The 140831-nt window shown below is 49.0% G+C and overlaps 4 protein-coding genes and 1 long non-coding RNA gene across 17 annotated transcripts in view; 3 read left to right on the top strand and 2 right to left on the bottom strand.

The window, feature by feature from the left end:
* The window catches only part of RAB20 (RAB20, member RAS oncogene family), a 27163-nt gene extending 23273 nt beyond the window's left edge, over nt 1-3890 (bottom strand). Inside the window, exon 1 of one of the 2 annotated variants that reach the window (XM_027115845.1) lies at nt 3461-3890. In XM_027115845.1, coding sequence (XP_026971646.1) covers nt 3461-3632 — 172 coding nt within the window. In that variant the 5' untranslated portion in view covers nt 3633-3890. Of the gene's footprint in view, nt 1-1441; nt 3395-3460 lie in introns of those variants that run through there. The other variant, XM_027115844.1, reaches the window with a different exon arrangement.
* A 4825-nt stretch (nt 3891-8715) lies between these two features.
* LOC113625352 (uncharacterized) lies at nt 8716-16092 on the top strand. The gene is made up of 3 exons (XR_003434633.1): nt 8716-8999; nt 14315-14392; nt 15976-16092. It is a non-coding gene; the product is annotated as an uncharacterized LOC113625352 (long non-coding RNA).
* Nucleotides 16093-31906: 15814 nt separating this feature from the next.
* Nucleotides 31907-51837, top strand: NAXD (NAD(P)HX dehydratase). 7 transcript variants are annotated; one of them, XR_003434632.1, is made up of 11 exons: nt 31982-32102; nt 35332-35482; nt 37372-37417; nt 38302-38390; nt 41438-41546; nt 46952-47002; nt 47081-47185; nt 47988-48108; nt 49112-49232; nt 49739-49880; nt 49961-50076. XR_003434632.1 is itself a non-coding variant. In XM_027115831.1 (11 exons), the coding sequence occupies exons 1-10, from the start codon at nt 32003-32005 to the stop codon at nt 50160-50162; spliced, it is 1095 nt and encodes a 364-aa protein (XP_026971632.1). In that variant the 5' UTR covers nt 31982-32002; the 3' UTR covers nt 50163-50199; nt 51420-51837. The 7 variants fall into 7 exon arrangements, 6 of the variants coding, with proteins under 6 accessions (XP_026971633.1, XP_026971632.1, XP_026971631.1 ...); XM_027115831.1 differs by lacking the exon at nt 49739-49880 and adding an exon at nt 51420-51837 and having other exon boundaries at nt 49961-50199; XM_027115832.1 differs by lacking the exons at nt 31982-32102; nt 49739-49880 and adding an exon at nt 31907-31975 and having other exon boundaries at nt 49961-51389.
* A 977-nt stretch (nt 51838-52814) lies between these two features.
* On the bottom strand, nt 52815-88593 carry CARS2 (cysteinyl-tRNA synthetase 2, mitochondrial). Of its 3 annotated transcripts, XM_027115828.1 has the most exons (16): nt 88393-88501; nt 87978-88028; nt 87801-87850; nt 84263-84380; nt 75729-75800; nt 75527-75632; nt 71901-71984; nt 69622-69751; nt 65584-65717; nt 63200-63267; nt 58433-58499; nt 57523-57661; nt 55972-56095; nt 55374-55472; nt 53039-53242; nt 52815-52963 (listed from the first exon to the last, which is right to left on the bottom strand). In XM_027115828.1, the coding sequence occupies exons 3-16, from the start codon at nt 87830-87832 to the stop codon at nt 52895-52897; spliced, it is 1446 nt and encodes a 481-aa protein (XP_026971629.1). In that variant the 5' UTR covers nt 87833-87850; nt 87978-88028; nt 88393-88501; the 3' UTR covers nt 52815-52894. The 3 variants fall into 3 exon arrangements, with proteins under 3 accessions (XP_026971629.1, XP_026971628.1, XP_026971630.1); XM_027115827.1 differs by lacking the exon at nt 87801-87850 and having other exon boundaries at nt 88367-88593; XM_027115829.1 differs by lacking the exon at nt 87801-87850 and having other exon boundaries at nt 88393-88500.
* A 3756-nt stretch (nt 88594-92349) lies between these two features.
* Nucleotides 92350-98581, top strand: ING1 (inhibitor of growth family member 1). 4 transcript variants are annotated; one of them, XM_027115838.1, is made up of 3 exons: nt 92350-92367; nt 95414-95555; nt 97630-98581. In XM_027115838.1, the coding sequence occupies exons 1-3, from the start codon at nt 92365-92367 to the stop codon at nt 98328-98330; spliced, it is 846 nt and encodes a 281-aa protein (XP_026971639.1). In that variant the 5' UTR covers nt 92350-92364; the 3' UTR covers nt 98331-98581. The 4 variants fall into 4 exon arrangements, with proteins under 4 accessions (XP_026971639.1, XP_026971640.1, XP_026971638.1 ...); XM_027115839.1 differs by lacking the exons at nt 92350-92367; nt 95414-95555 and adding an exon at nt 93014-93480; XM_027115837.1 differs by lacking the exons at nt 92350-92367; nt 95414-95555 and adding an exon at nt 94148-95106.
* The last annotated feature ends 42250 nt before the right edge of the window (nt 98582-140831 follow it).

The raw sequence follows: 140831 nt of genomic DNA, 5'->3' as shown, positions 1-140831 counted from the left end.
TACTTTCCTTTTTATGTGACCTAAACCAGGAGTCAGCAAACTATTTCTGCAAAGGGCCAGGGTGAATGTTTTTGTCTTTCTGTGCTCTATGGTCTCTGCTGCAGCCACTCAGCTCTGCTGCTGTAAAACACTGGGTGGGCGGGGCGCCAATAACACTACGTAGGGCAACGGTGAGGTCCAGGTCAGCCCCCAGATCTGCAGAAAGGGGAGGTCATCCGCTAGATGCCCCGTGTCACACCAATCCTGCTTGTCGGGATTAGGACCTCAAAACCCACTCAGCAGCTGCACTAATAAATTAAGAGAGCTAAAAGCCGAGTCCTCCACCACTGGCTCCGTGCACACGTTGCACGGGCTGCCCACCCATTTCTGTGCCAGTCTCGCAAGGCTAAACACGCAGCCCTCGCAGGCCGGTCCAAAGCGTCAAGGATCAGCAACTCTGCGTCCCCTGGCAAAGACGGCTCTTCTCCAGGCGGGTCCACAATGCTGCCGCCTCTTCCAACCTGAACGAACCCCACTTCCGACACAGCATCCCCACCATCCCCCGGATCTAGAAGCGGGGCAGGGGGCTGCGGCTTCCACGCAGAGCAGAAGGAGCGTGACCAGGGCTCGTGGTCCTCAGATGGACAGTCCATGTCTTCTGGCATCTTCACTCACGCCCCACCCCACGCCCCACAGATGCTCCCCCAGGACAGCACAGCCGTTCACAGGATGCAGGCTCTCGGTCCTGCACAGGAGGCCCAGACCTCCTAGCTAACTTCACGGCGTGAGCAATTACATTCCCCTCCCACAGAAACCACGATTTCACGACCCGGAACTGCAGCATCCTCTCCTGAGTTGCACTAAAGTTGTTCAAGGGAAAGATCTTAAATCAAGTGCTCTGAATCTCACCTCTCTTGGAGCCACTAAGTCTGTGGTCATTGGTTACGACAGCAGTAGGAAACTAAAACTGATACTGGGAGGGGGATGCTGCTGTAATGAATGCAGAAATGGCTTTGGAATTGGGCAACGCGCAGAGCCTGGGAGAATTCGAGAAACTTGGTGGAACCAGCTCCAGCCCCATCTACTGTCGCACTCCCTTGGAAGCAGTCCTGTGCCAGCTGACTAAGAGAACTACCTAAGAGCCCAGCAAATCTCTCCGCGCTCTGGCTCACGTACCGCTCCGCCGGCAGGCTTCGGGCAGCAGCTGTCATTTTTCTTATTCAACACCCTCCCACCCCACCCACGCCACGTGACCAAGAGCGGCGATCAAAACCGTGCATCCTCTAGCTGGTCCCCGTCCTTCTGCCCCAGCTACAAAAATTAAAACGAACGCAACTTAGAAGACAATGTGGAATATAAAGGAAGTTTAAGGGCAAGGCAAAAGGAGAAAAAAGAGAGAATCGCCTAAAAGTTAAACTTTTGCATTTCCAACAAGGATTACCTAAAAGGCAAAGATTCATACCTGCCTTTTCCCTCCAAGCTGCACATAACCCCACCGTCCTTGGGGAGCCAGGCACAGAGGTGGCCTGTGTCACTGCTGCCTCTGAGCCTCGGTCACCCTGAATGTGTGTACACAGGAGGTGAGCAATGTGAAGAAGGGGCCTGGGGCCCCCAGTGCCCACACTCAGGGTTCCGGGAAGAAGGCGGCAGCCCGCGCAGCCAGGAAGTGAGTCGCGGCCCCCGGGAGCCCAACAAGATACCGAGGACATCTCATCAGCCTTATTACAAAATTCTCTGGCAGTCGAGAATTCAGCTGCACCACGTCCTTGGCACCGAAGAAGAAAGTGGTTGATCGAAATTACACTGCTCCTTCATACCTTGGATGCCAAGACGCCTGCTGACACCAACAGTCAGCTCCTGTTCCAGAAACACCACGCCACGTGGTAAAGGTCAGCTTCCAACAGCAGCCACCAGAGGCCTCTGGGTTTGGGTCTCCCAGCTCCAACCCTGCATCACCCTCTTATAAACCAAGGACAGCAGTGAGGCCCAACCAGTCAACCAAAGGAGCCTCAGGACCAGCCTTGTACCAAACAGGCAGACGCATCGTGTTAACGTGGTCTGATTTCTACAGCCCTCGTTCCACCGCTACCAAATGCTTAGTGCCAGAGAGTCCGCTTAGGTAACGGATCTTAGAGGAACTTCACTCACTCTGAAGCCTGGAGGTGGAGAACAGAGCAGGGAAGGTACACTTGTACCTCGGAGAGGCTGTTTTCAGAGCATGTTTTCAAATAAATTAGTCAAGATGTTAACAGCCATAACAACAAAAAAAGACAGCAGCAGAGAAAGCAGGAGGGAGAGAGGAGGGGTAGACGTCCGAGAGCGGCCTTCATGAATTCAGTTTTAAAAACAAGGTGAGTTATAATCCTGTCTATTCAGCTGACTGGTGCACCCAAGTTGGCAATTTTAAAATTCTGGACCAGACCTTCCAGAATACATATCACTTCTTAAAGTGCAGACATTTAGGGAATTCCCTGGCAGTCCAGTGGTTAGGACTCTGTGCTTTCACCACCATGGGCCCAGGTTCGATCCCTGGTCAGGGAACTAAGATCCTGCAAGCCGCATGGCACAAGGTAAAATAAAACAAAACAAAACAAATAAAAAACTTACGTGCAGACATTTAAAAAGCCAGACCTTAAAGTTTCAGGCTTTCAAAAAGTCATGCTCATTGCAAACGGGCCATACTATTTACAGTTTATTTACTTGCGGTACCTTATTCGTTTTCATGGGGAAGGAAATATATTCTATTGTAACACTCTAACGTCAGTGTAATTATTAACAAACTGAAAGCTTGAATCAAGACCCTCTGATATACTGTACTTTTGAAAAAACACAAATATACTACACGCACCAAAAATAATTATTACCTATCTTAAAAATGCTTCTACAGACAATCACTTCAAAACCCCATAACACACATGAGCCTAGATCACGCGGCTGATAAGTGGAAAATGCAGACATGCCTGGCACTGAGGGAGGAGAACTGAGTTCTGCTTCCTACTTTCCTGCCTAAACCCTCAGGGAGTTCAGAGCCTCTGTTTTCTCTTTTGTAAGGACAGGTAATTTATACTAGCTCTGCTCACCCCTCAGCAAGGCTGTTGTGGATAGCAGCTGAGATCCTGTCGGTGGGAGCACTTAAATGCCTCTGGTTGCCACTAGCTGGCTGGGCTGGGTGCTCTGGTACGCAAGTCACCAGCACACTCTCTGGAGCCCAGGGTGTTCTCCTGGACTGTCGCTAAGATGCACCCAGTGGCTGAACAGTTTCCCAACCAGCAAAGGAGTCAAGTAAGAGGGGCCAAGGGTGGTCCCACACTGTGACTAGGGGCCTGATCCCGGAGATGCAGACACCTGCGGAGCAAGGGCCGGATCCTGTGTGGGGTAGGACGTGCCTACCCTGGGGGACCCTGCCCTGGGAGACCCCGGCCCTGAGGGACCCCTGCCCTGGGGGACGCTTCTCTCCAGCTGGAAGCCCCTCACCCCTCACCTGCAGTGTCCCAGATGGAGATGTTGTAGGAGCGCCACTGCTTCAGGTAGAAGGCACCGCCCACCGTGCTGACCGTGTCCGGGAAGCGCCGCTCCATGTACCTCTGCAGCAGCGACGTCTTGCCCACGTTCATGTCCCCCAAAAGTACGATCTTCCCGTCGGGCTTCCTCATCTTCCGGCAGGAGGCACCCCTCCCTTTTTCCCGCGCCCTCCGGCCGGTGCGCCCGGAGTGCGGCTAGAGCAGCCGGACGCGCCGAGGCTGCTCAGACCCGGGACTCGTGGAGACTCGGACTCGCGGGAACCCCGAACTTGTACCCTCTCCCCCGGACGCCTGGGAATGCGGAAGAGGAAGCGCGTCTCCGCGCTGGGCTGGAGCCTGGGACCCAGACCGACGGCCACCTCGGGCGCCCAGGCCGCGGCGGTCGGCACCAGGTCCAGGGCGCCCCGGCCCCGCCCCCAGCCCCGCCCCCCAGACGCCCGGCGCCCCGGGCCTCGCCTCGGGCCCCGCCCCCCACGTCCCGCCCGCGCCGCGCGCCGCGCGCCGCGCGCCGCACCTGGACCCCGCCCGCGCAGGTGGACCTGGCTCCTGGGCGGACCCGGGACCTTTCCCCGGGGCGGGCGGTGCTTTCCGCCGCGAAGCGATCGGAAGACTCAGGCAGGTAGGAGCGCCAAGTCGGGCACCAGGTCGGGGCGGCTGGCGGATGGAGAGCGGCGTCCGAGGAGGCGGGTTGGGGGTGGACGCAGCGCAGGGACGCGGGCCCGGGCCTGCTGACCTCAGAGTCCCGCGGGGGATACGCTCCAGCCCGGCCCCCCAGGCTCTCCTCCTCCGTGGGTGCAAGTGTGGCCCCGGGGCCGGGCGCAATGAGTTTTTCTGGAGTGAGGGTCTGCGAGGACCCGTCCTCCGACTGTTAGTGATTAGGACGGAGGGGCGCTTGCTAGTGTTTTTGTTTGGTTTCGTTCACTTTGGCAAGAAGACGATTATGCTGTTTTCTATTTGAGAAGTGGACAGCCAACGCCACTTAAAACTTGGGAGTGAAAATTTGACTTTGGCAGTTGCGATGACGACTAACGAAATCTTTCCATCTTCCTTCTTTCATGGAGTGAACCTCGAAATGCTTCTAACACACTCGGCCTGTGGGACTCGGTACTTATTTGAGACGATGGTGATGCTCTAGTGTGAACACCGGGGGGCGCTGTTTGCCGTGGCCGCGCCGAGTCCTCGGGTTCCCTGCAGAAGTCGGGGGCGGCGCGCTGAGACTCGCGCGGGTGGGGTGAGGGCGTCTCAGCCGAGGAGGACCGGCCTTGCGCAACTCCTGCCTTGCTCCGTGTTTCCTGCCCCGCAAATCGGAGCTCTGCCCACCGTTACTGCCCACCCCCTCCCAAGCTTTTTACAGTACCTCTCCCGCCCCCTTTCCCTCCAAGTCCTTACCCAGCTTTATTTTCTCACCACTCTAATAGAGTTACGCTGCTTATTCTCCGTGCAGTATCCCTCTCTGGAAAGTAAGGGGCATGAGGAAGGGACTGTTTCTGTTTTGCTCCTCACTCGGCCTGGTGAAGAGTCTCCAGCACATAATAGTTGCTCAAGAAAGCTTTGAGTCAGGACACAGTGGATGAATTCACCATCCTGGTGAGGCCAGAAGGGATTTCGGGCAAACGTCACCACCAACCCTGCTCCACACCTCGCTCCTCTGGTAGTTTAAATTTCCCTAGGGAGGGGGACCGTCTTTTAAGCTAATTCTGTATCCCCCAGCTCACTAGACCTTTCTGGGCGGCTCCCTCATTCAGTAAACCTGTGGACGTAAGCCCATGAGGGCGTGGCTTTTTGTGCCTTTCTCTGGTGTCTCCCAAGTGCCTAGAACTGGAACGCAGTCCCCGCTCGATCAGTGTGTGTTTGAATAAACGTGTTGGTTTGCTGAAAGCTGTCCCCACTTGAAACACCGGTGTTTTCTGAGCAGGATTTGAGGGGCAGTGCTGATCGCAGCACCTAGCCCGCCGCCTGGCACGTGACGGAATTCACTCAGCAAGTTTGTTTAAAAAAAATTTTTTTTAATTGTCCAGCACTTTGAAAAACTAAATTTAACCAGGAGAATGTCTCCATATCAAATTTCAACCACTCCTATAAAACGCCTTGAAGACTGATTCCTTTTCAGGAAGTAGGACTGAGGAAGAAGTTAAAAGGTTAAAAGTCTGTTTAAACTAGCCACTCTCATCCCGAGTGCAGTGTTTTTTCTGCCTGCATTTAAACCACTGACCTAACAGGGTAATCCTTTTACCGATTGCTTAGATGAAAGGTGCCCAAGGCCAAGAAAATTATGTAGTTCCTTTTTTTTTTAATTAATTTATTTATTTTTGGTTGCTTTGGGTCTTCATTGCTTCATATCTCTAGTTGTGGCAAGCAGGGCCTACTCTTCGTTGCGGTGCGGTGCGCGGGCTTCTCATTGCAGTGGCTTCTAATGTTGCGGAGCATGGGCTCTAAGGCACGTGGGCTTCAGTAGTTGTGGCTCGTGGGCTCAGTAGTTGTGGCGCGCGGATTGGCAGGCGGATTCTTAACCACTGCACCACCAGGGAAGTCCCTGTAGTTCCTTTTTAAGTAGATGCAAACTGAACAATTCTGGGACTGTCCACAGTTACAATAAAGGAAATAAGCAAATGTGGTCGCTTCTGTTGGATTTTGCAAAGTGGCTTGGGAGTTTTTAGGTACTTTGTTGTGGAACAATTCTATCTTTTAAAGTACTTTCCTCTTAAACAAACAAACAAGCACACCCTGGCTATGTACATGTCTTTGTTCAGCAGATAGGAGTTGAGAAGCTAAGCTCTAAGCCCTGACCTAGGGCTAGAGCAGTAAGAAAGACAGCCAATAAAATAAACAAGCAAAATATGTAGTGTCCTAGACAGTTATTAAATGTTTGATGGAGAAAAACTGAGCAGGGAAGGTGGATAGAGAGCGAGGCCTGGGGATGGATGCAGGGGCTCAGTTTTGAACAGGATGTGTGCAAAGATGAAGTTTCTGGAGCATTAGAATGAGGTCAGGAGTTAAACATGCAGTTATCTGGAAGAGGAAGGGTTCAGGTACAGAGAGCAGTGAGTGCAAAGGCCCTGAGGCAGAAGCCTTCCTGATGGGCTCCATGGGAGTACAGAGCAGGGAACAGAGCAGGTGAGCTGGACACCAGGCCCATGAGGAAGGGGGGCGAGTGGCCAGAGAAGGTCATTGGGACCTGTGGTCGTGACGAGGGCTGTGGCTTGTACTCTGAACCAGGTGGAAGGGTGCCCGAGGGCTCTGAGCAGAGAAGAGACATGATGTGTCCTAACACCTTCCTGCTGTGTCGAGGTGGCCATGGCAGGTGCAGGGACATCAGGGAGAGGTAATGGTGGCTGGGATCAGCATGGCGGCAGAGGAGTGATCAGCGTTGTTTACATTCTGGATGTGTTTTGCGGGTGGAACGTACAGTATTTGGTGTGGATTAGACGTGGAATAAAAAGGGTAGGAGGGGGTGGGAAGGGAGAGGGAAAAGAAGGAGGAGACGGAGGGAGGGAAAGAGAGAGGAGCCAGGAGCTAGCATCTGGACAGGTGGGTACCACATCCATCTTGCTCAGGTCTAGAGGAGCAGCCGTCCATCACTAGAGCGAGGCTTCCCCACCTTAGCACACTGACGTGTTGGACCTGATAATTCAGTTGTGGCAGGTGTCCAATGGATGTTCAGCATTGCCCCCTGGCCTCTACCTACTAGACAGGAGGAGTGACACCATCACGTCCCCCATTGTGACAACCAGTCAATGTCTCCAGGCATTGCCGAGTGTTCCCTGGGCCAAAATTGCCTTCAATTTAGAACTGCTGCTCTAGAATAATACCGATGCACTTTAGGATTCATCATTAAATGTCTTAGAGGGCTTCCCTGGTGGCGTCGTGGTTAAGAATCCTCCTGCCAATGCAGGGGACATGGGTTCGAACCCTGGTCCTGGAAGATCCCACATGCCGCGGAGCAACTAAACCCGTGCGCCACAACTACTGAGCCTGCGCTCTAGAGCCCGTGAGCCACAGCTACTGAAGCCTGCGTGCCACAGCTACTGAAGCCCATGCACCTAGAGCCCGTGCTCCACAACAAGAGAAGCCACTGCAGTGAGAAGCCCGCACACCACAACGAAGAGTAGCCCCCGCTCGCCGCAACTAGAAAAAGCCTGCGCGCAGCAACGAGAGCCCAATACAGCCAAAAATAGTAAAGTAACTAAATTAATTAATTAATTTTTTAAAAAATAAATAAAATAGATGTCTTAGAAGTGAACATCACTCCCTAATTATTTTGAAACATATCTAATGAGATTTTATAAATATTGTGGAAATCTCCTCTTTGTCCCACATAAAATAGTGACTACTATTTATTCGTCACCTACTACGTATTGGGTTCATTACCTATGAATCTCTCAGAGTGTTAGGAACTTTCTCAGAGTCACACAGCTGGCTCTTGGCAGAGGGCATGTGTCTAATCTTGAGGTCTTACCCTGTGCCGTGCCATCTGGGCCATGTCCCCAACATTTACATCCATAAAATACTGATTCCCCTCCCTTTAGTTCACATCTGCAGAACCCACATCTACTTAAGAACAAAAGTGATTCATATAGAAGCTGTTGTCCTCGAAATGGTCCACCAGCGGCTGAAGATGCCCCCCTCAGGGTGGATAGAGCAGGTTGGGCTGTTATGTCCTAACAGTATGTATCCTAATATATATATATATACTCTTTTTCAGATTTTTTTCCATTATAGGTTATTGCAAGATATTGAAAAAAAAAAAAAAAAAAGGAATTCCCTGGCCGTCCAGTGGTTAGGACTTGGTGCTTTCACTGCCGTGGCCCGGGTTCAATCCCTGGTCGGGGAACTAAGACCCCACAAGCCTCGAAGCAAGGCCAGAAAAAAAAATTAAGATATTGAATATAGTTTCCTGTGCTTCAGTAAATTTAAAAAATTATATTTTGTTTATATATATAATTGAAACACTTTGCTGTACATCTTAATCTAACACAACGTTGTAAATCAACTGTATACTTCAATTAAAAAAAAGAGAGAGAAATTAGGCAAAAAAAATCTATTGGTCGTTAGTGGTTTTTCTTTGGTTAGTTGCCTATTTATAACTCGGGTACATTTTTCAGTTAGGGCGCTACTATAGTTTTGACAGTCTTCAAAATTAAAAATTGGGGGTCATATGTGTATTATATGTAAATAAATTTCAAATATATATAAATACAAAACATACGTAATTATAAACATATGTAAATAAGTTTCTATGATATATACATATACAAAGCTTATATGTATATATTTGTTTACATAACTATGTCAACCTTGCTTATGGTGATTTTTTTTAACATGCAAATATTATTTTTTATTTGTAAGTAACCAAATCTACCAACTTCTCTTGCGTAGTTTCTGGCCATTTCAATAACCATCTGATCCACTAGATTTCCTGCTAAAGGCCTGGTGTCAGCTGAGTGAAAGGAAAGAGCATGAGAAGAGCTAGATCTGAAATCCAGATTGGCCACTTTTTAAGTAAGCGACTCTGGGCAAATATTTCCTAATCGTCATGCACTTTGGTTTCCTCATCTATCAAATGTGGACGATACTGTCCCTCTCGGTGTTGTTGTGACATGTGATCCTCTACACAGCGGGTGCACAGTAAATGTCAGGTCCCTCAACCCCTCCTCTGTGGGACCCCCCTCAATTCAACTAGCACCCCGTTGGCCAGCACCACCCACAGTCAACAGGATGAATCAGGCCCTTGGGGACTCCAACCTTACCCCAGCTTGGGCGGGAAATAGTGGGTATTTATCGAGTCTGTTTCACTTTTCATTTTCCAACACCCGCCCCACTCCAGAGTTTCTGCTCTTCTTTCTCTTAGAATTCCCTTCATCCTCTTCCCTTCCCAGAAGTCAAGTTGATGATCTGAGGGCCGGATCCCCAGCTGTGCTCCCAGGGCTGCACCTGCTGGAAGGCTCACACCCCAACATTCCAGGCTTCGGAATCTGGACCCTTGGCAGGACTGCTGGGGGAACCAAACTTACAGAAAGACTGTTAGGCTGAAACATCTACACCCAGATTGTGGGGAGAGGGGTACCTAATGGGGAACATTGAAAAATTCCTTCAAATGCTTGAAAAGAGTAAAACAAGATATCCAAAGCTGTCATGATCATATAACTGCTATACCGGCTGGCAGTTTATATCAACAATCTGCCAGACCACTTCTTAGATTTCAGAAAATATTTCCATCTAATTCAACACTGTCGCTTTCTAACAGCTCATTTTCCACTTATCACAAAGATTATCCTAAAACTGCAAAGCAAATTGAATGGAATTTTATAGAAATGGGAGTCAAATCAAGACAGACTCCCCAAATGGTAGATTACTGACAAAAAGAGAATCTTGTAAAATATAAAGCGTGTGGTGGCAGCCAGTACAGAGGGGAGATCACAGATTCCGTCTTCCGCACCATCTGCCCGGCTTCCGCCCTCTGCATAGACACTGCTATCCCTGCCCTCGATCACACACGCTTCAGGGAAATGTCAGGATGATTCCTGCCCACAAATCACGTGACTGGTCCAGGATCAGCGCTACAGCGTCTTCCTTCATGGTTTCTTCCAAGTCATTCCATTCTTTCTACCTCTCGTCTGCTTGATCCAAATCTGGGTGATCCCATAGGTAGACCCCCAGACTGTGGCTCATCTGTTCTGTCCCAACGCTGGTTGCAGGATCTCTTGGTCTGGGATGCTGGTCTTTACGTTTCTTTTCCCAAACAGACCGCAGTTCCCTTGGGGACAAGAGGCTGACTTCCTTTCCCTGGTGTATAGGTTTGCCCGGGCTGCTGTAACAAGTACCACAGGCTGGGCGGCTTAAACGGCAGACGTTCATCTCGCGATTCTGGAGGCTGGACCTGCGAGATCAAGGTGGGCCTGGCTCTGCGGGGCATCCTGGTGCTGCTGGCAGAAGCCCTGTGCCCGCTGCCCTGTCACTGCCACAGCGTTCCCTGTGGGCCGAAGTCTGGACACAGGGCTGTGCGTCTTCCTCCCTCGTTTCTGTAACAGATCAGCTTGGTCTGTGCTTGCCTCCTGACTGATCTCCAAGTCGGGACCTGGTCCTGGAGGACATGTGCCCCCAGAAGGACTTTGAAGGGGCTTCAGGACAAAGAAAGAAGGGTTGGAGGGCAGCACTGCTGCCAGGCTCCGTCTTCCTCCATCAGGCCTCAGCTTCTGCTTCCCTGGGGCCATGGGCCTGGCTGCAGGTGTGGGTGTGAGTGCAGGTGTGGTGCAGGTGTGCGTGCAGGTGTGGGTGCAGGTGTGAGTGCAGGTGTGGTGCAGGTGTGGATGTGGGTGTGTTAGTGTGAATTCAGCTGTGGGTGTGGGTGCAGGTGTGGCTGAAGGTGTGGGTGTAGGTGCAGGTGTGGTGCAGGTGTGGGTGCAGGTGTGGGTGCGGGTGTGGTACAGGTGTGGGTGCGGGTGTGGTGCAGGTGTGGATGTGGGTGTGTTAGTGTGAAGTCAGCTGTGGGTGTGGGTGTGGGTGCAGGTGTGGCTGAAGGTGTGGGTGTAGGTGCAGGTGTGGTGCAGGCGTGGGTGCGGGTGTGGTACAGGTGTGGGTGTGGTACAGGTGTGGGTGCAGGTGTGGTGCAGGTGTGGGTGCAGGTATGGGTACGGGTGTAAGCTGAGCAACCCCTCTGGTTTCCACCACACCTCCATCTCTGCTCACAGGCGGAGAAGCCCCTTTTCTCTCCGAATGGATGGTTTCACCTGGGCGCTCCTGGACATGGGACGCCTCTTCTGCTTTCCTCTAAGCCTGGGGTCCTTGGTGTCTGGCTGTTCCCTGCGGTCCTAGTCGGGTCTTAGAACCTGGTTACAGGGAGGGTATCCCTTGGGCCAGGCCCCAGGTCTCAAAGCACCAGGCATCTAGACACAGGAACTCTCTGACCCCACCACACACCCACTGACTCAGAAACTCTGGGTGGGCCCAGGTCTGGGGTTTTCTCAAGCCCCCCAGGTGCGTCTGAGCAGCTCAAGCCTGACACCCCTGCTAACACCTGGACTGATCTCACCAGCGACTCCGGCCATGGTCTCTCATCAGCAGACGGGCCACTCCTGCTCTGTTCACAGGCAGGGCAGCGTTTGCTCAGCAGGTCAACATCCCTGCTGACGTTGCCCCAGACCTGGCGATCATCTGTGTTCAGACATTCCTCAGTCCTTTCCTGTAATCTAATATTCGGGTTTAACAGCTCAACTTCCTCTTGCGAAACAACGTGAATTTCCCCAACCAGACAGAACAGGAACTGAAATTAGTTGCTTTTGATTTTTCAGTAACTGATCCGCCTTTTGAACTTTTTTAAACTTTGTACGTGAAAGTCTTCCGAACTGTGCTCATCCGTCCATTGTCACCTCTTCAAGCTCACCGTTTGTCGGCATCTCGGAGGACAGGAGCAGAGAGGGCTTTTCATCCTCTGGGAAAGCATCGCTTTTCCTGGTCTCGTGTGGATACGCCCACTTGGGGATATTTCACTTCCCACCGTGGACGTGACTCACTTTCTCATCCCGGTTGGACACTCAGCTCCATCTTCGGGGATGCCGTGCAGGCTGCTTCCCTCCCGCTCCGTCCTCTCCACGGTCACAGAGCTCCATAGCGCTGAGTCGTGCTGCCTCCTTCAAGGAGCCGGCTCCCCCATGCTCTTCATCACCAGTGACCCATCTAACCGTCACTCAGTCTTCCAACCCATCTTTGGCCTTTGACCCTGTTTCCCACTTCCTTCTTTGTGAAAATCCATCCCGTGGTCTTCTCACCTTCCTGCCTACACAGCCTCCCCGGGACCTACCCTTGATCATGGGGGTTTGCTTTTTTTTAAAAAATTTTGATTGGAGTATAGTTGCTTTACAATGTTTTGTTAGTTTCTGCCGTACAGCAAAGTGGCTCAGTTATACAGGTACATATATCCACTCTTTTTTAGGTTTCCTTCCCATTTAGGTCACCACAGAGCATTGAGTACAGTTCCCTGTGCTGTATAGTCGGTTCTCATTAGTTATATTTTATACATAGTGTCAATAGTGTATATATGTCCATCCCAATCTCACAATCATCCCACACCCCCCTTTCCCCACTTGGTGTCCATAAGTTTGTCCTTTACATCTGTGTCTCTATTTCTGCTTTGCAAATAAGTTCATCTGTACCATTTTTATAGATTCCACATATAAGTGATATTATACGATATTTGTTTTTCTCTTTCTGACTGACTTCACTCTGTATGACAGTCTAGGTCTATCCATATCTCTGCAAATGGCACTATTTCGTTCCTTTTTATGGCTGAGTAATATTCCATTGTACGGGGGTTTGTTTTTTAAATAAATTGGCCATACGTTTAAGTATCCTATAAGTCTTCGTGCCCTGAAACTTCTGTTGCATATAAAGTTACCTAGCTTTCCTTGGAATAGAACTTGGGCTGCACTGTAATCAAACCTAAATCCTGACAAGAGTAGGCATGTAAAAACAGACCTTCTTAAAGACTCTAGAATTTCTGATGGTCTGAAAAATAAAGAAGAAACAATGACTGTATTGGGGCTACAGGAAGATGGCGACGCCCATCTCAGGATTTTAAACCGCTGCTGTAGCTGGACCCTTAGGCAACCATTCAGCCTAATCTCAAGATTTCACAGTTCCTGTAAATTTCTTAGATTGCATCACCATGAGATTTGGAGGCCTTACAGGGAAGAGACAGACAGTCCCACATGTGGACAGAGATGGGGCAGCACACAGCCATCTTCAGGGTCCAACGTGGGGCACGTTGCCAGCCCCAGGACACCCCTTGAAATCTGGACCGCTGAGTCAGTGGTGGGGGCCTGAAAAGTTAACAAGAGGCAGATTAACAGGAGGAAAGAAAGCAAGTTTTATTCACACACATGTGTGTCTGTTCAGATGAAGGGGCTCCCTGAGCCGCTGGCTATAGGGGTTTATATACCAACTTAGTAGGGGAAAGGGAGGGGCAGAAAGGGCTGCTCTGGGGAGACACGTGAGCCTTTACGGGGACACCTGGGAGGTGTGGCAACTGTGATAATGTTTCTTTGTGCAATTTCTCATCCCTGGGTGAGGGGTCAGTCTCCTTCCCCCAAGAGGGAATAAAGTGCTGTCTTTAGCCAGATAAAGGAAGCTCCAAAAAGGCTTCTTTCTGCATCAGCTGTCTCCGGTTGAAATACTCTTCATACCCACTCCGTGAGGCTGAGTGGGTCCCTCCAGGACTAACAGAGACCTTGCTTAGGGTTTGACCAGAAGGACCACTCCTCAGGGGCGTCTGCTCCAGGCTCAATGAGTTGTCTAAATGAGATCTCGGTGCCTCCAGAAGGCCAGAGTTTCAGCGTTTCCCTGTAGAAACAGTCAAAGATTCCTGAGCTCTGTTCTGTAATTTACTTTTCGTTTCCAAGGCTTAACGATACATACTTGCTGTGGACTGAATATTTGTGTCCCCCAAATTCATACGGTGAAATCCTAACCCCATGCATAGTGTTGCTATTAGGAGTTGGGACATTGGGGGGAAGATTGAGTTGTGAGGGTGGAGCCCTCATGAATGAGATTAGTGCCCTTATAAAAGGGACCCCAGAGAACTCCCATCCCTCTTCCCCATGTGAGGACACAGTCCGGCAAATGCAGAAGTGGGCCTCACCAGACACTGAATCTGCCAGCACCTTGATCTTGGACTCCAGCCTCCAGAACTGTGAGACATACACTTCTGTTGTTTATAAGCCATCCAGCCTGTAGCATTCTGTTATAGCTCCCTGAACGGACTAAGATAATATGTTTTTTAGACTACCCATGGGAAATAAATGTGTTTTCATTTCCCAAAGGCTTACTAGAGTTTTGGACTGCAATTGGAACAGATGGGAATCTGAAAACAGTGCTCTCCTCCTGTGAACCCACCAGAGGTAGGAGGGCTGCCCCTACCCCGTTGGCTGTCACCCATCTTTAAAGAAAGGCACTGTGCCACTAAAACTCCGGTTTGAGACTCTCATCATTTATATTCAGTAATTCATCCACAGTGTGGCTCTCAACTATTTTCATACGTTAGCTTATCAGATTTTCGGTCCATCCCCGGGCTGCCGTATTTATCTTGTCTTCTACCCCTCTTATTTGATTTAATTCTCTATTTGTCTGGCTCTAACTGACCATCGGTAACTGTATATTAGAAGACAGAACGAGAAAATCTTTTTCCAGGCACTAATCTTTTAGAACCATATCTGAGAGTCAGTGAGGAGAGAGGCTCAGATCTGCATTCCAATTGCTTTTTATTCTTTCCATGAGCAAGTTCTTTTTATTGCACCACTGGACAAACATTTCCGTAAGAGATCCAGTTATAATGATTAAGGAACTAATTCTAACTTCAAGCTACTTGAATAAATATTAACATGGGTCTCAAATAATTTAGGGAAACTGTAAAGAACTATTTATAACCTGAAGCTAATTTTTAAAAATAACTTACCACCGGACTGAGTCTTAGGTTTTAAGAAGTGGGCAAACATAGTGGGGTTCTACTTAATTTTTATTGTCTTGTTTGTGTTTTCCTGTATTTTTCATATTTTCTATAATGAATACACATTACTTTTGAGAAGAGAAAAAGCAGATCTAAACTTAAACTTAAATTTGAACCTGGGAAAATGGGATGGACGTTTATGGGAAGGACCAAACGAACAACTTAAAATTCATTGTTTACTTTTAACTGCGGTTATATTTCCTTGCACCGTTCAGAGTATTTACTGGCTTTGGGAGTGGGGGTGGAGGAAAAGTATGGTTAGTGAAGTGTGTTTAAACTGCCATATTGCAGTGCTAATATTCTGAAGTGTCACTGTTCTTAGGACTTTGCTCAGCACTTATACAACAATTCTTAACAACTACTGCTTGATGAGGGTGAAAATATTAAAAATGTAGGTTGAAGCATATGAAATCGCTGGTGTTTGAGCTTTTGTGAGCTACTTTGGTAAATTCACGGTACATTTCTTGAGTGCACAATTGGAGAAGTTTGACAAATGTGTTCAGCGGTGGGACCGTCACCACAATCCAGATACTGAACATGTCCGTCGCCCCAAACCCTCCTTGTGTCCTTGTCACCCTCCTGCCCCGCCCTCCACTGCATAGATAGCCCACCATTTGTTCTCCATTCACCTGTCGGGTATTTGGGTAGTTTCCACTCTGCTACTACAATAGAGCTGCCGTGACCGTCCATACACGTCTTGGTGTGGACATGTGCTTTCATTTATCTTGGGTAAAAGCCTGGAAATTGAATGGATCATACGGTAGGTACATGTTTAACTTTTTTAAAAAATGCCAAACTGCTTTCCCAAGTGCTTCTTGCAATTATGTTCCCAGTGGCAGTGGTTGAGAGCTCTAATTTCTTCGGTCTTTTAAATTGTGCCCATTCTCGTGGGTACACAGGGGAACCGCACTCTGGTTTCGGTTCGTATTTCCCTGCAGATGTTGAGCATATTTTCGTGGGTGTTATTGCTGTCTGTAGATCTTCCTTGATGAAATGACGATTCAGGACTTCCCTGGTGGCTCAGTGGTTGAGAATCCGCCTGCCAATACAAGGGACATGGGTTCGATACCTGGCCCGGGAAGATCTCACATGCCGCGGAGCAACTCAGCCCATGAGCCACAACTACTGAGCCCGCGTGCCTAGAGCCCCTGCTCCGCAACAAGAGAAGCCACCGCAGTGAGAAGCCCGCGCACCGCAACGAAGAGTAGCCCCTGCTCGCCACCACTAGAAAAAGCCCACACGCACAGCAACGAAGACCCAGCGCAGAGAAAAATAAATAAATAAACGCATTAAAAAAGAAATAAGAAAAAAAAGAAATGACTATTCAGATTTTTGCACAGGTAGTAGTAGTTTTTAAAAGCCCCGCAGATGATTGTAACGTGGGGAGATGGTTGAGAGTCACCGAGAGCAGCCCAAGCTCCACAAACACTAATTCCCGTGGCAGCTTCTTGCGCCCTCTTCTGGCAATGGGGGGTAGTACCCTCCCTTACCCAGGTTCAAGGAGAGGGTGAATCCTTCCAGAGCCCTGAGGACCCTTCTGGAGCCAACCTCAGCACGAATCTTGTAGGGGATGTCGAAGTGGAGAAGGATGGCCGTCTCCTCCCTTCCTCACACACGCCTCCGTCGGTTAAGAAGGAAACTATAGGCCTAAAAAGGAATCAATCGTGTTAGGCCCCAAGGCAGTAGATCAAGACTTAATACCTAACCCAAATAGTTTCAGCTTTTCCTGGAATGTGATGTTTAACCGACCAACCTGGCATTTCCTGGTCAGCACTAGGGGGTAATCTGACTGATAGACCCACTCCAATCCCCCCCACCCCACCCCAGAAGGGTGACCTCACCTCCAACAATGCATTCTTTGTTAATAATCCTCCCTCCCCCACTCCCTGCCACCTTAAAAACCCTTTCCTTTCCTGCAGCTCAATGAAGCTACTTTCTACTTGCTAGATGGGCTGCTGCTGGGTTCATGAATCGTTCAATAAAGCCAGTTCGATCTTTTAAATTACTCATTCACTTTTTGTTGTCTAACACGATAAAGTTACAAAAGTGATACATGTGGTTTTTTGTTTGGTTGGTTTTGGGTTTTGGCCACGCCCTGTGGCATGTGGGATATTAGTTCCCCCACCAGGGATCGAACCCGTGTCCCCTGCAGCAAAAGCTTGGAGTCTTAACCACTGGACCATCAGGGAAGTCCCTAGATGCAGTGTTGTGTTTTGTTTTGTTTTGCTTTTTACATCAAATGCAAAGTGTAAATGTAACACTACCTTGATACTTGCCCTGTCCATGCTCATCCGGAAGGGGTATTGCTGTAAACGGTTGAGGGAAATTTTTTTTTTTAATTAAAAGAAAATCAGTTGAGAGAAATTTTAATGAAGAAAGTATGGACTTCCATCTTTATTCTCTCTTTCAATTAATATGTGACCATGGGGAAGGCTCTGGGTATACTTAATGCATAATTTCCTCATCTGGAAATGAAGTTATTGCCTACTCTCCTTTTCTCATGGGGTTTTATGACAATTAAATGATGTGTGTGAAATGGAACATTTACAAAAATGTATCTGTACTAAGTCTTGATGGAAATATCAACAATTGTCAAAGAATTTAAATTATTCTTACCACAGCCTTCAAATAAAACACAAGTTGAAAACAAACAATAAAAAGAGAGTTTGAAAACCTAAATGTTTGTAGCTTAGAATGAAACACTCATGAATTATGGAAGAAAGTATAGTGGGGAATCACAAAATATTTAGAACTGAACGTCAGTGGGCAGTTTATTAAAGCTTGTGTGATGCAGCAAAGGCCATACTTAGAGGCAAATTTATATCCTTCAATGCATTTATTAAAAAGAAGAAACATTTAAGAGAACTAACTTAAGAGTTTGTTTTGGGACTTCCCTGCTGGTCCAGCGGTTAAGACTCTGGGCTTCCAATGCAGGGGGTGCAGGTTCAATCCCGGGGAACTAAGATCCCATATGCTTCATGGCATGGCCAAAGAGGGGGGAAAAAAAAGAGGTTTCTTTTTAAAAGTTGAAAAAGGAACAGAAAGTAATTTTTTTTAATCACAAGATAATTAAAAATAGCAAAAATTAATAAAAGTATAACCAAAGTAGCAATAGAAAGGGTGAATAAAACTGAAATCCAGCTTAAAAAAAAGATTATTAATACTTCAAACTCTAGTAAGACTGACAAAGAAGAAAGAATCACAAATAAACTAGATATAGGATGAAAGGGTGATATGGCTACAGACTAAATTTAAAATAATAAGAATACTATACATGTTTTATACTAATATTTTGGAAGCTTGGATGAATAAATGATTTTCTGTAAAAACTGCTAAAGTTGACTGAATAAAAAATGGAAACTATAAATAAATTAATAATTAAAAAAATTAAGCCAGTAGTCAAAAGTCACCCTCAATCAAAAGATACCAAGCTTGGCCTCAGAAAGACAGATAACTCGTATTTCATATAGACTATATGAAAAAGTAGAAAAAGAGGGGAAATTACCCAAATCAGTTTGTGAGGCTGGTATAGGCTTGAATACAGAGTACAAGGAATGTGAACTATTGACCAATATCACTTGTGACTATAGGTGTAAACTCATAAATAAAGTATCAGCAAAGGAAATTCAGCAATGTATAAAAACACTAATGCACCATGACAAGGTAGTTTAGCCCAGGATTACAATATGTTGTGAATCAGAAGATGTATTGTTGTAATCCACTGCAATAATAGAATAAAGGACAAAAAACATATGATCACTTTAACAGTTACAGAAATATTGTCTGATAAAAGTCAATAATCATTTGTGATTTTTTTTTAAAAAGTCTTAACAAACGTGGAATCAAAGGGATTTTCCTTACCCTGAAGAAAAAGGTATTTTTCAGAAGCAAACATCACACTTCCTATTTTAACTTTAAAAGCATTTCCATTCAAGTAAAAGTAAGGCAAGGTCATTTGTTATAACCCCTATGATTCTTCAAGGGCATCCTGGCAAATACAGCAAGAAAAAAAGAAAACTAAGAGTTAACAGAAACTGGAAAGGAAGATGCAAATCTTGTTATTATCTGGAGATGATATAATTGCATATGTAGAAAATCTGAGATAATTGACAGAGAAATAATGGTTTTGTTGGAAGTAGTATCTATGCTACAAAAAAGTCAATAGCATGTTATCATCAACCATAAATATTTATAAAATGGAATAGAAAAAGATGCCATTATTCATACATCAAAAGTTACCAAAAATAAATATAATACAGGATATATGAGACTTGTATGGAGAAAAGTATAATCATTGTTGAAAGACATTTTCAAAGATACAAATAAATGGAGAGTCATGTTATGACTTATGCATGAAATAAAGCTGAAAATGATGAAGGTGTCTACTCTCCTCAAATTAATTTTTTTTGAATTTTATTCTTTATGCAGCAGGTTCTTATTAGTTATCTATTTCATACATATTAGTGTATACATGTCAATCCCAATCTCCCAATTCATCCCACCACCACCACCACCACCACTTTCCCCCCTTGGTGTCCATACGTTTGTTCTCTACATCTGTGTCTCTATTTCTGCCCTGCAAACTGGTTCATCTGTACCATTTTTCTAGGTTCCACATATATGCATTAATATACGATATTTGTTTTTCTCTTTCTGACTTACTTCACTCTGTATGACAGTTTCTAGATCCATCCACGTCTCTACAAATAATCCAATTTCATTCCTTTTTATGACTGAGTAATATTCCACTGGATACATGTACCACATCTTCTTTATCCATTCTTCCGTCAATGGGTATTTAGGTTGCTTCCATGACCTGGTTACTGTAAACAGTGTTGCATTGGACATTGGGGTTCATGTGTCTTTTTGAATTATGGTTTTCTCTGGGTATATGCCCAGTAGTGAGATTGCTGGGTCATATGGTAATTCTATTTTTAGTTTTTTAAGGAACCTCCATACTGTTCTCCATAGTGGCTGTATCAATTTACATTCCCACCAACAGTGCAAGAGGGTTCCCTTTTCTCCACACACTCCCCTCTCCAGCATTTGTTTTTTGTAGATTTTCTGATGATGCCCATTTGAACTGGTGTGAGGTGACACCTCATTGTAGTTTTGATTTGCATTTCTCTAATAATTAGTGATGTTGAGAAGCTTTTCATGTGCTTCTTGGCCATCTGTATGTCTTCTTTGGAGAAATGTCTATTTAGGTCTTCTGCCCATTTTGGGATTGGGTTGTTTCTTTTTTTTAATATTGAGCTGCATAAACTGTTTATATATTTTGGAGATTAATCCTTTGTCCATTGATTCGTTTGCAAATATTTTCTCCCATTCTGAGGGTTGCCTTTTCATCTTGTTTATGGTCTCCTTTGTGGTACAAAAGCTTTGAAGTTTCATTAGGTCCCATTTGTTTATTTTTGTTTTTATTTCCATTACTCTAGGAGGTGGATCAAAAAAGATCTTGCTGTAATTTACGTCAAAGACTGTTTTTCCTATGTTTTCCTCTAAGAGTTTCATAGTGTCTGGTCTTACATTTAGGTCTCTAATCCATTGTGAGTTTATTTTTGTGTATGGTGTTAGGAAGTGTTCTAATTTCATTCTTTTACATGTAGCTGTCCAGTTGTCCCAGCAACACTCACTGAAGAGACTGTCTTTTCTCTATAGTATATCACTGCCTCCTCTGCAATAGATTACTTGACCATAGGTGCATGGGTTTATCTCTCGGCTTTCTATTCTGTTCCACTGCTCTATATTTCTGTTTTTGTGCCAGTACCATACTGTTTTGATTACTGTAGTATAGTCTGAAGTCAGGGAGTCTGATTCCGCCAGCTCCGTTTTTTTTCCCTCAAGACTGTTTTGGCTATTCGGGGTCTTTTGTGTCTCCGTACAAATTTTAAGATTTTTTGTTCTAGTTCTGTAAAAAATGCCACTGGTAATTTTATAGGGATTGCATTGAATCTGTAGATTGCTTTGGGTAGTATAGCCATTTTCACAATATTGATTCTTCCAATCCAAGAACATGGTATATCCCTCCATCTGTTTGTGTCATCTGTGATTTCTTTCATCAGTGTCTTATAGTTTTCTGAGTACAGGTCTTTTACCTCCTTAGGTAGGTTTATTCCTAAGTATTTTATTCTTTTTGTTGCAATGGTGAATGGGATTGTTCTCTTAATTTCTCTTTCTGATCCTTCGTTGTTAGTGTATAGGAATGCAAGAGATTTCTGTGCATTAATTTTGTATTCTGCAACTAGTAGTTTTCTGGTGGCATCTTTAGGATTCTCTGTGTATAGTATCATGCCATCTGCAAACAGTGACAGTTTTACTTCTTCTTTTCCAATTTGTATTCCTTTTATTTTTTTTCTTCTCTATTGCTGTGGCTACGACTTCCAAAACTATGTTGAATAATAGTGGCAAGAGTGGACATCCTTGTCTTGTTCCTGATCTTAGAGGAAATGCTTTCAGTTTTTCACCATTGAGAATGATGTTTGCTGTGGGTTTGTCGTATATGGCCTTTATTATGTTGAGGTAGGTTTCCTCTATGCCCACTGTCTGGAGAGTTTTTATCATAAATGGGTGTTGAATTTTGTCAAAAGCTTTTTCTGCATCTATTGAGATGATCATATGGTTTTTATTCTTCAATTTGTTAATATGGTGTATCACATTGATTGATTTGCATATATTGAAGAATCCTTGCATCCCTGGGATAAATCCCAGTTGGTCACGGTGTACGATCCTTTTAATGTGTTGTTGGATTCTGTTTGCTAGTGTTTTGTTGAGGATTTTTGCATCTATATTTATCAGTGATATTGGTCTGTAATTTTCATTTTTTATAGTATCTTTGTCTGATTTTGGTATCAGGGTGATGGTGGCCTCATAGAATGAGGTTGGGAGTGTTAATTCCTCTGAAATTTTTTGGAAGAGTTTGAAAAGGATGGGCGTTAGCTCTTCTCTAAATGTTTGCTAGAATTCACCTGTGAAGCCATCTGGTCCTGGACTTTTGTTTGTTGGAAGATTTTTCATCACAGTTTCAATTTCATTACTTGTGATTGATCTGTTCATATTTTCTATTTCTTCTTGGTTCAGTCTTGGACAGTTATACCTTTCTAAGAATTTGTCCATTTCTTCCAGGTTGTCCATTTTATTGGCATAGAGTTGCTTGTAGTAGTCTCTTAGGATGCTTTGTATTTCTGTGGTGTCCGTTGTAACTTCTCCTGTTTCATTTCTAATTTTATTGATTTGAGTCCTCTCCCTCTTTTCTTGATGAGTCTGGCTAAAGGTTTATCAATTTTGTTTATCTTCCCAAAGAACCAACTTTTAGTTTTATCGATCTTTGCTATCATTTTCTTTGTTTCTATTTCATTTATTTCTGCTCTGATCTTTATGATTTCTTTCCTTCCACTAACTTTGGGTTTTGTTTGTTCTTCTTTCTCTATCTCCTTTAGGTGTAAGGTTAGATTGTTCATTTGAGATTTTTCTTGTTTCTTGAGGTAGGCTTGTATTGCTGTAAACTTCCCTCTTAGAACTTCTTTTGCTGCATCCCGTAGGTTTTGGATCATCGTGTTTTCATTGTCATTTGTCTCTAGGTAGTTTTTGATTTCCTCTTTGATTTCTTCAGTGATCTCTTGGTTATTTAGTAACATATTGTTTAGCTTCCACGTCTTTGTGATTTTTACGGTTTTTTTCCTTGTAATTGATTTCTAAACTCATAGCGTTGTGGTTGGAAAAGATGCTTGATATGATTTCAATTTTCTTAAATTTACCGAGGCTTGATTTGCGACCCAAGATGTGATCTATCCTGGAGAATGTTCCATGTGCACTTGGGAAGAAAGTGTAATCTGCTGTTTTTGGATGGAATGTCCTGTAAATATCAATTAAATCTGTCTGGTCTATTGTGTCATTTAAAGCTTGTGTTTCCTTATTAATGTTCTGTCTGGATGATCTGTCCATTCGTGTATATGAGGTGTTAAAATCCCCCACTATTACTGTGTTACTGTCGATTTCCTCTTTTATAGCTGTTAGCATTTGCCTTATGTATTGAGGTGCTCCTATGTTGGGTGCATATATATTTATAATCGTTATATCTTCTTCTTGGATTGATCCCTTGATCGTTATGTAGTGTCCTTCCTAGTCTCTTGTAACATTCTTTATTTTAAAGTCTATTTTATCTGATATGAGTATTGCTATTCCAGCTTTCTTTTGATTTCCATTTGCATGGAATATCTTTTTCCATCCCCTCACTTTCAGTCTGTATGTGTCCCTAGGTCTGAAGTCGGTGTCTTGTAGACAGCATATATATGGGTCTTGTTTTTGTATCCATGCAGCGAGCCTGTGTCTTTTGGTTGGAGCATTTAACCCATCCCTGTTTAAGGTAATTATCGATATGTATGTTCCTATTGCCATTTTCTTAATTGTCATGGGTTTGTTCTTGTATGTCCTTTTCTTCTCTTGTGTTTCCCACTTAGAGAAGTTCCTTTAGCATTTGTTGTAGAGCTGGTTTGGTGGTGCTGAATTCTCTTAGCTTTTGCTTGTCTGTAAAGCTTTTGATTTCTTCATCGAATCTGGATAAGATCCTTGCTGGGTAGAGTAATCTTGGTTGTAGGTTCTTCCCTTTCATCACCTTAAATATATCGTGCCACTCTCTTCTGGCTTGTAGAGTTTCTGCTGAGAAATCAGCTGTTAACCTTATGGGAGTTCCCTCGTATGTTATTTGTCATTTTTCCCTTGTTGCTTTCAATAATTTTTCTTTGTCTTTAATTTTTGTCAATTTGATTACTATGTGTCTTGGCATGTTTCTTCTTGGGTTTATCCTGCCTCAGACTCTCTGCACTTCCTGGACTTGGGTGGCTATTTCCTTTCCCATGTTAGGTAAGTTTTTGACTATAATCTCTTCAAATATTTTCTCAGGTCCTTTCTCTCTCTGTTCTCCTTCTGGGACCCGTATAATGTGAATGTTACTGTGTTTAATGTTGTCCCAGATGTGTCTTAGGCTGTCTTCATTACTATTCATTCTTTTTTCTTTATTCTGATCTGTGGCAGTGAATTCCACCATTCTGTCTTCCAGGTCACTTATCCGTTCTTCTGCCTCAGTTATTCTGCTATTGATTCCTTCTAGTGTATTTTCTTTTCAGTTATTGTAGCTCTGTTTGTTTGTTCTTTAATTCTTCTAGGTGTTTGTTCTTTAATTCTTCTAGGTCTTTGTTAAACATTTGTTGCATCTTCTCGATCTTTGCCTCCATTCTTTTTCCAAGATCCTGGATCATCTTCACTATCATTTTTCTGAATTCTTTTTTGGGAAGGTTGCCTATCTCTGCTTCATTTAGTTGTTTTTCTGGGGTTTTATCTTGTTCCTTCATCTGGTGCAAAGTCCTCTGCCTTTTCATTTTGTCTGTGTTTCTGTGAATGTGGTTTTCCTTCCACAGGCTGCAGAATTGTAGTTCTTCTTGCTTCTGCTGTCTGCCCTCTGGTCTCCTCAAATTCATTTTTAAAGTCAACGCGATTCTAATCAAAATAGCAACATATATTTTATGGAAGTTGACAAGCATACCCAAAATTCACCTAAAAGGGCACAGAACCACCATTTGACTCAGCAATTCTACTCCAAGGTACTTCCCCGAGAGAACTGAAGACATATGTACAAGCACAAAATCTTGTACATGAATATTCACACAGCATTATTCATAGTAGCCAAAAAATGAAACAAACCACATGTCCACCAATGTATGAATGGATAAATAAAACGTGGTCTATCCACAAGATGGGGTGCTTTTCAGTCATAAAAGGGAACGAAGCACTGACACATGCTACACCCTGGATGAACTTCAAAACGTGCAGCTGTGTGAAAGAAATCAGGCCACATATTCATTCCACGTTTATGAAATATGCAGAACAGGCACATCTGTAGAGACAGACAGTCCATTAGTGGTGCCCAGGGGCTCGGGGAGGGGTCGTGGAATATGGAGTGACTGCTGATGGGCACGGATTTCTTTTCGGAGTAATGAAAATATTCTAAAATTCGGAAAACATTATAAGTGGACTTGCCCTACTCCCTACTAAGATTGTTAGCAATGGAGACCACGTGTCATTATTGCCCGGGAGCTAAGCACACAAGTGCCCATCAGTAGAGGAGAAAAGAGAGTGCATAACCGTCCAAGGGAATACTGCTCAGCCTTCAAAGGAAGGAGACTCTGCCCCACGCCCCAGCATGGATGAACCAAGGCCATTATGTTCCAGGGTCTGTCACAGGCTGTGATCAGGCCAGGACTGGGGTCCCACCTGAGCTGGACAGGGAGGGACCAACGTCCCAGCTCAGATGGCTGTTGCAGGATTTGGTTCCTTGTGGCCCATCAGACCGAGGGCCTCCGTTTCTTTCTGTCCGTTACCTGAGACCATCGTCAGCTACTTGCCCTGTGGGACTATCCGTAATGCAGCTCTGTCATCAGTTGGTAAGGGAGAGGGACATTGGGGTCTGCTGGGGGATGAAGACACATCTATGTTACGTGGTCATGGAAGAGGGCTCCCATCCCTCTGCCACATTCTACTGGTTAGAAGCAAGTCACAGTTCCGCCCACACTCAAGGGGTCGGGATCCCACAAGGGATGACCCCAGTGGTGGGATCATGGGCCCAAGTCAATCTGCCCGCCACACCTGGGCTGTTGGTAAAATGGTCCCAAGGGCAAACACACCCGTAAGCCCCGCGCTGACTCTACCCTGTGCTTTCACAGGGCAGGGTATTCCTTCTAACATCAGTCCCATGAGGCCCCAGAGAAGAGCAATTCAACTCTGGAAACATCACTGTTTACTTTCTAACACCTGGACTCAGAATCTGGCTCCTAACGCTTCTTTTGGAGGTTAGACTCATCCTTACCTGTGTACTAAGTTATAAACACCCAGTGGGTGTGGTTCTGCATTTAGTTAAGCAACAAGTGCAGCCTTCTCACCCAAAAAGATGGTTACTTCTAAATATTACTAGAAATGAGATTTAAAGGAAGAAAATCTCAACATTGGGAAAAGACAGCATTTTTCCAAGGAGTCCCAGTTGAACCTGTTATTAGAGCGTTTAACTGCAGGGAGATGTGTCACAGACCACAGAAAGCAGTATTTTGTAGAAAATCCAAAGACAGGTTGTCCGGAACAGGAAAGACAGCAACAGGACAAGAAGCCAACAGCACGTTTCTGGGCTTGGACAGAGTTCTTCTCAAAGGTCCAAGCGTGAGGAGTAGCAAAGGGAAACTACAATACGTACTCAGAGGTGTTCTGGAAGCCTGAAGATGGACACTGAGGTAAAATCAGAGGAGCGTGTGCTGTCCCAGGGGCCTGGTGTCCGGGAGGGAGTACAGTAAGTCCCCTACATACAAACGAGTTCTATTCTGAGAGTGCGTTCGTAAGTCCAATTTGTTCATAAGTCCAACACAGTTAGCCTAGGTACCCAACTAACACAATCTGCTATATAGTACTGTACTGTAATAGGTTTATAATTCTTTTCACACAAATAATACATAAAAAACAAACACAAAATAAAGAAAACATTTTTAATCTTACAGTACAGTACCTTGAAAAGTACAACAGTTGGCATACGGGGGCCGGCATGGAGAGAACAGGCAAGAAGAGTTACTGACTGGAGGAGGGAGAGGAGGTGGGAGAGGGTAGAGCTGAAGGATCCTCAGCAACAGGAGACGGAGGGCGAGCTGCAGTTTCACTCACGCCTGAGGTTGCTGGAGCGCACGGTCGCATCTTTGAAAGCTCGCACCTTGAGGGTTCGTATGTAGGGGACTTGCCGTATCAGGGCAGAGCTGTCTTTATATGGATGTGTCAGACCTGTCTCCCCCCGTTGGGTAGGAGCAGAAGCCCGTTTGCAAATACCAGCGTCATTAGTAGCCGGGCAGCATTGATCGCACTGTCCTTGAGACCAGTGGTAAAAAATGTCCACATATTGAGATGCAGGGAAGTCATTCTGGCTTATGCACGAGTTAACTTGAATCTTATGCTAACTAAACCAGCCTGACTGTGGCCTATCAGACACACATTGTACATCTGCTTTAATTGGTAAAGAAAAGGGCACATTGACCGGAAGTAAAAAATGTCCATGTTAAAAAAAGCTTGGGCTTCCCTGGTGGCGCAGCGGTTGAGAGCCCGCCTGCCGATGCAGGGGACGCGGGTTCGTGCCCCGGTCCGGGAGGATCCCACATGCCGCGGAGCGGCTGGGCCCGTGAGCCATGGCCGCTGAGCCTGCGCGTCCGGAGCCTGGGCTCCGCAACGGGAGAGGCCACAACAGTGAGAGGCCCGCGTACCGCAAAAAAAAAAAAAAAAAAGAAATAAAAAGAAAGCTTAATTGCCTCCCATCCTGAGATGTCAGTGCTGGTCGTCCTCTGATGATAAGACTCCCTTCCCAGGTCTAGGGCCACGCTGACTCGCTGTGTACATGCTGATCTGTGTGTGTTTTTCCTTGAAATGTATCCTGGACTTGTTTAAGGTGCTTTGCTCTGACAAGACATAAAACTGTGCTGGCAACCGTGCTTCTCTGGAGCAGTTTCTCAGAGTTATCTGGGAAGAGGGCTTCTGGGCTAGTTCTCAGTTTGGCTTAAATAAAACTCTTCTATTCTTCTTGTAGATTGTTTACTGATTATTTGCGTCGACACCAGCAGGCCTGTGGTTGATGGTAGCGCTCTGCCCCTCACCTCTGCCAGCCTGACTATCTCCGGGCCTCTTCTCAGTGTCCCTCCAACACTGGAGAACAGGCTGCTTAGAGATCAAACAAAATACTTGCCCTTTGAATCTTGTCTGTGGCTGTTTGACACAGTACAAAAGTGAAGTCAACCCAAAGAAAGAAAAATCTACCTGTGATACTGACCCCCCGGTGCAGCGTCTAAGACCTACTTTTTCTCACGAATTAATATATATTTTATTATTTGGCTGAGAAAGGTGAGCCTCAGAAAGGCTAGAGGTATAAATTAACCAGTGTGGGGTAGGGTAGATCACACCCAGACGCCAGCTCTGCTGCTTTTTAGTGTCTGGGTCTCATCTTCTTCAGCAGTAACACAGTGTTAGGTTCCCTACCCCCTCAAAAAAAAAACAGATAAAAGCCCTAGTACCTCAGATGTTGGGGAGCCCAGTGTTGCCCAACTCAGCATCGCTGGGACCCAGGCTCTCCATCGCTCTCCCCGCCTCTGCCGAATATTGGCTCAGGTTCAGGCAAGATGACCTCGGGGCCCCGAGACGGCTTCCCCAGGTCCAGGTACGTGTACAGACTGGACTACCCGCTTTGCCTCTTTAAGACCATAGAACCCACTCCTCGAAACCTGCCTCACATACTAGTGGCCAGGATGGCATTGCTCATGCATAAACCCTACCAAGGGAAGTGGGGTCACAGTGCCAGGTTAGATCAGTCCGGATCAACCTTCAGACCTGGGGAGAGAGCCGCCATTCCGAGTAAAGGGACAGCATCACACCTATGCCAAGCAGGAAGAAGGTGGCTCTTGGGCAGGTCCCCCCCAGTGCCTCTTCTTCCTCGTTTCCCAGCAGTGCCCAGCCTCCCAGCCCAGTGGGAGGTGGCACTGGGCACCCTGTTTGTATTTTGTGGGTCCACCTGATCTACACTGGCCCCAGCACCTTGCAGGTGCCCTGAGCATGTAAAGAATTAGTACCTGTTTGTTGAAGTGAATTAAGTAGCCTTCGCCATATTTGTTCTGCCTTACAAACCTCTAATTAAAACAACACCATAACCATATCATGATGGCCCAGGCTAGAAACTTGCTCAGGCACTAAGCCTGTGACCTGGAATGTCTCTTAATCTCCACAGAAGCAAAGCTGCTACTTCCTCTTGCTCTCATAAAGCACGCCTACGTTGAATGCATTCCTCTGGCCTTTTGAGTTGAAGGCAAACAGTGTGGTCTGTGCTTTTCTCTAAAGTATTTATGGGCGATCTAAGCCCACGTGAATTGCTTCATCCTTATTATTCACATTTTCTAATTGTTCCCCACGTCTCCTAGATGGAGGGTAACAAAACTTTGATGCTCAGATTTTTACTTAGTGACGCATGTGGCTTACAGAATAAGCAAATGATTTTCCTCCACAAACTTGGACTGCATCGTTGGTTTTTTTCTACCCAATAAATTTGTTAACTATGCCAAATTTTTTTTAATTTAATAGGACCGTATTCCCTAAGGATGATAAATACTGCCTGGCTTCTCTCTCTCACTTTTTGTTAACTTGCCCCTGAATCAACTATGAGAAATGATTCTGACCCAAAACATCGTTATGCCCACCAACCAAACAGAGGTTCTAATCCTCTTAAGATTCTTCATTAGGTTTCCCTGCTTCCTGGATTGGACTTGAATTCCTGGAACCCATGTTAAAGGCCACCTGCCATTTTGCCCACATCTGCCTCAGACCCGTGCAAATCTAGTCCTGGTTTTCCCAGCTATTTTCCCTCTAAGACAGAATATAAGTGTTAATGTCAGACACCAGCTCTTAGGAAGGCCTAAAGGTATAATCTCTACCAAGAAGAGGTTTAGCAGAAACAATGGCGAATCGAGAGTCCAGAAAGGCCTGTGTTCCTTTCACTACCATGATAAAATTTCATAATTGTCTCCTGAGTTAATTTCTAACTTACCTCCAGCAGAATTTCTGCTTGAATAACCTCTAAAGGATCGGACGTAAATACAGCACTGTCTGATAACGATGGTTAGGTCTGGGCTAGTTTTCAGAGTTTATAGAACTGATGTTCATCCGAAATTGCTCACATTGACCACGTTTCAAAACACAGTCATCCTAGAGACAGCAGAGGGCACTCCAGGTGAATATTAAGTAACTGCAAAGCAAACATCCCAGGAGGAAATGTGACCTGGAGTGTTGGGTGTAGTGCACGATACAGCACACGCTGAAATTTCTCCTGCTCAAAGCTAACCTAATATTTTCCATTTGTTTAGCTTCTTAATGTCCTAGGTCTGTACTGTCCCACATGGGAGACCACATGTGCCTATTTAAATGTAAGTTAATTAAAATGTAAAATTCAGTTCCTCTGTTGCACTGGCCACATTTCATGGACTCAGAAGATACAGGGGGGGCTTCCCTGGTGATGCAGTGGTTAAGAATCCGCCTGCCAATCCAGGGGACACGGGTTCGAGCCCTGGTCCAGGAAGGTCCCACATGCCGTGGAGCAACTAAGCCTGTGCGCCACAACTACTGAGCCTGCGCTCTAGAGCCCACGAGCCACAACTACTGAAGCCCGCGTGCCTAGAGCCGGTGCTCCGCAACAAGAGAAGCCACCGCAATGAGAAGCCCACGCACCGCAACGAGGAGTAGCCCCCGCTCGCCCGTGTGCAGCAACGAAGACCTGACGCAAGCCAAAAAAAAACTTACGAATTGTTCATTTCTGGAATTTTCCATTTTAATATTTTCGGATCTTTGTTGACTGAGGGTAACTGAAAGCAAGGCATGCAAAACCTCGAATGAGGGGGGACGACTGTATGTTATTCGGAGGTGATGTTGGGAAGGGTGAGGGACAAGCGGTGGGCGCCCACGTTGAGGGCTGGTCACCTTTCACTCCCGGTCCTTCAGGCTTTATAAGACAAATCATGATGGCATCGGTGAACCTGGACACCGAGACGAGCCCCACCCACCCTCTTATTTCTTATTCCCACAAATCCACCAGGGGGCAGCACCACCTCTCAGACTTCACAGCCTCATAGAGGAGCAAGGAAGATGCGGAGTGTAACTGATTTGTACTCATTTCCTAAGTTTACACAGATCTTTTCCCCCAAATCTAAGGGAAGGTGCCATGAGAAGGAACTCACGTTCTGTGAGAAGCAAGAATCGCTACCTCACAAGGTTAGAGGTGGCTCCTAGGTGACCCATTGAAATGTACATTTACATTTATAAATGTATGTTTATATGTTTCCGTTTGAAATAGAAAAAAGGGTAATGTAATAAAATTATTACATAAAATAAAATAAAATAAATGAATAAAATAAAAATTCATGAATTCACACTGGTAATAAATAACCTACTGGTTAATAAAAAATAAAATAAAAATTCTGAATAAAATAAAATAAAAATTCAGTAGTTCATGCTGATAATAAATAATCTGGCAAACACCACCTTAACCAAGCGATCAAAATTAACGAAGTTAATGTCACCTCAAAAAGGGGCACACTGACATTGCTTGTGTAGAAGATCCCGAATAATCTCAGAAGTATCTGCTGGAACTAATAGGAAAATTTAGCATGGTCAAAGGATACAATGACAGTATATAAAAATCAACTGTATTTCCATATATAAGCAATGAACAATTGAAAATTAAAAAATAATAATAGCATCAGAAGCATGATTTGGGTGTGTTGATAGAAATGTCCTAAATCATGCGGTGGTGATAACCTGATTATATACATTTGTTAAAACTCATAAAACTGTACACTTAAACTTAGTGAATTTAATTGTCATGTAAATTATACCTCAATGGAGAGAGAAAAGGCACCTACTGTGTGCCCAGTTCCAGGTGCTGAGCACACAGCACAGAACAAATAAAGCTTTTCCATTGGAGCTAACTTTCTAGCCAGGGTTAGACCTTTGAAAATGAATGAATGAATGAATGCACATGTCAAGTAGTGAAAAGTGCTATGAATTAAAATAAAGCAGGGCAAGGGTGCAGGACGGCGGGAGAGAGGGTGTGAATTCTCTTATACAGAATGGGCAAGAAAGGATTCGCACGGATAAGACGACAGTTGAGCCGAGACCTAAATTAGATGAAACCGACCGTCTCCGGCCGCCTTTGACCGGCAGAGGCCAGTCCGAGGGCGGGGCGACTCCGGACCTCGAACCACTGGGAGTCGGCCGCCCGCTTCCGGCGGCGGCGCCGGGGCGGCCGGGAGCCCGGAAGTCCGTCGAGGGAGGGGAGTCCCGCGGCCGCGCGGGGGCCGCCGGGATACCGGAAGTCCGCGGATGGCTGTGAGTTCCGGCTGCGGGGCCGTCAGGAGCTGCCTGGGAGGTAAGCGCGATACCGGCCTTCCCGGCCATGGCCACCCGCGTGGGGGCCGGGGCTGCGGTTGCCGGCGCCGCCGTTGTCGCGGTGCTCTCGGCCGCGCTCGTGCTCTACGGGCCGCCGCTGGACGCAGGTACTCGGCCGCGGGCTACTCGTCCGGGCGGGAGGCGCCGCCGCGGGTCCTGGGTCCACCTGGGGAGGGGTTAACCGAGGGACCCCGAGGACCCCGGCCAGGCCTTGGCTGCTGAATAGAGCGCACTGTGTAGAAAGAATGAGGCGTAAACGGGACAAGTGCGTCCGACTTGGAGCACCATCCCCTCCTGTATGGTTTTCTCCTCTTGCCCTGCGGATATTATTGTACCTAAGAGTTTTCAAACCGCTGGACAGTGTGTTGTATTATCTCACTTCTCCCAACAACGTGGAGAGGCTGCTGTTTTGTAAAGGAGGGGGTCCTGAGCCAAGGTTCCCAGCCAGAAAGTAGCTGAAATGGTAAAACGCGCTTTGGCTGTAGTCCTTAGCAGCAGGCAGGACGGAGAGTAACTGTTAGGGGGGTTTGGCTGTTTGGTTTGGGGCACCGTAGTTTCAGGAGATTTGAGGAGCATTGAGGGGCCCCTCAACTTCTGCACTTCACTCAGTCACACCAGCCCAGGCGCTTCTGGGCACCAGTTTGTTCGGAGATACTTTATCTGTCGCAGTTGGTCTTAAATTCGTACACTCCGTGATTGGTTAGCAAGATTTCTCTCTGAGTCGGCTTGAGATTTCATTATTAGGCCGAACTGCGGAGCGTTTACCAAAAACTGGCTTCCCATCCCAGCTTTAGGGCATCTCAGTTAATTTAAAGATTGCTGTCACATGTTCCAGATTAGTTACGGTTCACGTTAAATTAAAGCAAGAAACATTGGTATTGCAGAGTTGTGAGGGGCAAGTAATTCTAGAAAACAGCCCAGAATAAAGAAATCTGTTTAACTGTCTTCAGCCACACTTCTTTAAAGCAAACAAAACCAGACAGATATGACCTGTTCTAGATTCAGAATTGTATGAAGACAAATTACTTACTAGGATAAATTTCAAGTTGCCTCTTGCCAAGGCCTTTTTATCCTTAAGAACTTTGATGTTTATAGTGCAATATTTCTGTGGATAAGTCCAAATGGTGCATGGCAGTAAGCCAGCTGAAACTTGATTCTCTATGGAGTATAGGGAAGTTGAACTGACCTTCCTTTGGCCCTCTCACTAACAGGTGTTGATCTCAGGTGAGTGTTACAAAACCCTAATGAGCAGGGGGGATTGTGCTTTGCAGTCATACAATTGCAGTTAAAAAGTGAAAACGCTGTGCTTCTCAACAGTGATGTTTTTTACCCATCCCAGATTGGTTTCAGAAGGCATTTGAGAAGGATTTGACTTGTCTTTTGGTTGGTGGCGTGATTATTTGATTAAAAAAAAATTCTTCTGCCTGAAAATGGCAGCATTTTGGTAAAATGGTGTCTTCTGCCCAGGCTTATCCGTTCGTAACCATAGCATCTTCACAGGTCTGTCTCTGAGCCTCAGTTTCCTTGTCTGTAAAAGAAGGATAAACTGGCTCCCAATGAGGAGAGTGAGGCAAGATGCCGTTAATTCATCAGGCATTTATTGAGTGGCTTATTCTGTGCCAGACTCTGTTCCAGGTGGTTGAGGGTGGGAGGCCAGCCCTTAAGTCACAGGTGGGGGCTATACCTCATTCTGTGGAGGCAGAAGGTGCAGGGGTGGTCTTGGGATGCTCTGTGTGTGGCCGGCTGCTTAAAGTGATGGCAGCTAATGAACCCAAAACATTGTAAGGGACTCAGAACGATCCGTGAGTGACTGGTGAGTTTGGATTCTGTCTTTACAATTTCCAGACTTTAAAAAGCACCTGTATTTATTGTTCTGGGGCATTTGGAAGAGAGACCATTCTCCGATATCCTCACATTGACCAGTCACCTTATGCTAGGTGTGTTCAAGTTTGACACAGATGCATGGCAAGCACCACAGTAAGCGCACAGACAGCTCGTCAGCGGTCAGCAGGGCCGTCCTGAAATCCGCCTGTAACAGCTGCGGTTCCTGTCCTGCAGCTGGTCAGGGAGCCTAGGCAAGAGTGTCTCAGGGCCGCTGTGCACGGTGGCGAAGAGAGTGCGTGGCTGGGAGTCTGGGGTGCAGGCGGGCGTGCGGGAGGTTGGGGCCGGGGGCGGGGAGTGAGAGCTGATTGCTCTGTTAGGTCAGCGCCTCTGTGGCCCGGCACTGCTGTCAGGTTGGCCCGGGGCAGAGGCGTCGGGGGCTGGACTGATGGTTGAGCAAGCCTTGTGCCTTTTCACGGCCAAAGGGTTAGGGTTACGGCGATTCTGTTTGGAGTTTTAATCCTGTGTTGATTTGGAAGAAGGTAGGACATCTTGGGTCTAAGCATCCATCTGATATATTGGCTAAGGAGGCGTTTACATCTGCTCATTAAGGAAAATTACGTGAACAACGTCGTTGAGTGAAAAGTAAAATTGTAAGAGTGATAGAAGATAAAGCTGTTTTACTATATGTATGGAGCTGAGTCAGTCTCTGTTCTTCACTTGGACTTGTGACCCACGTCTGGTTTTCCTCTGCTGCTGAGATAATGGGAAGATAAAAATATTGGATGCCTTTTTTGTGAAAATGTTGTTCGTATCAGCAAAGATCCTTTAATTCTAGAGAAAATGCATGCTTTATTATCTATTCATACATTGGGCTCTATAGAACACAGGATTTCTCTCACAGCTGAGCTGTTTTTAATAATGTGGCAAAACATACAACACAGGAAGTTTTTCAAGAAAGGCCAATTAAAATTAGCTATTTATAGACAATTCAATGATCAAACTATTTTAAAATGCCACTTTGAACCCAGTGTAAGATGTGTTCCTTATTTAGAATGCCATTTCCAGGTTATTTGATTATCTAATTGAGTGTTGGAACCATGACTGGAAAATGAATTGGGAATAACATGAACCACCTGTCTGGCTTGAATAGACCGTGGAAAGTAGCAAAGGGGAGAAGAGACCTAATAAACTTGAAGGAAGATTACGATGAAATATGTGTAGTTCATTAAGTAACAGTGCGTTAAAAAAAACTTTCTGAAAGCTTAAGTAGACTTCCAAGACGTCTGATGCATTCGAAGTAAATCTGGTCCATGCAACGATATTAGTAGTGTTGTGTTGTTACTTCTGAACAGCATTTGCTTATAGAAATGAAATGATGAAACCATTGGATAAAAATCTACAGCGTTCATATTAAGCCAGCTTTTGTTTTGATTAATGGGGTATTTTGTTCAAGTCTGTTTTTGATGTATGCTGGTAGACACTTACCTTTCTGAACATTTTCCTGTTTTTCAGTTTTAAATCAAGCATTTCCACTGCATACAGCACGCTCAGTAACGGACATGGAGGCTGCTTTGCAGCTGGTGAGGAATGTGGTACCTCCTCTGGCCGCCTGGAAGCACAAAGGGCAAGCTGGGAGGATAGGCGTGGTGGGAGGCTGCCCAGAGTAAGTTGCGCGGACGCAGCGTCCTTCTCTGGCTGTCGCCTACCTGTCGTCCCTCCGTCCGTCCGTTTGGACCCCAGGGGTCATTTCCGAGTGTCTTCTGATATTCCGGCAGTAGTTTTCAGTGATGAACGTTTGATGGAGTAGCAGAGAAAGCATGGGGCGCCGATTGGGTGAGGCTGCTGCCTCTTACTTTGTGCTCTGTACTGACGGTGTTCGTTACTGTGAGCCTTGGTTACTTTGTAGTCAAGGTAGAGACACTCAGCATCTGCTTGCTTTCCTTTCTTAATTTAAAGATATTCCTGCAAGTTCCTTGTGAAATCTGGCAGATGCTAGCTTTTTCCCGAGGCCTTTTCCTCTTCTCGTTTTGTATATTATGCTGCTGTGTCGACACATGGAGATCTGTAACTTGTCCTTGCTTGTGGCACCTGCTGCCTTTGACTTAAATTCGACCTCGGTTACCATCCAGTTTCTGCTTCCTTCCTGTTTGCACTGATATGCTCTTTGCCTAGCCTTGTATTTTCAACAGTTTAGCATGTAGTTGGCTGTACTTATTAAAATAACGTGTAGCTAGATTGTGTTTCTTTACCCATCGTGACAGTGACTGCTCTAAGTGAGGGGGATGTATTTCTTTCGTTAGCGAGGCTTGTATTCACACTGTGGGGTGAGCGTGTATGTCCGCTGTCCTGTCCTTTGGCATTTCGGGCGAGTTCGTGGCTCTGCCTGGGGAGACTGTCACACGTGCAGCGTGCCCTGAGCGCATTTCCCTGTTCGGGTTAGCAAAGCTCTTCTTCACCCCTGGGATTGACGTAACAGTTACCGTCACTCATCTGATGTCAGGTTCACGGATTTTCCTCACTGTGCTTGAAGTGCCCTTAAGCACAGTTACAGGCGATTCCGAGCAAAGCGGGTGGAAGCAGGAGGGAGGCGTGCGAGTCTCTTCTCATTTGTCCCCATGTCCGAGGTGACCGCTGCCTCTGCTCAGCGTTGCTCTCGGGGGTGGGTCCTGCTCCTTGGGGCGCCAGCCAGTCCAGGGGCTCCGGCCTGTGGTCACCTCGAGCACACTGTCTCTCTCTGCAGTGCCTTTGGGAAACTCTCCCTGTCTTCTCAGACCTCCAGGTTTTGTTTTGTTTTGCTTTGTTTTTTCCCCTAACACACATCCCTACCATCCTTGCTGACAGAACCCCAGTCTTGTTCGGTTGGTGTTGCATTTTCTCTTACTTGTGTCTGTGTGCATTTCTGATAAATCAAGTGCTTTCTGTGTCTGTATTAGTCTAGAGAGGTGTCGACTTTATAATATTAAGTCCTCTCATCAAGTGTACATCTCTTCTGTTCTTTAATAGGTTTTTAAAATGTCCCCACAGAGTTATCATGTGCTTTATAAGGTTAATTCCTAGATGCTTTATGATTTTTGCTGGTATGGTAGATGCTATCATATATTCTAATCAGTTATTCCTGGTATAGAAAATAACCATTTTATTCCGGTTGATGTAAATCTTGCCGAACCATTGTACACTAGGAGATTCATTTTTTAACAGCTTTATTGAGGTCTGGTTGGTATACGGCAAGCTGCAAATGTTATAAATGTACAATTCGATAAGTTTGACCTCTGTACAGCCCCCTGAAGCCATCCGTCAAGGCTTCAGTTTGCACATACGCATTTCAGAGAGACCTTGGAGCACCTGGCCAGGACCTGCCTCTCCTGACATGGTTCAGAGCCTCATAGGAAAGATTGGCTTTCCTGGGACTGATCCGTGTTAATAACCCTTTTCCCGAGCTTCTACCGGGGGTTGGGCCGTGCCTGGGTGCCGCGTGTCTGTGTAATTTACTGATAAGCCTGGTGTGCTTGCCTCATTCTCAGAAGTTTTTGACTGTAAATGTCTTCTTTTTAGGTACACTGGAGCCCCCTATTTTGCAGCAATCTCAGCTCTCAAAGTGGTATGTTTGTTCATAGCTTCATTTTCAGGATTTTTCTAGTAAAGAGTTGGATTATTTAAATATGACTGAAGCAAATGTTTTCTGAGTATTCTCTCAATATTCAGAGAAATCTGAATAGCATTTTGGGTAATCGTGGTAAGAGACGTACCTTTTTTTTTTTTTTTTTTTTTTTTTTTTGCGGTGCGCAGGCCTCTCACCGCTGCAGCCTCTCCCGTTGCGGAGCACAGGCTCTGGATGCGCAGGCTCAGCGGCCATGGCTCACGGGCCCAGCCGCTCCGCGGCATGTGGGATCCTCCCGGACCGGGGCACGAACCCGTGTCCCCTGCCTCGGCAGGCGGACTCCCAACCACTGCGCCCCAGGGAGGGCCCAAGAGATACACCTTTCAATCTACCCTGACCTCTTGTGCAGCCACAAAGTAACTTGGATGGGGCTCATTTTCTTTTAAACTAAACTTTTTTTAGAACTGTACTTCACCACAGTGATCCAGGCTGCCTTTTCAGTCCTAGCATAAGCAGTGGACCTCTTTTAACCTTGGCAGTTGTCACGGCAGCGTTTTGATCAAGTCCTGGAGGCCCAGTGGCATAGGGACTGTGACGTGGGCTGTGCTTCTGCGGACCTCATCGTGATGCCACCTGAGCCGGCGGGGCCACCTGCCTCTTTGGCGGCAGCAGAAGTCCGCCTCTCTTTCCAGGCCTTTCTTAGGTTTTGCCGCCGGCCGGAGGCCTCTCAGCCGCCTCCTGGCTGTGGGTTACCTGCGGCAGTGGGTGCTTTTCTTTTGCGGACAGTGCTGCGGAATTTGCACGGTTGTACCAGAGCCACCAGTGCTCTTGAGTGTCTGTCGGGCGAATCCCGCGTTAAGCCGGCCTCCTGTGCCCCTCCTCAGGGCGCGGACTTGTCCCACGTGTTCACCACCCAGGATGCCGCGCCTGTGATCAAGTCATACAGCCCGGAGCTGATCGTTCACCCGGTTCTGTGAGTAGTGGGGCCCCGGCGGGCGCGGGGCTTGTAGCCACTCTCCTGGGTCACAGGGTCTCTGCGCCTTCGTGGAGCCGCTGTGCAGCAGCCGCGGTGCAGGGAGGGGGCAGGTGGGAGGGTGCTGTCAGAAGAAGCGAGGGAACGATAATGAACCCGCGTCTGTAGTCAGAATAAGACCGACAGTGTGCAGGAGACCTGGGCACCAGGGCTGCCCGGGCTGGCCCCGGTGGCCCGTCGGCCATGGCCGGTGGGTCCTAGGCCCAGGAGGGGCTGTGGGCCTGCCTGTGACAGTGTCTCACGTGGCAGCAGTAACGACCGTTCGATCGTTCAGCAAGCGCTTACTGGACTCTGTCCTGGGTTCCGCGGGCACAGCATCTGACTGGGCAGCCCAAGACCTGCTCCCGTGCAGCTTCCTCTCCAGGGCAGCCCTGTGCCTGAAACTTTCTGCAACGGTGAAGCTTTTCTCGCGGTGCTGTGCGAGACTGTGGCTGCTGAGAGCTTGAAACGCGGCCAGTGGGACTCGGGAGCTGAGTTTTTACTTTGATTTTAATTACACGTAAAAGCCCGCGTGGTCAGCGTCTACTGTATTGGGCCACGTACACAGCTTTGGAGGACAGACGAGGTAACAGCTTGTCAGGCGGTGCTGAGGACCGCAGGGAGGACGGGGCGGGGAGTGCTGGGTGCGCGCGTGTGTGTGTGTGGGGGGGGCGGGTGCTCCTAGGGTCGCCGTGGGCAGTGGCGCAGGGCGTGGCATCCAGTGAGGGCGCAGACACGGGGGCTGGGGGGGAGCGGGCGTGGGAGCTCATGCTGCAGGCCTGCTGGGGACACTTAGCCTGGGGTGCTTGGGAGGGGCTGGGTGACCAGAGAGGTTCAGGGCCACGCTTTGCTGGTCGTGGGGGTCATAGTAAGGGTTCTGGCCCTTGGGGCCCGGGGCGGAAGCAGGGGTCCCACTGGGAGGCTGTGGTAAGCCCCTGGGGTTGCTTGCGTGCTGGGCTAGAGACAGGAGCGGGTCAGAGCCTGGCCACAGCAGCGGAGTGCAACCCCGCCCTCCTGCGGGTGGGCCGTGAGACCCAGCAGGAGCGTGGGGAAGCCACCAGGGTGTGGGCTGAGCAGGTTGTCATCTCCATGGCCTGCTGATGTGCCGGCGGCCGTGGGGTGGGCAGGGGAGCCTAGATCTGGGAGTTGTCAGCGCGTGGGCTGGTTTAAACCAGGAGGCGAAGCTGTGTGTGGGTCGGGAGGGCCCGGCGCGCTGGCGGCTGGGAGCAGACTGGAGGGGCCTGGAGGGCGTCCTGGGGCCGAGTGGAGAGCTTTGCGGATGGTCCTGGAAGAGCCCGTGCCTAGAGCCGGACACGAGGCCTCGGCTCCCAGTGTGGGGTCCCCAGTGCGGCGTCGCCGGCAGCCCGAGCGGGGCTGCTGGGCGGCGGGCCAGGCCGGGCCGTCTGGTAGCCTGTGGGCCCTGAGAGTGGCGGCCGGGCCTCAGAGTCGCGCGCAGCCATCAGGTCTGGGCCTAAGGAGGGCTCCTGATATCACGGGGGGTCGGGGCGCCACCGGGCACACGCCTCCCCGCAGGCCTGAGGTGGGGATGTCTGCACCACAGGTAGGAGTGCACCTGCACTGCATCTGTGCGCCTGTGTGATGGAACCAGACTGGCACAGGTTATTTTGAAATGAGTCATCGTGTCTTATTTTAACGTGTTTTACGTACTTTTTCCCCCGTGAGTCTTAATTTTAAAAAAAGAAAAAAAGTGTAGTATGATCATGACTATATACCTTGCATTATTGACTCTCTTTCTGATGGGAAGGAAGTTCCATTTGCCTCAGCTTTGGTGAGACCCAGATCCTCTGCCTACCTTTGCGGAGTTCACAGAAACATGTGGACCACTCGAGTAAACTGCTGGGGTCCCTCCCGGGGCCTGGGAAGGGGCCCAGCAAGTGAGAGGCTCCGTGCTTGAGTTTCATCCCCAAGAGTATGCTGCCCTCACATCACGCCATACATCATGCTCTTTGTCGTTTCCTGTAAAACAGCACTTTTCTCACCGTGTTTCCTGCCCCTGCTGCTCCCTCCTTCTCTTGTCTGCTTGTCCCCAGAGCGGGTGGCTTCCCCTGCGAGCCTCCAAAGTGGAGGTGGCTTTTCCACTTTGGAGGTGACCCTCCAGCCATTGGGTCTGGAGGTGGGACGTGCATCCTCCCGGACCATCACCTCTCGTTCCAAAACCTCCAGCTCCTTTGAAACTCCACCCACTGACCCAGTGCCCCTCGTCCCTGCAGCCGCCTCCGACCCCATCAGTCCTTGGGTGTTAGTGTCTCTCTCCACCATTGCTCCCGGGACTGTTGCTAACGTGTGTGTGTAGGGAACTGCTTTACTGGGATAGGATTCACTGTAAAATCCACTGACTTTAATCGTACAGTGGTTTGTGGTATGCTTGCCAGGTTGTTACATCGCAGATAATCTTAGGACGCTCCCACCACTCCAGGACGGAAGCCTCTCCCCCTCGCCACCCCAGCCTGAGGCGACCTCTCATCTGCTTGGTTTCCGAACATTTGCCTTTTCTGAACATTTCTCATGCGTGGAATCAGACATCTGTGAGGTCTTGTGTCTGCCGCCTTTTACTTAGCATCCTGTTTCCGAGAGGTGTCCACATTGTAGCACGTGTCAGTGCTCTGTTGCTCTTTAACAAACAAAAACAAAACCCAGAAGTCCCCCCCGCCCAACCCCGCCAGCTGCTGGCAACCGGCAGTCTCTTCTCTATGGGTGAGTTTGGTGTTGTGTTTTTGCGGTGTTTTTGTTTTGTTTGTTTGCTTTAAAGGTCCCACATATAAGAGAGAGCATACGCTATTTGTGTTTCTTGGGCTCATTTCACTTAGCAGAATGCTTTCAGGGGCATCTGAATGTTGAAAGCTAGACAACTATGGTGGGGTCCTGGCTGGGGTCCTGGAACAAGAAAAGGACATTGGGGGGAAATCTGGAAAAATCTGTAGTTTCATTAATAAAGTAAACAGAAGATGAAAATTTCAAGCTCTTTTGCCCTTCTTTTCCTTTTTTAGTGACAGCCCCAGTGCCGTCCAAGATGTGGAAAAGTGGTTGCCCCGACTGCACGCCCTGGTCGTAGGGCCTGGCTTAGGCAGAGACGACGTCCTTCTCGAAAACGTCAAGGTAACGTGTAGAATTATTAACCACGCCTATTCCCACAGGCTCGGCCCTTAGATCGGGGGAGTCTGATGGAATTGCATTTTCCGTTGTTTGTTGCTCTGAGTGCGTCTTGGAGGAGGAGTTGAGACCGATAGAACGTGGTCTGGGGAATAGAGGAGACACTAGGCGTAAAGGTAGGGATGTGCTTAAACCAGAGCAGGGCACCGCTGAACGGTGCCCTCTTTCACTCCCGGGGCTCTGGTCTCAGGCTGTGGCCGAGGAAGTCTCCATGGGGCCCGACGTGACCAGCCCAGCATCCGGGCTGAGCGGGGTTAGCAGTGGCCGGGCGTGCGCTCAGGCTCGCGGTCACCTCCCCGCGACCCCTTCCTGCTGGGGACCCCTGGCAGCCTGCTCCTGGTGCCCGCTGTAAGGGCGCAGTGCCCCCCGGGGCCTGCCGAGGGCCACGCTTTGTGCAGCGCTCTGCGCAGTGCCCGGCTGGGCCCAGTGGGAGTCTGTCACAGAGAGCCAGTGGGAGAGGGTGCTGCTGGTGACCTCACCGTTGCTGTAAGCTGTGCACTTAGAGAGAAACGTGAAAGGTGTTCTGGTGCTTCTAGCTTTGTGTCGTCAGCGGGTCCTCTTGAAAGCCCTTGTTAGTTTAATTTCTTAACCTGGTGCTCCTCTGGCCACCTGAGGTCCTCATTGGTCTAGAAATCCCTGGGCCTTGGACCCCACGGGCCAGTTGTTCTGCTGCCTTTGCACTCTCTTCTGTCCCCTGCCGTCCTTTTCAGCTAAAGCCAGCGTAGCCGGCGCTGGGTGATGGGGGAGTGGGCAGGAGACCCTAGTTCACCCTCGTGGGCACACGTGCATTCGTTTACTTTTGCGTTGATCATTTATGCTCTTCCTTACTACTGAAACTTTATGCCTGCTTTAATCTAAGAAGATGAAACTAATTTTTTAGCCTCAAAAAGTTGAAATAGAAATAAATGCTATCCTGGATCAGGGGAAATAGCTCGGTTGGCACACCAACCCCACATTCTGTGTGTTCCCGCTGCCCAGGTCCTCCGACACTGCCCTGGTGTCACTCTCCGAGGGGACACATCTCAGGGACCTGCTGAGCTCTCCCTGCCCTCGTTGGGGCCCTTCTCAGTGCCCCCAGACCACCTGCCCCAGCTCCAGCCCTGGGAGGTGTCGCCACGTGCCTCGAGGGGGCTAGCGGTCATGGTGGCCCTGACTTGCCACTTGCTTCAGCAGCTGGAGGGGCTCCTGGCCCAGCTTCTGCTTTTTGAGTTAAGCTGAACAGAAGCTCAAGGGAAAGAAGGTGTAGGGCGCTGTGATGTTGGTTGGACTTTCAGCAATCTGTGGGTAAAGAACATTTTAAAAGGCAGACATGTGTTTGCTTTACCAGAATTTAGTGAGAACGTGAATTTTAAGGGTCCCTTCCACGGAAAATCTTTCCAGCCTTTGGGGTTAAAGTTGGGGCTGGAAATTTCACTTTCTTCAAGCCCATGAATGATCACTGAGGAGAAACAGTGGCCGTGACAGGTGACTGGGGATGGAACGGAGCAGGAAATGTGTTTTCAACTTTAGTGCCAATAGTTGGTCCGTTTATTATTGCCTGTTTCAAACGGTTTGGTTAAAACATGTACCCTCTGTAGGACGAGATGCTAAGTGAAGTGGGCAGCAGCACAAACGCCGCGCGATCTCACTTCTGTGTGGAGTCAGAATAGGTGAGCTCGGAGAAGCAGAGAGGAGAAGGGTGGCTGCCGGGCGCGGGGCGTCAGGGCAGTGGGGAGAGGTTACGTTCTCCCCCGGGGAGGTGATGGCTGTGTGGGTTAGCTGGACTGGTGATTATTTCACTATACTTCTGCACGGGCTCACCTTGGAGGTGCTGGGGGTTCGGTTCCGGACCACTGCAATAAAGTGAATTCTCGTCATAAGGCCGGTCACGTGAATTTTTTGGTTTCCCAGTGGAGATAAAGTTACGTTTGTGTTATACTGTAGTCTGTTACGTGTGCAATAGCATTATGTCTAAAAAACAGTGTAGGTACTTTAATTTACAAGTACTTTGTGACTGAAAAGCGCTGACCGCCACCTGAGCCTCCAGTGAGACATCGCTGTATTGCTGGTGGAGGCTCTGGCCTCCACGCTGGCGTCTGCTGAAGGCTGGGGTGGCTGTGGCAGTAACCTTTGCCGCACTCATGGACGAATTTAAATTTTACAATTCAGTGGCTTCTAGTATATTTACGGAGTTTGCAGCCATCACCACAGTCCGCTTGAGGACGTTTTCTCACCCCAGAAAGAAGCCCCACGCCCGTTAGCACTTGCCCCCCGTTCCTCCCAGCCTCCACCCCTGGCGACCACTAACCTACTCTCTGTCTCCGTGGACTGGCCTGTTCTGGACCTTCGTAGGAACAGCATCCTACGCTGTGTGGTGTTTGTCATTTCAGGGCTTACTCTGCTGTGGCAGGTGGTCAGCGCTTCACGCCCTCTGTTGCTGTGTGATGGGCCGTGGTATGGAGAGACCGCGTTCTTAAAATCCATTCGTCAACTGATGGACATTTGGGTGGTTTACACTTCCTGGCTATTACACATAGTGCTGCTGTGAGCACTCATTTCCAAGGTTTTTTGTGGATTTATGTTTTTTTTTCTATGGGGTATATACCTAGACTGGAGAAGCTGGATCATACGACACCTCCGTTTGGTGTCTTATCTCAGGGTTTTGCCTGACGCAGTATTTACTCCTATGTTTTCTCTTAAGAGCTTTATTCTTTTAGCTCTGTGGTCCCTTTTGAGTTAAGTTTTGTGTATGGTGTTAAGGAAGGGGTTCAGTCCAGTTTTATATCCAGTTGTCCCAGTACTTCTTCGGGCGAGTGAATTCTCTGGGCATCCTTGTTGGAAGTCAGTTGACATCAGTGTGAGGGTTGATTTCTGGGCTCTCCTTTCTGTGCCATCGATTGTACAGCTGTCCTCGTGCCAGTAACCACATTACCTTGATTATTGTATCTGTGCAGTAAGTTCTGAAATCGCGAAGTATGGGTCCTCCAACTTCCTTCTTTCCAGCGTTGTTTTGGCTACTCTGGGTCCCGTTAGTTTGCATGAGTTTTAGGCTCAGCTTGTCAGTTGCAGAATGGACAGCTGGGATTTGGGTAGGGGTCACCTTGAATCTCTAGGTCAATTTGGGGATCACTGCTGTCTTAACAATATTGAGTCTTCCAGTTCATAAGCTGGTTTTGAGCCAGAGTTAGTGGCTGTAGGATCTGGACGGACCCTCCTAGTGTCTGGGCTCTTTGGCAGCGTGTTGTTTTCCTGGATGGATGGATGTGTCTTGGAGGCTTTTCCTGGCAGGATATGCAGATGTTCATTATTTTTTATAGCCTCATCATAATATGCTGTAATGTATTTAACTAGTTCATTTCGGCTGTTTACAGCATTTTTTTCTATTAGTGATGCCTTGAACATTTCTGTATATCTATTTGTTTCTTTTGGGTGTTTTCTTTAGGATAAATTTGTAGAAGTTCCATTGCTGAATCAGAGTATCTGTGGAAGGTAGAGATACTGAATAACATCCTCTGAACTGAGAAGGAACTTTTAAGACTGAAAAACGAAGCAGGCACCTGAGTGAAGTGCAGTTCTGAAGTTTATGTGGCGACTGACATACAGGCAGGATCGGGTGGAAGATGACCCAGGTGTCCCTAGCTGCACGGAAAGGGTCCAAGGGGACTTCTGAAGAAAGAATCTGATCCCCAAGTGAGACGCATGTCTACACTGATGGGAACTGGACTTTATTTCTCCCCCCCCCCCCCGGGGGGGTTTCTGCAGAGGCACTCCTCCAGTTTTCATACCAGAGAAAGATGGTCAAGTCGATAGGGAACTTGTCCGGCTTGGGCGCATTCCTGGCGAGTGGGCTACAGCTCAGTCACTCACGCGGGAGGGGAAGGAGCAGGGCTGCGGGCCTGAGATGGAGCTGACAAAGTGGGGTCAGTGTGGTCCAGCCACACAGTGCGAAACTGAAACGTTTTTGAGAGATGCTCCCGGATTTCTCCAGAAGCTTGTAGCGGTTTGCTCTCCAGCAAGGGCTGCCCTTCCCAGGATGTGCTCTGGGGAGCTGCCACTCCTCACTCCCCCTCCTTGTGTGTAGAAAGCTCCCTGTTCCACGTTAGCCCTCCTGACCTGTGCGTGGCTGGCTCCTGCGTTTGCCCGTTCTTCCCTTAGGGCAGGTTGCCTGGATGTGTGTGTGCGCAGGGCTTGCTGCCTCGTCACGGCACGTGCTGGTGGCGCTGACCCTCCAGATGCCGTGACCGTGACAGCGTCAAGTGCACAGGCCCTCTGAGCCATGGAAGCAAGACCAGCCCTCCGTTCTCTGCGTCAGGAGGCCGAGTGTCACACTGTGCAATGTTACTAATGTGCTCTCCGTGGTGTCGGCTCACGTTTCCCGGGTCTGAACATTCACTGGGCCGCTGTCTTTGGAAGAGCTCTAGGAGGAAAGTACAAAGACTCAGAAAATCTGAATTGGTTCTAACAGTAACGCCCGACTCGGGGCAAGCAGACAGAGCATTTCCACTGTTTAAGGAGAGAGCCCTCTGTGGGCCCCGTACCCTGACCCTCCACCGAAGGGGCTTTTGGGCACACTCCCAGCACTCAGACCGGCGTCGGCAGGTGCAACAGGCCGTCGGGCAGGGCAGCCGTGCTGGGTGAGGTTGCACTCCTCACTGCTACTCTACGGACGTGGGCTTATCTCCCAGTGTTTTAAATTATCCCTGCTTGTCATGTATCTCGTTCACCGTTCTCTTCTAATAGAGTTTTCTGTTACCTAGTGTCTATCAGGTAGCAGTCCTCTTCTCATGCTGTCGCCGTAAATGCCCTTGTCATGAGATACTGGTGCATAATAATCAGCAGTCATGTTGATCAGACACACGTATAATTTTCAAGCGAAAAACCTCAAACTTTTAGTATAGCATTCTCAGAAGTGATGCGCTGTTCATTACTACGGTCATTCGTTTGAAAACACGTGAAGTGTTACTTATGAGAAATAGATAAAAACTAAGGAGTTGGGGAATTCCCGAGACTTCAGGCCTCTCAGCTCCAAATCCTGAGGGCTAGTATCTGTTGGAAATTTGGAGGTGCCGGCCCAGGGTTGTCCGTCGTGGGCTGGCCTGGGACCCAGCGCTGCGTGGCGGTTCCCGTGGGCTCCTGTGTTCAGAGCTCCCGGGGCCCGGCCTTACAGAGTCTCTCTTCTGCGGCTCCTGTGTTCAGAGCTCCCGGGGCCTGGCCTTACAGAGTCTCTTCTGATTATTTATGCATTTGCTTTCTTGTCTCCTGCCTGTTGGTTGATGGCCTGAGGTTGAAGTCCGTCAGGAACTGCTCGGCTTCTTGTACCCTCTCTGAGAGGTGACGGGCTTTTTGCTCAGCCTAGCTTCCCTTCCTCGCAGGGCATTTTAGAAGCGTCCAAGACCAGGGACATCCCCATCGTCATCGACGCGGTGAGTGTGGGCTCCTCTCCCGTCCCCTCCTCCCAGGGGACCCCGCGGCCTCGCAGTGACGTGAGTCCTCGTCTGCAGGACGGGCTGTGGCTGGTTGCTCAGCAGCCAGCCCTCATCCAAGGCTACCAGAAGGCGGTTCTCACCCCCAACCACGTGGAGTTCAGCAGACTCGCCGAGGCTGTGGTGAGTCAGCCGACGTCCCGGGCAGGGGTGAGGGGCTCGTCCTGCGGTGCACCTGCGGGGACAGACGTGCAGAGGTGGGTGGACAGGTGCGCTCCCGGGTGCGTGCAATGATGGGGCATCTTCCAGTTAGCGTGTCTTCATTTGGATGAAAGGTGGCCTCTGGGGTCAGCCCGCCCTCCTGCCACCGTGCACCCTGGGCGGATCGTTCCATCCCTGCCCCTGCCTCTGTAAAGTGTGGAGCATGATGGAATCTGCGTCATAGGGTTTGTGAGGACGAAATAAAATAATACAGCTGACCCTTGAACAGCGGGGGTTGGGGCGCTGAAGGCTGCGCGCTGTCAAAATTCCGAGTGTGATTCACAGTCGGCCCTCCGGGTACGCGGTTCCCCGTGTCCTTGGTCCCGCGTCCGTGGATTCAGCCAACCTCGGATTGTGTAGGGCTGTGGTATGTACTATGGGGAACATCCACATATAAGTGGGACCTCGTGGTTCACACCAGTGTTGTTCGAGGGTCAGCTGTGTATGTAAGCCCAGCGTCCTCACGTATTAGTGCCGTAAATGTTTGCTCGTTATTACTCGAAGTCGCATCCCTCGCAAACCTTTACAATCCCGGCCATGGGCCAGTAGTCCTGACTCTGGGTCTCCCTCCCGCTGGTGGACGGAAACGTCTCTGCACGTGGGGCCCGAGCTCGGCCGTCGGCAGGTGCCCGGCGGGCCCTTCCCCGCATGAGGCGGGGTCAGGGTGGATGGGCTCTTCCCGTGTCTGATGACAGCTGTGTCTGTGTGTTGTCCTCCGTCGTAGCTGGGAGACCCCCTGGATGGCAGGGACACCTACAGATCTGTGCAGAGACTCAGCCAGGCCCTGGGCAACGTCACCGTGGTCCAGAAAGGGGAGCAGGATGTGATCTCTGATGGCGGGCAGGGTGAGTGGCCGAGGGCTTCACGCTGCGTGTCGGCCGGCCACGCTGGGCACCAGCCCCAGGAGGACCTCCTGTTCACACACGGTCACACACGGGCACACGTGCACACTTACCCCCAGAGAAGGGACTCCCTGGTGAGCATGTCAACCACAGCTTCTGGAAAGGCCATTTTTGTCTTGTTTCTCACTGTTTTGCAAAGGGACGTGGCAGTGATGCATGCTGGTCCTGGTCGACACCAGGTACAGGGTGCAGTTCTGTCCGTGCTGTGCAAGGAGAGCCCCGAGCAGAGGCTCTGGGCAGCGGGCGACCCTGCAGGCCCGTTGCCGCCTCACCTGAGGCACAGATGCAGTTGCTTGAGTCTTTCACTGCTTCCTGTTGTTTTATAAAAACGCCCGGAAAACGAGACACCCAAGGAGCTGCCGGTGGGGCAGGAGCCCCTGGGCCCCGAGCGTGGCTGCAGAGCCCAGCCGGCCCGCCCGCGTCCGCACCGGGGTTCGGTGCGTGGCGCCTCTGCTCCCTGCAGATGAGTCCTCCTGTTGCTGAAGTCTGCCCCGGAGGCAAGAGCCCGCCAGGCGTTGATGAGGGAGCTGTACACACGGAACTGGTGCCCAGGAAAGAGTGTGCACGCTCACACACGCCATCACACACACATGCTCGCTGTCACGCGCTGGACAGGAGACGCAGAGAGCCTCCTCTGCGTGGCCCTGAAGCCCGTGGGTCAGACGCTGGAAGGTGCTCTAGACTCTAACAGAGAGAGCGTAGCAGCTGGTTAAGACGTTTCCCCAAGAGATAGAAACTTCCCGGCACGGCACAGACGAAGTCCCGGCAGGGCCGCTGCGGGCGCCCTGGGCCGGGGGCACCATCCCCACCCTGTCCCCACAGACCCCTTGGTGCTGGTTAGGGGAGCTGGGCCTCCACCTGCCGTGTCAGGACGGGGCGGGGGGGGCAAGGTGACGGCCTTGCCGTCAAGGCACGGCCCCTCTCACACGGCCCCCTCACCCCGCAGCGCTCACGTGCAGCCGGGAGGGCAGCGGCCGCAGGTGTGGCGGGCAGGGGGACCTCCTGTCAGGCTCCCTGGGCGTCCTGGCGCACTGGGCCCTCCTGGCTGGCCCCGAGAAGACCAATGGGTGAGTCACGTCTTTGTTCCTCCCGTGCTGTTTCAGCAGTTGCATGTTTAATAAGTGGCTGCTTGGAACATTCCGCTGAGGGGCTGGTGTCTCCTGGAAGAGCCCCCAGGGCAGGGGTTGGTCCCAGGACGCTCGCCCGGGGGCTCTGGTGTCCCTGCTGGTGTCGGGGGTGCTGCTCGGGGGTCTGCGGCGCATGCTCTGCGGGACCGGTGCCTCGGGGGACACGTAGGCAGGGGCAGAGCATGTGCCGGGAGATGACTGTCCACGGGGTGCAGCGCCCTGAGCGGTGGGGTCTGCCGTCGCCGGCAGAGGGTGGGCCCGGGCAGCCCACCCCTCAGGGCCCTCGGCCTCTCGCTGTGCCCATCCTGGCGACCCTGACGGTGCCGGGCTGCGGGGTCCCAGCACACCTGGCCCGGGGGGCCTTCGGGGTGTGTGCGCGCAGGCGGGTGTGTAATGGGTCCAGGAACATAGCAAGCAGCTCGTCCCCAGGCTCCGGTGTCTTCCAGGGCCTAGAACAGCACCGAGCACTTACCCTGTGACCGAGTGCCGGTCTGGCTTGCAGCCGGGACGTGGCTGCATCCTAACCTTTCTCCAGGCGGACGGGCATTTCTAATAGGCCCAGCGGCACGTTAGACTGAACTTGCCAGAGTGGGTCCCCGGGCGACCACAGGAGGGACAGGGAGGGCCTTCGGTGGCCACGACGCCCCGCTAACGCCGCTGCCCCGCAGGTCCAGCCCGCTCCTCGTGGCTGCCTTTGGTGCCTGCGCGCTCACCAGGCAGTGTGCCCGCCAAGCCTTCCAGAAGCACGGCCGCGCCACCACCACCACGGACATGATCAGGGAGCTCGGGCCCGCGTTCAGCAGACTCTTCGAAACCTCAGCTGATGCAGACGGAGGAGGGGTGGCCCCGACAGGGGAGCTGCATTTGTGACGGGACCCGCCTCCGGTCCATCCGAGTCCGCTGGGAGGTGTGTGAGTCTGTGCCATGCGGGTTGACATAGACAGTGTCAGAGCTTGGAACATAGCACTTTCTGGCTCAGCTGCTGTGTGCTTGGAGGTGTTATGATAGGAAACAGAGTATTCCTGAACTTTTTTCAGCTTCTGGGCAATATCAGAAAAGAATGAAGAGAATCATATGACAGTGAGACCGTCCGTCACCAGCTCAGCTGAGGTCGTGGGCTTTTGCTGTGCGATTCTTTTGTTTGCGGGAAGTTCCCCTCCTCCGGTAGTCCTCTCGGGGGGATCCCATCGCTCGTTTTCAAATGTCTACATGAGTGATGTTTTCTTTTTTAAACTGAGGTCCTCGAAGGGATGTGGCATTCATTTTTTAGCTCATTTTTGCTTCTTTTTGAACCGTGATTCGGTTGGACACATCTGGGCAGAAATATTAAGCATTGCTTGTTTTCGTCAGTTGGTTGAAATATTTCAGAATAATGAGAAATCTGAAACCCTTTTGGAGGCAGCTGGGAAGATCACAGAAGGGAAGCGAATGGGACCCTGACCCCCGAGTACACAGGTAGGGCCTCTGGGCCCCTGGCCTGTGCACCAGTCGGGTGCTGGCTGACAGGCCCCAGCGCAGCACATGGGAGTGGGAGGGACGCCTGGGGCTCCGGGGTCGGGCGGGAGATGGCACGCAGGTGGGGGGCACCAACACTGCCTTCATGCCTGCTCACGGAGCAGGACGGCGGGTCCCTCTGCTTCGAGAGTGGGTGTGGCTTCAGGAACGTTCTGAAGTTCTCTCTGAAACTGTAGTGAGTTGTCGCATCTGCATCAGGTTAGCTTGGGCGCGGCTGTCTGTGTGGGCAGTTCTCTTTGTGGCCCGAGAGCTGGCTGTCTCCCGTCACATCTCTGCTGGGCTGGTTACAGCACGTGTGCTTGAGTGTACTCTCAGGCGTCGGTGCCGCCTTCTGTGGGGCGGGGCCTGGCCTGTCCATCTGTCCTTCCCCAGGGACTCCTGCTCTGCGGTCAGAAACCTCCCCGCAGAAAGGTCCCACTTCCTCTAAATAGTCGTGGACTTTCAAGATTTCCTTTAAAACGTTTACCATTGTTATTTCATATCTAACTGTAGAAGAGTTTAAGTGTCACGGACATTTTTTCCTTTGGGGAATTACGCCTAAATCACGGTCTCTCATTAAAAAGCAGATCTGGTTTACTTCAAGGGAGAGTTTTGTATTTTTTTCTTAAACAGCCAGAACCCACCTCTCAACTTAACCCTGAGGACATTCTCAGATACTAGGAAGATGAAAACACGTAAGCCCGTCTGTCTAATGGTGTGGTTTTCACCACTGCCTACCAGTACCGTTAAAACGAAGTACTAAGCCCGCAGTGTAGCTGTTTCTTTCCATAGAAGACAAGACTAGCCGACGCGGGAGCTGCTGTGTTTCTGCCCTGAATCCCTTTGCTTGAGAAAGCACCATTCAGGGCCTCTGCTTCTGAACGAGGTGAGCAGTTGCTCCTCGTCCTTTGCAAACCCAGGCGCTCTCTAGCTCCAGCCGAGGACACTGCGCCAGGACACCAGCACCGAAGCACATCTGGCGGCCAGCTCAGGCTCCGGCCAGACAGCCTGCCCCGAGTACTGAGCGGCCCTGCTTGCCTGTCCCATGTCAGGGGCCTGCCCGCCCTCTGGGATTCTGACTCCACTGTTCACGGGTTGGGTCCCTTGTAGCAGGTGAGCTTCTGAACGGGCTTCCTCATCTGTAGAACAGGAACCCCCTGCCTTTCAGGGTCAGGAAGGTCAGTGACGAAGTTAAGGCGGCTGCCGGGCCAGCCAGGCCGTCCGCGCGGCGCCTGACGGGTGCTGGCCTGCTGCCCGGGGCCGCGCCCACAGGATCAGTGCCAGCCCCACAGCGGTGGACATGGGGCGGCCTGGCTGAGAGCTGGGGGAAGCGGCGAGAGGGTCACCCCGCTTCCCGCTGGCTGGCTGAACAGCTGTAGCTCCCTGCCTGCGACAGAAAGGAGACGGAGCGCGAGGCCGCCGGCAAGCTCGGTCCCAGGTTGCCCGCCTCGTGCCCGCCTGTCACACCTGTGCCCTCACCCGTGTCACCCAGACTCGAGCACAGCCCTGGCCCCGTGGTGTCTGCTCAGAGGCAGCAGAGGACGGTACCCCAAGAACCAACTGTTGAAGGAAGAGGTCAAACAGAACAGGTGAAACAGCCTATCAGAGGAAACGGGCTGGACGCTTGCAGGGGTTTCCTCTGTTGGCGCTTTCTGTGGTTAACACGTTACTTTATAACCAGGAAAATAAATGTAAAACCGTATGCCCACGCCCAGTCCAGCACTGCCCAGCACGTGGGGTACAGGCCGCTTCTCCTGCTTGAGACCAGGTGACCCCAGGGAAGGGGTCCCGCCTGCCCTTCCCATGACGTCTTCCGGGACCCCGTGTAGGGCCGATGTCCTGGTCTCGCAGTTTCAGCGCCGTCCCACGATGTCAGGCCCCGGGCTCAGGAGCCAGAGACCACGGTGTGGGCTCATGTGACTTTACTGAACTGCGTCTGTGGCCATCGAAACCCATTCTCCAGCACATCTACGAGCACCCGTGGGGCGGTGACAGTTTGGTTTAAGGTTAACTGAGCAGCCACACAGAAACTTGAACATCAAGCTTTTATCGTGACTTGAGGCAACACAGAACCGCGCCGGGAGCTGTGGCCTCCGCATCCCGTGGCCTCAGCTCCCTGGTTTGGGGTCTTCTGTCCTCGGATCCAGCAGCTCCCACGTGGACACGCCGCCCCGGTCCTGGGGAAGGAGACGGGCCGGGTGAGAGTCAGGGCGCTGGGGCGGGGGCAGAGCCGGGAGCGGGGTGGCGCTCACCTTGATGCTGATGCCGTGGGCGGCCAGGTCCCGGCGCAGTGCATCGCAGGCCTCCAGCAGGGGCTGCCTCTCCAGGAGCTGCCGCTGCGCCTCCCCGGGGGCCTCCCTCGCAGCCAGAGCGAACTGCCGGACCTTCTGCCGGAAGCGGACCAGCTCCTCGACCACGCTGTGCAGGGCGGCCGGGCCGCCAGCCCCTGAAACACACTGCCCAGGCGCCGGGTGAGTGGACGGGCCCCGGGCCGGGGAGGGGCAGGGGGCGCAGCTCGTCTCCCTCCCCTCGCCCAAAGGGCCCAGTCTCCCGATCGCCCAGGCTGGTGAGCGGGAGCTGCCACTGCAGACGGGCAGCATCGGAGGGTCATTGGGCAGAGCCGGCAGGCCTGGGCCTCGTCGACCAAGGAAACCAAACTTGCTCGCTCCAGCCGCCGTTCAAGGCCCTGGACGTCCTGCGCACAGGTGGGCGCGCACACAGGCGCAGCCCCGCAGCGCTCTCCCCCGGGGCCGGGGACCAGCAGTGTGGGTGCCGGCCGGGGGAGCTCCAGGGCTGGCATGGGCCCGGAGCCCTTCCAAGTTGCCAGGCGTCCAACCCCACCCCCACCCCCTGCCCCACGGAGGAGGGGCCGGCGGTCCAACTCCTTCAACCTCAATGTGATCCCCAGCCACTGCTCCCACGGTAGAAGACGGCTCGTTACAGAGACGTGAGCCCCCAGCGGGCTCCGGGGGCGCCCCAGCTCGGGGAGGAGGTGGGCTTCTGGTGACCCAGCATAGACCTGGCCCCCTCAGCCTAGTGTGAGCTGCCAACAGGCCCTGGACCGCCCAGGGAAGGCCGCAGTCCACTAGGGAATCAGTGTCTCTCAATCAAACCATCGCAAAGGTACGGGAGTCTTTCTGTTGAGGCCAGAGAAGCTCACAGCCTGACAAACAGTCCTAGGAGACATCCCCGCGCACGGCCAGGGCAGCCGGCGCCAGGTCTCAGCTGGCAGGTCCCCGGCCCGGCAGTGTGGGCTGTGCCCAGGCCTCACGGCAGCAGGTGGCCCAGCGGGGCCCGCAGGGAGCTCCAGGGTGGCGTCCCCCCGTGTGCAGTCCAGGCTCCCCTGTTAACAGCCTGTTCACATTTTTTAGAAAGTGGCAGCTATGGCCGTTTCCTTTTCGGTCCTGAACAACAGTCCTAAGGCTGTTTGTTAGGTGAGGCAGAGGGAGGCGGGCCCCCTGGAGGAGGAGGGACCCTGGCCTGGGGCGTCAGGCAAGGACGCTTCTGTGCAGAGGACAGCCTGCTGGGGGTGAGGGGAGAGGCGGCGGCCGTGGGGAGACAGGTATACATGGGGAGGGCAGCGGGGGAGTGATGTTGGGAGGTGGGAGCCCAGAGGAGGGAGGTGGCCCAGGACTGTTGGGAACCGGAGTCGAGGTGTCGGGGGTAACAGTCAATACGGAGAGGGGACCCAGGATCCTGGGGGCTGGCTCTGCCCGCCTACGGCCAGAGCAGCTGTGGCCAAGCGCAGCGAGCACCCAGTGCCCAGACCCTCCCCGCCGAGAGCAGCCAGGCTCCTGGGAGAAAGGCCGACTCCTGCCTGCGACACAAGGTACCGGATGGGCTGGGAACGTCAGTGCAGGAAGCAAGAACGTGCCAAAGGGATGGGGCCGTGTGTGGCACCGCGGCCAGCTCCACACTCCACCTCCCAGCCTCGAGCGAGAGGAGGACCCGAGTCCACACTGGCGCCAGGAAGGATCTCTGCGGCGTGGTCACGGTGCACATCCTGGGCGCGGGACAGACGGGGATCACGGCCAGAGGATGGCGTCATATGTGCTGAGTCCCTGAGGGGCCGGGGTGTCAGGGCAGGAAAAGGCCACGGAAGGCCAAGGGACGTTCCACACACACAGGACCAGAGACCCGGTGGCCGAACAGCCCACGGGCCTGGACTGGGCCTCTGCTGAGGAGTGTGTGACAGGGACGTGGGCAGCCAGGGGGGCCAGGCCCGGGGATCCCTGACAGCTGGGGCCCAGCCGGCAGCTCAAACGGCGCCGGAGAAGCGTGTCCCCTGCAGCCTGCCGTGTACACTTTGAGGTTCCTTCCCGGACACAAGTGCGCACGGAATCCGTGGCTCGCCACTCACGGTGCAGCTGAGGTGCACGCTCGTCCTGCTGAGAACCCTCTTTCGGTTATTAAATCCCAGCTCTGCGTGTGTTCCCCTTTTAAGGAACATAACACATCTTAAGCACGTGGCAAGTCTGGCCTTTAATTACCGTTAAAATCTGCGTTTCTGAAGGGAAGAAGCGGCTGTTACAGTGTTAGCGTGTAGATTAAGTCCCACGATCAAGGACTGAAGAGAGAAGGGCATACCTGTCGCTCAGCCAGAGAAATCCCCACCGTCTCAAAGAACTGCTCCACGTAGGACACGACGGCACCGAACACAGCAGGGCTCCTGGGACCACCGGCCGCCTGCAACAAGTCACCCAGAGAAGGCTCTTGGAAGGCAAGAGCACCGACCCCGGGCAGGTCAGCCCCCGGTGGGCGCGGACGCAGCCCTGCGAAGCCGGTGCTCCCGCCCGCCGCCGGGGCCTGTGCTCTGAGCGCCTGTGCTGGCAAGGAGCCCCTGGGCGGCGGCGGCAGGTGGCCTTCGGGGCGTCCCAGCGTCTTGGACGTCTGAGAGGAGCCTGGCGCCAGGGCCCAGGGACGGGCAGGGCTGGGGGGCAGTCGGGGTCCCCACCCGGCTTCCTTCCCCGTCTCACATCTGTGTGACAAACTCAGACTCCCTTGAGCTCCTGTGTCCATGTGCCGGGCCTCCCCACAGCCCCCAGCTCTACTGACCCCGGCTCAGGACGGGGCCACACGCAGGGGTGGCTCAGAGGCCACAGGCTCTGGGAGCTGGGTGGCCCCAGGGGCTGGCGAGGTGGCATCTGCTGTGTCCTCAGAACTGTCGCCACGTCCCAGGAGTTACCTCGGCAGCCGCCTTCAGCTGTCTGTTCCCGTGGTGAGCCAGGTCCATGACGGCATCCACCGCCCCCGGCGTGTTGAAGTCGTCCGCCAGCGCCGCCTGCACGGCCCCCTTGGTGTGGCCCAGCCTTTGGGGAGGTGAGCAGACGGGGCCGCTCCAGGGACCCGGCTGGGTGGCAGGAGCTGCAGTGCTGGCCGGGCCCCCAGGACAGCCGCCCCCCGGGGGATCCACCCTCAGCTCCCACCCCTGGGGCAGCCCTTCCAGCTCCTTCTCTCTGCTGTCAGACCCCCTCAGGAGCCGGCTGCCATGACACTCGAGCTCCTCAGCCCCTGGCAAGGAAACTGAGGTCACCGTCACCTCCTCGCCTGCCCCCTTACCCGTCCCCAGCAGCACCATCAGGTCCCCTTTGAGCCACCCCTCACTCACATGCTGTCCTGCACACCTGCCGATCAGTCACCGGCCCCTCCGAGGCTCTGCCACCGTATTGATTCCCTGCTGCCCCTCGTCCCAGACTTTCCCCACCTCCTCCGGGTGCCCTGCTCCCCAGGCACAGGAAAGGGTTGGGCAGAGCCGCCGAGCCTGGGCCCGAGTGACCACAGGGAGAGACAGACCTTTGCTGCCTGGGCTTCTGCAACCCGGCGCTGTCTGTCAGCCGGCATAACCTGCCCTCTCCTGACTGAGGCGCAGACTCTCCCCTGCACGCCTGCCGGTGAGCGGCACTGCCGGCCCTTCCCTGGCACCCGCCGTCGGGAGGGTGGCCGAGTGACTGACGGCTCCCAGCCCCACAAGGCCCAGCTGCCCGGCCCCAGGGCTTGGGCTTCATCCTGGGCGCCACTGCTGTGACCAACAGGCAGCTCCTGCCTCTCTCCTGCAGATGCCCTCTTCCCGGCTGGCCCCGAAGGAGCCCCGGGCCCTCTACTCCTCCAGGGGCTCCCTGGGTGGCAGGGCACACAGACCCCGCCCACCATCAGCCTCCGGGGACCCCCGATGACCCTGCCCCCCTCATCTCCCTCTGGTATCCCCCGAGGCTCTGTCTTCCCACTTTCTCACTGTCTCTGAAGCCAATCTCAAACCTTCCTCGCCTTTTTTTGGACGAGTGAAACACAGATGACCACGTCGAGCCATTTACCAAGCAACAGAACTGGAAACACCGTCTCCATGTCCGGGGTGGGCTCCGTCCTCCCGCCCGCGCCACCACTCAGTTCACTTCCCGGGGCCCCTTGCTGTGCTCCCACCTCTGCAGGCACGACCGGCCTGTGGTCACGACCCCCAGGGGGCGGGGGGCACACGCTGGGCTTCCGGACGCGCCCGTCAACCCCTGTCCCGCGACCCAGGTCCCCCCTCCTTCCTTCAACAGCTTGCTCGTCCGCCCACCTGCCCCACTTCCCGTCGACCACGCCATCCACGAGGTTCCTGACGCTCCCACGCGACCGTGGGCCGTCCAGGCCTCCCTTAAGGCAGGGTGCCTGCCCCTCCCCTGGCGGGCCCGGGGCTCCCACCAGCCCCACCCCCGTGTCCACAGCGCTGCCTCGGGTGGTCCTGAGCAGCACCCACCTCTCCCACAGCACGTCCTCCTGGACGGGGCCGCCCGCCAGCTGCCCCCTCATGTAGGCCCGAGCGTCCTCCACAAAGGCGGCCACGGCACGGAGCAGACGCCTGGCCTCGAGCATGGCGCCGTCACTGTAGTCCATGGCTGCGGGGAGGGAGCCTGGTCACCCGGGAGCCGCGAGCGCCCGCAGACCGCCAGGCTCTGTCCTGACCCCGGGCAGGAAACGTGGACACCCCTCCCCACGTGAGTGGCCGAGGGCTCATTCCTGCTGACAGATGTACAAACAGACAGATGGCTCTGGAAAGCAGGGGCCCTGCCGGGCACCTGAAGCGCCTCTGGGGAGGCCAGCTGACTGGTGCCACGAGGACTCCGGCCCTGTGTTCCCGGAGGGGCAGGGAAACCCGGCCATCACCCCGCCCGCAAGTGTGCGGGGACAGATTAGGGACACTCGCCGCACCCGGGCGGCCCCAGGTCTCTGGACAGGGGTCCGGCCAGCGGGAAGTGCCGGGGTCCCCAGACTCGCCTTCAGGGCTGGAAGGGGACACGCCCTCTGGCCCAGGGGAGGGGCAGTGCCATGCTGACGGTTCCTGGCTCGGGCCCTGTGCCAGGACGGCTCATGAAGCCAGGGGGCAGGTGCCGCGGGCTCAGGCTCTCCGGGCCCCGCGGAGCGCTGGGCACCGGAGTCCCACTGCAAAGCCGCGGCCTTGGGACAGGCTCCGGGGTCCCCTGGCCGAGCGCTGGGACTGTGCTCCCTGGAGCAGCCTCGGGCTTCCGTTCAGAACCCAACCTCAGGGCACGAGGGCAACACCCCAACAGGACGGGGCACACCCCACCCGGATTTCGGGGTTCCCAGAGGCCCTCAGAGGCTCCCCGGGGTCACACGTGAGGAGCACCCAGGCCTCCCTGCCAGCTCACCTGACCTGTAGCTGCTCCGCAGGCAGAAGAGCCGGAAGACGTCTGCGGAGGCCGTGCTGAGGAAGTCCTGCAGGGGGCCGGGAGAGACAGGAGCCACTAACCCCCAGGCACACGCAGCGCTCCTCCAACCACCCGTGTAGACACCTGGACCGCCCCCCGAGCAGTCGCGGGGTGTTCGCCCCACGAGCCTGCGGCCGTGTCACCTCCACACAGCCTGTGCTGTCACTCATCTGACGTGAGCTGCGGGGCTCAGACCCACGGCTGGATTCTGTTAGAGCATTCACTCAAGTGAGGGAGGGCGTGGATTCCTGTATCTCGATATAATGAACACCTGTCAGACTCCTACAGACTTCATTCTGTGTGTTTAAAAATGTTACACTCTAAGGAAGCGGCCACAGATTTCGCCAGGCCAACAACAGGATCGACAGGGGAAAGGTGAAGAGCCCTGTCCAACCCGACTTTCATCAGTGAGACACCGGGTATTTCAACGTCTGTGTCCGTCCCCTGGTGCTCCTTTCCAGGGTGTGAAAAAGGAGTATTTCTTCGTCCCCTTAATTCCCCAAACTAGCCAACTAACTTGAGACCCCGTCCGGTGGACAGCGCACAGTGTGCGCGTTAATTCTCGCATTTGCGCCGTCACGTGCCCTCGCGTTCTCACCTGTCACTTCCCCTTTAAATCTGCAAAAGCAGCAGCACGGAGACCGAGCCCCTGCACTGTGATGTTACTACACCACGGACAGCACAGGCGGATAACTACCTAGCGCTGTCGCATACGGAGCATCACTTACAGAATGCTAAGATGCGGATGTGTCGTAACTGCAGTGTGTCTATAATGGTCACAAAAAGACAAGACTTAGTGAACCAAACGCCAAACACCCAAGGCCCGGGCTGCCCTGCAGCCTCGCATCCTGTGCCTTCTCTGCAAGTCCTTCTGTGTCCCGTCGGCTGTCACTCCAGCCACTCTGACAGCGCTTCCCTGACCTGCCAGGGTCTCGTGATAACCAGCTGTGCTCGGCGGGACCCCAGTAAACACGCAGCTCAGCTGGCGTGGGGTTGCACCGGGGACAGAGAGTGAACGCCGGGTACCCGGAGGGCCTTTAGCCACCCTCTGACTTTTCCCTCTGCTTTCTGAATTATTTCTTTAGGTTTCCTTCCCCACCAAAGCACGGATTCAACTGCTTCATAACTTGTTACAAGTCCTCTGCTGTCTCTGACAGTGCAGCGGGAGGCCTGTTCCCAGTGGACACGCTTGCCCTAGGTGAGGATTTGTTTTTGTAAATTGTTGTGTGTTTAGATTTTTATAAATCACTGCCAGACGCTTGGTATGTACGGCTGTGGAGCTGTGTGGGCAGGAGCAAAGCTGTGCATCTCCGCGGCGTGGCCACAGTCAGCAAGCCCTCCCCGCAGCCCCGGGGCCCTGACCGCTGACAGACACACGACACGCCGCCCCCAGCCCCACGCACTTTTCTCTGCGAGTCGGTGCCTCTCCTGCACTCCTGACTTTCTGCTCATAATCGTGCATTTAGTGACAGAATTTAAAAACTAACGTTATGGATATTTTATGTCTGTCTAGGTCTTCGGTTTTTCCGAAAGAGATCTCTTTTTCATTTTGGCACTTTATGTTTTCGGGGTAGCCATGTTCTCTATTTCATCCAAAAAGGATTTTAGGTGGTTTTATTTTAAAGGGTTTTTCCTGGACTTCCCTGGTGGTCCAGTGGTTAAGACTCTGCACTTCCACGGCCGGGGGCACGGGTTCAATCCCTGGTCGGGGAATTAAGAACCTGCACACCACCTGGGCATGCCCCACCCCCCCAAGAAAGGGGGGTAGTTTCCTGCCACTCAGAATGTGGACTCATTCAGATAAACCTCAATGTGTGTTCAGAAATCTAAGTTAATAGTTCTCCAAACGCCAGCAACACTAAAGGGTATTTATTTTCACCACTGTGGGGTGCCCCTATGGAGTCAGAGAGTTCAACAGAAATCTGGAATCTGACCTTTCTACGGCATTCTGTGTCTGTGGACCGTTTCCTGATAATGACACAGAAAGAAAGTAGGACTACATCAAACTAAAAAGCTTCTGCACAGCAAAGGAAGCAGTCAACAAAATGAAAAGACAGCCAACAGGATGAGAGAGAACATTTGCAGACCATCTATCTGGTAAGGGATAAATACCCAAAATGTATAAAGAACTCACACAACTCAACAAAAAAAAAAAAAAAAAAGATTCAAAAATGGGCAGAAGACTTGAATAAACGTTTTTCCAAAGAAGACCTACAAATGGCCAACAGGTAGGTGCCTGAAAAGACGCTCAACATCACTAATCATCAGGGAAATGCAAATCAAAACCACAATGAGATGCCACACCTGTCAGAATGGCTGCCATTAAAGGAAATAAGTGTTGATGAGAATATTGAGAAAAGGGAACCCTTGTGCGCGGTTGGTGGGAACGTACACTGGTACAACCACCGTGGAAAACAGTATGAAGGTTCCTCAAAAAATCAAAAATAGATTTACCATACAGTCCAGCAATTCCACTTCTAGGTACACATCTGAAGGAAACAAAATCACTATCTCGTAGATATATCTGCACTCCTATGTTCAATGCAGCATTACTGACAATAGTCAAGATATGGAAACCTAAGTGTCCACAGATAGATGAATGGATAAAGAAGATGTGACACACGCTGACACACACACACACGTGCATATACACACTACGGACTATTAATCATCAAAAGAAGGAAATCCTGCCGTTTGTGACAACATGGATGAACCTAGAGGACCCTGGGCTCAGTGAAAGAAAGCCGAGAAAGACAAATACTGTATGATCTCACCCACGTGTGGAATCTAAAAGAAAAACTCACAGAAACTGCAGGGAATTAATTCCCTGGTGGTCCAGTGGTTAGGACTCTGCGCTCACTGCCGGGGCCCTGGGTTTGATCCCTGGTCAGGGAACTAAGATCCTGCAAGCCATGTGGTGTGGGAAAGAGAGAGGAAGGGAGGAAGGGAGGGATGGAGGGAGGGAAGGATGAAGGGAGGGAGGAAGGAAGAAAGAAAGAAAAAGAAATGGAGAGCAGACCAGTAGTTGCCAGGGGCTGGAATGTGAGGCTGGGGAAGACTTTGGTCTCTGTAAAGTCCAACAGCAGGGAAGTAACTCAGTCCTGTAGTAGCGCCCCCCAAGGGCCACTCACTAAGTGGTCAGGAAAGTAATGCAGACTTTGTAATATCTATGAAAATTTTAAATGCATGTACCCAAGCAGATGTAGTTTAATACGGCCATGAAAAATATAATTTAAATGGCCATCAATAGGGGATGGTTTAAACTAATTAAGGTGCGCCCTTACAACAGATGATTATTCAAATGAGTTAAGTCCATATGGAAGAAAGCTAAGGCAAAAGACTCAGTAGTTTAAGAGACACCTGGGACAACATCGAGCACACTAATGTTCGCATTGTAGCGGCCCCAGGAGAGAGAGAGAGAGCGGCAGAGAGCTTCTATTTCCAGCTAAGCTGTAAATTTGCCTAGCCTGCGAAAGGGAAATAGACATCCAAGCCCAGGAAGCACAGAGAGGCCCAAACGAGATGAACCCAAAGAGATACACAGCAAGACACACTGTAATTAAAATGGGAAAATGAAAAACAAAGAGAAAATCTTAAACGCAGCAAGGGAAAAGCAACTAGTTCTTCACAGGGGAACTCTCGCAAGACTGTCAGCTGACTTTTCTGCACGCCAGAAAGGAGCAACATGATATACTCGAAGTGATGGAAAAACCTAAAACCAAGAATACTCTGCCCAGCAAGCTATCATTCAGATCTGAAGGAGAGAGAAAGAATTTTACAGACAAGCAACAGAACCCTTAAACCAGCATTACACCACATGTTAAAGGGACTTCTCTAAGAGGAAAAGAAAAGTCCACGACTAGAAATATGAAAATTCTGAAAGGAAAAATCTCATTGGTAAAGGCAAACATTCAGTAAAGATAGAGTAACCACTTATAAAGCTAGTAGGAAGGTTAAAAGACAAAAATACTATAAATCATCTATATCCACAATAAGTAGTTAAGTGATGCACAAAACCAAAAGATGTAAAACATGATGTAAAAAACATTAAACATGGGAGGTGGGTTAAAATGCAAGCTTGTTCGCATGTGTTCAAACTGAGATCATCCACTAAAATAACCTCGTGTACGTGGGATGCAGCAAAAGCAGTCCTAAAAGGGAAGTACTTAGTAATATAAGAAAAACCTCAGAAAAACTTCAGAAAAATCTCAAATAAACAACCTAACTTCACACCTTAAGGCACTAGAAGAAGAACAAACAAAACCCAAAGTTAATAGAAGGAAAGAAATCATAAAGGTAAGAGCAGAAATAAATGAAATAAAGACTGAAAAAAAATACGAAAGATCAGTGAAACTAAGAACTAGTTCTTTGAAAAGATAAAATCAATAAACATTTAGCTAGACTCATCAAAAAAAAAAAAAAAAAACAGAGAGAGAAAGGGCCCAAATCAATAAAATCGGAGTCCTGGAACAGGGAGGGGGAAGAGGCTGAGGCCCCCGACACAGGAGCCGACACAGGAGGCGACAGGACAGGAAACACCGCCTCGCACTTTTAGACAAGAGAAAGCCGTTTAAGCCAGAAGCAGGAGAAGCCCGTCAGGGCCCCAGGGACACAGGGAACCAGAAATGGGGGTCTCCTGATGCATATCGGCCTCCGTGACACGTCGGCAGACTGGTGGGCACACGGGAAACACAACAAGTGCGTTACCTTAATTGTGATGTAGTTCTTCAGTGATTTGGACATCTTCTCTTCTTCGCCCTTCACGTGCAAATGCCCTGAAACAAAAACAGAGTCACTCATTCTGTACCCCCAGAGGCAGGGTGAAGGAGGGCGCGTCTCCAAAGGCGCCTGGACTCCGGGAGCCCTGACCCGTCACACAGCCCTGCGTGGATGCCCACACAGGCCCCCCAGATCGGCCCCGCGCTCAGCCCGCCAGCAAGGGGCGCCCACGTCCACCCCAGGCCAGGGCATCACACTGCGGGGACGGCCCCTCCCTCTCCTGTGACTCACCAACACAGGGGACCTGACTCAGCGCCCGAGGAGAGGACACATCTTTGCTTCCACAAAGTGTGCGGGTCTCCGAGCAACACTGCGAGCGTGTCTGTAGCTCGTTTTCAGACATATCCCAGCCTCAGCATCGTTTCACGCCCGTGTGTGAAAGACGGCAGGACCCGAACCCCCTCAGGACTCCTCCATCTGAGCCTGGACCTCCTCCTGGACCACATCTGTACCAGGTTCACTTCCAAGGGAGCTGTGATTTCCCAACAGAAGATTCTTCCACTTTTTCTGACACAACTTCAAGCATCACCTTTTTTCAAGCCAACTTTTCCAAGAACTGGTTACAATGTGGCTTCCAAAAAGCTACGTAACCTTGAATATGTCAACCTATGCAGCCTGCCATATACACAAGTGAAGTTTTAAGAAACTGACAACATCTGGAAAACGAAACATCTGACTGCTGAACTCTACTTCCATCCATTTACTTCAGGAAAAGCCATCGATTCTCCAGGGTGTCAGGAGACACAGCTGTTCCTCCGGGACCGGGTGAAAGTGGGACAAAGAAGATTCCAACGTCCTAACAGATCGTGGGTCTTAACAGCAAAACCCTTCCCCACGCCTCATCCAAAGCAGCAGGACCTGCCGTGTGCAGACACAGAGCCCCTTGAGCGCTGGCACTACCGCGGGTCCCGTCTGATGGCAGACCCAGTCACCGAGGGGCACCGGTGCTGGCGGCGAAGCCCAACTCCTCACGAGCGCCACCGACGAAGGGCCTGTGGGGACCAGCCCTCGCGTCCCGACGGGTAACACGGGATCACCTGTCCCCGAGCCTGCGACCGGGCACGGGAACACCTCCATCCCTGGGACCTGTGATTCCCTCCCCGGACGGGCTCGGAGCATTCTGCCCTCACAAGTCCTCCCGCTGAAGGGGGAGACCCGGCTCCACGCGGTTTCTGAGAAGAGGCGTGAGCCCCGACCGGAAACGGGTCCGGGGTCCCTGCCGAAGTGCTGGAGGAACGGAGCCGGGGCCATCGAGCTCCTGGCCCGGCACGAAGGACGCGGGTTCTGGCTCCTGTCGGGCGCCAAGCAGGGACACGAGGTGGAAACCGGACCTCGGGCCCCCGCGCTGGGAACGGCAACTCAGCCCGTCCCTTTCAGACGACCTCAGGGCAGCACCGAGATGCGGGGTCACACAGAGAGCCGCGAGGCCGGCCCGCGGGCTCCGGGCGGGGCACACGGGGTGGCAGAGGCGCTGCAGGGCGGGCCTGCGCGGAAGGCAGCCCCGCTGGTCACTGTCACCCACGTGGACCCTCGCCGCAGACTTGAAGCAGCTACTGCATATTACAAACCTGGAGTGTGTCTGCGTTTAATACCACCTCGCTGGCAAAACCTGGTTTCCTTAAACTAAGGACTTAAAGAAATGGTTCTTGTTGGTTTCCTGAGCTTTAGATGTTGACCGTTTGCATCTCCCAACCCCATCACTACCAAAGCCTTTTCTCTTTCTTCCCCTCAAACACCACTGCCCCCTCCAGAAAGGTAACAAAACCAGTTCACGGTGGCTCCGCGACCTTTATCACAATCTTGGACACGTGAATCTCCCCATGCATCCCAGGAAATGCCAAAATTGCTTCGCTCAAGACGCCGCTGGTCTCACAACTTCGTATCCACTTCTGAGAGCAGACGGCTGGTGTTAATCACGAGGTTTTTTGAACAGTGAAACGGAAGGCAGTGCTTTCAGAGAATGACAGGTATTTACGGTGACAGTGTCACAGCTCAAGAATGGCGTATTCATAACCATTACGACATCATACTATTTGAAATTCCCTCTTCATAGTTTCCTTTCAAACAGACTTCTACAGAACTGCGCTGCATAACATTTGCCGAACTCTTGTCAGCTCACATTTTAGTTCCAAAAGGCACATTCGGTATTCCGATCCAAGAAGTTCACGTCCAACCAACAAGTCAAAGGCCATTTAAGGGACAACTCTGTTTCTTGACCTATTAGCTGATGCAGGTGTTTCCAAATGTAGCTATTTCACGAACAGAGTCGAGAGAATTGAAATGGAACAAATTAATCTGAAGTCCTTGCTCACCAGAATGTAGGAAATAATTCCCCCACTGCTGGCACTGGTGAAAGACCTCGCACTGTGCGATTTCGTTCTCGTGGTGAGGAAACGCTAAATCTATGCCACCCGAGTGGATGTCCAGCCGACTTCCAAACACCAAACTGCAAGACACAGGGCAGAGCAGGGAGTTAACTCAATCCAATGCCACGGTCTCCAAACCGCATCCCGTAATTACTCCTTCCAGCCCTGGGCCACGCACACACCGAACGGAGCCCAATTCCGAATGCATGATAATTCAGCCGATGCAAACGGAACCTGACATTTGTTTTTACTTCATAAAATCTCTAATTCATAGCTTTTCCGCCTGGGAAAGAGACTTCATTTTCTTTGCTCTGGATACAATATGTGGTTTTTAAAAACTTCAAAATTACTTTTTCTTACTTTCAGTAGGCAGACCTTAGTGGGTGTTCAACTATAACAAAAAAAGAACTATAAAATCAAGAGATTTTTAATTTGGCTTTTGAAAAATGAGCCATTCAGCAGCCGTACATGAATAACAAAGTAACAGAATTCAAAGTGACACATTTCAGCTGGCGGCATTTCAGCTATAAGGCTGCTCGGTCCACAGAACTGCACGCCGCACCTCTCAGGCCTGCCGGGGACACTCAGTGTGTGCAGCTCTGTCACCAGAGCACCTGCAAAGCAACCGGTACCAGCACCAGTGGTCCAGGCTGACCAGCAGCTGCTTCAGAGGACGTGAAAAATGCAGAGATCAGTGAAAAATGCAAAACCTCGCACAACGGAAAAGGGGCGCAAAGCGGGCGGCTGTGGAGCTCTGGAGGCCGTCGGCCCCCCGGGGGTGCAGACACCAGTGAGTTTTTCTGAAAATGGTTACAAACAGATGTTTTCAAAGATGCCACAGCCTCACTGAGGTCCTTCCTGCTGAAGGCCGACTCTCCTCCCACTGGCCCAGCTCTGGAAAAACCACGCATGCACTGGTCACACCTGAGCTGAGTGGACGAGCAGGTCGTCCAGGACCGCACATCCTTGACAGTGGTTTCTAGAGAATCTCTAATACGAGTCCTCGAAATTCAAACGCTACAGGGCGAGCGTGAGGTGGGAGGGACCAGGACTGGGGAGGGGCGTATGAGGGGCCACACTCGCATTTGTAACGAGTGACCCATTTTTACAAAGATCTGAAGCAAATATGACGAAGTTAAGACTTAACAGCTAAACTGTGGGTCTGCAGTGTTCGTTAGATTAGTCTCTAGTCTTGTCTGTATGTCACACCTATTTTAAAATAAGAGAAAGCTGAAAAGGAATAGAAGTCCATTTTCATTATTTAGATTTCAACAAAAATAAAACATTTAATGGTAACATTACATTTGAAATTTACTAAATGCTTCCTGCTTTAGAGAAATTATTTGAATCTAAAAGATGAAGATTTTTTTAAATAATTTATTCATTTATTTTTGGCTGCGTTGCTGCGCGTGGGCTTTCTCTAGTTGCGAAGAGCAGGGGCTGCTCTTTGTTGCTGTGGGCATGCTTCTCATTGCGGTGGTTTCTCTTGTTGCAGAGCACGGACTCTAGGCGTGCGGGCTTTAGTAGTTGTGGCACGAGGGCTCAGTAGTCGTGGCTCACAGGCTCTAGAGCGCAGGCTCAGTAGTTGTGGTGCACGGGCTTAGTTGCTCTGCGGCATGTGGGATCTTCCCGGACCAGGGTTTGAACCCATGTCCCCTGCATTGGCAGGCAGATCCTTAACCACTGTGCCACCAGGGAAGTCCCGATAAAGATCTTTTTACAACACAATGTATATCCCACACTGCTGTTAAATCAATAAATATCTGTAAATACTTTTAAGTGTTTACAGTAGGGCTGAGAGCTGGACATGTCTGTTTGTTTTTAATATTTATTTATTTACTTTGGCTATGCTGGATCTTAGTTGCGGTGTACCAACTTCTTAGTTGCAGCATTCTGACTCTTAGTTGCGACACGTGAACTCGCAGCACGTGAACTCTTGGTTGTGGCATGCCGACTCTTAGTTGCGGCATGCATGCGGGATCTAGCTCCCCGACCAGGGATGGAACCCGTGCCCCCTGCATTGGGAGCGTGAAGTCTTACCCACTGGAACAACAGGGAAGTCCCTAGTTGACTGGGGGTTTTTTTTGTTTTGGATTTTTTTTTTTTTTGCAGTATGCGGGCCTCTCACTGCCGTGGCCTCTCCCGTTGTGGACCACAGGCTCCAGACGCACAGGCTCAGCGGCCATGGCTCACGGGCCCAGCCGCTCCGCTGCATGTGGGATCTTCCCGGACCGGGGCACGAACCCGTGTCCCCTGCATCAGCAGGCAGACTCTCAACCACTGTACCACCAGGGAAGTCCCTAGTTGATTGTTTTTTAACGAAAAGTTGGACCCTGTTTCATACTAACAACAGGGTGTGACATCTCAGGAGTTTCAGATGTGTTTCCTAGTAAGTCTCATACAGACACCACCACGGACGAGGGCAGCAGGGGAGGAGCACGTGGCGAGGGGCGGGGGGAGGTAGGACCCCTTCTAGGTCTTCGCTGGGATGGACATGCTGGCACAGGCAGGTGGCGGAGGGTGAGGCTTCCCCCCGTAGGGTGGGGTGAGCCTACACCAGAGACGAAACCCGCGTGAGGTCGAGGCACAGGGCAGCCTGCTCTTAGGTAACGTTCACGCCCCGCCAGGAAGCTGCTACGTGCAGCAGCCGACAGGAGGACGACTGGGTTTGCTGACCTTAAAATCTGGGGTGTGGCCAGTAGTTTGAAATGTTCACCTTAATCACACTTTGTTTCTAATTTTAAAAACCGATTACAAGGGCTTCCCAGTAGTTAAGAATCCGCCTGCCAATGCAGGGGACACGGGTTCGAGCCCTGGTCCGGGAAGATCCCACATGCTGCGGAGCAACTAGGTCTGTGAGCCACAACTACTGAGCCTGCGCTCTACAGCCCATCTTCTGCAACAAGAGAAGCCACCGCAATGAGTAGCCCCCACTCGCTGCAACTAGAGAAAGCCCACATGCAGCAAGAAAGGCCCAATGCAGCCAAAAATTAATTAATTTAAAAAAAACTGATTATAATAAATATCTGCAACACATCAAATGTATCAAAATCCATGAGTTAACATGCAGGGCTCAGGGAACCATGGTGGGAACCCCCGGGACAGGCTGGAAGTGGAGAGCCCAGCCGGGATGCAGCCTTCAGTACCCGCGAGCACACACGCAGACACACGCACACACCACTGCACACACACACACACACACACACAAACACACACAGGCAGAGGCAAGGGAGCGCAGATGCCGGAGGGACGGTCCACAGGGCAGGTCCACAAAAGGAAGGTGGATGAGGCCCCAGCAGAGACGACAAAACCAGAAGAACGTTGTTCCACAGAAGCCAGGGAGCAAGCAGGGGTGTCAGCGGCCCGTCACAGACCGGGCTGACGGTCACCGTGACCTCTGGAGACCAGAGTGGGTGGGGACGCCCGTCAGACAACAGCGGGGATGCGTGGACAGTGAGAGAAGAGACAAAAAAGAGGGTCCCTGGAGGAGAATGGGGACCAGAGAAGCGCTGTGTTTACAGGGGTTCCCAAGACAGAAACGTCCTGGGCATGGTGCCGCCCGAGACAGAGCCGGCAGAAAGGGCAGACGGAAGGGGACGCTGGGGGTCACGCTCGAGGCGCCTGGTCCAGGACCAGCTCTGGGGCCGAGGATGGGGGTCCAGCCGCTGGCCCAGGTCCCTGGCCGCCTCCCTGAACCTACCGCGGAAGAGATGCCGCCACCCCCGGAGCTGGCCTGCGTGTGACTGGCACTCAAAAACTAACTGCAGAGCGGGCTCTTCTACTAAAGAGAACAAGCGCTGATGTTGGGGAGATAAACGTGTTCTGGTTTTGCTGCTTCCCTTCCCACAGCCGGTCCCACCCGGGCGCTAAGCTTCCTTTCCAAACCATCTGCGTTGCCGGCACTAGGACCAAGCCTGCCCCACCTGCACCCTCTGCTGGCCGAGCGTGTACATCACAGCACAGACGACTCCGGGAAAACCTTACCTGGCGATGGTGGAACACTCGATATGCCATCCAGGCCTCCCGTCTCCCCAGGGCGAGGCCCAGGACGGCTCCCGGGGCTTCGCCGCCTTCCACAGGGCAAAGTCGCTGGCATGCCGCTTGTCAGAGTGATCTGCCAGTGACAGACGGTTAATCAGCGGGAGGGAACCCAGAACGAACCAACACAGTCGCCCCCAAACAGGCAGGACGCACGTCCCCGACTCCGTTCCTCTGAGGAGTAACCTCACGTTTCTCGTGCGCGTGTTTTTCTCTTTGCCACGTGAAAGCTAGACAGCTACCAGGTACTTTTATCTATAACACGAGAGAAGCACGCGGTCCCCCAGCAGCGTGGCCCGTTTCAGTCATCTGAGTACTGCGTGCGGAGCTTCAAGTACGTGCAGTGATGCTGCTGAGGGGCCTACTCTACACGTGCTCTCATGCTCCCTCATTCCGTCTCTGTCAGTAGCTGAGTTTCAGAGTAACTGTTTTCAAAGAGAGATGACAATCAGAGCAAAGAGGAAAATACCAGAGTATTTGTATCAATCACATTCAGAAAGCAAGAAAATTCAGAAGAGGGAGGTTCAGGGTTCTAGGACAAGCCGGTACGGGGCTCTCTTTATGTTCCAAAACGGGGAGGCCACCAAGATGCCCTTCAGTAGGTGATGGGTAAACAAACTGTGGTCCATCCAGACAATGGAGTGTTACTCAATGCTGATAAGAAGTGAGCTTTCGAGCCATGAAAAAACATGGAGGGGGACTTCCCTGGCGGTCCAGTGGTTAAGACTTCGCCTTCCAGTGCAGGGGGGGTGCAGGTTCGATCCCTGGTTGGGGAGCTAAGATCCCACCTGCCTTGCAGCCAAAAAAACAAAACATAAAACAGAAGCAATATTGTAACAAATTCATTAAAGAGTTTAAAAGTGGTCCACATCAAAAAAAAAATCTTTAAAAAAACAAAAAAAAGGAGGAATCTTACATGCGTATTACTAAATGAAAGAAGCCAGTCTGAAAAGGCTAGACTGTATGATTCCCACTCTATGACATTCTGGAAAAGGCAAAACAATGGGGACAGTAAAGACATCAGTGGCTGACAGAGGCTGGGGTGGGAAGGGGATGAACAGGCAGAGCACAGAGGATCTTTAGGGCTGAGAAACTCTCTGCGTGATACTATAATGACGGATACCTGTCATTACACATCCGTCTAAACCCAGAGAGACACCAAGAGTAACCCTGATGTAGACTATGGACTCGGGGTGAGGCTGGCGTGTCAGTGCAGGTCCACCAGTTCTAACACGTCCCACTCTGGTGGGGGGGCTGTGTACAGCGGGGCAGCGGGCATACGGAACTCTCTGGACCTGCCACGCAATTCTGCTGTGAACCTAAAACTGCTCGAAACTGCTCGAAACTGCTCGAAAAAACAAAGTCTGTTTTTTCTTAAAAGTGTTGCTGATGCTAGAATGTGTAGGTATCAGAAGTTCCTCCTCTGCTTCCCTAAGGCCAGGGCCACACCTCGCAGGCGTGGATGGTCCAGGACGGAAGCAGGATAACAGCGACTGTGCACAAGTTAGAAGAACTCTTCTGGGGAGTCAACTCAACACACCCGCCGTAATTAGACTGAAACGACACGGGTCATAGGGCAGGAGGGTTACGCCTAAAAGCAGAGACGACTCAGACAACGTGTCTTTTGGGTTTTTGCTCATTTTTTGTCTGGTTTTGTGAAATCTCAAGAGTATCCTTTAAAGTTATGTTTACGTCGATCCCAATCTCCCAATTATTTTTCATGTAGTTCTATATACTTATTATTGCTTCTCCACAAAAATGACTTTGCAGAAGAGGGTATAGGAATAGATTCGAATACAGTGGGAATGCCATACATGCTAAAATACGTATGGGAACTTAACTAGAAGTTTTCAAGAGGTAGATTGGAGTCGCCTTTAAAGCACATGAAAAGCGGCAGAATCACGGGGAAGTTTATGTGGGAATTTACGTATGATAAAATACCTACGGGGATTTAACACGTGACAGCAGCCAGTTGGACAAGAGCGTTAAGACGTGACAGCACAGACGGCACGTGCACGTGCAGAGCGCCCCAGGGAGGAACGGGAGGCCGCGTGTCACGTGCTGCAGCAACTTCCTACTCTGCGTGGTCTCTCTATTCCAAAAAACCCAACTAAATCGAAAACTCGGGTGTGATCGACGTCCGGCAACATCACCACGTCTGAGAGAGCAGGGGAGGGTCTGGGCTTTGTCCCCAGAACTCCACGGGAGGGAGAGGCTGGACCCACCTGTCTCTCCCACGGGGGCAGGGGCCACGCCGACCAGCTTGCCGTATCTGTCTCCTCTTGACTGCAGGTCGAAGTAGACATTGCCTGTTTCATAAAGGTGACCGTGAAGCTCGTTTCTGTCGTCAGCACCCGCATCTACACACGCCTCACAGCTAATGACAATTAGACCCTGAACCCAGGATACGGCACCAGCCTTCAGGTGGCGCCTTTCACCGTATGTTTAAACCAGAATTAACAACAACACTGTATCGTAAAAACATGCGTTTGCTGGGGATTCCCTGGTGGCGCAGTGGTTGAGGGTCCGCCTGCCGATGCGGGTTCGTGCCCCGGTCTGGGAAGATCCCACAAGCCGCAGAGCGGCTGGGCCCGTGAGCCATGGCCACTGAGCCTGCGCGTCCAGAGCCTGTGCTCCGCAACGGGAGAGGCCACAATAGTGAGAGGCCCACGTACCGCAAAAAAAAAAAACAAAACATGCGTTTGCACACATCATGAACGTCCGGTTGTGAAAAGGAAAACACAAATGTAAGTTCTCTGTAAAATGTTGAGCCAGTTCTTTCTAACAAGAAAAAAGGGAAGTGAGTTTATCACTGGCCTGCCTTCAGCTCTGGGCCCTGGGTTACAGACCCATCGATAAAGCCGTTTTTAGCCCAGATGCCCTAAGACCACCCTGCCGCTCAGAACAGGCACCTCACGCGAAAGCATCCCCCCCGCCGTGGGGTCCTTTCACCAAGGTGCACACGTGCTGCGGGTGCCAGACGACCCTCCCACGGGGACCCTGCAGAGCCCGGGAGCCCTGCTCGTCCCCACTGAGGAAGAGGCAGAGCAGGGAAGGCGGTGGCAGAGCCGCAGCCCTGGTGGGAAGAGTCCTACCCCGAAGGAGCCGGCGCTCAGGAAGGCCGACGCCGCGGCCACTGGGTCGCACTTCTGACCGGCCACCTGCACGCCGCGATCAGCGCAAGGGCCCAAGGTCGGGTGCGATTTTTAACCTTTGCAAACTTCTGGTTTTTAATCTTCACATTCTTTGTACTGACACAGTTACTAATCTGTATCTGCACTATCCTTCTTAGGGACAGTGGCCTTGAAGACAGGTTGCTTTAAGATCCAGGAAGCCTTTATGGGACTTCCCTGGCGGTCCAGTGGTTAAGACTCTGCACTTCCACCGCAGGGGGCCCAGGTTCGATCCCTGGTCGGGGAACTAAGATCCCACCTGCGTCACGGAGCGGCCAAGACAAACACAAGATCCAGGGAGCTTGGACTGTCAGAGGCTCATGTCCCCGGTCACTCTCCAGCCCGGCTGGCGGGGACAGGGCAGGCGCCAGCACCACAGGGGGGCAATCGGCAGAACAGAGGGGAAACGGCCCCCGGTGACTGGGCTCTGCCAGTCCCCCACGGGGTCCTTCCTCCGCACACAGTTTATTACTGAGCCCGACCTACGCGCCGGGGTACAGCAGCGAAACAAATACTGTGGGAACTGCTTTCTACTAAGTCAGAATGCGGACAGCACTTTGAAAATGCTTTGACAGAGGGAGAAACTGCTCCCTTGACAGAGGACACATTTTCCCGAACCTGGGCTTACTTCACCCATTTGCTGAACAAATTTTTTCTTCACAAATAGTTCAAAGCTCACATTAGAGTCAAGCTTTTGTGGAACTGCCACGAAGTCCAAATTACTGGAGTTCAAGTTAATACATTTATTTTAAATGAATTATGTTTGTGTCACCATTATTAAAAATGTACAACCAGGGCTTCCCTGGCGGCGCAGCGGTTAAGAGTCCACCTGCCAATGCAGGGGACACGGGTTCGAGCCCTGGTCCGGGAAGATCCCACATGCCGCGGAGCAACTAAGCCCGTGCGCCACAACTACTGAGCCTGCGCTCTAGAGCCCTCAAGCCACAACTACTGAACCCGTGTGCCACACTACTGAGCCCGCGAGCCACAACTACTGAAGCCCGTGTGCCTAGAGCCCGTGCTCCGCAACAAGAGAAGCCACCGCGATGAGAAGCCCGTGCACTGGAACGAAGACCCAACGCAGCCAAAAATAAAAATAAATAAATTAAAAAACCAAAACCAAACAGGACGACACGCATTTATCCTGTGCCGCGCCTGGGTGAACTCCTGATGCCTCAGGACACAGGTCTCAGGTCTGGTCACTCCTCCCCCTCCGGTGTCTTCTGGAGCAGACGTGTAGCTGTGCATAAAGGGCCTCACCCTACGTAACCCCAGCGTCATCACCAGCTCCAGGCTGCACCGAGCCCTCCCGCATCCCGTGGCCTCTGCGCAGGGCTGTGTCCCCTCTTCTAAGACACACCCACTGTGTTCCCGCCACAGCTGAAGACACCGACCGGGTCCCCTGTCGTACAGAATGCCCGTCTTGGGGTGCTTTGTCTGGCCCTTCCTCTGGGTCCAGTAGCGGGAGTGTCTACACCCTGACGCTGTTTCACGGGGTGGGGTGAGGCTGCCTCTGGGATCCTGCCTTTCTTCAGCTGCACCCCCTTCTCCCCAGCCGCGCCTTCCAAATCCTGCCCATCCCCAAAGTCCTGACCCAAGCCTCCTCTCTCCCAGGAAGCTTCTTCCACCCCCGGGGCTGACGGTGAACTTCCTCAGCTCTGATACCGGCACCGTCCCACTGGGCAGCCCATCCCGTGCTGCCTTATTTGCACAACTTGTCGGTTCTTGGACCAGAAAAGCCTCTGACCTTGTGAATAATGCCCAGAGTGCGCAGCCCGGGTCGGGGCTCTGCAGGTGCCGCCATGCTCGTAGAGAGTAAAGGACAAAGGAAGAGGTGTGACCCTAGATGCGGTTTACGGGGGTGACTGCACAGGGAGCACCTTTCCTTCGTGGTCCTGCCTGAGAACCCGAGAGGCGCGGGGACCCTGCCTGGAACCGCGTGCAGCCTGTGCACACGAGGACTTGCGGTTCTCCCTTCACGTATTTGCTATATTCAGGTTTTGTCTCCAAGAGGATCAGGCAAAGCACCCGAAGACGGGGTGTTCTGTACAAGGGACCCAGTCAGTGTCTTCAGCTTCGTGGAGGGAACACTGTGGGTGTGTCTTAGACGGAAGAGGGGACACAGGCCCGTGCAGAGGCCACGGGATGCGGGAGGGCTCGGTCCAGTGCCTGGGGGGTGACGTAGGGCGAGGCCCTTTATGCACAGGTGCGAGTGGCAGTGTCGGGAGATCTGCCATTTCTGCCACTGGCCCATCGAAAACAACCCTCCCCTACGCAGAGAGGGGGAAGAGTCCTTAACAAGGGAGTGGGTCTTCAGAGCGACCACTGTCCCCAGCTGTGTTGTGAAAACTTATAAACAAAGTTGAAAAAAGGATCCAGTGAAGACTGTACTCCCACCGGACCCCATGGCCGTTAGCACCTGGCCACGTTTGCCTCGTCGAGATCGACTCTCGGATGCCCACCTCGCCTCTGACAGTGCAAGGTATTTTGAAAGAGAACTGATTCAGCAGTTTCACAAAGAGACACAATCGTAGAAAATCTCTCAACATTTTTGCCGTAAGAATCCTACCAAGAAAGACAGTAAGACGTTCGGCCCATCCGAGCCACCCAAATGCAGCCCGCCCGTCCAAATCCTACAGGGTCTCACCCAGCGACCAGGTTAATAACAGAACCGCTACCTTTCGGGGTGGAGTAAGCGTGCCCGTTAGCAATTATTCTCTCGATAAAAGCAATTATCTGAGGAATGTTTTCAGTCACCCTCAGGTACACGGTAGGTGGGAGAACCTGTAAGAAAACAGAGGAGAGACGCGGTTTCCCCAGCTCCACGCGGAGGGGGTCAGCCCCAGAGTCCACCGTCCACGCTGCTCATCACACACCTACCTTCAAGGCTGCCATATCTTGTTTAAAGTCTTCTTCATAAAGATTGGCCAGGGAAGCGGGAGACACGTTCATCTGTAAGAAGATGAGGAGAGCATGAGAGTCTGGGGGGCTCACGATGCAACCCCAGAGGCACAGCCACTCCTCCCGGGCCACACGGCGCGGCCTCCACGCGGTCCTGCTCACAAAGGGGCATTTAATCGTCCTGGCCCCTTAGCTGGTCAAAAAGGCTTACTGACCTGCTTTCTGGTCAGAGAGAAAAAGGAATAAACAGTGTCATGATTTCCGTTATATAATTCAAAACAAAACCCAAAGACCCACCAAGTAGCCTCTGCTCTTCTAGGACCAGGGCAAGCCAGGTCACCCCGTCCCACACACAACCACGTGAGCTCCCGACTTTTACCCCTTTACCTCTCAGGGGGCAAGAGAAAACAAGTCACAAGTACCTGTATGAGGAAATGTCTCAGAAACATCTGAAAGCAATGCAGCCCCCGTCAATGGGGGCTGTGGCAGGTGTTCAATCTGGAGGGGCCAGGGCTGGGCGTCTGGGGGCAAGCAGAACCCCCAGAGAAGTACGCTGCATTCTGAACGCAGGGGCTCTGGATTCAGGCGGGGAGGGGAGCCGGCACACACGACAATCCTCCCTAGAGCGCTTCTTACTTTTCAGCAGAAAAACACTCCCAGCACAGAGCCCGACCCTGACGTCCTGAAACCCTACGCGGGTCCACGACTGTGAGCTCTCAGCTCCGCCGGCACCTGCGTCTGCTCCCCTCACCCCACCCCGTGCAACAGCGTCAGGGTGTAGACACTCCGGAGGACAAGGAAACTTCCTCAAGTGGAAGGCCACCCCGAGCCCCGTCACCCTGAGGCCACCTTCGTCCCAGCCCAGGGCCCGAAAAAGGAATCGTCCTGGAAACCGAGGCCAGGAACGTTTACTGAAGAAATAAACCCGGTGAACAAAGCGTCTTTTTCGCTGCATGGTCTGGGGCGAGACAACAAACGTCTCTGCCTCAGCTTTCTTTGCAAGGTGGAGAGTCCCACCGAGTCACCCCTTAGATGGCTCCGGGGATTCCCGTGCACGTGGGTGAGACAGCTCTGCGGACACAAGACCCTTGTTCCTATCACTCCCGCGCAGACAGGGCACCCAGACCCACTGGGCCTTCTCCTGAGCGTGGCCTTGTGGCAGAGCAGACCTCCTAAACAAGAAATCTGCTACCGTACATCTATCCAGAGGACAAAAGGCCACCCGAACAATAACGCCGAAAAACTCGGTGTCATTGTGACGTTTGAGAAGTTTCAAATAAAACGCAATGTGGGACCCAAAGATCAGCATCTAATTGATCAGTATTTACCGGATTTGTCTCCTGCACGGTAATTCTCTCTTGGAGAACACGAGCAACGTCAATGTGCCCAAGCCCGGCCCCCCTCCCACAAGGCAAACACCGGCAGAGTCGTCCCAGGAGCACAAGTGTGGTCAGCTGCATGCTTGTACCTCCTCTCAAAAGCCCCACACGCACCTGCGCCTGGTCTCCTCCGCTGACGCCACACGGTATCCGGGACCCGGGCACGCGGTGCACCGAGCGCCACCTTCCCACGCAGGCCTGCGTCCGCGCCCGTCTCCCAGCTGGGCGTGAACCTCGCACCACCCGGTCCGCGCTCTCGCCGTCTCCGGCCGTGACACCCACGCGAGTGCGCAGCCTGAGCTACAGACCCGCACGTGACGCCCTGGTCGAGGACACACGCACACCCTTGGCACGCTGCTGGCAGCGCCTCCGGAGGAGCTTGAACCTGACCCGCCAGGCTCGGGCACAGTGCTGGCGGATGGCTAGACCTCGTCGACGCGATACTAAAGGGCACGTTCTCGTTGCATCTTTAAGCTGCATTTCTCATAGTTTGAGGGAGTTTGAACATCTCATGTGTTTAGGGACCATCTGCACTAAACCATCTGAAATTAACCTTTTTTCTACAGAGCTGTAGGTCTTTTAGGTCTTTTCTTATTGATATGTAGGAAGTATTTTTTTAAAGAAATCAACCTTTTATCCGCAATGTGAATTTCAATTTTTTTCAGTCTTTCAACCTTATGGCTATTTTATGGCAGGCAGAAAATTTCATTTTTATGTTTAGCAATTTTTTACATTTCTCCATCTTTTCTGGGTTTGGAAACAAACTTAGGAAAGCCTTCCCCAACACGAGGCTATAAAAAGTGCCCCAGGGTTTATTCCAGTAATTTGTGGTTCCACTTCTCTTATGTGAAATCCGATCTGCTTCAGATTTGGTTGTGAGGCATATATCCAACTTTAGTTTATTTTTTTCCCCAGATGGTTACCCAACTGTCAACACTTTTTACTGAGTAATTCATCTGTTCCCCAATGATCTGAAATGCCATTTTTATCATAAAATAAATTTCCATGATTTACTGTGTCTATTTCTGGCCTTTCTAGTGTGTTCCATCGTCTGTCTCTTCATGTAACGGTAAATTAATGTTTAATCTCTACAGCCCCCAGAGATGCAGAAAGTGGACGGGGTGCTTCGGGGTAGGGCGCAGGGAGGCTGGAGGATGGGGGTTCTGGGGGAAGGGTGGTAACGGTCACCATCTCGACACCGGTGATGGTCACAGGTGTGGAGGGTTTATCCGGCTGCACACGCTGTGTGCACTACGTACAGCTTCCCCCAGGTCTGTTCCACCTCAGTAAAGCTGTGCTAAGAAAAGGGAAAGAATATATTAAAAACAACAACTTTCTATAGCTTTTTAACTTTTAACATCGGGTAGGGCTACTCCCTCCCTTGTCCTGGCTACTCTTGCTTTCTGCTCTTCCGTGTGAGCTCTAGGATCAGCGTGTCCAGCTCCGATAATACGGACACACGGCGCATTGGGGACACCTCTGCGCAAACAGGCGTGTCCTGCTCCACGCGTGATGAGGACGGCTGCGAGCGCTCACAGGCGACAGTGCACTGGAAGTGGGCATGAGCTGTTGCTGGCTTGGGGGAGAGGGAATCATATTCGAAAACTAACATTTTAGTTCTAGGCAGCTGGGCCCACCCCACGGGGGGCTCGCGCTGCTCTCTACACAGAACAACCTACAGGAGGCGCTGCTGACACGGGGTCCTGGTCCCTGTTATTTCAGACCCCCGCCGGATCACCTCAGCTGAGCTCTCCCTGGCAGGGGACCCCGCCGGTCCAGCCCTCGCCCTCAGCTGCGCGTCCAGCCTTCTTCCCGGAGGGAAGGGCACGCGGGCCAGGGTTCCAAAGCACAGAGAGAGTAACTCGGCTTGAATCGCTGAGACGTTTATCATCGTTTTTCTTAACACAGAATGCGACCATGCGAATATACCTCGTTTCTTTTCATCCTTACCCCAGAAATCCTCCTGTGGTTTTTATCCCTGACGAACTATAAAACTGTGCCAAAAATTAAAGTCAAGGAAGTGATTCAGAAAAGTGAAATATTATAATTTCAAGTATTTTAAGAGCAAGTGCTGGAGCAGATGGCATGAAGGGTGTGGCCGTCGTCAACAAAGTTTGCCTTCAGTAAAAAGAACAGCCTCTCTGCTGGATCCTAAGAAACAAATCGGTATCTTCGTACCTCTGTGTGTCAGATGAATGGTTTATCATCTTGAAGTAAGACTCTATTTTGAGGACAGAAGAGACCCTTTGATGCCAGGTTAGCATCCTGCTGTGTAATAAGTACTGAAACGCTCAGGTGTCAAAACTTAAAACACTCTCTACGCTTAGGATCTTTAACCAATCCTACCGACTCACGTTCTAAGTAGCGCAAGTTCTTTATAAAGTAGCAAGCGACGACTCCCCGCGGGGGCCCTCTGTAGCCCCACTCCTCCTGCGCTCCCGGACGCCCAGCCCCTCCCTCCCCAGGCGCCCGGCCTTCACCCCGCGGCTGACACTCCCCTAACCCCCCGCGCACCCCATCTTTCCCCTCCGGCGCCCACCTGCCAAGCCCCCGCCACGGCTGGACAGCTCCACCTCCGACTCCGAAGACTCACAGCCAGCCCCAAAGCGCCCAGTGCGGGGATACGGCTGCGCGGCCTCTCGTCCCGGCTGGGCGTGAGGACAGGTGAAAGGCCGACCTGGGCGCCCTCCTTCTTGAGCAGCCTGCACCTCCAGACGCCGGCGCTGCCCTGCCGCGGGCTTCCTGCAGGCTACTCACCCAGCTGCCACGCCAGGTCACAGGCTTCTGTCCTTTCCGTCCTACCCCCGGCCAGCGAGGCGGGGCTCCAGCGTCCACCCTGCTCTGTGTCGCGGGACCGACCTTCCCACCAAGCGTCCCGGACCCTGTTCGGCTCCCGCCCGGATCTCAGCAGATTCCAGGACATCGCACGCCTGCCCCCCGCCTTCCCCTTGGTCTGTCCTCATCGTGGACGATAGGACACTCCTTCCTGCATCGTGTTCGCTCAAAAACTCCACTCTAGGACCCTAGGGCTGCCACCCCAGCAGGTGGCTGCACACAAACTGAAGTCAGACGGTCCTGGGCAAACGGCTCCGGTGGCAGGGCAGAGGGACAGCGACAGCAGCAGCGCACGGCGCCTGGCGGTCGGGGGCTGGGGCCCCGCCCCTGCGGCCCCAAGCCGCCAGCCCCTTCCCGCCCCCATCTCCCCCTCCCTCACAGGTCCCCACGAAGGGGCACCTCCCACGTCGGCACCTCGTGACCTCGCCTCTAGGCTCCGGTGGTGGACCAGGGTGGACACCTGACCGCAGGGACACCGAACACAGGCGGGGGATTTGGAGACCAGGCAGACAGAATCAGGCCAGGGCTCGAACTAAACCGTCAGAGAGAACCAGGGATGGGAAGATGAACCACCAGCGCTAGCACGGCCTGATCTTCACCTCCAGCCCTGCAGCGGCTCCTTTCTGGTACCAAACGTGGTGTGTCTTTTCCAATGCCAACCACTTCTCCGACCCTCTGACTCCAGCTGAAAGTCAATCCTATTCGTTTTGGTTTTTTTAATAAATTTACTTTATTTTATTGTTATTGATCTTTGGCTGCATTGGGTCTTTTTTGCTGCGCGCAGGCTTTCTCTAGTTGCAGCGAGCGGAGGCTACTCTTCGTTGCGGTGCGCGGGCTTCTCATCACGGTGGCTTCTCTTGATGCAGAGCACAGGCTCTAGGCGCACGGACTTCAGTAGTTGTGGCTCGCAGTCTCAGTAGTTGTGGCTCGCAGGCTCTAGCGCACAGACTCAGTAGTTGTGGCGCACGGGCTTAGCTGCTCCACGGCATGTGGGATCTTCCCGGACCAGGGCTCGAACCCGTGTCCCCTGCATTGGCAGGCGGATTCTTAACCACCGCGCCACCAGGGAAGCCCCGTCAATCCTATTCTGACACCAGCTCCTGGGGTCAGCATAGACCCTGCAAGTTAAGGGCTCAGTCCCACAGGACTGGCCCACTCAGACACCTGCAGCAGTGGGGTCCCCAGGCCACCAGCACTTTTGTCCACCAACTAGAAATTTGGGGGTTTGATGAAACAAGTCACAGAACTCAGGAGAGCACTCCACTTCCCATTATCAGTTTATATAAAGGACACAACTCAGCAGCAGCCCCGTGGACAAGATACGCGGGACGAGGTTGCGCAGGGGGGGCATACATGCCCTCGGGGGGCCAGGCGGGCACCACCTCCCAGCGCCTCCATGTCCAGCAACCGGGAAGCTCCAGAGCCCATCGTCGGGGGGTTGTATGGAGGCTCTATCCTTGGGAAGGTTGATTAAATCCCTGGCCGCCGGTGATCAGCGCAATCTCCAGCCCCTCTCCCCCGCCAGGAGGTAGGCAGGGGTGGAGGGATGCAGGTGGGAGTGAAAGTTCCAGCTCAACTCATGGCTGGTCTTTCTGGCACCAGCCCCCATGCCAACACCATCTAGAGGCCCCAGCCACTGGTCATCCCATTAGCTCACAGAAGACACTATCACTCCAGCTGTGGACCAGGAACCACGACAAAGACCGCATGCGTATTTTTATTTCAACACAGCCCTGACCTGAGCTTCAGACTGGTTTGGGTTTCCTCCAATACCTCAAACTCCCTCTCTCTCCACTCACGAAGCGCGCACCCTCCCCCAGTGCAGGGCGCCCACCGAGCCCTCCCGAGGCCCTTGTCCCTGGTCGCATCCCCCCGGCCCAGAGCGGGCCGTTCCCACTGCACTGAGCTGGTCCCGTGCTGGCAGGTCCCACGGTCTACGGAACAAAGCCCAACTCCCAGGGCATCGTCCAGGCCGGGACGCCCCTCCCCCCCCCCAGCTTCGCCAGCTGGCACCGCCCGCCCCACGTGCCAGGGATCCTGCAGGATTGGCTTCCACGCAGGACACGCTCTCCCCTCCACCCAGAATGTCTCGCTCTTCACGTGCCAGTCCCTTCCTAATGCTTAACATCCCGCGGGGGCGAACCTCCTCCGATAAGTCATTTCTGAATTCCGGAAAGGCGCAGTGATCCTCTGTGCACCCCACCCCCAATCTGGGCTTACAAAATAAACTGAGACACACACAGAGCATCCGTCTGAGGGTCCGTCTGCCTCGCCGGACACAAGGTCCGGAGGCCAGGAACTGTCTGTCTGACCTCTGTCCACACAAAGCCTCTGTCCCAGGCCTGAGCCTGGACCCGGATGGTCAATGAAGTTCAAGGACAGTCCTGGAAACGGAAGTCAAGTCCACTGTAAGGGAACACGACACACTGACTGAACTATCCAGACTAAGTAAAAATGGGGAACGCTGCTGTGCTGAGGACGTGAGGAAATACGTCTAAAGTTGGAACCCATTTTCGGCGCTGCTGATAACCTCTCTCTGAAATGGTCCAACTCCAAGAAGGGTGACAAATCGTATCAGATAAACTGCTCATCATTTGACCTAGTAATTCCACCTTGGGAAAAATATTTAAGCAACCAAAACAGAGTGGGAGAAAAAGAAATTCACTGCAGCACGATTTTTAACACCTAGAAACAATAAAAACAGTCAAGGATGGGGAGGTCCAGAGGAATCTCTGAGTAGCCCCCAACGGCGGAATGCTGTCTAGTTATTAAAAAGGCAAATCGGTAGGAAATAGGAAGATGGGGTTTCTAGGAAATAAATCTGAGAGAAAATAACAGAATATGGGAGGAATGCAAGAGTCCAAAAATAAGGATGGTAGTAAGTACAATGTCTGTGTGACGGAAGGTTGTAAGGCTATTTAAAAATGTTTAAGAATACTTAACGTGAAAAAACACTCAAAATGCAATAAGTGGAAAAAGCAGGTTACGAACAATATAAAGTATAAACTCATTTTCTAAAATAACACTATATAAATATATATTCATATATTTTTAAAATTACAGGATGTAAGGCACTCCATGTAGGTTTTCTGTAAATTAGATAATTTAACAATTTTTTATAGATCGTCAGAGATAACTGTTATAGATATACATAATTGTTATAGAGAGTTGCTAATCATAAAAAGCAGAAGAGGTGAACCTTTGAAAGTAGACTTTTAAAAATATAACTATAGGGGGTTTCCCTGGTGGCACAGTGGTTAAGAATCCGCCTGCCAATGCAGGGGACACGGGTTTAAGCCCTGGTCCAGGAAGATCCCACATGCCGCGGAGCAACTAAGCCCGTGCGCCACAACTACTGAGCCCACACGTCTAGAGCCCGTGCTCCACAACAAGAGAAGCCACCGCGATGGGAAACCCACGCACCGCAACAAAGAGTAGCCCCCCACTCGCCGCAACTAAAGAAAGCCTGCGTGCAGCAACGAAGACCCAACACAGCCAAGAATAAATAAAATAATAAATAAATTTATTTTTTTAAAAAAATATATATATATATATACATACACATATATAAAACTATAGGGAATTCCCTGGCAGTCCCATGGTTAGGACTCCGTGCTCCCAATGCCGGGGGCCCAGGTTCGATCCCCGGTCAGGGAATTAGATCCCGCATGCGTGCCGCAACTAAGAGTCTGCATGCCGCAACTGAGACCCAGTGCAGCCAAAATAAATAAATAAATAATAAATAAAAATAGAACTACAGGGACTTCCCTGGCGGTCCAGTGGTTAGGACTCTGTGTTCTCACCGCCGAGGGCCCAGGCTCAATCCCTGGTCGGGGAACTAAGATCCCAGAAGCCACGTGGCATGGCCAAAAAACTAAATAAAATTTTTAAAAATAAAAAATATAACTATTTAATCCCTGTGTTAGAATTTGCCCCCAAGACTTCCTCTAAATGCTGAATGAGATATAAGAGAAGCACCCTGTTCACTTAACAAATGAGAAAATTAAACCTCCTATGAGCTAAATTTCCCTAGCCCCAAAATGGCCTTTTGACTTTCCTCTGTAAACCAGGAGTGAGGTATTTACCCTGGAGGCTGAGGGGGCAGGGAAGGGCCTGCATTCAGGCCAGGAAGCCTCCAAGGAACGAGACGATTCAGGAAGATAACCTGTCAGAGTATCCTCGCAGGGCCACGTGTGGACAGTAAGGCCTGAAGAGTCTTGTGAAGTGCGCATAAGAAGTATCAAATGGGGGTTAGAAGACTCATCAGTCAAAGCACTAATCAAGGGAATCCACACTTACCTCGTTGGCCCTTTTGATTATTTTATCATCCACGTCCGTAATTCCCATCACCATGATGATGTTGCACCCAAAAACCCGGGTCAGGATCCTTCGAATTATATCAAATCTAACGTATGAGCTGAAAGAAAAAAATGTTAGGGCATCTTTAAAACCGAAAGTCGACACCGTGACCTTCAAAAGCGTGCCGTACATTTAACGTGATGCCCCACGTTGAGTGGGGGTGTGTGATATCAAGGACGGTTCCAAGGACAGCTGAGAAAAGGAAAAGCCTTTTACTGACTGGCCCATGTGGGTCTGCATGAGAAACTGACAAAGGTGCTGCCTCAATTTCAGGACACCACATTAGCATTTTTAACTTTACAGACGTTGGGTTTATATCTATTCAACTGTATAAAAAATTCACTTGTGATGCAAGTTCAGGAGGCGGTCAAGACACTGAGAACTTTCACCATCCTTGTTCGTGTTCCAGAATAACTAATGTTTCACCGTGACAAGAGACAGAAGCAAATAATGACAAATCAGGACAGGGACAATCCCATCAAAGCTGGATAAGATCCTTCCTAAGAAACGTGCACACAACTGTGGAATACAGAAACACCAGCTTATGGACAGACTGCACAGGGGTAATTCAGACTTGTGAAAGCAAAAGGGTTTAACATCTAATATCCATTTAAAATCTCAAGAAACTAGTTTCCCATGAAAACAACCTTAAAACTCAGGGTCAGCTAATCTCATGCTCATCTCTGTTATCCACACGGCCCAAAGTTGAGCTCATAAAATCATTTTCCCGCGAAAATGAGCCTCATTACTGTATCCCTTGAACTCCCAACACCCACCCGCCCCGAAGAGAGCTGAGGCCAAATTCCGGGGACAAGCATCTCCGAAGCTCCTTCTCAAGGAGCTAAAAGGTTAAATATCCTTTGAAGCCTCAGACTGCTTATTTATGAACTGGGCAAAATTCCACTATGTCATAGGGTTGCTGTACATGATCTTGGTGCCTGTGCAGCAGGAATTCCAGCTAATTCTTACTATAATTATCATCAGTGTATCCCTCTTTGTCGAGTCAGGAAAACTCTACAAGAAATGAGATTTAAGAGAAAAAGCTAACAGGAACCTAAAACAGAGTGAAAAAAGAGTCGAATCACATGCGCAGCCCAGAGGACCTTGGGGGCTGCGGGTCCCTGACACCTGCATGGGGCTGCTCCCCGGCGCCTCCACAAGCACCGTGGGTACCCTGAAAGCCCAAGTGCAGGGCCAGCTCCCCTGGCTGAGGCCGCACGCCTAGCGGGGAACCTGGACTCGGCAGACACCCGCCTCCCCCTCAGCTCAGCACTTCCCAGCCAGGGGACCTGTCCCCATTTACACTCTGGGGATGAGAGCACCACCACCTGGTGCGGTCAGAGGATATCACTGGCTGGGGTTTGCGCAGCGTTTAGAATGGCACGTAGCAAGAGCTGTGTCTGTTAAGTGTCTGTCTCTTTTTTTTTTTTTTGCGGTACGCGGGCCTCTCACTGTCATGGCCTCTCCCGTTGCGCTGCACAGGCTCCGGACGCACAGGCTCAGCGGCCATGGCTCACGGGCCCAGCCGCTCCGCGGCATGTGGGATCTTCCCGGACCGGGGCACGAACCCGTGTCCCCTGCATCGGCAGGCGGACTCTCAACCACTGCGCCACCAGGGAAGCCCAAGTGTCTGTCTCTTTAACACAAAGGCTGGCAGGGCGAGCCGGGAGGAGAGTGTGGAGGCAGGAACCTGGAGAGTGAGTAGGGACAGACCCGCGGAAGGACACGGTCCTGGGCTTTGGGATTTTAAACTTTACTTAAGAGCAGTGGACCGTGCCTGATGGTGCCTGACCATCCCCGACCATCCCTGCCCCAAGATTACAACCTCTTGAGAAATCTTGTAGCACTTAGGGTTCTACCTCGCAGGGACACCCCAAATTGAGGACTCTCCCTGATGACGCGCCGCTGAGATGCCCAGAGTGGTATCCTCAAGGGGGGCCTAGGCGAGGGAGTCAGACAGGAGGCTTCTGGGATGTTGATGACGTTCTGTTTCTCAGTCTAAGAGCCATGAACATGGTCTTGGCCGTACACTGAAGATCTGTACTCTTTTCCGTATTTGTAAGGACAGATACAAATTACAAATGAAAGGCCTGATTCTGCTAGTTGGAAATAAGGGAGAGGCTCTGCCCTACTCCCCCTTTCTTTCAGGATTTCTTCCTCAGCCCTTTTAAAATGTACCTAAGTGCTTCCAATGGCTAAACAAGCCTCTGTCAGTCTCATAACTCAGGAAAGTTTCAAGGACCTGGGAGCCTTCACTTTGAAATGAAGTTACCAAGAATGTTCACCACCCAATGGGAGGGACCTAACCTGTGCCCGAATCCACACTACAGACCTGCCTGAACCAGAGAGCTGGGCCCACTCAGCTCACACAAGACTGCAAGTCCCTTCTGTCTCTGCAATCCTTTCAGCGAGCTGCCTGTGCATCCCATTCTGGTTTAATTCTTATTCGATAGTAACATTGTTTTCTTTCTCTTTTGCCTTTGTGGAGAGGTTTTCCAGGGTGGGAGATACAATAACCTGTACTGTTTTCAATATTTCCCCCAACATATTTAATACTTCAATAAAGAGATCAAAATATGCTTTTTATAATTAACAGTTAAGTTAGCCCAAAGTGAAGGAAAAAATGACTCCTAGACTATTTACTTTGCTATAACACACACAAAATGTTCAGATCTTGCTGGGTGATATATAAAGTTTTGAAAAACGTACTGAATAAAGGTGACTTTTAATCTAGATCTGAACAATAACAAGTTTAAAAGATGCACAAGAGAAAACATGAGGAAAAGCAGCAACTTCAACAAATGTAGAAGGTAGCACATTACCAGGTGGAGACAAGGGGCACATGGAGGTCAGAGCCCCAGGGTCCACCCCTGCTCTCACACTTCCTAACATGTGACCTCCCTCAAGAACTAACGTGTTACCTATCCTCAAGAACTGGGGAGCCTTCACCACACTTTCCACCTCAGGGACTGGGGTAAGCAGCACTTTATGGGAGTTATTTCATAAAATTGTGAAGATTCAAAAAGATGGATACTATTATCCCCACCTCAAAGATGAAGAAACCAGGACTCAAAGTAATAAAGTGGGGGACTTCCCTGGTGGTCCAGTGGGTAAGACTCCGCACTCCCAATGCAGGGGGCCCGGCTTCGATCCCTGGCCCGGGAACTAGATCCCACATGCATGCCGCAACGAAGAAGTCCGCATGTTGCAACTAAAAAAGATCTCACGTGCCGCAACTAAGACCCGGCGCAGCCAAAATAAATAAATGAATAATAAATACGTATTTTTTAAAAAACAAAGTAATAAAGTGGCCTGTCCAAAGCTGGGAAGTAAATAAGCGATGGGGGCCAGAAATAACTCGTGACCAGCTGATTCAAGGGCCCTTGGAAAGGCTTCATCTCACTACCCAACAAGAAGCATCTGATTCCAAAACAGGTCCTTCTTCACTGCTCCTCACTGCCTCCCTGACCTTCCTCACCTGTGAAATGGGACCAAGCGAGACTGTGACATGTATGCTTCCCACGATACCTGCAATACAGTAATTATTCAGCATTCTCAAGTTGCCACCTGAGGGATGGCAAAAACATGCAAAGGCTTTTTCTTTCCAAAATAAATGGTCCCTAAAAGTGTGAAAATTCAACCTCAGGACACTCACCAAGCATGACCCAGGTGTGCATGATCGTAGACAGTTGGTCCACAGCTATACCTAGGAACAGAGTTAAAATCCACCATGTGAAACATATTTCCAAGAAAAGGCACCCCACTCTCATTTATGATCATCATATAATCATGCCTTTTTCGAAAAGTAACCACTTTGGGGGAATGCATAGCCGGGGCTGTATTACACTTGAATCGCTAAATGCACAGCCGAACCTGTGAATCACTATGACTTTAAACATGCTTTTATCACTTATTAAATGCTTCCACCTGAGAACCCAATCCCGCTTTCCATGCAGAGGCCCCGCCTCCGAATACGCTGGGTCCACAGCCCTTCCCGCCCTACCTCCCGCAGCACCCCACCCACCCCCAATCCCCGGGGGCTACCAGGAGGCGGTGTCCGCGCCGCTCACGATCAAGGGGTCTTTCCTCCTGGTGAGGCTGTTGTACACCGTGACGCCCGTGTCGTAGCCCGCAGGCTGCAGCCAGCCCTGCCCGCGCGACCCCGACGCCGCCCGCCCCGGCCGCGGCCCCGGCCCCAGGCCCAGCGCGGCCCGGAAGAGCGAGGAACCCACGGGGACCCCGCGCGTCCGCAGCATGGCTGCCCCGCGAGCCGGGCGCAGATACTCGCCAGCCTCACCCACTCCGGGAAGGGCCCCCACGCCCCGCCCACACGGAAGGGGCCCGGTCACGCCCCGCCTACCCCGGAAGAGGCGGTCGGAAAGAGGCCGCCCCGCCTCCCTCGGGCTGTCCGGAGCCCGCTGCGGCGCAGGGGGAGGGGCAGTGCCTCAGGGTGGGGGAGGGGAGCGGCAGGCTAGGGTGGTGTCCCCGCTCCGGGCCGCGCGCAGGCCGAGGCGTTCCGCCCTTTTCAGCGCGGGACTGAGCAGAGCCGGTGCAACCCGGGCCTGGGGACGGGCCCACGCGCGGTCGGGCCCGGTTCACGGGGCGGGCACCAGCTGCCGGCTCCTCGCCTGCTGGCGAAGCACGTCTGCACCCCAGCGCACACACTCTGTCTCCGCATGAAAGAGCGAAGCTAGGACACCACCCATTCATCAAGTACGCGTAGTAGGAAATGTCTGCCTGAGATTCATTTTAAGATTAAAAGTTATGTCATCTCGTCTCTTGAGAACAAAAACATTCTGAATTGCGGTTTCAACGGGACTTTTTAAAGGTGGATTCTCTTTAAGTTACTTTCAAATTATCTCGACAAATGTGTCCCTATTGATATCTTCCAAAACCATGTCAAAAAAAGAAAGAACGAAAGGAAGGAAGAAAGAAAAAGAAAGAAGGAAGGAAAAAGAAAGAGAAAAAGAAAGGAAAGGAAAAAAGAAAAAAACATCCCCTTTGCTTTTGCAGTCCTCAAAACAGCACATAAGTTCCCCAGTTCTTTCTTGGGCTTGTTTTGGTCGTTCTATAGAAAGGCAAGTGCTTAACTAGAGACAAACAATTATCTTCCTAGAGCACTTAAACTTTTCCCCAAGATCCCTGGAGTCCAGCTCTGCAGCTAAACGGTAGTCTAACGTGAATTGTGTTCTAAGGCATGCATGACGCTAAAATGTTAGAATCTGCCGTTCAGAATTAGGAGACTTCCACATCAGTGCTAAGCACACACTCCCCAAATACTCACAGTTCTGCTGGTGCATTACCCAATCCCTGAGTACTTTAGATTGCAAGTTCTTTTGAACACTCACTGTACCCACCAACAAATTCAGAAAAGGATTGCAGAATTAATCTCTGATGAAATCCACCTGTTGTGCAGGTGTGAGAACATCTGAGCAGTAAAACATCTGATAGAGAAAGCTCTGACCCAGATATTAGATATGCCAGTAAAATAAGAAAATGAACAAAAGGCTTGACTGCAATCTGTGAGAATATGCGGAATTCAAGGAAAAAGCTAGAAGTTTTGAAAACAGATTTAGTAAGACAACACCAAACCCCGCACATGAATCTGGATAGCTGGCATGTTTTAATTGGCCATAGGACATCATGATTTTAAACTAACAGTGGTATCTTGTCCTCTGGAAATTGGTCCCGTAAGGTGCTCAGCCCTTGGCAGGCAGCAATGCTACCTTAAGTCTTATGGGAATCTTCAAACAGTGATAAACATACCCATTACTTAATGATGCTTAAAAGCATGACTCCTCTTGCAGGTTCAATATTAAAGTGACTGGGAAGATATATTAGCACATACACCAAAAGAGTGCGTGAGCGTTGAGGTGACCCCTCAGAGCAAAGTATATTAAAATTAATGATTCCAAAATATCACGAATGCCATTTCTTAGTCCTTCATGACAACAGCAAAAAAAAAATGTAGTTCTCAGCATTACATTTTCTTTCAAAGCAAAATTTGTAAATCGAAAGTAGAGTAGATAAGATAGCACATATTGTTTAGGGCAATTCAAGTTTGAGATGAATGTGTTAGGATTTATATTTTAAGCACCTCAAAACATAAAGAATTGTATGTTCATCTCTTTTACTCCCATAGGTTTCAGCATCTCCAGTTAAACTAGAAATATAACCTTAGAAAAGAGAATTTAATAACTATTTATGAAACACACTCCAAAGAACAAAATTGAAACAACCAAAATTCTTCAATCTATCCTCAAAATTAAACACTTTTCTTTAGTGGCATATCTAAAATGCGTGGTCACAGTCATGCCTTAGCTATTGGTCTTCTAACCTTATCCAGAAAACGGTAAAGTCATTGGCATACACTTTAAGAACTTTGTAAAGCTAATCAAATATTTTCGGACTTTTTAGCCCAAGGGATAAATTAAATGTCTTATAGACATTTTTCACCACTGCATCCCTACTGCATAGAACAGCAGCTAGCACATGCTACGTGCTTATTAAATATTTCTTGTTGAATGAATAAGTTTTTTTTGTTTAACGTGTCTGTGAAGTCCATGAAAACATGAAGAATCATTATTGGGATGACATCGTGATTAAAAAACAAACAAGAAAACTCCGGCTTGCTTATCACTGGAAGGGGTAAATTGTTTCTCACCTTTATTCTTAAATCAAGATAAACACTACTCATTTTAGAGCCGATGAAGGCAAGGATTAAAAGAACCTATCTCTTTCTTGCAACTGTACTTTAAAATTACTTATTTTTTTTTATTCAACGTTTACTCTATCCCATATAATGTCTCCGTTTCCACATAACGTCATAGTATTAAAGTCTTTTGTGCAGGCTAGTGGCCAGTAAATGAAACTTAACTCATCATTTGCTTTAAACTGGGCCAAAACTGGAAAAATGCGAATCGCTAAGTAAAATAACAACCATTTTCCTGAATATCGAAGTGAACGTTCTCCTGATGTGAGGGTGGGTTTAGGGGGCTGAGAGTAAAGATCAAACCCGTTTACTTCAAAGTGTAAGTATTATTCGTCGTTTATCACCGCATCAACGATCCAATGTGAACAACTCATTTCGAAAGACAAACAGCTCCATTTAGTCTCGTCTGCGCCCCGCAGATCGCTGGAATGAGCACCGCTGCAGATAATTACCTATTTTATAAACACTGGATTGGTCTGCAATACTACTGGGTTACAAAGAGTAACTTAAAACTTCCCGGCGGTCGTGGTTGTCACAACACTGCTTCTCCGGAGACTCGGAGCTCCAACCAGAACGTGCCGAACCTCAGAGCATCGCTCCCCGACCAAATGGAGCGTCCGCGGGGCAGCAGGGCACCCGGGAGCGAGGCCGAAACGCCCCATCCACGAGCCGAAGGGCGCGGCGCCGCCCAGGCGCGGAGCTGGTACGGACGTCCGGAGGCTGCGGCCGAGCTACCTGACAGGGTTAGAGACCGCGACAGGACACCCGCCCCTCGGAAGAGGAGACGGCCAAACAGCTGAGCACAGCCGAAGCGGCCGAGCGCGCCAAGCAGCGAACACCAGCCGTGGCGCAGGCCTGGGCCCAGAGGACAAAAGCCGGAGCCGTGGCCACGCCCGTGGGCGGGGCCTCTGCCGGAAGGGGCGGGTCTGAGCGCGGGCCCGTCGTCTAGGCAACGGGGCTCTTCCGAAAGTCCTAATCGAGGAGTTTAGGGCGGGGAGAGGAGCCATGGCGGGGAGGGGAGGGGCCGAGCCAGCAAAGGGAGAGACCCCCCAGGACCCCGACAAGTGGAAGCCTGCCCCGCCCCGCTTTGGGCGGTCTTTCGAAATGGGGGCACGGACTTAAAGAACGGATTCCAGGACACAGGCGGGAAGGAGTCGGGGTGGCGCGCCCTCTGCGGGGGCCCGGCGTGGGGAACGACTCCCCTCTCGAGCCCCTTTGTCACCAAGCCGCCCAACACTGGGCTCCGGCCGGCAACACAAAGGGAGGGCGGTGAGGACCGCGCAAGCGCGGGAGCCGCCGAGGCTGCTGGGAGTGGTGGTCCGACTGCCGAATGGTAGGTCTCCCGCGCGGGCAGGCTGCTGCCTGGGCCGCACCATTGCGCATGCGCCATCGCTTCCGGCCTGCTCGGCCAGCCCTGTCCCTCCGCCCCCTGGAGGACGCGGGTTTCTAGTAGTAAGAGCCCGGGAGGAGGTATCCGTGCTCGCCCCGCCTTCTCTTCGTCCTGATTGGACTACTGAGGGAGAGCGGCAACTCGATTGGCTGTCGAGTTTGCCAGTCTGTTCCGAGCCTTACTTATTTCCCGCTGCAAGGCGGGCTTCGGAGAGTGAGGGGCTGAGCGTGGGGTGGGAGGTGGCAACCTGGGCTTGCGATGGTGCCACTGCCGGGTCCGTTCCGGCCAGGTCTGGGGCGGGGCTACCTGCTGCCCCGCGTCCCCCTGTGGGCGTGCAGTGCCGCCCGACGCGCTCCGCCTGCAAGTGCGAAACTCCTAGTAAAGTTTGCGCCTCGCCCGCTGCCCCTTGCCCTCGCGACCCCCGCCCGGGCAAAAGTGACAGACAAACCCACACCCCCGGGCGGCGGGGCTGGTGAGGGGCATGAATGCGGTGGGGGCGGGGCCCACGGGAGAGGGGGGGCGGAGGGGCCGGGGCGCATGCGCGGTGCTGGGGGCCGAATGTTTCCCAAGTGTTTGAAACTGGTATTTGGGTTTTCCACGTTGGACAAGTGCGGCGCGGCGGGCGGCGCGCGCCCCTTCCCGCGCTCGCTCGGCCCCGGCCCCGGCCCCTGCGCCGGGGTGCGCGCCCGCACGCCCGCCTGCGCCCGCCCCGCGCCTGAGGCCGCCGAGCGCCGGTCCGGCCCGCCAGGCGCCGGTCCCCGGGCCCAGGCAGCGCGGCTCGCAGATGTAGCGGCGCGGGGCCGGCCGGAGGGGGGGCGACGGCGGGCGGGAGCCTTGCATTTTGCAGCGCTGGGCTCCGAGGGGGCGGGGGCCGGAGGAAGCGGAAAGCCGCGCGGAGTCGCCGGGGACCTCGGTGAACCATGTTGAGCCCTGCCAACGGGGAGCAGATCCACCTGGTGAACTATGTGGAGGACTACCTGGACTCCATCGAGTCTCTGCCTTTCGATCTGCAGAGAAACGTCTCTCTGATGCGGGAGATCGACGCGAAATACCAAGGTACGGCGGGATGGATGGGCGGGGGCGGCTGCTCCATCCCCACCGGTCGCGGCGCGCCGCGGGGCTGCGGGCCGTCCTGCTCCCCTCCTGGAGAGCCGCGAGCCCGCGGCGGGGCCCTTGCTGGCAGAAACAAAAGGTCTGGAGCGTCTTTGATTTGCCAAGGTCCTTGTGCGCGAAGCCCGGACACGGAGGAGGAAGGAGGAACGAGAGGTCTCAACGCCAGGCTGCGCGAGCAAAGCGCTCTTTGTAGTGAAGTGACGAGGCGGGGTGCTGCGGGGGAGGGGGCGCAGGGGGCGCAGGCTACAGCGCCGAGGGAGGGATGTGCCGCGGTCGCTAGGCTGAGGGGCGCAGGGACGGGGCTGCGCGCAGGGCTGCTAGGAGGGCGCTGCGGACGAGGGGTCCCCCGGCCCTGCTCGCTATCCCCGGAACCACCTTCACCCAGTCCCGAATCTGAGTGTTACATAAAGTCCGGGGTCCGTACCTCGCGTGGTGTAGCCCCAGTCGCCCCCGCCCAGCCCCCGGTCCTGGACACCGAGTGAGGGCCGACTTGAGAGGGGCGACGCGGCCGGGTGTAGTTCGCGGAGGGCCAGGGCTTTATTCCGTGTATGCAGTGGGGAAGGGGAGGGCAGGGAAGGGAGGATGGGGCGAAGAAGTCGCCCATCTGTGCTGCGCTCGGGGGGCGCAGGCAAGTATTGTCGGCTTGGAGAGGAACATGGCAGGGGAGAGGACCTGTGGGTCGTTCTCTGCAGCCCCGGCTGCCCAGACTGCCGGAGAGAGACGGAGGGTTCGGGTCCGCTGGGAATTGCTGGCTGTTGGGGAAACTTTCCTGCCTGGTCAGGCACGGCATTGGGGTCTGTATTTGGAACGTGGATAGTCACTCGGAGTTTACCCATGTTTACAGGACTGCGCAGCAGGCAAACGGAAGAGTGGGGGGAGGTGGGAAGCCAGGAAGCGCCCCACAGCGCCCCGAAAACTCCTGAGGGGAAGGCGCCCCTGCGCGCTCCACCGAAGGCTCGGCTTCGCAGCGACTTTTATAGGAGCCTTATTAGCATATTGCGAATGTTCCGCCTCGGCCTCCTGTAATTGGCCGTGGCATCTCCCATGGAATGTCCTTATCAGTCAGCTGCTGAACCATTGGTTGCTGGGCCGGATGAGGGCGGGCCTTGCGCAGTGACTGGCACGGGTCTCTGTTTCCGCTGCTTTCTTTTTTCTCTTTGGTAGAGGGGCGGGGAGGAGGGAGGAGGTCGAGTTGATTTGAATGTCTTCGGGTCTCTTGGCCTCCGCCGTCGCATTGGCCATTGGTGTAGCTAGGGCGGGCTGTGTTCTCTGGTCCTGCGTTGTGATTGGTGCCTCGCCTGGCCTCCGCCCTCCGGCCCGGCGATCCCCATAGGCAGTGGTTCCAGGGGCGGGGCGCGCCGCCGGCTGATCACCTCCCCATTGGCGGGGATCGGCTTGGCCCCGCCCCCACGGACGTGATGCTGGTCACTTCAGTCGCGGAGCAATGGCGGCGCCCGGGGGACAGGGCGAGGCCGGTAATCCTTGCTGCCGGGGCTGCCGAGGGCGCAGTCGGGCCTCCAGCCCGGGCCCCGAGGACCCGCGGGTGCGGCTGCGTGGAGCGGGGGCAGCGTGAGTGACCCGGGCCTGGTGGGTCGGTGACCCAGGACAGGGAGAGCCGGGCGGCCCCCGAGGGGGTCCCGTGTGCGCTGAGCTCGGAGGCGGCTCGGGTGGTGGAATGACTAAAGCGGAGAGTTAACGGGTTTCCCAGTCTTTGAGGAATTCGTCGTGACCGGCACTGTTCCTTAGCATTTCTAGGAAATCGCAAGGAGACGAAGAAGTTCATACTGAAAATTTTCAAGCGTCCACGTCAGTGTACCGTTGAGGTTGCTTTCTTACAGCTTTCTTTACTGTCTGACACCCTGTTTTACCGATTCAGAGCCGGAGTGTCTTCCGTCGAGTTAATACACGCTCAGTGCGTACTTGGCTCCTTCGGAGAAAATCGGTCCCACCCGCACGCTACCCGGCTCACGTGGAAGCCAGTGCCCTGAGTGAGCTGCAGAGCCTTAACATCCGTCATGGTAATAGTCGTAACTCATTTGGTTGGGACTTAGTACTGAGTGTTGAGATACGCAGCACAGTCTAATCTAAAAATTAAGGCTTTATTTTTAAAAGAACTCCTAGGTTGCAAGTCAAACTTTGGTTAACAGTATTTGCATAGTAAACATCAACTGGACATTAATTCATAAGGATGGATCGTAATTAGTTTACCAATGATATTTGAGGTTATTTTGAATTTAAAATATTTTTCAGCTACTTTTAAAGTATTATTTTTTAAATGCCCACGCACCAAGGAAGGCTTCATAAAGAACTTCAGCGCAATCCCTGTGTAAAACAAAAAAAACATTTCTAATAATTGGACAGATCAGTTTAAATTTGGCTGCAGTCTCACTTAATCCTTAGATTCTTTCCATGGTACCCTTGCTTTCCTATAGTGACGGTATGGAGCATTTTTAGAAAAAAGGGTCAGCAGCGGTTGGAGCTGATGAAGCTGAAGAAGCCAGGTGTGCTGACAGGATGCCGCCCTAGTTAGCACAGGGGTTCCTGTTTACAGATGTTTGTACTTCAGTGGTTTTGTTGATAAGAATGCTTCGCTTGGGGCATCGAAGAAATGTATGGTGTTGTGTAGGTAAAAGAATTATTTCTTGGTAATTTTGTAATGGGGTGTTTGTTTTTTCCCCACAGCGGAGCTTCACGTGGCTGTAAGCTTGCTTGTGATGTAAAAGAAGCTGTGTGCTATGAAATTTTAAATTAGCAATATGATGGAATTGTTCTCTTTTCTATGAAATGGTAATTGTCTTTAGAAACTTGGTTACTAATTAAACCAAGTGATATAGTTCTGTAATGTGTAATCACTTAAAAAATAAATGGCAGAAACTCATATTTTAGCACCTGTGAAATAGAACTTGGATAAGTTGAGTAGAGCTGTTTATTTTCAGGAATAATTACTCCAAGAGCCCGTGAGACTATGGCATTCCTCCTTTCTGGTTGCAGACAGTCTGCATTGTTCCTCTAAGAAATGTCTTCAGCGCTATCTTCAGTTGAAGAATGTATCCTGGAAAATAATATGTGCTTAAGTAGTGTTCGCCTAAGTTCATATGTTTGCTCTAGTGTGAGGTTTATGCCCTATAACTAATTGGATATACGATCTGGAAGGGGTTATGTCACATTTTATACTCGTCTCACCCATATCCTCCCACAGCTTCCGAGTTGGGAGAGTTGAATTGCCTTATTTTAAGAGACTACAAAAGGTTTTCAGGAGAAAAATCTGATACTATTTAATTTAATGGTTACTGTTTAGGGAAAATAACTCTGGGAATTTCTATCTGTGTATTTAAGTAGATTCTTGGGAAGAATATTTACTTTCCTTATTTCAATCAGATTATCTAAAATCTGTTGTCTTTTATAGATATAGATGTTATTGTTTTAAGTAGTAAGTAAAATCTGCAACGTTTGTTTTGAAGCAAGGCTGGGTCGCCCGGCTTATTGTGACAAACCGTTCTTGTTTTCAGTAATACACGGTAATGCAGAGATATTCCTGTATGTGCTGGGATGGAATGATGTGACCAATAAACTGAGGCCCTGGGTCACTGTAGTATTTATGGACGTTCTCTAATTTAATCCGGTATTCTAGATGTCGGTGCATGAAAATAGCTAAAATAACAACCTTTCAATTATTACAAAAATATTTGAATAAAAACAATGGAAATTTAGGGCATAATCATTAATTTTATAGAAAATAAAGGTTTGGACCTCAGTACTTCACCTAAACTTGACCTTTCCCTGTAGCTGCCTGTCCAAGGAGTTTTCATTACCCAGTCTCTGAATGCACACAGAGTCCCTTGGGGAGCTTTGAGGGGCACTTTGATAAATAGGAACTGTGTTGATGTTTGTATTTAGTTCTAGAGATTTTTTTCACCAGGAAAAAAAAAAAAAAAGCCTGCCAGAGAGGCCTACAGGTTACAAGTTTTCGTGCTAGGAAGCCTTGCATTGATCCTTTTTGTCCCTTAACAGTTACTTCTTTTGTAGATTAGAGAACCGAAAGCCTTGGTAGGGTTTACAGTGAGGGTGTAACGCTAATTTTTTCCTTTGCAGAAATCCTGAAGGAACTGGATGAGTATTACGAGAAGTTCAAGCGGGAGACGGACGGCACCCAGAGGAGGAGAGTGCTGCACTGCATTCAGAGGGCCCTGATTCGGAGCCAGGAGCTGGGCGACGAGAAGATCCAGATCGTGAGTCAGATGGTGGAGCTGGTGGAGAACCGGGCCAGGCAGGTGGACAGTCACGTGGAACTCTTTGAGGCACATCAAGAGGTCAGTGACACCACTGGCCACAGCAAAGCTGGCCAGGATAAGTCAAAAACTGAGACAGTCGCGCAGGCAGAAAAGCCTAACAGCAAGCGGTCCCGGCGACAGCGCAACAACGAGAATCGGGAAAACGCAGCTAATAATCACGACCATGATGACATCACCTCCGGAACGCCTAAGGAGAAGAAGGCGAAGGCCTCCAAGAAGAAGAAACGCTCCAAGGCCAAAGCCGAGAGGGAAGCATCCCCTGCAGACCTTCCCATTGACCCGAACGAGCCCACGTACTGTCTGTGCAATCAGGTCTCCTATGGAGAGATGATCGGCTGTGACAATGACGAGTGCCCCATCGAGTGGTTCCACTTCTCCTGCGTGGGGCTGAACCATAAACCCAAGGGCAAGTGGTACTGCCCCAAATGTCGAGGGGAGAACGAGAAGACCATGGACAAGGCCCTGGAGAAGTCCAAAAAGGAGCGGGCCTACAACAGGTAGTGGCGGGCCTGGCTGGACCGAGGCGAGCAGGGCAAGCCGTGTATTTATTGCATCGCCATCTGGACGGGCGCAGGGACTGCACGTGTAGCCTTCTGAAGACTGTTGGAAGAGGAGCTGTTCCTCTCGTGGGATGACCGGGGTTCTCTTTGCTTTTCCGTTGGTGCACATGTGTAACGAGAGAGTGGTCTGTGGATCAGCATTTTAGAAACTGCAAATATAGGTTTGAATTAAACACTCGAGTGGGTCTCTGGTTTCTGTCGTTTTTGTTGGCAGTCGGGGATGACTTGGAAGCAACCGAACACATTAAATGTGGAAAGAAGAGATTTCATTTAGCTACTATTTTATTTTTTAAAAAATGTTATTACTTCACAAACAGGTTTTTAAAAAGTTAGCCGAGTTGCTGAAAATATAGCCCGTAGCAAATTTGTTTTGTGCTCTAATAGTGTATATCCATGTAACAGTTCAATAGAAAGGTTTAAAGTTTGAAAATCATTTTTTTAAAAAGCTAAATGGTTACATTTTACCTGACAGACGTTTTATATACTGGCCTGTTCCCCAAATGGCCATTTTTAATGGTTGGGTACATTTTTTTATTAAACCGAACAGGAGTGGTCCAGTCCTGGAGCTTCAGATCACGCTTTTGCTATCAACAAATACTAGTGTAGCTGTCTTTAACTTACATAAGGTGTGCAACTGTGCATTTTCAAGTGAACTTGCACTCGCTGCATTATAGTCAGAAGTGCAGCCAGATGCCACGGTGTGCATGAGAGCCGTACAGACTTGACATCAAGAAATAAATGCAACTTGGCCAGTTTGTTCGTCTACCAGTATATTTAATCTTGACATAAGTAAGTGTTAAATTTTTGTCTTAAACATGTGTCACCAGCAGCTTAGACAAAGCCTTAAGCAGATTTTGTATGATTGTTCTCGCTTAATAATGAAGTAGAAGTTATCTAATTGCCGGCAAAAAATAAGTGTTAAAACAGAGCGTATGTTTAGAGCAGGGGTGGGGGTTACTGCCCACAGACCAAATACAGCCCACCACCTGCTTTTGTATGGTGTGTGAGCCAGGAAGGATCTTAACATTGTTAAATGGTTAAAAAAAAAAATCAACATGAGAATCCAATTTCGTGACATATGAAAATTATATGAAATTCAAGTTTTAGTGTCCGTAAATAAAGTTTATTGACACAGCCAGGCTCATTCACTAGCGCATTGTGTGTGGCCGCTTTGGTACAGCGTCAGAGTTGAGTGGTTGGGACACAGCCCATACAACCCACAAAGCTGAAATTATCTACTTTCTGGCCCAGTCAAAGAACTGTGCTGACCTCTGATTGAGACTGACTTGTTGCATGGTAATCGGTGCCCTCCACCGCCCACATATTGAAAGGGTCAATGGAATTTTTCTTTCTAAGCGATATATGGTTCACTTTAACCCTGTATTGGAGAGAACAGTTTCTCTCCGTAGTCTGCTGAGTCCCTGAAGCTACCACAAGGAAGAATCGAGGAACCACTGTAGCATCTGAGCACGTGTATGGCATGTGTTTATTACACGTAAAGCCATAAGTTGTTTTCTGATTGTTGACTTCGTTTGGTAAGCAATTAATGAGAACTTTTTTTGTGCCAGACATAACTCCCTAACTTTTACATTGAATTTCCAGTACAGAGGGCTGTTTGGTAGAGAAATGCACGTTGTAGTTGATCACACGTTAAAATGTGAACTGTTTGCCTATCAATACCTACAAATGGGCATTTGCTTTCCAGCAAAACTCCCAAACGTTTAAGAATCTTAAGTGTTTAAATTTGATACGCTTTACCTAGACAAATAAAAATTAGGAAGTTTACTAGATGAAAATAAGTTAACTAAAATAGTCAATGACAGTCCAATGGCGAGAAGAGCAGTTTAAACGAATCTTTGCTTGTATAAATCGACTATATTGAAAACAATTCTATTTGCTAGTTTTCCACTTCTATTTTAATGAGAGCTAATGATGAGAGTTAAGTTATAGAAGTGAAAATTGAAGAGAACATATTTGTTAATACTGGGTTTCTTCACGTTTATTCAGTTTCAGTGTAGACAGCTCTACTGGAGAGAGACAGGCACAGGGGCCAAACCTTGCTATGTCCGACCTCCATCTTTGTCCCTTAGGGCTTAGGTCTTGAATAAATTGCCTAACTCGTGATCATGGTTCTTCACTTTTAAAGTACAGTTCACCCTTGATCAGCATAGGTTTGAAGTGCATGGGCCTACTTACACGCGGGTTCTTTTCAAAAGTAAACACTACAGTACTGCACGGTCTGCATTTGGTTGAATCCGTGGACTCTGAACCCCAGATACAGAGGAACTGCAGGGACGGAGGATTTTCCACTGCCCTGGGGTCAGCACTCCTAACCTCCATGGTGTTCAAGAATCAGCTCTATGTTTCATTTAGGGTGGTTCCGAGAACTAAATGAGGTGAAGTGAGACACTGGCATAGCGTTAATCTAAAGCTGGGTCTTTTTTCCCTACCTTCGATGAAGTTTCCAGTAAGGACAAGTGGCTAGCCGTGTTTTCTTTTTAAAATGTGTAGTGTTACAGAGGCAGAGTTAGATTTAGCTGTCTTTCAAATCACTTTGATTAATTCCAGTGGACACTGGATAAAAAGTCACAGATAAGTGCTTAGAACCTTATCACCAGGTAAGTGATAAGATAAAGCAGAAAGATCCAGGTAACCCTCGGGGAGTGCCCAAAATGGGATTGAATTCTTTTTGTGTTTATTTAGGTTAGTGAAAAGCTATCTAATGTTAGAACAGTTGCTTTTGCTTATTTGCTTTTTGGTTTTTTTGATTTCAACATTTTTATGGAGGTATAATCGACGTAACATTAAATGTTATGTTTCAGGTGCACAGCATAGTGATTGGATATTTGTATATATTGCAAAATGATCACCACTAAGTCTAGTTGACATCTGTCACCACACAGGTATAATTTTTTTTAATCTTGTGATAAGGACTTTTTAAGATTTACTTTCTTAGCTTTCAAATATGCAATACAGTATCATTAATTATAGCCACCATGCTGTACATTAGATCCCATGAGTTATTTGTAACTGGAAGTGTGTACTTTTTGACCCTCTTCACCCATTTCATGCACCCACCACCTCTGCTAACCACCAGTTGCTTATGTTTAATAACCAAGTTATTACAGTCCAGATAAAAGGTCTAAAATGTTTCCATTAGAGCATACTTTATTTTAAACTGGGACAAGGCAACTCGGTTCACCCAACCACTGCATATCAGGCAGCCGTGGCATGGTGTACCTGGGGCACAGGGTGCTCAGAGGAGGGTACCTTCAGGGTCCTGAGAAGGAATACCACAGTGACAGGACCCACGGGCCGCCCACAGAGACGTGCCCTCCAGCGACTTGGACGTTGTGGTGTGGTCTCGGTACCCAATACCATCTGTGGGTGCAATTGCTGAAGTAATAAAGCATTTACCAAAACAAAATCCATTGTGTTATTACTATATACTTCTTTTTTCTTTTTTTTACTTTTTACTTATTTAGAAAGAATAGGTATTTACTTGAAATATCTTTTTGTACCTCATGCTCATATAGTGTTCCAGGTCACATGTATTAAGGTATTAAACCTTTCACTAAGCAAATTATGAACTTTCTGTCTGTGCACTTTTCAAGACGTAATGTGCTTCTGCAGGAGGGTCTGGCCCTTCGCCATCGTTCTGTCTAAAGTAATTTATGACTCTTAGCAATCGCTGGCATGTAAAGAACGAGATTTTATGGAAATTGTCTCCCTCTCTGTTGTAGCCTGTGACCCATTCCTCTTTCGTCTTGGTTCCGGTGCTTTTAGGCAGTCTGGGAGGTAGACTTCTGGATTCATTTAATCTGGATAAATTGCTGGTCAACTGCAGCTCTTCTTGACGCACGTGTGTCCTCATCACCCTGATTCTACGCGAGTGTGGAGGCTCCGGAAGGTAACTGTGGTAAATGGTGTGTCGTGACTCAAAAGAGCCTCGGGAGGTTTTCACGAGGGGTTTTGTTTCAGCATATTTAACATGCCGTTGTTTTCCTCACAAACCAGACAGGAGTGCTGTGTCCCCTGGCCCCCGAAAAAGGAAGACAACGTGTTTTGACTGAAATGAAGCAAAACATTAGGTCACTTATCTTTCCCTGCCTCAAATTCTTCGTATTATCTGATTTTGTTCCAAAAAATGGGGTTGATACTTTCTCAGTTTAAAACCCTTACTTGAGAAGAAGTCACTGCAAACTGAGTAACAGGTTAAATCTTGATTTGAACCATTTAATACTTCGTTAAACCTGAGTGTTCCTATTAACCAAGAAAACGCTTTTGTTTGAGCAGGTCCACTTTAAATAAAGTGAGTCAGCACTGCTGACAAATTAACAGCCCCCAGTCCCCGCCTGCCACGTGCTAGCGCTGTGGTAGGTATTTGTATACTTAGGTTCAACCTTTACAACAACCCTGCCTCGAAGGTAAGGATGCTAAGACTCAGGTGAGGGCACCTGATTCTCACAGGCCTCTTGTCCCTCACTGGGCTGCAAAGCCTGTGTCCTCTTACCACCATCCTGCACCAGAAGGCCCGCCTGCAGTCAGGACCTGGCACCGTTGGCCCATGTTAACTGATGCCGCAGTGATCTTGCCTCTGTCCTCGCTGCCCTGGGCTATAGAGAATTACCTTCCACCTATGACTGAGAAAACTGAAGAAGACAGGAGAAACTTGCCGGGCTCGGGATTAGAGCTGAAACAGGAGCCCAGGGTGCAGGGTCGTCAGCCTGGGGTCTGCACTGCTGGGCTTTTACCTGAATTAGCAAGTGTAGCATCGGCACCTGCCTTTCCTCCAGTGAAGCAGTGCGCTGTCCTAGCGCATTTCCTATCTGGCCCCATAGTAAATTTCAAGCAATTTACCAGAGGCAGAGTGCTATCCAGGCCTCAGCATGAGATGTGAGGTCGGACGGTTTAATCGGGACTAGTTGACCTCATACGGTCGGACCTCGGAGAAGTTGCTTTCTCAGCCCTGTGTCCTCGTAGACAAAATAAGGCCAGCGACAACGCACGTCTATCCCACGGCAGGAGGATCGGCCTAGCCAAGGTGTGCAAGTAACTTACAAATGCTAAACACCACGCCAATAAGGACTGGAGTAATACTTTTGGTCAATTGTTGATTATTCTAGTTAACAGATGTATTCTGAGAAATGAAACTGAGATTCCTTACAGCTGGAGAGAAACAGTCAAGTCCAGCCTTAGAATAAGGCGTGCACTTCCTCTTTGCTCCTGCCTGAGTAAGTCTGCAGCTGCTTTTCTATAAATGATTGTTTCTCTTTGTAGAACACAAGTAAGGAGAGAAATAGAGTCTTTATTTTCAGCAGCTATCAAAGCCCAGTCAACTTCTTGCTGACTCACCTCTTGGTTGAATTTGAGTGTAGAGAGAAGAGTAGTCCTTTCTGTGTGTAGGTGAGGAAACTGAGGCCCAGAATGATGAAGTCACTCAGCAAGTCAGCGGCGGGGCTCTTGGACCAGATCTGAGCGTTGTGACTCCAGGGCGGCCCATCCCACTGAACCACGCCGTTGCACGTGTGGCCTGGTCTCAGACACTCTTCATGGGAAGCCATCAGCCTTCAATGAACACGTGTTGAGTAAATAACGAATCTAAGAACTGACATAGAAAAACAAGACATTTTCTTCTCTAAGTTCTAAATGTTCTATAATCACACCTAAAATGGAATTTCAATTGGTTTGTGTGAAGGAAAGACTTTTAGGACAAATGTATAAGCCATTAGAAATGCAATGTTTCTAAATGACTGATATTTGAGAAATTGAATTTGGTTAGATTTTGATTACCCAATGCACTGAATACTTTCTATTATAAAATTTCATAAAAACAAATGTCAATAATTGTTCCTAGGGTTTATTAGCAATTTATCCGTTTACAAAGATGCTTAGAAATGGTTTGCTGTCTCCCAAATTTTATTTTGCACAACAAATTGCTTGATAAACACTTAAATTTCCTCTGATTGTATTTAAGCATCTTTTGGTTGCCAGTAGCAGTAATTGACTATGCCTTAAGCAAAGACGGAAGAGAGAAGGGATGGCTCAGAAAATCCAGGAGTCAGAGCAGCAATGAGGGCAGGCAGCATGGCTTTCTCTCTGCAACACACACGTGACTTGAGAAACAGTTTGGCCCAGGTAGAGACAGATCCACTTGGCATCAACTATGGCCAACGGGGCAGATGGTGTGCTAGACTGGGAGCTACTGCAAGTCTGGCTCTGACATTCAGGTACTATGTTTAGAGTAAACCTTCCCTTTTTAAAATTCTTCTTGCCCTGATGGATGCCATGTTTAAAATGGATAATTATACTGCCACCATGGCAACCAGAGTGGATCTGGTTTCATTCTTTCCCCAAGAGTTGGGACGTGCTCCGCAAATGGAAATTATCATTTTTATCTTAAGGTAAGTAAAAATTAGGTGGTGCTGAGGGTTATAATTATTCCATGGTCAATATACACGATTTTCAAAATATTTTTGGTTCCTTGAATCATAGATCTACTCCATAAACATGAAAAATCCAAAGTTGACTAACGGTGAAATACTTTCAGGGCACAAAGAGCTGCCCTAAAATATCGCTCCGTTGAAGGTAGGGATACGCCAGGATGAACTTCACAGCTCATCATTCAATGAGAAAGGCTATAGTAGTGAGCATTTCACTTTGCAAATTTTGAGGCCTTATTTCTAGACTCAAGAACATTAACAAAAGTGAAAACTAGATTGAGCTGCACAAGGGAAGGTTAAGAAAAGAATGTGTGAGGACAACTGTGAAATAGTTGGAGGGTTATTCCATATTATACTATAGTTCAAAAATGATCTTTCAGGTCAATGTAAAGAAAGGACACACTATTACCATTTTTATTAAGCCCTGACAGGACATATTGGTGTGATGCAAATCTTAGGTGAAGTTATAATTCCTGCCACTGAGTTTGCGGTACAACCTAATTTTTGGAAAATATGACAACTGAATAGACCACAGAAGAACAAATCTGATAATACTAGCAAAAACCTGAAGTGACAGTGTTACTGTAGTTACTGGGGCTACTGCCTTGAGGAAGCAAAATATACGGACAGATTTACTCACCTTATTGCCTCTTTTATTCCTGTGAGGTTCCTCTGTAGTCTGACTCTTAATGTCAATTTTATTTATATTTTCTAATATCCCGCACAGGAAAGCAGCTAGTGAGGGATACTTCTGGCCTTACTGGTAAAGTCACAGCACTGAAGCGTGCATGGGATAGAAGACTGTTGCATCACCAAGGGCGGACGTTCCCCTCGTTGGTGGGGCGACTTGGAATTTTGGACAGTGGAAGGTGTCAGGCCAACATTCCTTAAGTGCAGAAAAAGCAGAAGGTCAGCCCGAGAAATAAAAATGTGGACGATAAAAATCAAATATCTATGAGAGCCACGAAGAGCTTCTGATCAATATGATCAAACACTAAAAAACTGCAGGAAATGTGCGGGACGGAAAAAGGTTTATTACATCCGTAAGAGCAAACACAAGAAAGGAAATTCCCCACGTGCCAAAGCAAAGGAAGTCAGAGTCAGGACAGTAAGCAGCTGCTGAGTAGGTGGGCAGGTGACAGAGGCCTGGCCAGGTGAAATGCCCTACCTGCTGGCCGTAGTGATGAAGGTAAGAAAGGGCAGGTACCCCAAGCCTATCACTCCGCATCTTTCCTGGAACTTTCTTCTGGAGCTACCAGCACAATTACTTTTTCTCCTTCCATTGGAGCAGCTAACCTGTGAGGATTTAGGTCTGGGGCTTCCAAGGTGGCCTTGCCCATCACATGGAAAAAGTCTGCCTGAAAAATGAGAGAAATATAGTGCCCCCATGGCAGCATTTCAACCTCCGAAGCCACACGAACCCCTGGGACGGCCAGTTACGTGAGTCAATAAAATCCTTTTCTTCTTAAGCCGGTTCAAGATGGGTTTGTATACTAACCAAATCTACTACGACCTCCACTTCCCAATCTACTGACCTCCCCAGGGTAACAGCTATCAACTGTTGGTGTATCTGTCTTTACAGATCTTTTTCTTAGAAATTATACACACTCCTCTACGGTGGTTTTAACACCACAGATTTCACACTCCTCCCATCAAAGATGCGGTCTGGTTTCCCTCCCCGGTCTCGGGATGAGCCTTCCCATCTGCCCTCACGAGGAGAGTGAAGCAGACATGGTGCCGTGAGATTTCAAGGCTGGGATGGGCTACCAGGCGTGTGAGCGAGACCCTGCAGACAATTCCAGCCCAGCCCCCCACCCCATGCCCAGTGAGCAGAGATGAGCTCTCCCCACCAGCCCTGCCCAAGTCACAGATTCCTGAGCAAATACACTTGGGGGTGGATTGTTACATAGCAGCAGGTAGGCAGAACAATGCCTAGGCAAAGATACAGTTTTGCTTTGCTTTGTTTTTTACGTAAATGGGATCATATCCTATGTATTGATCTCCAAATAGCTAATTTTCTTCCTATGTAACACTTTGCCCTGGAGATCTTTCCCGGTCAACACATGGAGATTAATTGAGTATAATTAACTATTGCAAATAATGATGTCCTATGGATATGCCATAATTTATTTAAACACTCCTCTAACGATCAACATTTAGATTGTTTCAACTTTTTCTTTTGAAAATCACGCTAAGATGAATGTTTGTGTTGATCTTGTCATGCACGTACACGTGTATTTCTCTATGAGAGATACATAGAAATGAGATTTTTAGCAGAGAAGATTTTACACTTTATCTTTCTACTGAATTGTAAAAAAAAAAAAAAAAGCTGTGCCCCTTTATATCTCCGGCAGCAGTATAAGAGAATACTTACTTCCTCTTGCCTTTAGTGCCGTTGGATAGTAAACAAATAAAGGTTTTCCCATTTTGAGAAAAAAATATAATTACACATGGTTATATCTGAAATACTTAGAATATTACATATTTTATACCTATTATATAATACATACATTTTATATATGTGTATTTAAATATAATTTGCACTTTCTTTATTTCTAGTTATTTTCTGCAACTCTTCAGGTGTATATTGGCCATTTGTATTTATTTGAAGATTATTCATTTTCCTATTGCTTCCTTGTGTACAGATATTTTTCTCCCATTCTGTTACCGTTATTTTATATTTGTTTATGTCATCTTCTGTCATAGGAACCTTCACATTTTGAGATCACCTCTGAACTTTTGTCTTTATACGGTACATTTTGCTTAAGAAAGTCTTTTCCACCCTAAGATTATAAAATGTTCTCCTATATTCTTTACATTTAAAACAATGTCTGCTTTATCCATCTGGAATTTATTGTGGTGTTTAGGGTAGGGAGTTAATTGAAATTCCATGTGGTGTGGGAGAATACAGGCCCCGAGGCAGAAGGACCTGGCCTCGGGCTCTGGTACTTAAGAGCTGTGTGACCTGTGAGCACTTTCTTCATCTCTCTGAGGCTCAATTTCTTTCATTTGTAAAATGAGTAATAATACGCATCCCTCAAAGTGTTAATATGAAGTTCAAATGAGGTAATATATAAAAGTGCCTAGAACTTAAACTTATTGTGTATATTAACTCTCACCAAATATTTCCCCAAAGGGATGGTCAATTGTCCCAACCCAATACTGGATAATCCTTTACCGTCTCACTCATATGGAAAGTCAACTCTATTATATACTCATTTTTTATATATACATGGATGTCTCCATTACTTTCCACTGATTCATTTATTTATTCCTGCAAAAACAGACAAACAAAAACTTCACTTTGTGGTATTTTTTTTACATTTAATAGGACAAACGTTCTATTTGCTTCCATTAACTATTATAGATTAATTTGGAGAATACCTATGTATTTGCTATTTGAATCTTCTTGTGCAGGTATATGGTATATTTCCATTTACTCATGAGATCTATCATAGCCTTCTGTGAAGTTTTACCATTTTCTTCATAGTGCTTATTGGTATTTTGTATTTTAGTTTCTACCTTACATGGACCAATTTTTCATGACTTTGCCGTATTGGCCATTATTTGCAGTTAATTTCTGTATGTCGATCCTTCATCTGGCCACCTCGCCCGCTGACATTTCTCTTTCAGTGAAAGAGAAATTCATTTCTCAGGTGTCAGTTGGCTGGGATTTTCTAGCGGTGCCTGGAGCACCTCCGTGCTGGCGGCTGCATTCCTGCTCAGAGCCTGCTTTTCTTTCCTTCACCAGAGTCCTGTTCTGGTTCTCGCGGAAATGCTTGGAGTGTTTCACCATTATTCTGATGTTGACAGAGATTCCTAGTGAATACCGTTTGTCAGATATTCTGACAAGTTACTCCCATGATTTCTATTTCCAGAAATTAGTGTTGAATTTTGTTCGATGTTTTTTTCAGTGAGGTTGGGGGTGGGAGCAGCTACATGTGGATCTTCTCCTTTTTTAAAAATTTAGTGAATTTTCTAATTTTGAAAACTCTTGGCATTGTTGGAGTAAACGCTTCATAGACACGATAGATTGATCCTTTTAATGCACTTCTGTGTTTGATTTGATAATATTTTAGTATTTTTATGTCTCTGAGATGAAACTTTTTATTTAAGCTGTCCCATTTTGTTTTGATGTTAGGATTACATTAGCCTTATAGAATGAGTTTAGAAGGTTTGCCTCTTTTTTTATGCTCTGGAAACATTTATATATCACAGGAATTATTTGTTCCTTAAAGGTTTGTTGGGAATAACTAGGCAAACCATCATCTTAGCAGGTCCATTCCAATCCCTTCTAATCAGGGTCTCTGCTTCTTCTTGACAACATTTTACCATTTCATATTTTCTATATTTTATATTGCCTTTTTCATTAAAATAATTGTTTCATCTAGGTTTTCAAGTTTATGACATACGGTTGAAGATATTACTTGTTATCTCCTTGATGACTACGGTTATGGGACCCTCTCCTTTCTAGTGTTATTTATTGTATATTGTCTCTTGTTTCTTAAATTGGGTTGTCAAATATTAGTCTATTTAACTGGTCTTTTCAAAATGCATGTGTCTTGTTTTATTGATCAAATCTGTTATTATTTTCATTTTATTGATTTCTTCCATTATCAATATAACTTTCTCCTTTCTTTGAGTTCATTGTATTGTTTTTTCACATTATTTATTTATTTGTTCATTTTCCCTCCTGCCTTATGGAGGCTTATAACTGACAAATAAAATTGTATGTGTTTTAAAGTGTACAACCTGACAGTTTGGCATATTCATACTTTGTGACGTGAGTACCCACGATCAGGCTAATTAACAACTCCATCACCTCACATTGTTTCCTTTGTGTGTGGTAAGAATGCTTAATACCTACTCTCTAAGCAAACTAACACAACACTGTTTAATCAACTGTACTCCAACATAAAATAAAAATTTAAAAATCTGCTAAGCAATTTCAAGGATACAATACAGTATGAACTATAATCACTGTGTTGTCATTAGATCCCCAGAACTTATTCATCTTATAACTGAAGGCTTGTGCCCTTTGACCAGCATCTGCCCACCTCCCCAACTCCGAACCCCTGGTAGCCATCATTCTACTCTCTATGAGTTCAACTTTTCTTTTCAATTTTAGATTCCACATGTGAGTAAGATCATACAGTATTTGTCTTTGTCTGTCTTCTTTCACTCAGCACGATGTTCTCTAGGGTCATCCCTGTTGTTGCTAATGGCAGGGCCTGCTTTTTTGTCGTGGCTGAATAATATTTCATTACATTATATCTGACACCTTCTTTATCCATTCGTATGATGACAGGCACTTAGGCTGTTTCCATATCTTCACTACTGTAAATAAAGCTGCAATGAACATGGAGGTGCAGATATCTTTTTGAGACACTGGCTTCATTTCCTTCACATATATGCCCAGGAGTGGAATTGCTGGATCATATGGTAGTTCTGTTTTTTAATTTTTTGAGGAAACTCCATATTGTTTTCCATAAGGGCTGTACCAGTTTACATTCCCACCAACAGTACACAAGGATTCCCTTTACTCCACACCCAAGCTACCATTTATCATTTGTATTTTTGAGAATAGCCATCCTAACAGGTGTGAGGTTGTATCTCATTGTGGTTTTAATTTGCATTTCCTGGATGATTAGTGATGTCGAGTACCTTTTCCCGGATGATTTCCCAGATGATTAATGATGTCAATGTACCTGTTGGACATTTCTGTGTCTTCATTGGGAAAATGCCCAATTGAGGTCCTTTGCCCATTTTAAAATTAGGTTATTTGTCTTTTGCTATTGAGTTGTAGGATTTCCTTATATATTTCCTTATCATATATAGGGTTTGCAAATATTTTCTTCCATTCTTTAGATTGCCTTTTCATTTTGTTGTTTATTTCCTTTGCTGTGCAAACACTTTTTAGTTTGGTGTAGTCCCATTTGTTTATTTTTACTTTTGTTTCCTGTGATTTTGGTGTCATATCTAAAAAATTATTACCAAGACCAATGTCAAGGAGTTATACACTCTCTGTGTTCTTTTAGTAGTTACTCTAGACTTTTCACCTACATACCTAGCAAGTCCTGAAATTAACTTTTTTGCCCTCCTCCCCAACAATATAAAGATCAATTTATATACATTGTTGTCCGGTATTTCAGTATTATTTTTCCTCACAAATCAGACATTACCATTATCGTTTTATAGAGCCAGTATTTGTTTACTGTCTTAGCTTATCACACTCCTGCATCTCAGACGTTCTCTTTGGGATTTTTTTTCCTTCCTTAAATTCTGACTTTAGGGATTTCCTTTAATGAGAATATGTAAGTGGTTTGCTCTTTCCAGTTGAGTCTAAGAATACTGAAAGTGCATTTGACTCTCAATTTCATAAGGCAGTTACTCAGGGCAAAGAATTCTAGAGTGGCAGATTTTGCTCTCAACTCCTGGAGACAGGCTTCCTGACTTTTGTTTTTCTTTTTTTTTTTTTTTTGCGATACGCGGGCTTCTCACTGTTGTGGCCTCTCCTGCCGCGGAGCACAGGCTCCGGACGCGCAGGCTCAGCGGCCATGGCTCACGGGCCCAGCCGCTCCGCGGCATGTGGGATCCTTCCGGACCAGGGCACGAACCCGCGTCCCCTGCATCGGCAGGCGGACTCTCAACCGCTGCGCCACCAGGGACAGGCTTCCTGACTTTTGGCTTCTCTTGCTGCTGCACAGACATCAATCCTGTGTCTAACTGCCCTTCCTCTGTGGTGATCTATCTTTCCCTTCTGGCAGCTTTTAAGGTCTTTTTTTCTTTTGAATTCTGCAAGTTTACTTTTGTCTGTCCAGTTTTGTTTTCTAATTTTTCTTAGGATCCACCTAGCTTCATTGATCTGAATATTGGTAGCTTTGAACAGAATTAAAAATAGTTAATATCTATTATCTTTTCTAATTTATCTCATCCCTGTTCTCCTTGTTATAGCCATCTGGACCTCCAGTTACATACGCATCATAATTCTCATTCTATTCTTCATTCTCTTCATCTCACTACGAAGTATATTTTCTTTCTTTGTCTCTACACATTACACTCTTTGGCTCTATCTTCCAAGTAATGAATTCTCTCTACAGTAATATCTAATCTATTTATTCTGTACATTAATTTCTAATTTCAATAACATTTTTCATTTCTAAAACTTCTACTTGGTTATTTAAAATTTTTCTTTGTTCTTTGATCCTCTTATTGAGATTCTTTTATTTTCAAATCATTTTAAACAGTTATTTTATAATGTTTGTGTGATATTGCTAATCTCTGAAGTCTTTGAGGATTTTATTTTGCTGTCTGTAATTCTCAGTTCTGGTACCTTGTTTCCTTGTCATTTTATTTATTTACTTACTTACTTACTTACTTCTTTTTACTGCGGGACAGCTAATCTGTTTGGAATTTTACCTGTAGAAATTCTTGAGGCCTCAGTTGAAGGTGAGCTCCTCCATTGAGGAGTTGCTTTTTCTTCTGCCAACACGCTAACAACCTGGAAACCAAGTAAAATTAACATCCCAGCTTGTGGGTTTTCCAACCATGCAACTAGGAGAAATTCACACCACAAACACACATGAAAGCTGGCTTGTGTTTTCAAATCTCCCCCCTTCACACAGCACCAAGGTGGAGAAAGACAACTTGCCCTGTTGTCCTGTTCTGCAGGGCAAATTTATTTCTCATTCTAGCTTTTTGAGAACGGACTACGCTGGCTTTCCCACTGGGCTGGGTTCTGGGCCAGAGCAAGACCTGAGAAAGGTCGGGGAGTTCTGCCCCAGAATGTGTTCCCCCTGCACCTTGGGTCCCACACAGCCCTCTGGGAAGAAGCCAGGACTCCAGGGTTTGGCCTAAGGGGAAAGATGTTTTTCTCACTAACAAGGATTTCTGCTTTCTTTTAGGTTTTGGCCTCTGTGGATTTTTTTTTTTCAATCTCATGCCATCTCAGCAATGCATTTAATAAATATTTTTTTAACATATTAATCACTTCAATCTGAGGGTGTTCAGGATATCTAGCCTGCCGTATTGCTGGTGATAGAAGTCTTTTATCAAATCCCTCTGCCCAGTAAACATTGAGTTACTGGAGACCAGGAACCGTGACTGACACATTTTTCTATCCTGGGACCTGCCACCATTGCTGTATGCACAGAAGTGTTATTTGAATGAATGCCAAAGCCAGTCATTTCAAGTTCAAGTAATTGGCTTGAAATTCAAGGCAGTTTTTCTCCTGAAAACTTTTTTTTTTTTTTTTGGCCGTGCCTCGTGGCTTATGGGATCTTAGTTCCCCGACCAGGGATCAAACCTGGGTCTCCCGCAGTGAAAGCGCTGAGTCCCACTGGACCGCCAGGGAACTCCCCCTGAAAACTCTTAAGGCTGTAACTAAACACCACAATATGGATTAGAGAATTCCTTGGGAAGTTGGCTATCCACAGGAATGTTCTCTTTTAATCAAATTAACTGGGAAGTTGCCCAATTGTATTTTAATTTGGGTCACATGAGTTCGATACAATAGGCCAGCAGAGGGGTCTGTGTTGCAGACAAATTGCACAATTATGGGGATCAGGTTGCAAAGGTTTAGAAAAATATTTTCAGCATAAAATTTTGCAGCTTCTGCTGCTTTCCAATGACGTTTCACATTCCCTCGCTGGTATCGATGTTTGCCAAGATCACTGGATTATCTCACTGCCCCCTCTTCCTCACTCAGGATGCATCTCCTCAGTCAGCTTCTTGGGGTGCGTGGCCCATGCACTGTGGTGAACACAGGCTGCAAAGAAGGCGTGTTCCTGCCTCTGTGTCCTCCCAGTCAGAGACTCATGCTAATCAATGCAATGGAGTAAGAGATAAACCACAGTAGAAGCAGCAACGGGCAGGCAGTAGCACAGAGGGTGAGGCACTGTTTTGGAGCAGCTGGGACGGTTTTTCTGGAGAGGAGGCTGCTGGGTGGAGAACAGAATGGAGGAGAAGGTAAGGGGTGTGGGTCAGGGGCAGGAAGCAGTATGTGACCCTGTCGCCTGGGGTGGGGTCGGAGTCCCAGGCTGCCCTCCTGTTATGGGCAAAGCTTCATAAAGCCCCTGCGGGCTCAGATTTTAAGGCCTCCACCCACCCCGCCCAAGACTCTCCATGTTTATTGCTCCCGGCACTGTGCTCACCGGCCCTTCCAAGGTGACCCCTGCCCAGATGGCCTTGCTCCCCGTCCCCACTCTTCCGAGGTGACGCCCCCAATGCCTTTGCCTCACCTCTCCCTCCCTCCCTCCCTCTCTTTCTTAATGTTCTACAGGATTTTCATTTGTTCTCTACCATAGCTCTCTTCCTATAGGAACTAAGTTGAAGTTTAACTTTTTTTTTTTTTTTTTTTCTTGCTACATAGCTTGCAGGATCTTAGTTCCCTGACCTGGGATAGAACCTGTGCCCCCTGCAGTGGACGCGCGGAGTCCTAACCACTGGACCGCCAGGGAAGTCCCTGAAATTTAACATTTTAACTAAATGCAAACTTGAAGCGCCATGGTCTCGATTTAGAGATGTGAGTGATAACATTGAATACAAACGAAGAGAAAACACAGCCGGAATAGCCAGAACATAACGCCTGTCCCTCAGGAGCACCTTCTCATGTGGTTATTTATTCTTCGTCTTTCTTCAACGGGCATTTCTTGTATTCTGAATTGAAATACAGGCTGAATATATTTTTTTATTAATTCCTTTACTAGTTCAGTCAACTCCAAAGTGCATTGTGACCCCCAGGAGCTGCCCAAAATTGTAGCATACTTATAATTTATTTTGTTATCCTTGAAAATTTTCTAGTTTTAGGGAATTCCCTGGCGGTCCAGTGGTTAGGACTCTGCGCTTTCACTGCTGAGGGCCCGGATTCAATCCCTGGTTGGGGAACTAAGATCCCGCAAGCCACATGGCTCGGCCACAAAAAAAAAAAAAAAAATTATATTTTTTGGGGCTTCTCTGGTGGCGCAGTGGTTGAGAGCCTGCCTGCCGATGCAGGGGACGTGGGTTCATGCCCCGGTCCAGGAAGATCCCACATGCCGTAGAGCGGCTGGGCCCGTGAGCCGTGGCCGCTGAGCCTGCGCGTCCGGAGCCTGTGCTCAGCAACGGGAGAGGCCACAACAGAGAGGCCCGCGTACCGCAAAAAAAAAAAAATTCTATTTTTATGTTTTATAATATATATTAGCATGTTTCACGTAACTTATAGATAGGCATAGACTGGGGTGCATGCTCCAGCATCCTTTGTTAATGGGGTGAACAATGAAGGCAATTTGGAGAACAGTGGTTTAGTGCTTTTCTCAAGCAAAATGCTTCTGGTTTTAAAGCATATTCTCCCAGGCTTCCTCATCTACTGCGAGTTCTGCTACCGTGAGATTTAAAGAGTGGAACGTCTAAGTGATAAGAGTCTTGCTGTCTATCTGAATTTGTTTTCCACCGCCAAGAACTTCTGAGCTGCTTTGTAAAGATGGAGGTTCCTGGCAGGTGGCGAGGGAGATACCCCAAGAAAAGTATGAATTGGCAGCTCGTCCGTCAAATCACATTAGAGAAGCTCAGACTGGGGTGGGCTCCAAGTGGCTTTCCTGCCCCCCAGACCTTAGGGCTGAAGCTTCTCTGTTTTGCTGCTTCGTTCTGCCTCATTTGAAAACCTCATAAATGCCTATACTATCGGTTCATAGACTCAGAGGTTTTAAAATCCCACCTCTACTTAAAAAAAAAAAAAATGAAATTCTGTTCTTCTTTGCCAGTTCAGTGAGAAATACACGACCACATTTGACACGTTTGATTTCAAGCTTGATTTCTTCTTTTGTTGTTTTTTTAAAATTTAAATTAACTGTTTTCTTTTTAAAAACCTTTGTGTCTTTTAAGCCTGATTTCTGTATTTTGCATACTTGCTTCATGATTCAAAATTAATATCATGGCCCCTGCTGTTATATTCTAGTGTTGATAATCTAGGTTTTTCATTCTATTTAAAGAGTAATGTGATTGTGTGTGATAAAGTATCTTCTCAAGTTCCAGAAAGGGTTAATGAGATTCTCTTCATCATTTTAAAATGTACTTAAAACAGAGATGTCTGCTTAAGGCCATCTCCCTGCTGTTCCATGGAAAAGACATTTTGGAATCTAGACCCTTTGATAATTTATGGTTTAAGATTTGTATCAAATGAGGAAAATGTAGCTCCTTAGTCCAGGCGCTTTTCGAACACAGGTCATTCCTAAGTAAGTTTTTTGGTCTTTCAAACATAGCTTGAATGTTGCCAGGTTTTATCTGACGAGTAATCAAGTGTGGCTCTGAAGGCCCTAGGCATAGACCTTAAGGCACGTGTGACCCCTCGGTGCCCCTGCCCCCTTGCCCCGCCTCCCTGGTCCCCACCCACCCCCTTGCAGACATCTAGGGGGACCAGCATACCTCTGGGAATCTCTCCTCCTACCGTCTTGCTGGGTCCTTCTTCAGTGAAGTTGGTGCAGTTTTCAGTCAACCAACAGATGCTCACCAGACCCAGACATAGGGGCCCAACCCTTGGGTAAGAGTGGGTTCTCCGACAGTGGGGCTCCAGCCACGGAAAAGCTGACTCAGCAGCAGCATAACTGGCCAGACTGCGCGTCCTCCAGCAGACCCACCAGGAGGTGGGCTTCCGGGCAGTCGCCTTTCTGCAAAGAATCGCAGCATGGTGTCCTAGACAGCCCGGCGGGGTTCCTCACCAGAGACTTGGTGTTTTCATCTGAAAATGGGGAGAGTGGATACTATCAACTGCCCCGCTTAATCTAATGGGGTTATTGTGAAAACCAAATAAAGAAATGGGAGCGAATACCTGCACTTTGTAAGTTACAAAGCTTATCCGCTCAAGTTATTGCTCCGCGTCTAGGTGGACTCCTCTCCCAGCCCTTCCCTGTCAACCCAATGCTGGCTGGCTTGGGTGGCGCCTCATCTTGGGTGTTTATGAAGCCGACCTACCCAGGGCTCTCACCTCCTTACTCTCTCCTAGTTTTTCCCGGCGCCCCGAGCAGGGACCTCCAGGTTCCTGGTCACCATGGTGGCTTCCACCCACACCTCCCACCAGTGCACTCCCTCGTCCCTCCCAGCCCTCCCCTTTCTCCCCCATGAAAAAACTCATGATTCTCAATATCTTTTCCTTATGGTCTTACTTTCAGATTTTTCATCCAAAGATCTCATTTAGATGCAATGGATTTCTAGATCAGTGAGGAGACACCTTTGAACTTGGGGGAGAGGATCCGACCTTTCACTGACCTCCAGATGACCCTGCATCGGCTGCATTAGCCCTTGGATTTCAGTGTCCCCTGGATCCGTAGTTAGCAGGATCCTGTGTAGCCAGAAGCCTATTTAGGATTTAGTTTGCTAAATCCTAGTTAGCTAAATCCTTCGCTAGAATTCTATTTTAACAAGCTCCGAGAAACTTCCCAGGTACTTCTCTGAAGGCACCCTCCTCTGAGGGGGGCGGGAGGTGGTAAGGGGGTGTAATCGGCAGACAGGGCGAGTGCCTTGTGTGCGAGACCTGTAGGGTGCGCTTCCTGACTGTCCCACAGCATCACTTCCAAACACAGTCTCAAGGAAATAATCAGACGTGTCTGGAAAAATTGACATAGGAAGATATACATGGCAGTTTTAGTTGTAATTTATGTTACTATTTATAATTATTTTAGATAAAAGTTATAAACAACCGAATTATTTAGTAATAGGAAAATGATGTAAATGTGTATGCTTGGCTGGATCGTGGGAACACAGTGCAGCCATTGAGAATTTCTGTTTGGAGAACACTTAAAGGATGAAAAAAATGACAAAACATTATATAAACATTTTTGTTCCAAGATGAAACTTTCTGTTTGTGTGTCTATCTCTCCTTTCTCCTGAAGACCAGTTTAAATGACCAAAGAAACATGAAAATGAAATTTTAACTATCGTACGTACAAGTGACCCTAAAGCCAAAAAACGTGTGAGGGCTTAACCTCCCCCCTCCCACCTTGAGGGTGGACAGGACTTAGCCACTTGCTTCCACACAACAGAGTCTGGAAACGGGACAAAGGTAACTTCACAGTGACGACGTCCTATACCCCAGTATGACATGGGGAGAAAGAAGACGCCTTCCATATTCTTCCAGAAAACCCACAACCCTCGTCTAAACACAATGAAAACAGAGAAACCCACGCTAAGGGACACTCTACAAATTCCTGAGCATTGCTCACCAAACTGTCAAGATCACAAGAGACAAAGGAAGACTGCAGACCTGCACAGACCAGAGGACACCTAGGGGCTATGGTGACCAGATGGCAGTGTGGGGTCCTGGACCGGATCCTGACACAGAAAAAGGATGTTCACAGAAAAACTGGTGAGATCCAAATGAAACCTAGAACTTAGTTAACAGTAAGGTACCAACGTTAAGCTCCTAATTTTGACAAATGTACCATAGTTATGTTAGAGAAACTGGGGGAGGGGTATATGGGACTCGCCTATCTTTGCAACTCTTTCTGCGAATCTAGAATTATTCCAGGAGTTCCCTGGTGGTGCAGTGGTTAAGAATCCGTCTGCCAATGCAGGGGTCACCGGTTCAAGCCCTGGTCCGGGAAGATCCCACATACCGTGGAGCAACTAAGCCTGTGCAGCACAGCTACTGAGCCTGCGCTCTAGAGCCCGTGAGTCACAACCACTGAGCCCGTGTGCCACAACTACCAAAGCCCGTGCGTCTAGAGCCTGTGCTCCACAACAAGGAAGCCATCGCAGTGAGAAGCCCACGCACCGCAATGAAGAGTAGCCCCCACTCTCCGCAACTAGAAAAAGCCTGCATGCAGCAGTGAAGGCCCAATGCAGCCAAAATAATTAATTAATTAATTAATTAAAGTAAATAAAAATATTTTCCAAAATAATAAATTGCTTAAAAATGTAAATCTTAATTTAAGACAACATTGAATTCATTTTATTTATTTATTTATTGTTTTAAAAATTTTTTTGGCCAAGCTGTGGCTTGTGGGATCTTAGTTCCCCAACCAGGGATTGAACCTGGGTCGCCTGCAGTGAAAGTGCTGAGTCCTAACCTCTGGACCACCAGGGCATTCCCAAACATTGAATTCAAAATAAAAAGAATTACACAAGTTAAAGTGTGGTGCTTTATACTTATAATGGGAGCAATATCTGATGAAGATGTAACAGTTGTCAATAAAGCAAAAACACAGCGTCTCCCTTGCCCTTCTCCTGGGTCAGTGGCAAGGATCGGCTGGTGTGACTAGTGCATTTGGTGGCGCTGGGGGCTGAGAATTCAGTGGCTCAAGCAGCAAGTTTGGCAGAGCTGGGCTGGGGAGGGCGTCTGTGTGGTTGGCCCAGCAGTCTTGATGCCAAATACGTGGTCTGAATGGCCAGGAGGTTTGCCTTATAGGCAACTGAGCAAATAGGTAAATGCATTGTGGATAAGCAGAGCCGTGTTTCAAACACTTGGAAGATTACGAATATGGAAAGGGGGAAGCTTAAATGATTTCTGTTGTATTGAATTAGAATTAGTCATGTCCATAGGAACTCACGGCCTTTAATATGTATCTATAGGGAAATCGATACAGATGTGCGTGTTCATGCATATATGTTTCCTAGTTCTGCCCACTAAAGGGCTTAGAAGCAATGGCAGTCCAGTGGCAATGAGCACACACAGCACCCAGATCTTGGTTTCTAATACCATTGTCCACTGAAAGGAACTGGGGCTTCCAGAAAAATGGCTGATTCCAGGCTGCACAGGGAAAATACAGCGGAGCCTGGAATGCCTTGGGTCAGAAAGTAAGAAAGATTTTGGGAACGTGTCAAAACAACACAGGAGCCATCTTGAAGGAGCTTCTGTGGGCCAAGTCCGAGCATCAAAATAAATAAGGATCATAAGAGATTATGACCCACTGAATAGTAAGAATCCATGGATCTCTTCTGACATAAATAAATAAATAAGTATATAAATAAATGTCAACCAGTAGAAGTAGAATGAGTGATGGAATTAGAAAATCAACATTTGGCATTCATCGTGGTAATACTTCAGGCAAGATTCATCACTGACGTGGAAGAGGATAGATACATCATTTCAGAGTATCTACCCCCAAGCTGTTACCTTCACAGCAGAGCAGCCTGGCAACCTCTTAACCAAGGGATGGAAGTTAATTTCACTAGCAATGAGACAAATTGACACAGGCAACACTGAAGAGCAGCATTAGTGAAGTAGGTCTAATTGCTATATATCAAACTTTGCATCTTGAAACGAAATACACCTTCCTTTTTAGTGTCTAGTGCTTGTGTTATATATTAGTTATATATTAGTCCACAAAGAAAACGCCAGTAGAATAAGTATAGTTGATGATTGTTTATTTCTGTGAACAGATGCAGTTTTGAATAAATGGGTTTTAATATCAGTGCTATCAACCAATTTGGGCCCCTTAAGCTGGTGGGCTACAAGCATTTTTTAGCTTCAGAGTATTTTGTCTCTGAAATAATGCAGAGATGGGCAGCCCTGTGTTTATCCAAAAGCCACTTTCTTTCAAGTGCTGTTCAGATGTCCAGGGGCGCACAGTGTCAGATTGCTCGCAGAAGATGCCTCATTACAGTCTATGCCCTTGTGCTGGCTAAGTGGAGGGTCATTAGCTTTCATTTTCACTTGTGTGTTGGTGTTTCTTTTGTGAATGTCGTGAGTGTTTTAAAAGTGTATTTGCTGGTTCTTCTTAACATTTAAAAAATACAGTATCTATAATATTTTTATAAAAGGTAAACGTCTACTTTGTCATTTTCTATTTTTAGTTGCCTACAAAATATTACTAATTAATATATATGTTACTTTTATAATGAAAAACAATAATTATGTTTTTAAGTCATTTTCTTAACCTTCTGTAAGTTCGTCCATTACAAGGTGAGGCTGCAGGAACCTTGAGGGATGGGGGTTGGGATGATTTGAACAGTAAGTTCAGTGAGTGAGAAGGTTATTCTTGTCGATGGTAGAGGGCGGGGCCGTCTTTTCGACCCTTAGAGGCCAGACTCCTCCACAGCCGTGGTCCTCGCAGCTTCTGAAGGACGTGTTGCTTGCTCTCCACCGGGAGGGATGCTCTCAGGTGAGTCTGAGAGCCGGCGGGAGGCCTCAGATCTGTGATCGAATATTGCCTGTTCCAGGCTTTCAAAATGGGTTAAGAATCAATTGAGAGTTACTCTTATGGGAAAAGGTTAATAGAAATTTTAATGAAAAATTTGACTTTGACGGGATTGGAACTCAGTGGCTTTGAAGTTTGAAACAAAGCCTTTTCCCGTAAGACTGTGGAGTCTCAGGTCAGTTGCTGTCCAAACTGTCACGTGAGAAAGCGCCCCAGGAGGCACCAGGTTGGTCCCTGGACGCCGGCAATCATACTGAGCACGACGGGGTTGGGGGCAGGGGTTTAAGGGCTGTGTGCCCTGGAAACCAGAGGACACTTCGTACACGGTCATATCCGGAGACTTCCCAAAGGTCGGCTCCATAGGAGAATTTCCCAAACGCTGGACTCAGCATCACAGCCCAGCCGGGCTCCATGCTGCCACATCAATGCCCTTCCTTCCGGAAGTGCTCTTTTCTGCTCACATCTCCCTGCCTGGGGGCCTGGACAGCAGCCCACAGCCCCATGGGGACAGCACAGCCTCCTCTGGCCGCTGGGGCCTCGTCAGCCCCACGCACCCGCCTGCAGAGCCGGGGCTCTGCCACACCCTGGTGGGCCTCCCATCGCTGGAGAGAAACACACAGCTGATTCCTTTTTTGCATGACCCCAGTTTCAGCATCCCCCTGCCACTTTGCAGTTGCCTCCCTCTAGGATGTCCTGGGAGAAAGGAGGGCTCTCACCCCACCTGAGTCAGCAGTGTCAGCCACAGCTGCCTCTGCTGTGCCATGCACACGCCGTGCCCTCACCCGACGGGCCTGCGCACCCCTGCGCATCTCACCCCGCATCTGGTCTCACCCCCACCTGCGTGGGCCCTCTCCCCCACACCTTGCTGACGAGTCCTGAATTACAGGCTGCAGAACTTGGGGGCTTCTCGCTTTAGGGAACCAGGCGGTGATGCTGGCGGCGGCACAGGAGGGTCCACGTGTGCTCTGGGCGGGTCAGCCTCCCGGGCTTGGCCTGTGTCAGGGAAGCAAGCTGCCTGGAGGGAACCAGGCGTCTTGGTTGACCTGAGGGCTCAGAGGGGCTCAGGGGCTTAGAACAGGAGCAAGGAAAGGTGAGAGGCACTAAGCACAAAGGTACAGGGGCCCAGCGGGGCCTTCGGTGGTGGGGCCTCGGCAGAGCCCGGAACACTGACGTCTGCTTGGAAGCTAACTCCCCGGGGGTGCACAGGGAGTGAGGTGCTGCTGAGACAGAGAGGCTCGGGGAAAGGCCCCTTGTGGAAGCCTCCTGAGCCTGGTCTGCCCACACCAAGGTGGTGGGGAAATGAGAGGTGTGGACGATGCTGTGTTGCCCCTGGACCTGCAGGCGTTGGTGGGCAGCCACTGCGGGGGACGGTCCTTTTCCCTGGGCACTGGGTTAGTTGCAGACACTTGGGGAGGAGCCAAGGAGGGGATTCAGGGGGAGAGGGACTTTTTAAAAAAATTTATTTAAATTTATTTTTGGCTGTGTTGGGTCTTCGTTGCTGTGTGCGGGTTTTCTCTAGTTGCAGCAAGCAGGGGCTACTCTTCATTGCGGTGCGCAGGCTTCTCATTGTGGTGACTTCTCTTGTTGCAGAGCACGGGTTCTAGGCGCGCGGGCTTCAGTAGTTGTGGCTCGCGGGCTTAGTTGCTCCATGGCATGTGGGATCTTCCTGGACCAGGGCTTGAACTCGTGTCCCCTGCATTGGCAGGCGGATTCCTAACCACTGCACCACCAGGAAAGTCCGTACTATTTGATTTCAAACACTAAAATATTTTATAGGCAAGTCTATTCTTTTCACTTTTACCCCAACATTTCTTTATTTATTTCATACAGGTCTTTGATTTTTAACTCTTTATTAAAAAGTGCCTATTTTCTATTTCTGCGTATGTCAAAATATACTTTTCCTTCCTTTGACCTGGACTTACTTTCTCCATTTATATTTAACTAAATTTGATCTCTTTCTCTCCTCTAATAAGATACATTTGTCTCAGTTTAAAATTGCCAATTCAGTTTTTTTTTCTGATAAGTATTGTTTCTTTCACAACTTCCTCTGTAGGAAGTTTTTGTTTTTTACCTGTGTCTTCTTAGGATTCTATCTCTTTGGAGAAAGAGCCCTTTTGGGGTGCTTGTTTCAGTCCCCCCTTCACAGTTGAGGGGTTCTTTCATGGTGGTTAAGAGGGTGGGATTTAGAATTCTTCAGCCCTGCTCCCAGAGCACATGAGGGGATGGGGGCAGAGGGGCCGTGTGCTGGGCGTGGTGGTGAGATGTGCAGTCTCTGAGTGGAAATCGGGGTTATGAGTCCCCAGGGTACCCCAGACCAAGACAGCCCTGCAGTCATGAAGAGGACGTGCTCTTAGAATAGATGCAACTGTGAGATTCAGAAATCAGGGTTGGAGTTATTGTAGAAAATGCTTCAGAATACTTCTTAACATCAAAAAGCGGTAGACACCCAAATTACCTCTGGAACTGGAGGTGGGTACAGCAGAAGATAGTGGTCCACAGCTCCAATCGGCAAGCTTTTAAAGATTGAAATATCCAGCACTCAGATAAAGAGGCCCTTCCCAAAAAAGGTAAGTTGGTTTAAAATTTTCCCTAGGAAAACTTAGCTATACATTTCAAAAGCCAAAAACTACTCTCATCACTTAACTCAGCAGCTCCGTATCAGACATTTATCTCAATAATTATAACAGCCAGTGTTTATGGAGGCCTGTGAGCGCTGTTGGGATTGCTTTATGTGTATTTGTTAATTTAATTGAAAAGAAACACCATGAGGTAGAAATTTTTATTACCCCCATTTCCTGGTGAGGAAACAGAAGCCCAGAGCAGCCGGGCACTGGAAAGAAGTAATGGGTCAGGGTGCCCGAACATGATGGAGTGTGGAAAGTGGGAAACTTCTGAGGCTCCAGCGACGCGTGTCTGTGGGTGGGACCGCAGTGAGTGGGAGTCACTTCCTCCTGGCTGTGCCCCAGCGCCTGACCGGTGGGCACATGAGCAGAAGCTGTGGCCGGCCTAGCCGTGTGTCCTTGGCCTGTAATGAAATGCAGACTCCCTGTCAGACGTGGTCCATGAAGTGCTTTCTGGTCCCCGTGGTTGAATCAGAGACAACATTTATACACTGAAGATTTTCCCTAGGGGATTCGTCAATTCAGTTGTCACCGAATGGGGATGTTCTTTTGTTTTTGTTTGCTTTTCATTTAAAACCTTGCTCCGAAGTGTTAGTTTTCTGCCGCCAGCTCTAATTTTACAAAAATGATGTACTGGTTTGCAGCAAAAGGGATCTTCTGTTAACTGACTGGCCCAAGGCCGCCAGTTCCTAGCAGAGGCTGAGGAATAGACATCCGGGATCTGATTCTGAGTGTCATGCTTTATTCACTGAGGAGTGAGCTCTATTTTAAAAAGGTGTTTTTCTTTAATAACACTTTAAAGTGCATATTTGCCCTGAGGACAACAGAGAGCTAAAGCTTAACAAGCCGTTCGGCTCCGGCAAAATAACAGGGAGAATTTCAGAAAGAAACCAGCCATCATGCATGTTCTGGGTTTGCTTCCGCCTCCGTTGTTAGTCTGAGGACAGTGTCTGCCTTCTGCTCCCAGATTCCCAGCTCAGGGCACCTGTCAGTGTCAAGCGGTGACTCTTCAAGGTGCCCCTTGGCCCAGAGAAATACCTGGCAACCCTGTTTATTAAGTGGTAGCGTCCAAACAAGTATTTGTATCCTCACAAGCAGGTAATTGTTTGAAAAAATAGTACACATGCATCAAAATTAAAAACAATATTTCAGTCATCCTTACATAAGAACAATTCCCAGCTAATGGGCGAGCCCACCTAGTCGTTACCCCTCAGCTTCTCTGTCCTTGGGGAACCACCACCCTCATTATCGTGGGGCGCTGCCACCCCCATTTCCTGGTCCACGTTGATTTTTGCCTGGTCCTTGCGTCTTAGCACAGCAGCTGAAGGAAACCCAGCTCCACAAAGGCATGGAGCTGCTATCTGATGTGAAGTTGTGGACTCCTGCAAGCTCGTCGTTCCCCGGAACATTACTGAGTATCCTTGGAGGTATAAAGCATCCCGTGGCACACTGGGGGTTGTGGTGCCCCCCAGGGTTCCTTGGCACACAGCCTGGGAACCACTGGCATAAGCTCAGTTTCAAATTTGCAGCCACTGATTCAGGAAATGTACAGGCGTGAAATCGGCCCCAGGAAGTCTCCTTGTCCGATATTCTGTGACTGTAAAAAATTTGTGTATGCGTGAAAAACACTTCTCAGTGGCAACAGAGGTCAGTCAAAATTCTTCACTCCTTCCTTTGTATGAGCGCACATAATGTGAGTTTCTCTTCCAGGCCTTCCTTTTGGGTGAAGAAGGCCAAGTAAGAATGAAAACAATATTCTGAGCGTCTTCTTCCTTTTTCTTCTTTTTTTGGCTGCGCTGCACGGCTTGTGGGATCTTAGTTCCCCAACCAGGGATTGAACCTGGGCCACAGCAGTGAAAGAGCAGAGTCCTAACCACTGGACGGCCAGGGAATTCCCTATTCTGAGCTTCTTAGCTGCATTTTCCTGTGTCTAGCTGGTCCTGAAAATCATGCTCCAGTTTTCTTCCTTTTCTGAAGACGGCTTAGGCCCAGCGACGGGACCTGACAACTAAACCCCGACAGTGAGAACTGGACAAGACAGGAGGAGTCTAGGATCCCAGGCTGGGCAGTGAGCATGAGAGTGTCCCCTACACTAATGACAGGTCAGTCTTCACCGAGTTCTCGAGAGCACCGTGACCAAGTTCCTATGCCTGTTGATATGGTGGGAAGTTATCAAGCGGTAAAGGAAATGGACTCTATAGAAAGCCCTATTCATATTTTTCTTGACTGAAAATGCAAATGGGCCCCCGAGGGACTAAAGTTCCCGGAGCTGCAAAGATTTGATCATGTGTAGAAGACAGTCTATGTGAAAAAAAATACCTGAATTCCTCGCCTGGGTTTTATAAAAGGAGATTCAGACAGATAGGGCTCCCTCTGTCATATTCTCACTTGGGGAAAGAATTGATATTATTTAAATGAATGAAGCCTCAACTGGTTATAAATCTCTCTTCATCCATGTCCTTAATTTGAACTTTGTATTATTCACCAGATTTTTTAGCCTTTTTCAATTTTAGAAACCCTTCCTCTAATGCCCCAATGCTCCGTGATCTTGTATAAGTGTTTCTGCCCCCTTCCCCCAAGCTGGGAATTCAGAGCTCACCAGTGTGAGCGAGAAGGAGATGAATCTACGTACACGTGTGGCACATCCCTCCTGCAAGGCACACATTCACGGTGGTGCCCAAATGCGAGACGACGAATGCATTTCCATGAAACCCCATTTAGGACGTGACCCATGATGTTGGCAAAGATGGAGAGAGAAGAAAACATCTCAGGTTAAACCCAAAGGAAATGGCCAATTATATACAAAGGGATTCTCTTTAAACTGTTCTTAAAATGAACTTTTTTTTTTCGGTTTGCGGGCCTCTCACTGTTGTGGCCTCTCCCATTGCTCTGGACGCGCAGGCTCAGCGGCCATGGCTCACGGGCCCAGCCGCTCCGCGGCATGTGGGATCCTCTCGGACCGGGGCACGAACCCGTGTCCCCTGCTTTGGCAGGTGGACTCTCAACCACTGCACCACCAGGGAAGCCCTTGTTTTGTTTTGTTTTTTTGCGGTATGCGGGCCTCTCACTGTTGTGGCCTCTGCCGTTGCAGAGCGCAGGCTCAGCGGCCATGGCTCACGGACCCAGCCGCTCCGCGGCATGTGGGATCCTCCCGGACCGGGGCACGAAACCACGTCCCCTAACATCGGCAGGCGGACTCTCAACCATTGCGCCACCAGGGAAGCCCGGAAGTGACCCTCTTTCTGGCTTTCTACATCCCCAAGCAGAAACCAGAATAACATTATAGTTTTGGATTCTGTTCCTGCTCTTGAGTGGATCGTGTAGACTGAACATGAGATCTAGTCATATTTACATGGACGTCGAGTTTATTTATTTTAATGGCTGTACAGCATTCCATGTTATGGTCATGCGACCATTTATCTTTTTTTCTATTACAACTGCGCTTGTATGCATTTCTTTGTGTAAACTCTGAGTGTTGGTTGGAGTAGATCTCAGTGGACTGATTGCTCGGTTTTAGGACAAAAGCATTTTTATTTCACTACCGTCTGCAACTCCCTGTCCAAAGCGGTTCCTCACGTTTATACTCCCACCAGCGGCGTGAAAGTTCTTTCGAACCATGTTCTTTCTAACAGTTAATATGGTCAGGCCCCAAATCTTTTTTTTTTTTTTTTTTTTTGCGGTACGCGGGCCTCTCGCTGCTGTGGCCTCTCCCGTTGCGGAGCACAGGCTCCGGACGCGCAGGCCCAGAGGCCATGGCTCACGGGCCCAGCTGCTCCGCGGCATGTGGGATCCTCCTGGACCAGGGCACGAACCCGTGTCCCCTGCATCGGCAGGCGGACTCTCAACCACTGCGCCACCAGGGAAGCCCAGGCCTCAAATCTTTTGCTGATCTGATGGAATGATATGCTGTCATTTTACTTTTCCATCCCTGATTACTAGTGAGATTAGGCATCTGTTCAGATTTTTATTGACCTTTCTGAATTTTTCTTTCTACCAGCCTGGGTGCTAAAAAGGTGCCTTTTATACACAGAATATCTCTAGAAAGACATACAAAACATTAATATGGGTACTGCCTCTGGAGAAGGGGGCTAGGGGCTGGAGTCAGACAGGAGACTCTTTAATGCACCCCTTTCTGATTTTCTTAAAACATCATGTGCATGAACTGCTATTTCAGGGAGTCCATTAGTGTTTTAAAACAGCGATAAGTGAGAATCAGACATTCGCACACAGTCCCCTCAGTAAGAAGACGCAGGCTCGGGGAGAGGGTCCTGTCCGTCCCTGCAGGAGGAGCGCATGACCAGCAGAGAACAGAGTCTGTGGAAGCACATGTAGCAAGAGCCAAGGGCCAGCGTTCAGTGCCTGGGGTGGCGCCCCTCCACCTTCCTCTGAAGCCCAGTTCTCGTCTTTTTTCTTCTCATCTTCTCCTTTCTTTCCTTTTCCCTTCTGTTTAGACCTTTTTAGCCTCAAAATAAATCCCAGTCTTTTTCTTTTTTTAATAACAACACACATTTATTGAGCACTTATGTGCCAGGGAGGTTTTTTTTTTTGGCCTCGTACCTTGCGGGATCTCAGATCCCCGACCAGGGATCGAACTCAGGGCATGGCAATGGAAGCCCAGAATCCCAACCACTAGGCCGCCGGGGAACTCCCAACACATCCCACTGTGATTTAAGCTGGCCTGAGTTCCTGTTGCTCATGGTAAAAGTACTGGACTGTTACATCACACTGGGAGACAGGAGAGTGAGGCCTGGCACCACCAGGCCTGGGTTCCAGCCCTGGCTGTCCACTTCCTAGAGGTGTCACTGTCACCTTTCTGCCTCACTGATGGATAGTATTTCATTGTATGCATCCATCCTCCCATAGATGGGCCTTTGGGTAACTTCCAGGTTTACTATTACAAACAAAGCTATTGTGAACATTTCAGCACATGTCTTTGCTGGGCACGTGTCTATCTGTTGGCTATAAATCAGAAATAGATTCGCTTGTTTTAGGGGAGGCGTTTGTTTAGCTTTGTAGAGACTGCAGTGCACATTCTGAGAGTCGTTTCACCAACTTGGGCTCCACCAGCAGCACGAGAGTTCCAGCGCTCCGTGTTCTCAACAACACTTGGTGTTGTCCCTCTTTTCATGTTGGTGTCGGGCTTCCTGCATTTTTAAAGAGTTGCTGGCCTGGAAGTTTACAGCAAGAAAATGTGAGCGATGCTCACCAGCTCTTGCCCCGGGGATGAGGGTGTCAGGAAAGTGGCCGGCAAGAGAGGGGCTTTGCCGGCAGGAATGAGCCTCTGAGAAAAAGGCATTTCTAGCCACAAATTAGCAAATCGGCGTCACTGTTTTATGGTCTTGGTTAACGTGACCTTGTCCTGAGGGCTCAGCTGCCCACAGTGAGCGCCTGGCTCATGGGAAGAATCAGTGTTTCCAGAAATCAGAACAGAGGTTGCCTCTGGGGGTGGGATGCATGATGGACCAGGAGGGTGTGTGACGGGAATTTTCTGGTGCTGAGAATGTTGTAGATCTTGTCCTGGTGAGTCTACATGGAAAAAAATCATCGAGCTGTACCCGTAAGATTAGTACACTCTGCGGATTATACTGTGTGTATGTAGACCGCTGTTAAAAAAAAAAAAAGTAACTAAGCCCCCTTCTCTTCCTCTATTGGACAAAGGAAGACCTCTGTCAGCCTGGCCCCTGTGATTTTGACCAAGGAAAGGCAACGTGGCATCAGGACAGAGAGGAGACGGCCTGCCAGCTCTGTCTGGGAGAGGGGACAGGTCTGCATGGAAGGTGCTTCCTCTGAGCCGGTGGGAATCCCAGCTAATGCTAAGGGCCGTCAGAGGACCAGGCGTGGAGGGGAAAATACAAATCTGTTTTCCCACATGTCAGTAGAAGGAAAAAGTTAAGGAAAAGGTGTTACCTTCAGATTTACAATGCTGGGTTTGCCAGTAGAAGAAAACCTAGTTGCTCAGCCAGACTTAGAAAAATATTATTTAGTCCCTGAGTGAGAACAGATGCTGTTTCCCATTACGCCCTCGGGCATCCACCAGCAGCAAGGCTACGTGCCTGATCAGATGCACGAGACTAGCGAAAACGAAAGGAATTCCCACTTCATCATCTCCACCTTCTTCATCACTTGTCGCATCTGCCTGGTGACAAGTGGGCAGGGAGACTGTTCTCCCACTCAAGTGTATCTCCTTGTGCGGTTTCTCTCGTCCTCCCATCACGGCTGGACACGCAGGGACTGTGCATCCCCACTCACCTCTCCTGGCCCCTCGGAGCGGGATTCCAGGGAAGGACTTTCTTTTTCATCGGGTCTAGGGTTTGGGCTGCTGGTTGACTGATTGCTTCCTCGGCCCCCACTGATTGAATTTTTCCGGCTTTAGAAAGTGGCGTTTGCCTCCTGGCCCAGGCAAACAATAATTTAGGCTGCGAACACAGGTCAGCATATGACAATTGAATCCTTTCAGGCACCTGTGGGGCTTCCTGTGTGGCCAGCCCTTGGCTAAGCTGCAAGTGGGCTGAGTATCTGGCCTCAGCCCGCCCATCGCCCTCGGTTCTCTGTACCTGCCCCCCTTCTTCCTTCCAGGATCCCCTACCTGCAGCCGTGCCAGCTCACGCTGTCATTCGCCATCATGTGGACTCGGTCACACCTTCTAAAGGATCTTCAGCCAGGACTGGATTTCTCTGACACCTTAAGCAGCTGCCCCATGGTAAGCCACAGGGCAAATAGCACTCGCTCTGTTTTCACAGCCTGAGATATTATTTTGCTTGATTTATGGGGAATGAGACTCAAGGAAGATGTTGGTCTTTTCAGATGTTGCTAAGTGCACGCTGATGCCCTTGGGTCAGGAGGGAGCTCGGGCCCTGCTCGGCTCTCACAGCCCAGCAGGGTTCACAGGGCCTGGGCCTAGCAGAGCTGGCCACATTCTCTATCTGCTCTTTGCAGTGTGGTCACCTTTGCCCACTGAGCGCTTGAGATGTGGCTCGTGAAATACATTTTAATTTCATTTACCTTCCATTAATTTGCTGTTTTATTTAAGTAACCACGTGTGGTTCTGGCTACTTCATTGGACAGCACGGCTTTGGCAAGTGGGGAGAAAATCATCCGGACATCTACTGATATTTATTTTTATCTAACACAGAAACTAACTTCACCAGCACCTAATATTCAGAGCGGCCCTGGGGCCCTCGCTTAGTTGGCCTCTGGGAGGGTCACTGCCGCAAGCTGTGCGGGGACCTGGCCAGGAGGTCCCAGTCAGAGGGTGACCGTGGCGCCTTAGTGGCTTGTTCAGAATCTCATAAGTAGCCTAGGTGTGTGCCTCTTTTACTGGATTTGCAAATTATCTGGTTTTAAGAAAAACTAATCGTTGCAAAGTGGAACATTGATTTAGAAAGGGTCCTGTGCAGAATCACAGGTTGACGGTCACATTGATGAAACAGACAGGACAGAGGGGACACTTTTTTAAAAAAAATATTTATTTATTTAGCTTGGCTGTGCTGGGTCTTAGTTGCGGCACACAGGCTTCTCAGTTGCGGCATGCATGCAGGATCTAGTTCCCCGACCAGGGATCGAACCCGGGCCCCCTGCATTGGGAGCACGGAGTCTTACGCACTGGACCACCAGGGAAGTCCCCAGAGGGGACACATCTGCTCCAGCACGGCATGGTGTGTGGAGGCCTCTGCAGGTCTAACCGGATCCCTGCTCCTGTCTGACAAGGCCACAGGATTCAGAGCGACCAAGACTGTGAGTCACAGATTTACCTTCCCCCATCATCCAGGATAACCCTCCCCGAACTGTAAGTCGTGTCTTAAAATATTGGCTAATAATAGTATAAAGTCACCGAGATGAGAGAGACACTAGGGAATCAAACACATGAAAATGAAGACAATTTCTTTTTTTTTTTTTCTTTACCGTTTTAAAGATCCTAAATATAATATATTATAAAATTTCACTAAATGTTTGAAAAATTTCCAGAAGCCTCTTTGGAGCTTTCAAATTTAGCAGCAATTTTAGTCAAACACCATGGAGGAAGTACTTCCATCTGTGGTTCAAAGAGCCGAAATACAAAAAAAGTAACGGGGCAGCAGTGCAGAAACGCATGCCTTTGCCCCGGGCGCTGTGGGAGCGAGTGGGAAGCATCCCGAGACTGAAAGGAAGTGGGTTAGAGCGCGGTACACAGCGAGGGGGGATCTCCTATCCAGGCAGATAAAAGCATAGAGGCTCCTTTTCAGCGTCTTATTTTAAAATGATTTCAGATTTACAGAAAATTTGTAAAACTAGTACAGAGAGCTCCCCCGTACCCTTCACCTAGTTCCCCTGATGTTAACGGTACAGTGACGGACACCAGGACAGCGACCCTGACACGTGCTGTTCACCAGTCAGTAGATCTTCTCTGCGTTTCTCCTGTTTTCCAGCCGATGGCCTTTTCCCAGCAGGATCCCATCTGGACCCCACATGGCGTGAGTGTGAGGTCTCCCTGCCAACTCCCATTTGGGAGTGTTCCTTGGTCTTTCATGACCTGGACACTTTGGAAGAGTCCTGGACAGGTATTTTTTAGGCTGTGTCTCCCTTTGGGTTTGTCTGATACTTTCTCAGGTGTTAGGAGTGCCTCGGAGGGCACGTTGGGGTGTCTGTCCGCCACTCACCCAGGGTCCGCAAGGTCCAAACATCTCGCTACTGCAGATGTTAACCACCACCTCCTCACTAAGGTCTGTTTGCCAGGTGTCCCCTGAAAAGTGCTGTTGCTTCTTTTGTAACTAACAAGTGTCTGGGAGACACTTGGAGGCTGCACATGTCTTTGGTGTCTAGGTATCCAGTACTCATGACATCTGCTGTATTCTTCTCCAAAACTAAACTGAAAAGCGATCTATTTTCCACTGTGTATCTATAGAAAGATGTGTCGTAGAACATATATTCTCTTTTAATTTTTTTTAGTTTAGTTTATTTATTTATTTTTGGCTGCATTGGGTCTTTGTTGCTGTGCATGGGCTTTTCTCTAGTTGCGGCGAGTGGGGGCTACTCTTTGTTGCGGTGCACGGGCTTCTCTTGTTACGGAGCATGGGCTCTAGACACGTGGGTTTCCGTAGTTGTGGCACGTGGGCTCAGTAGTTGTGGCTCGCGGGATGTAGAGCACAGGCTCAGTAGTTGTGGCACACAGGCTTAGCTGCTCTGCTGCATGTGGGATCTTCCCGGACCAGGGATCAAACTCATGTCCCCCGCATTGGCAGGCGGATTCTTAACCACTGCACAACCAGGGAAGCCTGGAACATATATTCTTAAGAGTAACTGGCTATTTTATTAAGGTAAAAAAAATTTAGTGGAAAAACTGTAACCAATCTCATTGACTGAAGCAGAAAAGGAAAGGATCTGGATAATAGTTATTACAACACATGTGAGACTCATTCACTGTATCTGCATAAGTGAGTTACAACAATCAGACTCTTGTAGCCAGAGGCCTCCAAGTGCTGCAGATGCCACCAACACACTTATGCTGATTTAGAAATGAAAACATAAAAGAATGTTTATACTGCTTTGTAATGAGGTGGGGAATGAATACTTTTTTGTACCAGAATTATTCTGGTTAAATTGTAGCAGGATAATTAAGTGTTGAACTTAAAGATGAATTATACAATTTTCTGTTACAAAACCACAACATAGCTGTTCAAACTTTGTGACCTGCCATTGGGAAAAAATAATGGCTGTCAGAAGGATGATTCTTAGCAGATATTTTAAAAATAATAACCATCACTGTTAAGTTGTACCTTAAAAAAAAAGGTGATTTTTTTAAAAAATGACTAAGAAAATTACAGCTTTTTGAAAGAAACTTGAGAGAAGCTTTTGAAAACAGATGGACTAAAATTTTTATTGTTGCCCAAAATGCTGAGTGTCATCTATTAAAATGCTGCTGTCTGCATACTTAAAAAAATAGACTTTATTTTCTATCTTATTTGACAATCTTCCCCAAAATGGTGGGTTGTAATTCCTTATGCTATAAAATGTTAATATGCAGTGACTTACGATTAATTTGGGAGAACAACTAATTGACATCATGGAAGATGGAAATTTACTAGCTGAATTTCAAACAAAAATGTTTGCATAATTGGTGGATAAGATTGAAAAATGAGTAACATGATTTAGTAAGTCAATTATTCATTACTGTTTGGGTTTGTGCTTCGTTGAGGAGTATGTTTTACAAGTTTGAGAGCCATTAAAATCAAGTATCAAAGTAAACGACTTAGACCTTCAAATGCTGTATCAGAAAATGTTAAACTAAGAGTCTCAAAAAGAGTGAAGTGTGTTCAATCACGTCACTCTCCACTAAAAATACTATTATGTATTACAACACAATACAAAAAAATTTTATTATGTATTATATATGTATTATTTTATTACAATTTTTTTTTGTTGCTTTGTCACAGCTTACCCTTCACCCTCCCCATATCCTCAAGTCCATTCTCTAGTAGGTCTGTGTCTTTATTCCTGTCTTACCCCTAGGTTCTTCATGACATTGTTTTTTTCTTAAATTCCATATATATGTGTTAGCATACGGTATTTGTCTCTCTTTTTCTGACTTACTTCACTCTGTATGACAGACTCTAGGTCTATCCACCTCATTACAAATAGCTCAATTTCGTTTCTTTTTATGGCTGAGTAATATTCCATTGTATATATGTGCCACGTCTTCTTTATCCATTCATCCGATGATGGACACTTAGGTTGTTTCCATCTCTGGGCTATTGTAAATAGAGCTGCAATGAACATTTTGATACATGACTCTTTTTGAATTTTGGTTTTCTCAGGGTATATGCCCAGTAGTGGGATTGCTTGGTCATATGATAGTTCTATTTGTAGTTTTTTAAGGAACCTCCATACTGTTCTCCATAGTGGCTGTACCAATTCACATTCCCACCAGCAGTGCAAGAGTGTTCCCTTTTCTCCACACCCTCTCCAGCATTTATTGTTTCTAGATTTTTTGATGATGGCCATTCTGACTGGTGTGAGATGATATCTCATTGTAGTTTTGATTTGTATTTCTCTAATGATTAGTGATGTTGAGCATTCTTTCACATGTTTGTTGGCAGTCTGTATATCTTCTTTGGAGAAATGTCTATTTAGGTCTTCTGCCCATTTTTGGATTGGGTTGTTAGTTTTTTTGTTATTAAGCTGCATGAGCTGCTTATAAATTTTGGAGATTAATCCTTTGTCAGTTGCTTCATTTGCAAATATTTTCTCCCATTCTGAGGGTTGTCTTTTGGTCTTGTTTATGGTTTCCTTTGCTGTGCAAAAGCTTTGAAGTTTCATTAGGTCCCATTTGTTTATTTTTGTTTTTATTTCCATTTCTCTAGGAGGTGGGTCAAAAAGGATCCTGCTGTGATTTATGTCATAGAGTGTTCTGCCTATGTTTTCCTCTAAGAGTTTTATGGTGTCTGGCCTTACATTTAGGTCTTTAATCCATTTTGAGCTTATTTTTGTGTATGGTGTTAGGGAGTGATCTAATCTCATACTTTTACATGTACCTATCCAGTTTTCCCAGCACCACTTATTGAAGAGGCTGTCCTTTCTCCACTGTACATTCCTGCCTCCCTTATCAAAGATAAGGTGACCATATGTGCGTGGGTTTATCTCTGGGCTTCCTATCCTGTTCCATTGATCTATATTTCTGTTTTTGTGCCAGTACCATACTGTCTTGATTACTGTAGCTTTGTAGTATAGTCTGAAGTCAGGGAGTCTGATTCCTCCAGCTCTGTTTTTCGTTCTCAAGATTGCTTTGGCTATTCGGGGTCTTTTGTGTTTCCGTACAAATTATGAAATTTTTTGTTCTAGTTCTGTGAAAAATGTCAGTGGTAGTTTGATAGGGATTGCATTGAATCTGTAGATTGCTTTGGGTAGTAGAGTCATTTTCACAATGTTGATTCTTCCAATCCAAGAACATGGTATATCTCTCCATCTATTTGTATCATCTTTAATTTCTTTCATCAGTGTCTTATAATTTTCTGCATACAGGTCTTTTGTCTCCTTAGGTAGGTTTATTCCTAGATATTTTATTCTTTATGTTGCAATGGTAAATGGGAGTGTTTTCTTGATTTCACTTTCAGATTTTTCATCATTAGTGTATAGGAATGCCAGAGATTTCTGTGCATTAATTTTGTATCCTGCTACTTTTCCAAATTCATTGATTAGCTCTAGTAGTTTTCTGGTAGCATCTTTAGGATTCTCTATGTATAGTATCATGTCATCTGCAAACAGTGACAGCTTTACTTCTTCTTTTCCGATTTGGATTCCTTTTATTTCCTTTTCTTCTCTGATTGCTGTGACTAAAACTTCCAAAACTATGTTGAATAAGAGTGGTGAGAGTGGGCAACCTTGTCTTGTTCCTGATCTTAGTGGAAATGGTTTCAGTTTTTCACCATTGAGGATGATGTTGGCTGTGGGTTTGTCATATATGGCCTTTATTATGTTGAGGAAAGTTCCCTCTATGCCTACTTTCTGCAGGGTTTTTATCATAAATGGGTGTTGAATTTTGTCGAAAGCTTTCTCTGCATCTATTGAGATGATCATATGGTTTTTCTCCTTCAATTTGTTAATATGGTGTACCACGTTGATTGATTTGCATATATTGAAGAATCCTTGCATTCCTGGAATAAACCCCACTTGATCATGGTGTATGATCCGTTTAATGTGCTGTTGGATTCTGTTTGCTAGTATTTTGTTGAGGATTTTTGCGTCTATGTTTATCAGTGATATTGGCCTGTAGTTTTCTTTCCTTGTGACATTCTTGTCTGGTTTTGGTATCAGGATGATGGTGGCCTCGTAGAATGAGTTTGGGAGTGTTCCTCCCACTGCTATATTTTGGAAGAGTTTGAGAAGGATAGGTGTTAACTCTTCTCTAAATGTTTGATAGAATTCGCCTGTGAAGCCATCTGGTCCCGGGCTTTTGTTTGTTGGAAGAATTTTAATCACAGTTTCAATTTCAGTGCTTGTGATTGGTCTGTTCATATTTTCTATTTCTTCCTGATTCAGTCTTGGCAGGTTGTGCATTTCTAAGAATTTGTCCATTTCTTCCAGGTTGTCCATTTTATTGGCATAGAGTTGCTTGTAGTAATCTCTCATGATCTTTTGTATGTCGGCAGTGTCACTTGTTACTTCTCCTTTTTCATTTCTAATTCTATTGATTTGAGTCTTCTCCCTTTTTTTCTTGTTGAGTCTGGCTAATGGTTTATCAATTTTGTTTATCTTCTCAAAGAACCAGCTTTTAGTTTTATTGATCTTTGCTACAGTTTCCTTCATTTCTTTTTCATTTATTTCTGATCTGATTTTTATGATTTCTTTCCTTCTGCTAACTTTGGGGTTTTTTTGTTCTTCTTTCTCTAATTGCTTTAGGTGCAAGGTTAGGTTGTTTATTCGAGATGTTTCCTGTTTCTTAAGGTAGGATTGTATTGCTATAAACTCCCCTCTTAGAACTGCTTTTGCTGCATCCCATAGGTTTTGGGTCGTCGTGTCTCCATTGTCATTTGTTTCTAGGTATTTTTTAATTTCCTCTTTGATTTCTTCAGTGATCACTTCGTTATTAAGTAGTGTATTGTTTAGCCTCCATGTGTTTGTATTTTTTACAGATCTTTTCCTGTAATTGATATGTAGTCTCACAGCGTTGTGGTCGGAAAGGATATTTGATATGATTTCAATTTTCTTAAATTTACCAAGGCTTGATTTTTGACCCAAGATATGATCTATCCTGGAGAATGTTCCATGAGCACTTGAGAAAAATGTGTATTCTGTTGTTTTTGGATAGAATGTCCTATCAATATCAATTAAGTCCATCTTGTTTAATGTATCATTTAAAGCTTGTGTTTCTTTATTTATTTTCATTTTGGATGATCTGTCCATTGGTGAAAGTGGGGTGTTAAAGTCCCCTACTATGAATGTGTTACTGTCGATTTCCCCTTTTATGGCTGTTAGTATTTGCCTTATGTATTGAGGTGCTCCTATGTTGGGTGCATAAATATTTACAATTGTTATATCTTCTTCTTGGATCGATCCCTTGATTGTTATGTAGTGTCCTTCTTTGTCTCTTCTAATAGTCTTTGTTTTAAAGTCTATTTTGTCTGATATGAGAATTGCTACTCCAGCTTTCTTTTGGTTTCCATTTGCATGAAATATCTTTTTCCATCCCCTTACTTTCAGTCTGTATGTTTCTCTAGGTCTGAAGTGGGTCTCTTGTAGACAGCAAATATATGGGTCTTGTTTTTGTATCCATTCAGCCAATCTGTGTCTTTTGGTGGGAGCATTTAGTCCATTGACATTTAAGGTAATTGTTGATACGTATGTTCCTATTCCCATTTTCTTAATTGTTTTGGGTTCGTTATTGTAGGTCTTTTCCTTCTCTTGTGTTTCTTGCCTAGAGAAGTTCCTTTAGTAGTTGTTGTAGAGTGGGTTTGGTGGTGCTGAATTCTCTCAGCTTTTGCTTGTCTGTAAAGGTTTTAATTTCTCCATCAAATCTGAATGAGATCCTTGCTGGGTAGAGTAATCTTGGTTGCAGGTTTTTCTCCTTCATCACTTTAAATATGTCCTGCTAGTCCCTTCTGGCTTGCAGAGTTTCTGCTGAAAGATCAGCTGTTAACCTTATGAGGATTCCCTTGTGTGTTATCTGTTGTTTTTCCCTTGATGCTTTTAATATGTTTTTTTTGTACTTAATTTTTGACAGTTTGATTAATATGTGTCTTGGCGTATTTCTCCTTGGATTTATCCTGTATGGGACTCTCTGTGCTTCCTGGACTTGGTTAACTATTTCCTTTCCCATATTCGGGAAGTTTTCAACTATAATCTCTTCAAATATTTTCTCAGTCCCTTTCTTTTTCTCTTCTTCTTCTGGAACCCCTATAATTCGAATGTTGGTGCGTTTAATGTTGTTCCAGAGGTCTCTGAGACTGTCCTCAGTTCTTTTCATTCTTTTTTCTTTATTCTGCTCTGCAGTAGTTATTTCCACGATTTTATCTTCCAGGTCACTTATCCGTTCTTCTGCCTCAGGTATTCTGCTATTGATCCCATCTAGAGTATTTTTAATTTCATTTATTGTGTTGTTCATCGTTGTTTGTTTCATCTTTAGCTTTTCTAGGTCCTTGTTAAATGTTTCTTGTATTTTGTCTATTCTGTTTCCAAGATTTTGGATCATCTTTACTATCATTATTCTGAACTCTTTGTCAGGTATACTGCCTATTTCCTATTCATTTGTTAGGTCTGGTGGGTTTTTATCTTGCTCCTTCATCTGCCGTGTGTTTTTCTGTCTTCTCATTTTGCTTATCTTACTGTGTTTGGGGTCTCCTTTTTGCAGGCTGCAGGTTCGTAGTTCCCGTTGTTTTGGGTGTCTGTCCCTAAGGTTGGTTCAGTGGGTTGTGTAGGCTTCCTGGTGGAGGGGACTAGTGCCTGTGTTCTGGTGGATGAGGCTGGATCTTGTCTTTCTGGTGGGCAGGTCCACGTCTGGTGGTGTGTTTTGGGGTGTCTGTGGACTTATTATGATTTTAGGCAGCCTCTCTGCTAATGGGTGGGGTTGTGTTCCTGTCTTGCTAGTTGTTTGGCATAGGGTGTCCAGCACTGTAGCTTGCTGGTCGTTGAGTGAAGCTGGGTGCTGGTGTTGAGACAGAGATCTCTGGGAGATTTTCTCTGTTTGATATTATGTGGAGCTGGGAGGTCTCTTGTGGACCAGTGTCCTGAAGTTGTCTCTCCCAGCTCAGAGGCACAGCACTGACTCCTGGCTGCAGCACCAAGAGCCTTTCATCCACACGGCTCAGAATAAAAGGGAGAAAAAGAAAGAAAGAATTAGAAGTAGAAAGAAAGAAAGAAAGAAAGGACGAAGGGAGGGAGGGAGGGAGGAAGGAAGGAGGGAAGGAAGGAAAAAGAAAGAAAGAAGATAAAGTAAAATAAGATAAAATATAATAAAGTTATTAAAATAAAAAATAATTATTAAGAGAAAACAAACAAACAAAAAAAAAACCGACGGATAGAACCCTAGGACAAATGGTGGAAGTAAAGCTTTACAGACAAAATCTCACACAGAAGCATACACATACACACTCACAAAAAGAGGAAAAGGGGAAAAAATCATAAATCTTGCTCTCAAAGTCCACCTCCTCAATTTGGGAATGATTCGTTGTCTATTCAGGTATTCCAGAGATGCAGGTACATCAAGTTGATTGTGGAGCTTTAATCCGCTGCTTCTGAGGCTGCTGGGAGAGATTTCCCTTTCTCTTCTTTGTTCTCACAGCTCCCGGGGCTCAGCTTTGGATTTGGCCCTGCCTCTGCGTGTAGGTCGCTGGAGGGCGTCTGTTCTTTGCTCAGACAGGACGGGGTTAAAGGAGCCGCTGACTCGGGGGCTCTGGCTCTCTCAGGCCGTCGGGAGGGAGGGGCATGGAGGGCGGGGCGGGCCTGCGGCGGCAGAGGCCGCCGTGACGTCGCGCCGCCGTGACGTTGCACCAGCCTGAGGCGCGCCGTGCGTTCTCCCGGGGGAGGTGACCCTGAATCCCGGGACCCCGGGAGCGGCGGGCCGCACAGGCTCCCCGGAAGGGGGGTGTGGAAAGTGACGTGTGCTCGCACACAGGCTTCCTGGTGGCGGCAGCAGCAACCTTAGCGTCTCATGCCCGTGTCTGGGGTCCAGGGTTTTAGCCGCGGCTCGCGCCCGTCTCTGGAGCTCCTTTAAGCAGCGCTCTCAATCCCCTCTCCTCGTGCACCAGGAAACAAAGAGGTAAGAAAAAGTCTCTTGCCTCTTCGGCAGCTCCAGACTTCTCCCTGGACTCCCTCCCGGCTAGCCGTGGCGCACTAACCCCTTCAGGCTGTGTTCACGCCGCCAACCCCAGGCCTCTCCCTGCGCTCCGACCGAAGCCCGAGCCTCAGCTCCCAGCCCCGCCCGCCCCGGCGGGCGAGCAGACAAGCCTCTCGGGCGGTGAGTGCCGGTCGGCACCGATCCTCTGTGCGGGAATCTCTCCGCTTTGCCCTCTGCACCCGTTGCTGTGCTCTCCTCCGCGGCTCCGAAGCTTCCCCCCTCCGCCACCCGCACTGTCCGCCCGCGAAGGGGCTCCTAGTGTGTGGAAACCTCTCCTCCTTCACAGCTCCCTCCCACTGGTGTAGGTACCGTCCCTATCCTTTTGTCTCTGTTTTTTCTTTTTTCTTTTGCCCTACCCAGGTACGTGGGGGGTTTCTTGCCTTTTGGGAGATCTGCGGTCTTCTGCCAGCCTTCAGTAGGTGTTCTGTAGGAGTTGTTCCACGTGTAGATGTATTTCTGGTGTAT

The sequence above is a fragment of the Aethalodelphis obliquidens genome, unplaced genomic scaffold, assembly GCF_003676395.1.
Source record: "Aethalodelphis obliquidens isolate GAN/ISIS:26980383/991018 unplaced genomic scaffold, ASM367639v1 scaffold15, whole genome shotgun sequence".
Classification (NCBI taxonomy): Eukaryota; Metazoa; Chordata; class Mammalia; order Artiodactyla; family Delphinidae; genus Aethalodelphis; species Aethalodelphis obliquidens.
This window is presented reverse-complemented; position numbering and strand designations above follow the sequence as displayed.

Excerpts from the sequence above, each read along its gene's own strand:
- CARS2 (XM_027115827.1), bottom strand. The coding sequence starts at position 88,578 with ATGCTGCGGACGCGCGGGGTCCCCGTGGGTTCCTCGCTCTTCCGGGCC. Across the intron at positions 71,985-75,526 it reads CGCTTACTCCACCCCGAAAG|GCAATGTCTACTTCGACCTG; the intron begins GTAGCGGTTCTG and ends TTTATGAAACAG. Across the intron at positions 56,096-57,522 it reads GAGGACGTGCTGTGGGAGAG|GCTGGGCCACACCAAGGGGG; the intron begins GTGGGTGCTGCT and ends ACCTCCCCAAAG.
- NAXD (XM_027115831.1), top strand. The coding sequence starts at position 32,003 with ATGGCCACCCGCGTGGGGGCCGGGGCTGCGGTTGCCGGCGCCGCCGTT. Across the intron at positions 37,418-38,301 it reads CAATCTCAGCTCTCAAAGTG|GGCGCGGACTTGTCCCACGT; the intron begins GTATGTTTGTTC and ends GCCCCTCCTCAG. Across the intron at positions 49,233-49,960 it reads GGCCCCGAGAAGACCAATGG|GTCCAGCCCGCTCCTCGTGG; the intron begins GTGAGTCACGTC and ends GCTGCCCCGCAG.
- ING1 (XM_027115837.1), top strand. The coding sequence starts at position 94,956 with ATGCTGGTCACTTCAGTCGCGGAGCAATGGCGGCGCCCGGGGGACAGG. Across the intron at positions 95,107-97,629 it reads CTGCGTGGAGCGGGGGCAGC|AAATCCTGAAGGAACTGGAT; the intron begins GTGAGTGACCCG and ends TTTCCTTTGCAG.